The 131446-nt window shown below is 46.5% G+C and overlaps 1 long non-coding RNA gene across 1 annotated transcript; it reads right to left on the minus strand.

Moving 5' to 3' along the window:
• Positions 1-29510: 29510 nt before the first annotated feature.
• Positions 29511-81255, minus strand: LOC122374322. The gene is made up of 3 exons (XR_006255194.1): positions 81137-81255; positions 57951-58153; positions 29511-29694 (listed from the first exon to the last, which is right to left on the minus strand). It is a non-coding gene; the product is annotated as an uncharacterized LOC122374322 (long non-coding RNA).
• Between the last annotated feature and the right edge of the window lie 50191 nt (positions 81256-131446).

A 131446-nucleotide genomic window follows, 5' to 3' on the forward strand; every position in this document is an offset into this window, starting at 1 on the left:
GTTTGGCGGCGCTGCGCGCCGCGTTTTTGATATATCGCAAAAATTCGCGAGGGGGTAAATTTACCCCCCCCCCCATCCGCGCGCGGTTAAAACCGAACTGATGGTTCGTAACCAAACCAAGCCTGCACCGCTTCAGAATCATTTTTTCTAGGATTTAGAACACACTGTAGCTAAGGCAATCGTCTATAGTTTCTTTTGTCAGTTACGTCACCTGTTTTATCTTTAACATAGGGCACAGAACGACATTGGTCAAGATGAGGCAAGCAATTGTCCTCATCATCATGGAAAAAGAGCGAGAGGTAGTGGCACATAGATTCACAGTTCTAAAGTGCTCAGCATACAGTTCATCACAGCCAGGTGAGCGACCAACACCTAACTCCTAATAATATAGCTCCCAGCACTTCTTGCACCGTAAAAGGATCTATGCTGGATTGTCAGCACCCAGCCGTTCCAAAACATCCTCCTTGCATCATCAGCACGAATAACTTTTCAGAATATCAGAAAAGTGATTCTTCCACATCGCAGCAATGTCTACATCACCATTTACACCTGCCACAGTCTGCGCAACTGGTGGGCTGCTGTTGAGCTTTTGAACTTCCTTCCAAAACTGTTTCAAGTTACATGGGTTATTAGCAAATTTGTCTGCCAACACCTTGGCTCTAAGTGCTTTTTCATTTTTTAAGCAGAAACGAAGAGCATATTTGAACTGAGATCTGGCTAGTCGCAACTGAGAGTATATATAACCATCGCGAGGCTTCCCAACCATTGCCCAGAGAGAATACACATCTCCATAGAGCACATGCTTCTCATTCACATGCTCAGTCCAACCTGGGACAGCTCTGTGGAAATGATCACGTTTCTTGGAGGCAATATGTAATTGAGATGCATGTTTGAGACTATGAATAATCTCATCATAGTAAGCAGTTATGGCCTCAGTATGCACTGTACAAGAAGAGGAGTCACAATTCAGAGCATCAAAAGGTACGTCTACATAAGAAAGCAAATTAAGCTTCCATGTCTCAGCATAACGATGCTGGCTGCTGCCACCTTGGGTGTATACCATACTACATATGTAATAGTTGTCAATTTGAGGGCCTAATACTTTTGTATGGGGAAATCAAGTGAGGCACAGCCTTGCCGAAAATAGCCAAGATCGATTTATTGTGACTTTAACCCGCGACCGCCGGGAAGGGGGGGGGGTCGGATCCGACCCCCCCTCCGTTTTCTTGAATAACTCATGAACCACTTTCGCTATCTACTTGAAACTTGGCATACCTTCTCCCCCATCAATTTGACGTCTCCTGTGCAATTTCTAAGAAAAAAAATCCAAAATTTTTGAGATATATCGGTTTTAGTGATGTAACTACATGCCGTTTTTAGTCAAAAAGTGGTAAATGTTTAAAAAAAAAATCGCCAAAAATAAGGGTTTTAAGCAAATTGCAAATTAAGGAGATGAAAAGACGCAGCTCAACGGGTTCTTTAAAATGGCTTTCTCGGATTTTCCATAAAATTCCTTTTTCACCCCTAAAATTCAAAACACTATGCTTTTTGGAAAACAGCTAATAAAATCCAAAATTTTAGGAATACTCAAAAAAAGGAATATATGTTGTAGAGCTCCATTAGAACATTCGATGCCCCAAATTTCAACTTTCTATATTGATTGTTGACCCCCAAATTGTAAAAAATAGCTCCAACATGCATAGGGCATGGTGACGTCATAAGCATTTTCGTGAATTAGAGGCGCTTCTGAATACCTATTGCATGTGAAAACAAATGGCACCACTAGATTCCTGGGACAAAGCTCGTCTAGAAAAGTGCATTCTAATGTCAAAAATGAAAAACTGACTTTTTTCTTAGCCCTCGTTTAGTTATGTATGGTATAAACGATTTTTTATTCTTTCAATGCACACTTATCACCAGCACAGTGACTCGGGGTCACATATAACCGTTACCGTCGGATTCGGCGTGAAAAATAAGCCATAAAACATGTGTCGCACACCCATGTAGCAGAAAGTGAAAACCGTGACCTTTCGTGACCTGACCTGACCTTGACCCGTACTTAGTATGACCCCTATACGCACATGGTACCTTCACTAGGCCTTTGAGGTCATTTTTGGTGAGTTTCGAGCAGCAGCTATCGATTATGTTGCCGCCGCGCAGCGGATCACCTTGTTACGTCGCGCGTGTGACATTATTACGAGATTATGAAATTTGATGTATTTTTGTGTATTTTTGGAAAACGAGGTGGTGAACTTGTGTGCTTCGAAAATATTCGTTACATCTTTTCGTATTTTGTACTTGAATTAACCCTCGCCCGCAGCACATGCCATTTTCCCATCCTAGAACGCACATGGGGGGGGGGGGGGGGTTGCCATCCCCCCCGCGCCGTTTCGTTCCTGTTGGAGATAGAGCTTAGCGGTAAAGACCAAAAAGATTCTTTGGGAAGAGACAAATCCAATGATACCCGATTTTACCTTCTCAGGTCAGTCATTGACCTTCCAGGTCAGGTCAAACGAAAAAATGTTGCTGTTTTGGGTCACCGTTGGATATCAAGTGCGCTGCTTATCATATACCGATGACGATGCCGTTTTCTGGTGCCAAGCCAGCTAGAACCTCTTTGTCACACTACCCGACCAGATTTTTGCTGCTGAGGTCATTTCAGGTCAAGTTAGGTCAAGGTCAGTTATATGTGTTTGTATGTCTGTGTGTGTTCGTGTGTATACTGATGTGTGTACCGATTGTTTTTGTGTCCATATTACATGAAATCATGATCTGAGAAGCTTTTACCAAAAATGCAGTCAAAAAACTTCACAAAAAGTAAATTCAGCTTGCCTAAAACGCAATTATCTTAGATGACTTAGGTTGACCTTGACCCTGACCTTGACCCCTGTACATCGTCGAACAACATGTTCCATGATAGGTGGGAGGTAAGACTGGCAAAAAAGGCCGAAATCAAGGTGTCAAAAGCTCAAAAGGCCCATGGCAAACGCAAGATGTTGAGAATTGGCCATTTGGGTCATGACATGACCTGACAAACAAGGTCATATCTCCGAAACCAAAAATCACAGAAACTTGAAATTTTAAGTGGACATCAAGAAAGGATAGAGGAGCAGCTATACCAAAAATCAGCCTTCTAGCTCTAAAAATGTTGAGTGCAGAGCAGAAAGACTACCTGGGGGGGGGGGGTGGCAACCACCCCCCCCCCCATGTGCGGGCGAGGGTTAAGTGATCGACTCGCCTTGCTCGTTTTATATCATTCATCTGTCATTCATTCAAATTCATTCTCGTCTCGTCGTTTCCTGCTCGCTTCATGCGTCAGTTCTTTTAGTCATCTATCTCAATAATTTCCAGCATAATATAAATACCTATCAGTCGTTATAGTCCATTTTTTTTTTTAAAGGCGCACGGCCCGAAAATCGAGTTTAGAATTGTCACGTGCAAAGTGATGGTTTTTACAGAAATCAACGAACACCGGCTTGGCACGTTTCGAAATCAGACTGGTCGGCTCGGTCGGCTGGTCTCTGACTTGCGATAGTTTGGGAAAAAAAGTATAGACATACGACTCATAATGAGGAACTGTGAATCGAAAATGCTTCCACACGGGGTTCTAGCCATAGGCACTAAACAAATGATTAAAATGATCACGTGGATGACCTGTTTTATACAAAAGTAACACACGGATTGACGTTTTGGATTTATTTCTGTTGAGTACAAAAGAAACATGAGCCAGCATATCTGCCGATCTATTACAATGCTGATCGATCGATTTCTGCATTGGGAAGAAGTCGGGTATGCGCCAACTAAATCTGGAAAGACGTATAAAAAAGACGACTGAAGTTTGTAGGCAGCATGCGAGAACACAATGTAAGACAACAATATGGAACGTCACCAGCTTCATCAGCTAACAATGACATGTTTTCCATGAGCTTGCCGTTCAGAATTCCGGCCCCCGACAGATTCTGTCTTGAATGTTTAAAGAGTTGCCGCTTGCTATTTCTCAAATGATGGGCTGGCTGTGGAATCAAGGTCACTACAGGAGTGACGTTAAATTTGCATGCAAAATCAACAGAATGGCTCGAATCTATGAATTTTCTAACATTCTGCAATGTTACACGATTTAAAAGCTAAATTGAACAACTTGCTCCGTTGCACTGTGCTTATCTTTCAAAAATGGCCGATAAATTCATCTCAGCTTGCGTTATTTTCTAGCGTCTCGCACGTGCCAACTCCAAAATAATACTTCGGGCCATGAGCCTTTTGAAAAAAATGGACTATAATCGTTTCGTCTAACGTTTGGTCCTCCGGTTCGTCGTCGTTCCCCGTAACAGATTCCGCTGTCCGTAAGCCTAATCATGCAAACCCCCTGAATTTGACCTTTGACCTGACCTTGACCCGAAAGTTGACCTCAATCTTAAAATCTTAAGAGTGCTTTTGGAAGGTCTCGTAGAGACCTTCGAACGCCGCCTCGCGGGGCTCGATACGACCATTGGTTCTCGAGATAACAGGGGGGTTCGGATCCGACCCCCCCAGGCTGTCGTGGGTGCGGAAATAGCCCAGGCGGTGCCGGGTTAAATATGTAACTGGAAATATGTATTTAGTATTTTTCGTAAGGTGTTTATGTGCTAGAAATGACAATTAATTTTATTACGAGCGAGCGAGCGCAGCGAGCGAAGTGAGTCTTTTCAATATAACGGAAAAATCTCAGTATGAGCAGCCCGGCCCGGCCCGGCCTGTAACGCTTTTGAGAGGCTTATATCTCAGCAACCGCTGGACCGATTGGCCTGCGGTCTTTTTTGTTGGGTAGCCCCATCCCTTCTACTCCGTAATTGACTACTTTTGATACATCTCAGTGACTGTCGTGGCACGTGCCACGTGAAAAGTCAAGGGTGTTCAAGCTGTTTTGCAAAAGTAGTGATTTTGAGAGGCTCATATCTCAGCAGCCGCTTGGGCGATTGACTTGCGGTAATTTTTGTAGGGTAGCAGCATCCCTTCTACCCAAAATAGGATACTCTCGATGCATGTGGGTCACCCCCAGTGCACGTGCAAAATACAACAATAAGAGGTGCCAAATTTGTTCCCATTTCAGTAACTCGGTAATTACTGGGGCGATTTCGCTGAAAGTTGGCATACAGGTAGGCACCCACCAGGCAATGCATTCCCATGTGTTGCGGTTAGGGTGCTACTGCACGTGCGCACGTGCAGGGGGCGTTTCCAGATCTCGAGAAAGGCTGGGCCGATTGCGCTCAAATTTGGTACACGGTTGGCCGTTGGGGACCAGTTAGTAGGGTGCCGTGCAAAAGTCATTTTGGACCCCGTTTGCACGTGCGCACGTGCAGAATGCCGCTTCCAGATCTCAGGAGCGGTTGGGCCGATTGCGTTCAAATTTGGCACACCGCTAGCGACCGGTTAGAAGGGTGCTTTGCGCAAGCCCGTTGGAAGCACCCTCTCGCCCTTCCGCACGTGCAGGGCTCACTATCTCGCTCGCTCGTTCTTCGCCCAAAAGGCGTTTTACTGGTATTTAAAAATTTCAGAGAATTGTCTTATTATGCCTTATTTCTTTATTGAAAAAAAATGTTGAAAGTGCCAAGGGGAACAGCGGCCTCCGTTGGAAAAGTTGGGCTGTGAAGCAGTGCCTCAGAGCCTAAAGACTAAACTAGACCCTTGGCGTTTTTGATATGACACATCGGCAGCTCACTTAGATCGAGTACGTTTCCCGCGCGTTTGCGACAATCGGTGATTCAATCAGTAAGCAATGCACGCCGCGATCATTACATGACATCGTCACGTTAAGTGAGTCAAGGTGTCTTGGATATCTTATTACTATAAAAAGTAGTAGGCATAGGGAAGAGTGGGGAAAGATGCCCAGGGGTTTGCAATGTCATATATCATTCGAAAATGACGATCGGAATAAAAAACTTGGAGTTTCAACGGAAGCCGAAATCTTTGATCTCCAAAAAAATATCAGACTTTCATGACTCAAATATGATAACTTTTTTGCTACTAAGCATTTTCCTGAAGAAGTAAAAGGGGGCATCTTACCCCAGAGGGTGGAAAAGACCACCCCTGGCGTTGGGTAAGATGCCCTCTGCACTATAAGTGACAGAAATGGGCACGTGAATTGCCCGAACGAATCAGAAGTCCCTTCGAGCCTGCGTTAGACACTAAACGCCATCGTAAGAGCCCTCAAAAGTAGCCGTGAGGGGCTTCAGAAATCAGAGGTCATCGTTAGGGCCGGTAAGCAGACAACTGAACCAGTAAAACTGAACCAGATACAACTGAACCAGATACAACTGAACCAGTGATTCCATCCGTACCAGCGACAACTGAACCAGCGACAACTGAACTAGCGACAACTGAACCAGTGACAACTGAGCCAGGGACAACTGAACCAGTAAAACTGAACCAGATACAACTAAGCCAGTGACAACTGAACCAGCGACAACGGAACCAGTGACAACTGAACCAGCGACAACGGAACCAGTGACAACTGAACCAGTGAGAACTGAACCAGTGACAACTAAACCAGTGACAACTGAACCAGTGACAACTGAACCAGGGACAACTGAACCAGTGACAACTGAACCAGCAGACAACTGAACCAGCAGACAATTGAACCAGCAGACAACTGAACCAGTGGACAACTGAACCTGTGGACAACTGAACCAGTGGACAACTGAACCAGTGGACAACTGAACCAGTGGACAACTGAACCAGTGGACAACTGAACCAGTAGACAACTGAACAAGTACACGACTGAAACAGTGACAACTGAACCAGTGACAACTGAACCAGTGACAACTAAGCCAGTGACAACTGAACCAGTGGACAACTGAGCCAGTGGACAACTGAACCAGTAGACAACTGTACGGTTAGCTGTACTATAAGTGATTTATCAAGAAAAAAAACACATATTCTGCTTGCAATTACGATTTAAGTACGACCCGCGCCTAGATTCGAACGCACGATCTTTGGATTACGGCGCAAGCATCCTAACCACTACACTACCGCGGCGGCGTGGTGGCCGGCGGAAGGGAGGCTGCGGAGGCATGGGGCTTATTTACGCATTTTTGGAAAAACTAATGGGTTTAGTGAAAAACGTTTCTTAAATAATTCGAAGAAAAATGTCTCGGCTTTCCGATGATACACTTAGTTTTGTGCTAGCCTTAGCAGTTTGTTCTACAGCGCTTCAAAAATCGCCCATTTGCATAGGACTTAAACAGGACTTCAAGACTTGCCCCCAGATGACGTCACGAGCTGACGTCACGATCAGGTAGAATCGCAAGACGACCATACCTGGTATATAGGGCCTTGGTGGCACGTGGCACGACGGTCACTGAGATGTGTCAAGAGTAGTCAATTACGGGGTAGAAGGGATGGGGCTACCCAGCAAATAAGACCGCAGGCCAATCGGTCCACGGTTGCTGAGATATAAGCCTCTCAAAAGCGGTACAGGCCGGGCCGGGCCGGGCCGCTCATACTGAGATTTTTCCGTTATATTGAAAAGATTTCGCTTCGCTCGCTGCGCTCGTTCGCACGTAATTATTACTTAAGATCATTATTTAATGTCAATATTCTAGGATTAAAAAAAAAACACATAGCAACCTAATTTCTGATGTATGTGAGATGTACCTAAGCATTAATTAATAATTCTGCTTTGGTTTTCCCCATTTAACGCCACATTTGGCGGCTCTAAACCAGAAAATATTTACGTCATCAAAAATTGATGACGTAAACTTTTTCAAAGCTATTTGATGTAATAAGTGCACTGACAAATTTAGAGCCTCATCGGAAGTGATGCCCTAAATTGTTTTGGGCCATCATTATAATTTCTAAGAATTTCTAACACTCTGACGAAACTCCATTTTAACCCTCGCCGGACCTATTGGTTTTCTACATACGCGCCGGCCGAGGGGGGGGGGGCGGGTACAACCCCCCCCTCGCCGTTTCGCCCCTGGTGGAGCTAGCGCGTCGCGGAAAAAAACGAGCGTGTGCGCCGTTACGAGACGCAGAGATTGGTACCCGATTTTTAGGTCCTAGGTCAACCGGTGACCTCTGAGGTCAGGTCAAGTGCCCCAAGGTACGGTTCAGTTTTTGGTGAATAACTTCGCAAAAAACGGACGCAGAGCGCCGATTTTGGCAGCATCGTGTTCGTCTCGCTCAGGCGCGTCGAATGATATACTTTTTGTCCGGGTCTGGTCAACTTGGGGTGTTGACCTCAGGTCAAGGTCAGGTCAGCACCCCCAGGTCACGAAGTTGGTCGAAATAGGTCATGTCGCATATCATTCGATTCGTCAGGTCTTCCTGAGTCCATTGGTGGCTTTCCCGACTCGCTAGCTCAATTTGGTCAAGAGTTATTGACGAAAAACTAATATGACCTTGATGACGTCATAAATGACGTCACACAAGGTCAACATTGCAAAAGTGACGCATCTAACCTTGCAAGCAGTGCATAAAATCACGATTCTGTGTGCTTGAGATAGTTGAAGATCGTTCCCGGCGCCAGAATAGCAGTTTTCATTTTTCCCCATTGACTTATAATGGTGAGGTCACGAAAATGACCTGACCTCATATGACCTTTAGGAAAAATCCGAGATATACAAGTTGCGGGACTCATAATGGATACTAGATCCTGCAAGTTTCTTTTCCCTGTGACATCTCCTCTGGCAGTGAGAGCGTTGCGAAGTTGCGACATCTGAAGACCGTGCAGAGGTTCACTTATGACGTCATAGGTCAGTGACCTGACCTGACCCAAAAATGCGGTTGGTGTCAAAAGATGCGGCTTGGATCAAAGGTCAGGTATGCCAAGTTTCAGCTCTCTATCGCCAGCGTGTTCGGAGCTATCGCGAAAAAACCCTATGGGGGGGGGGGCGGCACCCGCCCCCCCCCCCCCTCGGCCGGCGAGGGTTAAAATCGATGGCAGCCTGCCACATGTCAAGTAAATCTTTGAAAACCTCTTTTAGCGCAACAAGATATGGCAGCATTGCCTTCATGCAAAGAACTTCCCTTGACTCGGCCGCAATTATTTGACATTCTTCGCAGGCTCCTCTGGATGTTACGAATATACTATCCTTTGAATAAAAAGTTTAAATGACGTCACATGTGACCATAGGCGCGGGAACCGGGGGGGGGCAGTGGGGGCAGCTTGCCCCCCCCCAACTCTGGGGCCGTGGGGGCGGTGCCCCCAAAACTTTGAGACGGAAAACCGCACTTTTTTTGCAAATGTTTTCTTTTTTTTGTTGAAAAAGCCAAGGGATGAAAAATAAGTGGCCTAAAACCGGTGAGAAAACTAGATTTGGGGGTACCCCAGGTTGATCTCTATTATGGTGTGCCCCCCCCCCCCCATGTCTGAAAGTAGTTCCCGCGCCCCTGCATGTGACGTCATGCTGCATATCAGTGGATCGCGGAAAACCGCAGGGGATGTTCAATCCCCCCCCCCCGTCCCCGAGCAGGACGCGGGAATGAAAAAGCGGACAGGATTCGGACGCGTCTGCCCCCGTGCCGCTACAAACCAAGGCCCTACAAAGTAATCGTGTCGCGGGGCTCCATCCAGGAGCTTGGTTGTCAAGGAAACGACGCTTTGAATAAAGTCCTTCATCGCCGTAAAGTTTTCTTTTGTGATGCCCTAAACGCAAAATTCAAAATCTCGTAGAGGTGTGGCCCTAAAAATGCGGCCCTAAAGTTGTGGGGCTAAATTAAAACAGCTCGAGCGATGATGGTCTAAACTTCTAAAACGGGTATATATACCTGTAAATATGAAGGGACTGCTAGCTTGTATTTCCTGGTTTAATGTCTGATGTGGAAGGTCCTGCTTCCATCAATGAGAGTGCCTACTTACCTGTTATGCATTGAAATGGTGCAGTGTTGCAATACATCTGTGAGAGATGAAAGTTGTCTGTGAGAATGTGTCAAGGTGGATCAGAGTTTGTGCATTGCAACGAGAATATGAATTGAGACTCTGGAAGACCATAATCAGCATTCAGCACTAGTTAATTCTAACACTGAACACTCCCTCCAGGCTCCAAAACTTGATTGTCATACCTAATTTGTGTTATTTGTATGCCAAAAGCAACAAATGAATTTCAGCTTTACATGTGGTGTGTGGAGCTTCGGCTTCCAGCCAGCAGGAAATGCATTTCTAAATGAGCTATGCTTGACTTCATTCAGACCCCATTTCACTTATAGTAGGACACTGTGCGTCACTACGTTGATATTTCTCGCCCTAAAGCCTAACAACAATATCCATTCAGTATAGCAGTATTCAAAACATGTTCAAAATGCCTCGCGATATCGATGACATTACGAAAGACCTAGGTGACTTATAACATGCTTGCAATAATGACGTCACACATGCGTGACGTGACGGAACCTTGTCGTTTCTGAGTTACTGTATGATGCACAAAAGACACTGGTATACCTATGCAAAGTTTCATCGCAATCGGTCCACGCATTAACCCGGCACCGCCTGGGCTATTTCCGTACCCACATCAGCCTGGGGGGGGGGGTCGGATCCGACCCCCCCTGTTATCTCGAGAACCAATGGTCGTATCGAGCCCCGCGAGGCGGCGTTCGAAAGGTCTCTACGAGACCTTCCCAAAGCACTCTTAAGATTTTAAGATTAAGGTCAACTTTTGGGTCAAGGTCAGGTCAAAGGTCAAATTCAGGGGTTTTGCATGATTAGGCTTACGGACAGCGGAATCGATAGCTGCTGCTCGAAACTCACCACAAGTGACCTCAAAGACCTAGTGAAGGTACCATGTGCGTATAGGGGTCATACTAAGTACGGGTCAAGGTCAGGTCAGGTCGCGAAAGGTCACGGTTTTCACTTTCTGCTACATGGGCGTGCGACACATGTTTTATGGCTTATTTTTCACGCCAAATCCGATGGTAATGGTTATATGTGACCCTAAGTCACTGTGCTGGTGATAAGTGTGCATTGAAAGCATAAAAAATCGTTTATACCATACATAACTAAACGAGGGCTAAGAAAAAAAGTCAATTTTTCAACTTTTTATTTTTGACATAAAAATGCACTTTTCTAGACCAGCTTTGTCCCAGGAATCTAGTGGTGCCATTTGTTTTCACATGCGATGTTCAGAAGTTCCTCTAATTCGCGAAAATGCTTATGACGTCACCATGCCCTATGCATGTTGGAGCTATTTTTTACAATTTGGGGGTCAAAAATCAAGATAGAAAGTTGAACTTTGGGACATCTAATGTTCTAATAGAGCTCTATAACATATATTTCGGTTTTTTGGAAATTCTCAAAATTTTGGATTTTATTAGCTGTGTTCCAAAAAATATAGTTTTTTGAATTTTTAGGGGTGAAAAACGCATTTTATGGAAAATCCGAGATAGCCATTTTAAAGAACTCGTAGAGCTGCGTCTTTTCATGTCCTTAATTTGCAATTTGCTTAAAACCTCGATTTTTGGCGATTTTTTAAACATTTACCATTTTTTGACTGAAAACGCCATGTAGTTACATCACTAAAATCGATATATCTCAGAAATTTTTGAAATTTTTTTTCTTAAAAATTGCACAGAAGACGTCAAATTGATGGGGGAGAAGGTATGCGAAGTTTCAAGTTGATAGCGCAAGCGGTTCATGAGTTATTCAAGAAAAACGGAGGGGGGGGGGGTCGGATCCGACCCCCCCCCCCCCCAGGCGGTTGCGGGAAGTTATGGGCAAAACATTTTTTCGCGCTGACCCCCGGCCATCCGTGAGGCCGTTTCCAACCATAGTGCAGCGGTTGCTGAGATATAAGCCTCTCAAAAGCGTTACACGGGCCGGGCCGGGCCGGGCCGCTCATACTGAGACTTTTCCGTTATATTGACCAGTAAAACGCCTTTTGGGCGAAGAACGAGCGAGCGAGATAGTGAGCCCTGCAGGCTGCACGTGCGGAAGAGCGAGAGGGTACTTCCAACGGGCTTGCGCAAAGCACCCTTCTAACCGGTCGCTGGCGGTGTACCAAATTTGAACGCAATCAGCCCAGCCGTTCCTGAGATCTGGAAGCGGCATTCTGCACGTGCGCACGTGCAAACGGGGTCCAAACTGACTTTTGCACGGCACCCTACTAGAGGTGGCAAAAGATGAAAATTTTGGGAACCAGACTCGAACCAGACCCGGCTGGACATTTCTGGAACCAGTCAGACCCGGTCTCAGTTGGAATCGGAACCAGTTGGACCCGTTCCCCAAAAGTCAATTAATACAAACTACTTGTAGGTATCTTTAGTTGTATCATGTAAAACAGCCTATTTCCCACTGGGAATACTCATGCGCTACTGTGTGCAAAAAAAAAAAACATTCACTTCATATTTTGCAATAATGTGTAGTGTGCAAGATGTATAGTTTATGGTAGGACCCGGTTGGACCCGTCAGAAAATTTCCAGGAACCGGTCTGGACCCATATGGGTCCAGACTGGTTCTTTGGACCGGGTCCTCGGGTCCACATTTTGCCACCTCTACACCCTACTAACTGGTCCCCAACCGTGTACCAAATTTGAGCGCAATCGGCCCAGCCGTTCTCGAGATCTGGAAGCGCCCCCTGCACGTGCGCACGTGCAGTAGCACCTTAACCACAACACATGGGAATGCATTGCCTGGTGGGTGCCTACCTGTATGCCAAGTTTCAGCGAAATCGCCCCAGTAATTACCGAGTTATTAAAATGGGAACAAATTTGACACCTCTTATTGTTGTATTTTGCACGTGCACTGGGGGTGACCCACATGCATCGAGAGTATCCTATTTTTGGTAGAAGGGATGCTGCTACCCTTCAAAAGTTACCGCAAGTCAATCGCCCAAGCGGCTGCTGAGATATGAGCCTCTCAAAATTACTACTTTTGCAAAGCAGCCTGAACACCCTTGACTTTTCACGTGGCACGTGCCACGACGGTCACTGAGGTGTATCAAAAGTAGTCAATTACGGGGTAGAAGGGATGGGGCTACCCAGCAAAAAAGACCGCAGGAAAATCGGTCCAGCGGTTGCTGAGATATAAGCCTCTCAAAAGCGTTACAGGCCGGTCCGGGCCGGGCCGGGCCGCTCATACCTACTGAAAATTTTCCGTTATATTGAAAAGACTCGCTTCGCTCGCTGCGCTCGCTCGCTCGTAATAACGAAACGCACACCTGTGGCAGCCATCCAGCCAGATGCAGCCAACCCAAACAATATCAAAGACCGAAGATACCAATGCGTAAATACAATATGATTTAGTAGCCTTGCGATAATTCAGTTTGTATATATAGCGCGCAACCACTGTCTCATCATTGTCCCCTACCAGCCGCTAGACGCACCCGTCGTAAGGGGCCTTGGAGCCAATAATGGGGCCCACATATGCCGTCGTGAGCGCTCTCAGAGTCAGATGCCACCCAAAAAATCGCTGTGTTGGCCGAGAGACTGGCATGGGGAACACCCGATGGGCTGTCTTGACGGACATGAGCACCCGACCATATTGGACTGTCAATAGTCCCAGATCGGCTTTTGTCTCTCATCACAAATATGCAATAAATGATTCGACGAGGTGCTTGAAGGCACTCGGGCGTACCCATTTAGGGGGGGGGGGCGTCCTTCCCCATCAGGGCAGGGGTCGTCTTTCCCCAAGGTACCGAATTAACATTTAAACAGGACAATTTGTTAGCCCTAAAACAACACCCTGAAACAAACTGGTTGGGACACAGTACACGCATGTTAATGTACCTATCACGACAAGAGCAAGGGACCTACATAAAAATGATTTTACCTTCTTTGATATTAACAATGTTTTGACACCAAAATATATATTTTTTAAAGCAGCAAATAAAAAGCATGCAATCACCAGCCAACCGTTGCCCAACTGACCTTCGCAAATGTTTGTGCAGTTAACAAGGCAGGCGTCCGCTTTACGCTAATAGCATCAATTTCAAGGTTCGATTCTTTGTTTCGCTGCTAGAGGGACTGGGGCGTCTTTCCCACCCTGAGCATCTTACCCCACTATCCCCTACCTATATTCTGCGAATATTGTTGTACTTAGGTTATAAGTCCTTATACGAGTGCCTCAACTGAAATTTAACCCTCGCCGACCGAGAGGGGGCGGTTGCCGCCCCCCCCCCATAGAGTGTTTTTTTCGCGATATCTCCAACCACGCTGGCGATAGAGAGCTGCAACTTGACATACCTGACCGTTGATTCAATCCGGAGCTTTTGACACCAACCGCATTTTCGAATCAGACTAGGTCACTGACCCATGACGTCATAAGTGAACCTCTGCACGGTCTTCAGATGTCGAAACTTCGCAACGCCCTCACTGCCAGAGGAGCTATCACAGGGAAATAAAACGTGCAGGATCTAGTATCCATTACGAGTCTCACAACTTGTATCTCTCGGATTTTTCGTAAAGGTCATATGAGGTCAGGTCATTTTCATGACCTCACCATTATACTCGTAAGTCAATGGGGAAAAATAAAAAAAACTGCTATTTTGGCACCGGCAACGATCTCCAACTATCTCAAGCACACAGAATATCGTGATTTGATGCACTCCTTGCAAGGTTAGATGCGTCACTTTTGCAATGTTGACCTTGCGTGACGTCATTTATGACGTCATCAAAATCATATTAGTTTTTCGTCAATAACTCCCGATCAAATTGAACTAGCGAGTCGGGGAAGCCACCAATGGACTCAAGAAGACCTGCCGAATGGAATGATATGCGAAATGACCTTTTTCGACCAATTCGTGACCTGGGGGCGCTGACCTGAGCGTGACCTGAGGTCAACACCCTAAGTTGACCTGACCCAAACAAAAAGTAGGTATATCGTTCGACGCGCCTGAGCGAGGCGAACACGATGCTGCCAAAACCGCGGCTCTGCGGCCGTTTTTTTGCGAAGTTATTCATCAACAACTAAACTGTACCTTGGGGCACTTGACCTGACCTCAGAGGTCACCGGTTAACCTAGGAGTTTAAAATCGGGTACCAATCTCTGCGTCTCGTAACGGCGCACACGCTCGTTTTTCTGCGACGCGCTAGCTCCACCAGGGGCGAAACGGCGAGGGGGGTCGTACCCCCCCCCCCCCACTCGGCCGGCACGTACATATTTAGAAAACCAATAGGTCCGGCGAGGGTTAAGCCAAGCGCCGCCACTGCAAATCGGTAATTGCAAGTCAGGGGCCCCAATTTGGCTACATCACCTCGAAATTTGTGTTAAGGTGGGATGGTCACTGTCCATGCTGCTGTAGTCCAAATTTGAGATGTTTGACCTGACTTTGAACCAACCTATGACCGTAAATCTAACTTTTAGCCTTCCAGGTGGTGGGGGGGGGGGCATTTTTGCTCCCCCTTTAGTTTTTTTCGATATATCTCGAGAACCGCTGCGCCGATCGTTACCAAACTTTCAGTACCTTCCCGGGAGTAGCTAGCGCACATGGTGGCCGACATTTTTTCCAAAGGCTATGATAGGTTGGCCGCTAATGACATCAGAGTGACGTCATTTCTGCCATTTTCGACCAAAAAAAAAAGGTTTCGCGAGAAGAGCTGTCAGGCCTACAGCTTTAGAGATACATAAAAATGTTTCAACATAAAAGGTGTGAAATTAAAAGGGCTACAAAACTGTTATTTCGGTCTTTCGATTTTTTTTGGATGTTGATCCCCAAAAATAAAAAATATATTTTTTTAATATAATAGCCGAAAAATCCATTTTTTTTTTAATTTCAAAAAAAGGGAATATATGTGATAGTCCCTGCCGTGTTCTATCTACATACCAAATTTGAGATCAATATCTCTTTTTTTTAGCAAGTTATAGCGAAAACACTGTTCAAAATTGATGACGTCAAATTTTCAAACTCAATTTTTAGCAATTCTAGACCTCGTAGCGCAAAAAAAGAACACCATTAGACTCCCCGTAACGAGCTGCATCGAATCAATACCCATTTTATGCAAAAATATCAACTTTGAAATTTTACCTTTTTTGACCTGACCTTGACCTGACCTCCACCCGAAAGTGACCTAAACCGTACCTGATGGTCTTATACCCAACACCATTGAGTTGAAAATGAAAAACTGGCCATAAAACATGCATCGCACAACCTTAGTAAAGTTGGGTTCATGTGGTGACCTTTGGTGACCTTTGGTGACCTGACCTGTGACCTAACCTGGTATGACCAGTGACCTCTAATAGCAACATATGTACTAGACAACTGACGCTTTATCGCTGATTTTCGACAAAATGCGTTTTACTCGGTGTTATAGAGCTTTCCCTAGAAGCCCCGTGAACGTTGAAACATTTTATCTTTGACCTGACCTGTGACGTCATCGGTGACCCCGAGGTCAATGAAATTTGGTTTCCTTCGACAAATTTGACAGGGCTATCGAAGCCGTTTGAATTTTCCGGATCCGTCCAGTAGTTTCGGAGATACGGGGGGGGGGCAAAAAATACCCCCCCCCCCCACCGCGCGGAAGGTGGCCGGGAGGCCTACCGCCTGCCGGGTTAACCCGCGCCCCAGTGGCGGTCTCAGCAAACTTCGCCCTAGTGGGGGGGGGGGGGACATATGTTACCACCCACCTCTTACTCGAAAACTAAGAGGGCTAGAAAGACGCGGTCAAAGCAGTCGATAGCACTCAATGCGTACGTTTGAAAGTGTTTAGGTCATTTTTCATCTTAGAGCAATATTGGGGTCACTGGAGGTCATCAAATGTCAAAATTTGCCAAATGCATTATATTTTTCAGAAAACATGCATTTATCTCAAGAACTACCCATAGCTAGAAAAACGCATGGAACAGCAATCGATAGCATTTGAACTCTTCTTTTGATAAGGTTATCATCAAAATTGACCTCAGGTCAACGGTTTAGCCTCCAGAGGGCAAAAACTCCAAAAATAGCTGTTTTTACAAAAAGTGTTTTTCGACAATAACACGCGCACTGCAGGGGGGTTGTTTTCAACCCCCCCTCTGGTTTTTCGCTGTAACTCAAAAACCAGTGAACCTACGACTTTGAAACTTTGTATAGCTGTTCATCAAACAATTTTACATCACCTCTGAAAACAATTAGTGTTAGGTCATGCAAGGTCAGGTCACCAGGTCACGATAAGTGACCTCACCTCATAAAAAGTTTGACGCTGTGCTACATCTACACCATTTGACTGAATGCTATGAAACTTTCAGAAAAATATCAGGAGACGATAAGAAACATTTTGTATATTTCAAATTTTTTATTTCTGTGACCTTAGGTCAGGTCACTTGTTGGGGCCCGGCATGCAATTCAACGGTCAACAACGGTTTTTCTTCAATAACTTTTAATTGAATAGAGATAGACTCCGTTCGACGTTTACCGTGTTTGTCTCGTCAATGCGGATCGAATGATATGCAACATGACGTATTTCGGTCAAGTCATGACCTTGATGATCTGAGGTCAACTTTTGAACTTGACCTTTCGAGGTCATATTATATATCATTCGATGCGCCTTGACGAGCTAAGAACGATGGTGTGTGAATTATTTCTCTATCTCTTTGGGAAGAAAAGTTGTTGCGGAAAAGGCATTTCCGGAAAACTTGCAATATTGATCTGACATTACATGACCTCTATAGGCTGAACCGTTGACCTTAGGTCAAATCTGAGTACAGCTTGGCAAAAGAGCGTTTCAACAGCTATCGAATGTTTTTTTTTTCGCAACTTTCTAGCTCATCTAGTTCCCGAGATAAAGCGGGAAATATGGAGGGATGTCGAGATCGCTAAAAAATCGCAACATTTTGAGTTTGGTGACCTCTGCTGACCTCGTTTTTGACCTGACCAAAAAATGATCTGTGTATTTCTTGTAGATCTCATCTCAATTAATCCAACTCCGTTTACCGCTTGTCGCTACGTTGCGCCGTTTTTGAGATCTCAGGGGGGTTGTTTTCAACCCCCCTGTAGTTCGTGTTCGGCTCAGACCCGTTGCAGTGCGCGTGAGACGTAACTTTTGACTTAAAAAAGCCGTCACATTTCTATTGCCAGAATCTTGTTCCTCTCGCCGAGACGCGTCGAATAAACTATGATTTAACCTCGAAAGGTCAACTTGAAAATTTGACCTCAGGGCAAGGTCATGACCTGACCGGAAAAGGTCATGTTGCATGTCAGTCGATGCGTCTCAACAAGACAAACACAATGAGACCATCCCCAGCGTTCTATCTCTTTCCAATCGCGAGTTATTGGCAAAAATCTGTTTGTAGCCTCAAATGACCTCGGATGACCTTTCTAGAGGCTATCAGCAAAAATGACACCTTGGTCATCACGGGTGGTCCAAATCATTGTGAATTGATTCTGAAATATTTGGACTGTTCCTATGCGTACACACGGATCTAGAGGCATTTCCATTTTTCTCCATTGACTTGTAATAGAAAGGTCACGCCTCTGACCTGACCTTAGGTCACGGATATAAAAAAATCCGAGATATACAAATTGTAGGCGCCCATAACAGCATGCAATCCACCAAGTTTAACCCTCGCCCGTATTGGTGTTTTTCCAGCCGCGAACGTATAGGGGGGGGGGGGGGTCCGTTGGACCCCCCCTTGCCGTTTCGCCCCTGATCAAGCTAGAGCTTCGCGGAAAAAACGAGCGTGTTGCCCGTGACGAGAGGAAGCCGATGATACCCAATTTTAAGGTCCTAGGTCATTGGTTGACCTTGCAGGTCAGGTCAATGACCCCAAAGGCGGGAAAATCGGGACCTGTTAGAACGTCCTGAAGTGTGGCTGCTATGGAGTTTTTCGGGGTGCTGATCACGAATATCATGCTAGTTTTGATCACAGATGATGTCTTCATGTATTTAGGCCAGGTCGGGTCAGGTCAGGTCAGGTCAACCAGTAAGGGTATTCGTAGTAGGTGGCAACCGCCTCTGACAGCTTCGTAACATGTTACGAAGGCACCAAAACTACTTCGTAAATGTTCATATGGTTGCTAAATTCGAATTCAGCTCCAAAAACTGGCATAGAAACATGTAAAACTCGAAAAAGTGAAACGAGGTCATCAAAGGTCAATGATCTGACCTGACCTTCAGGTGACCTTGACACCCACCCTAATGCATGGGGGCAACATCATATCACATGTTTTAACGCTTGAAACCACGAAAAGACTGCAAACGCGCGGCTAATGCGAGCCGACATACGCCGAATCGCGATTCCAGCCAAACATGGTCTCGAAAAGTAGGTCACAGGTCAAAGGTCATTTGGGTCAGGGTCATGAAATTTGCAGGGTAGGTGTGAAATTGATGAACGCGAGGGTATTGAAAGTTTCGTCGCGATCAGCCGCTTTTTACGCGAGTTATTCGCGAAAAACCATGGGAGGGGGTCCGTTCGACCCCCCCCCCCTATACGGGCGAGGGTTAAAAACTTTCTAACAAACACTGCAGGCTGGACATGATTGCAAACTTTTTTAGGCTTGGTCAGTTAACCCGCGCCCCAGTGTCAGTCTGGATTTTCCACGACCTGGTGTGGGGGTGTTTGAACCCCCCCCCCCTTCTATCTCGGCTCCTGGGCCACGTAGCGATACGCATTAACCCGCGCCCCACTGGGGGGCTATTTATAGCCCCCCCTCCCGTTTTTCTGCAATAACTTCCAAACCGCTTGACGTATCGACGCCAAACTTTCAGTACCTTCGGCTGCATCAATTTGACACCTTGTGTCAAAATTTTAACTTCGTACCTACCATAGGTCGGCCGGAAATGACGTCAGAGTGACGTCATGTACGGCCGATTTCGACGCAAAACATTGAAACACGGCAATCGCTCCCAAGAGCTCAGTTTTTAAGCTAGATCCAATTTCTTTGCATGAGAGGACTCAGAATAGACTGCGCTATCAAACTGCTATCTCGGATTTTCGAAATTTTGAAAATTTCGAAAATTTTAAATAATTAAATTCAAAATTTATATTTTTACATTTTTTCAAAAAGTTTTTGATTTTTCGAAAAAACCGGAATATATGTGATAGAACGCATTATTATGACTACCCCTAGCAAGTTTTAGCTAAATATCTTCAAAAATGGCCAAGTTATACGCATTATTGCAAAAAATTAACAATTATTAATTTTTCAAATCAATTTTCAGCACAAATTTGACATCGTACGCCAATATAAATAGCACCATCGTGTTTCTGAGCTCAAACTGCATCGAATAAACACCTTTTTTGTTGAAATATTTTAACTTCAAAATTTGACCTTTTTTGACCTGAAAGTGACCTGACCTAAGCTAAATTTGACTCAAAATGACCTCGCATGACACAGACGACATCAAATTCGAAATGTTTGGCCTAAATGGACCATAAAACACGTGTCACGTGACCGACGGATGATATAATATTTTCGTGACCTGTGATGACCTGACCTTGACCTGAAAATCAAAGTACAAGTTTGGTACCCTCAGAGTATCTAGAGCATCTGTTCACGAGTGTGTGAACCAAAAATGAGCCTGATCTGACTTGTAAGACGGCGGCCAGAGCCCAAAACGTGAAGAAGCCAAAATGCGAATAATTTTTACTTTGACCTGACCTGTGACGTCATCAGTGACCTCGAGGCCAATAAAATTAGGTTTCGCTCGACAGTTTTTCCGGGGCTATCAAACGCCGTTTGAATTTTGACGATCGGCCCAGTAGTTTCGGAGTTAGGAGGGGGGGGGGGCTAAGAATAGCCCCCCCCCCCAGTAGGGCGTGTTATACGCAGACCCCAGTGGGGCGCGGGTTAAGCGGCAATCGAAAGAACGTCAAAAATAAGGACGAAAACACTTAAGTCATTTTTTGGGTTAGGTCAAAGGTCAGGTCACCAGAGGTCACCAAAGGTAAAATGTTGACTATTTCAACATTTTGGAAACTGCCAACGGCTATCTCGGGAACCGATAGAGCTACAGCGCCGCGGAAAAGCGCATTCGAGAGCCGTTTTACAGACCTTTCTGAGTAATGTTCTCAGATTTGACCTCAGGTCAACGGTTTAGCCTCCAGAGGGCAAAAACTCCAAAAATAGCCGTTTTTACGAAAATCGGTTTTTCGGCGATAACTTTTGCCTCAAAAAAGCCATGACATTACTTTTTCCAGCATCGTGTTCCTCTCGTCGAGACGCGTCGAATGAAATATAATTTGAACTTGAAAGGTCAACTTAAAAATTTGACCTCAGGTCAAGGTCATGACCTGACTGGAAAAGGTCATGTTGCATATTAGTCGATCTGCAACGTCGAGCCAAAGACATCTAAGGCGTTTTCAGCGCTCTAGCACGCCGCTATCAGAAGTTATTAGCGAAAAACTGTTAGATTCTGTTCGTGACCTGAGATGACCTCGGGGACATAACGAGGGGTCACAGTTGCCATTTTCCGGTTCAGTGTGTCAATTTTACCTACATCTCGATATTTGAGAGTGTTTAGAATAGCGTTCGTGCAAAACAGACGCTTTTTAATTTTCTCCCATTGACTTATAATGGAGAGGCCGCAAAATTGACCTGACCTTAGGTAACCGATCTCAAAATTCCGAGATATAGGATTTTTTTACACATTTTACATTTTATACATTTTATACATTTTACATTTTATAGAGAATGACCTTGGTCTGAAATTTTCACAACATGTGTAGAATTGATGTATGATAAGGTTTACCAAAAACGGCGGCGCTCTGCGCCGCCGTTTTTGAGATATCTGCGAAAAACCGCAGGGGGGGGGGTGTTCATTATAGGGTGTGTCATTTTGGGCACTTTTTTTCGCAAAACATGGTGCTCCACTGATTTTATCGTGCCCCAGACACGTAGAAACCGTGTGGCATTTTTCATTTCCCCCAAATATTAACACCCATGCGGCGCCGACCGCCGATACTTTGGCCTAGTTATCTCTCTGCATTAGCGACCTCAGCGCCCCTGGCGGCAATATTTTGAATTAACACGCTCGCTATGCTTTGTGAGCTTGCGATCATCATTAAATGCATTTTACAGAACTGACGCCTTGTTGTTGGCTTGTCTGGCACTCAGAATGTTGATGTAAATGTGATGTTATGCATCTTAACCCGCGCCCAGATGGGGTCTGCCGAGCAACGCGGTCTGATGGGGGGGGGGGGGCATTTTGGCCCCCCTCAGATCTCGAGAACCACGCAACATAGCGACAAGCGGTAAACGGTGTTGGATAGCCCCAACGGGGAACTACCTTGTGACCAAATTTCATTGACCTCGGTCAAACCGATGACGTCACAGGTCAGGTCAAAGGTCGAATTTTCACCGTTTACAGGCATTTCAAGAAATGCGTTGTAAAATCGTGTAAAATGCATTTCATTGAAAATCATCGATGGGGAAATGTTCTTCAAACACATATTTTGCTATTTGAGGTCACTGATGCCAGGTCAGGTCACAGAGGTCAGGTCACTGGGGGGTCACAATATGAAAGTGTCGTGTGATACACGTTTTATGGTCCATTTTACATGACAAATGCGATTATGTGGGTCAGACAGACTTTAGGGCCAGCTTAGGTCACGTTTTGGTCAAGGTCAGTTCAAGGTCAGGTCAAGGTCAGGTCAACTTAGGTCAAATTTCAAAGTTGATATTTTTGCATAAAATGGGTAACGATTCGATGCAGCTCGTCACGGGGAGTTCAATGGTGGTCTCCGTTTTCCGCTACGAGGTCTAGAATTGCTAAAAATTGAGTTCAAAAATTTGACGTCATCAATTTTTAACAGTTTTTTCGCTATAACTTGGCCAAAAAAAGAGGTATCGATCTAAAATTTGGTATGTATATCGAAGAGCGCAGGGACTATCACATATATTCCGGTTTTTTTCGAAATTCGAAAAATTTTTGGAATTTTTTTGAGTTTTTCTAAAGAAATCAATTTTTTTGATTTTTGGGGGTCAAAATCCCAAAATTTTGAGAATCCGAGATAGCAGTTTTGTAGCGCCGTCTTTTGTCTACACAACCACATAAAGAACTTTAAAATTGCTTGTTAACTGTAGAATTGGTGAGCGTTTCAAGATGTCATGTTTTTTGCTCATTTTTACTCGAACATGACCTCAGTTTGACCTCAATAACTCCTGACCTGAGGTGACCTGTGACTTGAAATTTTGTGTGAAGGTGTCAAATTGATGTCCGGTAAGGTACCCAAAATTTGGCGGCGCTGCGCGCCGCCGTTTTCTCGCTATTTAAGATAAACCACAGGGGGGGCCAAAATGGCCCCCCCCCGATCAGGGCGCGGGTTAACCCTCGCATGTGTGCGGCGTTTGCCAGCTTCTAATGTGTAGGGGGGGGGTCGGTTGGACCCCCCCCTTGCCGTTTGGCCCCTGATCGAGCTAGAGCTTCGCGGAAAAAACGAGCGTGTTGCCCGTGACGAGAGGAAGCCGATGATACCCAATTTTAAGGTCCTAGGTCATTGGTTGACCTTCCAGGTCAGGTCAATGACCCAAAGTCGGGAAAATCGGGACCTGTTAGAAAGTCGTAAAGTGTGGCTGCTAAGGGGTTTTTCGGGGTGCTGATCACGAATATCGTGTTAGTTTTGATCACAGATGATGTCTTGAAGCATTTAGACCAGGTCGGGTCAGGTCAGGTCAGGTCAACCAGTAGGCGTCGTGACGGGTATTCGTAGTACGTGTCAACCGCCTCTGACAGCTTCGTAACATGTTACGAAGTCACCAAAACTACTTCGTAAATGTTCAAATGGTTGCTAAATTCGAATTCAGCTCCAAAAACTAGCCTAGAAACATGTAAAACTCGAAAAAGTGACCCGAGGTCACCCGAGGTCACCAAAGGTCAATGACCTGACCTGACCTTCAGGTGACAATGACACACACGGGAGTAACATCAACTCACATGTTTGAACGTTTGAAACCACGAAAAGCTTGCAAACACGCGGCTAGTGCGAGCCGACATACGCGAAATCGCGATTCCGGCCAAACATGGTCTCGGAAAAGAGGTCACAGGTCAAAGGTCATTTGGGTCAGGGTCATGAAATTTTCAGGGTATGTGTAAAATTGATCAATACGAGGGTACTGAAAGTTTCGTCGCGATCGGCCGCTTTTTACGCGAGTTATTCGCGAAAAACCATGGGGGGGGTCCATCCGACCCCCCCCCCCCCTACACATGCGAGGGTTAACCCTCGACCGTAAACGGTATTTTGCCACCTTCGCCCATGCAGGGGGGGTTTGGTGCGACCCCCCCTGGCGTTTGAAAACGGAGCGTCGTAGAGCTTAGCGGAAAAGACCGACGGATTGCTCTCAACGAGATCTCGCGATTGGTGGTATATTTTTTGGTCATAGGTCAACATTTGACCTACTTATGACCGGTCAAAGGTCAAATTTTCGGAAAAATCTAACTTTTTCAGATTTCCGCGCCGATTGCGGCAAAACGGTAAGAGATATCGACTTGAAACCTTCACTATCGTGGTCCTTGATCAATTCTCTATCGTTTGGTGTGTATTTCGATGTCATAACTCTAAAAATGATGCGTTGGGAGCATCGGAAGTCTGCAAGGTCATTTGTGCATTGGGTCACGTCAGGCGTGTGACGTCACTGACCTGACCCTGACCCAAAATGAACTACAAGAAGCAACCGACGATGCCTGAAATGGATAGCAAATTCGAATTCAGGGCATCAAAATACCCCGAAAAGGCATACAAGTGCAAGAAGTCATTACAGGTCAACCGAGGTCACTGACCTGACCTTGACCTTTAGTAACCTTGAAAAGGTCAACGGACATTGTGCCAATGTCAAATCAGCCAGTTATGATTCTAAAACAATCCATCAGTGTGTCAGGTCAGTCGGCATTTATACCAATGTGAAGCAATCTCCAATTTAGCGTAAATCTGGCCGGAGGTTGTTCCCTTTATGACGTCATAACTCCGTGACCTGACATGACCTTGACAAAAAAATACCAAAAGTTGCGCAAAGGATGCCCCATAGGGTACTGAAAATTTGAGCAGGCTATCTGAAACGGTTCGGCGTGTAGCTAAGAAAAACCTCAGGGGGGGGGGGTTGCACCCCCCCCCTACATGGGCGAGGGTTAAAGTACGAAATAGTCCTGTGTGCATGTATACACATATTGTATAGTACTACCCCGATCCCCGTCCTGGGCTGACGGGATACGTACGAGCACATGTTTTTAGTGCCTACTATTAGGTGTCACATGTTTTTTTTTTTGTAGCGTCATTTACTGCATAGACCCCGGGGAACAGGGGGGGGGGGGGCAGCGGGGGCGCTTACCCCCTACCCTCCCAGTTCCAACTTGAGGGCCGAGTGGGCGCCGCCCCCTTAACATTTTAAGATGCAACGAGGAAGGATCTCTCCTCCCTTTTATGGACCTGTCTTACATGTCTATTTTTAATATAAACATCAGCACAAGGTATTTCTCTTGCGTGAGAATAGTTTCTGCTGATTCAGCATCGATTTAAAAACATCTGCTATTGTCATCCCATTTTGATTTTTTCTGAACTTGATCATAACTTTGGTAGGCCAGATTTTATACTGGACCATTTTGGTTCCGGATGGTATTTGATTTGGCGTGATGAGAACATTATGACGTACAACGGTGGTAAGGTCGTTGATTGATACAGGTTTACTCGCTCCGGTGGGAGGCAGTAGCGGCGGAACACCTTCAAGGGGGGAGGGACACTGCCGGCTTTTGGTCCCACTCTTTCCATGCAACGCCCATAGGGCTAATGTTAAAATGCCCAAATCAGAGGGGGCACGGTGCCCCGGTGCCCTCCCCGTTCCGCCGCCTATGGTGGGAGGGCGGCGTGTGGGACTCAGGAGACTAATGGCTTGTGTTGTGCCTTTGGTAGGACCCTCAGTATCGCCGATGCAGGGCCTTCAGAGCCTTCAATTAGGGGCCTTTAGAGGCACCGGTGTGGGGTCCTCACAGACGCCCGTGTGGCCCCTCAGAGGTGCTAGTGTGAAGCCCTCATAAGCGCCGGTGAGGGTCTTCACAGAATACAGACGCCGTTGTGGACCCTCAGAGACACTGGTGTGGGTCTGTTACATGTGGGTGTGTGGCCCTTAGACCTGCTGGTGCGAGCCCTTTAGAAGTCGGCAGAGGGCCCTCAACGACCGGGGGGGGGGGAACTTCAGACCGGCAAGGGGCCCACAGAGGCCGGTGGCATTTTCAGAAGCCCTGTGGGGTCCTTAGATACCGACAAGGTACTCTGAGACGCCAGTGCGGCCCTCAGTCTCCGGTGTAGGGCCCTCAGAGTTGCAAGTAGGTGGCCGTCAGATATGCTTTTGCGGAACCCTCACAGGCGCAGGTGTGGGTACCTCAGAGCCACCAATATAGGGTTGCATAAATGGTGTGGCACTGGCGTGGGGACCCTCAGTGGTGTCCTTATGGGCCCTTAGAACCACTGGTGTGGGGCTCTCAGAGGTGCCGGCTGTGAACCCTCAGAGGCACTGCTGAGGGCTCTCACGGTCTCCGTTATGGGATCCTCAGAAGCCGGCGTAGACCCTCACGGAGATCTTAGTGTGGCTACTTAGGGGTCCATGAGGTGCTCTTACGAGACCTGTGAGGTCTTTCTCAGTCGAAATATAGTCAGCGTGGACCCTCAGAGGTCAATTGGTGCCGCAGGCCCTTTGTTGCCGGGTGGGCTCTCAGAAGCACCAGTGAGGGCCCTCAGTCTCACAGTCGTCATAATGGGGCCGTCAGAGACATTGGTGTGAGGCCATTACTGATTACAGGTTGGTGTAAGGCCCTTGATATGGCCCCTCTTGGGCCGGCAAGGACTCTCAGAGGCACGCTAGCGGCCATAAGAGGCCGGTAAAGGGCCCTCAGAGGCCGCCAGTAGCCTTCAGAAGCCGGCGTGTAACCCTCATGGACAATTTAGTGAGGCTTCTTTGGACTCACGAGGTGCTGTTACGAGCCCTGTTCTTTCTTAATCGAAATATGGCCAGCATGGACCCTGAGCGGTAAACTGGTGCCACAGAGCCCCTCCGACCCGATGTGTCCTCTGAATCCGATAGGGGGGAGACTGGAGGGCACGTGCCTCCTGGGACCCCCTGACTACGCTACTATTTCATATGCGTCATGTCAGGCATTTTGGACTTGCACCCCAACTTGAAAAATGTTCCTGGGCCCCTGTGACAATACATTGTATTAACCCGCGACCGCCTGGGGGGGGGGGGCGGATCCGACCTCCCTCCGTTTTTCTTGAATAACTTATGAACCGCTTACGCTATCGACTTGAAACTAGGCATACCTTCTCCCTCATCAATTTGACGTCTTCTGTGCAATTTTGAAGACAAAATTTTTAAAAAAATTTGAGATATATCGATTTAAGTGATGTAACTACATGACGTTTTCAGTCAAAAAGTGGTAAATGTTTAAAAAATCGCCAAAAATCAGGGTTTAAAGCAAATTACAAATTAAGGACATGAATAGATGCATCTTAACGAGTTCTTTAAAATGGCGATCTCGGATTTTCCATAAAATGCGTTTTTCACCCCTAAAAATTAAAAAAAAAACTATATTTTTTTGGAAAATAGCTAATAAAATCCAAAACTTGTCCCAAATTTCAACTTTCTATCTTGATTTTTGACCCCCAAATTGTAAAAAATAGCTCCAACATGCATAGGGCATGGTGACGTCATAAGCATTTTCGTGAATTAGAGGCATTTCTGAACATCGCATGTGAAAACAAATGCCACAACTAGATTCCTCGGACAAAGCTCGTCTAGAAAAGTGTATTTTTATGTCAAAACTAAAAAGTTGAAAAATTGACCTTTTTTCTTAGCCCTCTCTTAGTTATGTATGGTATAAACGATTTATTATGCTTTCAATGCACACTTATCACCAAGCACAGTGACTTGGGGTCACATATAACCATTACCATCGGATTCGGCGTGAAAAATAAGCCATAAAACATGTGTCGCACGCCCATGTAGCAGAAAGTGAAAACCGTCGGACCTTTCGTGACCTGACCTGACCTTGACCCGTACTTAGTATGACCCCTATACGCACATGGTACCTTCACTAGGCCTTTGAGGTCATTTTTGGTGAGTTCCGAGCAGCAGTTGTCGATTCCGCTGTCTGTAAGCCTAATCATGCAAAACCCCAGAATTTGACCTTTGACCTGACCTTGACCCGAAAGTTGACCTCAATCTTAAAATCTTAAGAGTGCTTTGGGAAGGTCTCGTAGAGACCTTTCGAACGCCGCCTCGCGGGGCTCGATACGACCATTGGTTCTCGAGATAACAGGGGGGGGGGGGGGTCGGATCCGACCCCCCCCCCCCCCAGGCTGTCGTGGGTACGGAAATAGCCCAGGCGGTGCCGGGTTAAAGGAAAAGGGCCACCTTTAACATGGGGATTGAAACTGAGATAGCCATCTTGTAGCCCGTGTCCGAAAACCTATCTGTCTACCTCCTTACGGCCGATTTCGGCCTCCATTCGTAGTTATCGGCAATTTTAAAAGAAAATACGCCAGGAATGCGTCCTTATTCCAGGAATGCGTTCTTATCCGACAATACAGCCACCCGCGGCGAGGCTTTGGTTTTTTACCAATCAGCTCCAACCAGCTCAGCTTTAACCAATCAGCTTATCTGACACAATCCGACGAGTCTGTCTTCTGAACGCTGATTGGCTTGAGTGTGACGTCATCGCTATGCCATCATACAGTAGGTGCCGTAGAGAGTATCAACATAGTACCAATATGTTAAATAGTTTTAAATACTTTTTCGCGAATTGTGCACTTCTGGCACCAGTTTTAAAAAGAAAATGAAAAATAATAATGTCAAAATGAAAAAAACAACGATATCTTCATATTTCACGAAGGTGGCCCTTTTCCTTTAATAGGTATTCGTCATTAGCTTGCACTCTCTGCAATCTGCTCATACTATTGCTTGTCCCTAGACGCGCTCACAGACAGCAGGGATAAGCCCATACAGTCAGCGGCCTGTTAGTTTCGCAAACAGCCGCTAGTGGCGCTAGGGTCGCCTATGTTGTGAGATAGGGCAAACTTCTCTCGCTCGGCGCCGTCTTGGGGTTAAAATTTGCGGGAAATTAACAATGCCACGCCCTTAACACATGAGTGGAGCACAATAAAATCGATGGAGCACCTTGCATTGCGATTAGTGACACACCCTAGTGTTCAAACACCCCCCCCCCACACACACTTGGGCGCGGGTTAATTTGACCTGGTGTCCTGACCTGACATGACCTGGGGTCAAAAATTTCACACCTTGTCCAAAATTGATGTACAAAAAGGTACCCCAAGCGGCGCGGCGCTACGCGCCGCGGTTTTTTATTCGCACGAGAAAAAAAAACGCGACAGGGTGGTAACATATGCCCCCCCCCCACTGGGGTGAAGGTTAAGTGCTCATCCTAAGCGTCTCGTCGCATTCTTTCGTTTGCCTGCCTTGCGCGCTGCGCTGCGCCTTTTGGTTCTCGAATTATCGGCTGGGGGCACTTACCGCCCCCCCCCCCCTCCCAGCAGCTGGTGGGTGGCGGAACACCCCGGCTACTTCCGGGAATAGAGATCACATTGGCAAATGATATGTCCTTCCAAGTTTAGAATAAAGCGACGGCATAAAACGAATAGTTAAGGTGTCCAATTTGCTCTGGTATCCACTAGCTGGGCACTTACGGATCCAACCTGACCTCCGCTCTCTTGCACCTCTGGAGCCATCCAGTCCAGAGTGCCTTTCCAACTTGTCATGGCCTGAGTGCCCGATGTCAGCTCTTTGGATATACCAAAGTCGGTGAGCTTGGCCACGATGCCATCTTTCTCGTCCCGCACCAACAAGATGTTTTCGGGCTTGATATCCCGGTGCACTGGAAAAGAACATGTTTCTGTGTTACATAGGGAAGGGTGGAAGGACATCGCCACGATGTCCTCAGGCTTACGTGCACTGACGACACTTGTGTTTTGTGACTGGCTGAGGGGGATTAGGAGGTCGAAAATTGGGACAGGATCGGTGAGGAAGGCGACAGTCGCTGCCTGATCAAGACTCATCAGTGGCGAGGGCGCCGTGAGCAGACAGATCTACCGATACTTCGACGCCTCGATAGCGAGGTTGGCCGAAGCCGACTGGCCGCACCCCTTGTATGGAAAGAGGCCCCTTTCCCCGGTCTCGATGGCGAAACACAACACGGGAAAAGAGTTAAGCCCTCGGTTTTCGCTGGCGAAACACCGGTGGCCGCCCCCTCACACACCCCAACGAGGTGAGAAAAGCCGAGGTCCCCGGAAGTAGGACGTGTCACAGTCACAAGCGTGTGTGGCCTGCCGTAAGGCATCGCACTTCCGTAACTTCCGTCTCTCACTTTTCTCACAGTCACTGAGTTCAACCACTGGATATTTATTGTCACTTCTCACAATTCACTCCCAGAATCCAGCTTCACTCCGCACCTCCACCAGACAGCGTTACACCCACACACAGACAGACTAAACCCGCCTACGGCTCACCCGCCCGAGATCAGGGCCTCGTTTCATAAAACTCTGCCGTAACTTACACCTTTCCGTAATTCACACCCTTTCAAACTACGGAGCGCAATTGAAGCGGTTTCACAAAGCCACAACTGGAATTGTTTACACCTCCGTAACTAAGCACATTTGCGTAGTTACCGTAATTTATCAAGCGTCCTACAAATTACAATTTCGTGTCAACACTTACTTTTTTACGAGAAATTATAAAACAATTATGTTGAATTTTAATCTTAAAAATTATTTATGAAAAAACAAAATTGATATTGATGACCATCCTTTATTAAATCAAATATATTGAAAATAGCAGAAAGCCAGCTAAGCAGAAGTGCTTTACTACGAAAGTGGCGCGGCGCGGCGAATAAACAAAATTCCGATAGTTGCCACAAAAAGCGACTGGTACAGAAGATTTGCAGTTTCTTTTTCTCATTTTGGCTGTTCTTTCTTCCTCACCGGGCTCAACATTATAAAATGTATTAAAAATTAGCTTCGGATCTTCACATTAATTCAAATTCACGCAACATTTTTGTACGTAGTTTACACCACTGATATCAAGAACTTGATAAAATATTTGGCGTTAATTACGCCGTTTTATGAAACCCGAATGGCATCAATTGGTCCGGATTCGAGCATTTGCCGTAAATGAAGCTCCGTAATTTCGATGGCGTGAATTACTCCGGTCTCCGGCTTTATGAAACCGAATTGGCATCAAATACGCTAAATCTGGCATAATTGACGGAACGCCGTAAGTAATTCCTTTTATGAAACGAGGCCCAGCTCGCTGGTGCCCCGCGGCGCGGGACACCAGCGACCAATCAGCGCGCTCCCCGCGCATGACCTTACCAGGTCAGACACGCCTCGGGCGCCACGTGGCCCTAGCGGCCGGCTCGGCAGCTACACGGGCCGGCCGGCGACTCGGCGGGTACCGCTCAGCAGCGGTCGGTGACAACAGTGGGGTCAATTTGAACATATTTTTACGCCTTCTCCGTCGTACCAAATTACAGCTCAATCCTGGATGAAGGAAAACTGTTTCAGTAGCGCAAATGTCACTTGCTTGCAACATGCAAGCCTCATTTTTGGACGAGCCGAGCATACCTCGAAAATAGCATAGCCTCACTTCTCCACCAAGTCACGGTGTGTTCAAACTGCCCAAACGTAGGGTAATTTGAACATACTGCCTTAACCCGCGCCCCACTGGGGGGCAGGGCTGGTAAAAAGCGCCGATTCGCTGATAATATCGGAGCCAGAACAATAGCTGTACAAGCGACTTAGGGAGCCAGAAATAAGCGTTTCAACGCAAGTATGCATGTGCAGGATAACTGCTAAGTTTTGTTTCATATTTTCATTTTATTTCTACGACAAACCTCAAAATACAAGATGCCTGAGCACAAATATTAAATTAGTAACAACTTTAAATTTCCTAATGAGGTCTTATGCGCAATGTTTGTCTACAAAGTACAAAGCTGGTAGCCTATTCAGAATAGCTGTAAATGCTTACCGCGAACAGCGTCAGCATTCATCACCGAAGAGCCATCAGTCGATTTCCAGCTTTAACACTACGGAGAATAGGGCTCCGTAACTTTTATCAGTTGATGAGGACCTAGTGTTGAGCGAACGGGGAGCCACAGAGCCTTCTACCATTGGCGGTTCACTGTATTACCGACTAGTTTAGAACACAAATAATGATATTCAAGTGGCCTTTTCATTTTTATTAATGTCAATAAGTCTCGTGCAGGGTTGCGGCACGGGCAAACTGTACATTTCATGGTATGTTGGTTGTTTTTCGGTTGGATTTGAAGTTGCTCCTCTTATGTATAGTACATCTCAATCTCATAGCAATATCATAGACCACCTACCTCAATATTTTGAGCTGATCAAGCTGTGGAGCTAGACATAAATATGGCGCTTGTTTTTATTTTGAAGATGCATACGGATACCTAACTCAAGTGGCTAACGATACTCATTTATTTGCCAACCAACCCAGTATGGTTAGCATATTTGTTACTAATTAAATTAAATTTTGAATATCAAGATATGTTCCTCTTCTGCAAGTTTTTCTTTTTGGTAGTCATACTCAAAATATGCCTATATAAGCAATCCTGATTTATATTTCAGGCATTTTGTAACTAAAATTAATATTAGACTTTCACTTATGATGCCTTTGTGTTTCAGTTCTCAGCTTAGGACATCATCAATTCAATTATGTGTATCTCAGATGACGCAGGCAATGACCAGCCTGCGGAAGATCTATGCTAGTGGGCGAGATGATGAAATTTTCTCTGTTGGTGAGTCAGTATTATATTTTTTTGTCAACTACATTCATTGCCTTGCATGCATTAGTGCCTTACATTTCTGTCACCAACCAGCTTAAACTAAAGTAGAAGAAATTATATACCTACATTCTTTTGCTGTGTTTGACAGTTGACACCAGCCGATGTCCCTAAATCAGGATACATCAGCGAGCTATAAGGAAAACTAAAATAGTTACTGATGAATTTTAAGGTGTTCCTGAAAAAGGACGTTGTTCACCGTACTTTCAAGCCTTTTCTGTTACGAGTGTTAGGAGCCACTTTTCATGGCCAAAAATTTGGTCAGAGCCACCAAAACCATTTTTACCAGCCCTGCTGGGGGGCTATTTATAGCCCCCCCCCCATCCCGTTTTTCTGCAATAACTTCCAAACTGCTTGACGTATCGACGCCAACCTTTCAGTACCTTCGGCTGCATCAATTCGACACCTTGTGTCAAAACCTTCTTTGAGCTCAAAACCAATTCGACACCTTGTTTGAGCTTCGTACCACCATAGGCCGGCCGGAAATGACGTCAGAGTGACGTCATGTTCGGCCGATTTCGACGCAAAACATTGAACCACGGCAATCACTCCCAAGAGCTCAGTTTTTAAGCTAGATCCAATTTCTTTGCATGAGAGGACTCAGAATAGATTGCGCTATCAAACTGCTATCTCAAATTTTTTAAATTTTGAAAATTCCGAAAATTTAATATAATAAAATTCAAAATTTATATTTTTACATTTTTTCCAATTTTTTTTTTGTATTTTCGAAAAACCCGGAATATATCTGATAGAACGCATTATTATGACTAACTCTAGCAAGTTTGAGCTAAACATCTTCAAAAATGGCCAAGTTATACGCATTATTGCAAAAAACTCACGATTATTAATTTTTCAAATCAATTTTTCAGCACGTATTTGACATCGTTCGCCAATATAAATAGCACCATCGTGTTGCTGAGCTTAAACTGCATCCAATAGACACCTTTTTTGTTTTAATTTTAACTTCAAAATTTGACCTTTTTTGACCTGAAAGTGACCTGACCTAAGCTAAATTTGACTCAAAATGACCTCGAATGACACAGACGACATCAAATTCGAAATTTTTGGCCTAAATGGACCATAACACATGTGTCACGTGACCGACGCATGATATAATATTTTCGTGACCTGTGATGACCTGACCTTGACCTGAAAATCAAAGTACAAGTTTGGTACCCTCAGGGTATCTAGAGCATCTGTTCACGAGTGTGTGAACCAAAAAAGAGCCTGATTTGACTTGTAAGACGGCGGCCAGAGCCCAAAACGTGAACAAGCCAAAATGCTAATAATTTTTACTTTGACCTGACCTGTGACGTCATCGGTGACCTCGAGGTCAATGAAATTAGGTTTCAGTTGGCAGTTTTTCCGGGGCTATCAGACGCCGTTTGAATTTTGACGATCGGCCCAGTAGTTTCGGAGTTAGGAGGGGGGCTATGAATAGCCCCCCCCCCCCCGTAGGGCGTGTTATACGCAGACCCCAGTGGGGCGCGGGTTAAAATGCCATAAAAACGAAAATCTCGCCAGCACCGATGTTGTTTGATCCATGAACAAATAGGCAGAACAATTTAAAACATACCTTCATTTGTAAAATCAACAAAACAACAAAAATAACAGTTGCAGAGTATCAACATCTGCACGCTGCACACCGGTCAGTTGACAGAAGTCGCCTCTCTTCAATTAACAGAACGTCTATCATTTCATACAATTTCTGAGAAATTCTCTCAGATTTGACCTACCGTCAAACGTCAACGTTCTACCGTCAACGGTTTTGCTGACAGGGGGAAGAAATGCAAAAATAGCCGATTTTTTAAGTTTTTTTTTCTGCAATAACTTTTGGTTCAAGCCTTGCACGAGCTTCATTTTACCGGCATCGTGTTCCTCTCGTCAAGACGCATCGACTAAAGTATAATTTGACCTTGAAAGGTCAACTTGAATGTTTGACCTTAGTTCAAGGTCATATCCTGACCGGAAAGGGTCATGTTGCATATCAGTCGATCTGTATCGTTGAGCTGAACACATCCAAGGCGTTTTCATCGCTCGCTTGCCTATATCAAAAGGTATTCGCAAAAAAAAACTGTTAGATACCAGTATAACGCCTTTGGGGGCGACTAACGGAGCGAGCGAGAGGGTGGGCCTTGCACGTGCGAAATTTCGAGAGGGTACCTCCAACTGACTTGTGCACTGCACCCTACTAACCGGTCCCTAACCGCGTACCGAATTTGAGCGCAATCAGTCCAGCCGTTCTCGAGATCTGGAATCGACCCCTGCACGTGCGCACGTGCAGCAGCACCCCAACTCTGGCACATGGATATGCAGTGCCTAGTGGGTGCCTACCTACATGCTAACTTTCAGCGCAATCGGCCAAGTAGTTACCGAGATATTGCAACAGTTACAAAACTGACACCTCTTCGTTTTGCACGTGGCACGTGCATAAGGGGTCACCCACATGCATCGGGAATAGTCCAATACTTGGTAGAAGGAATGAAGCTACCCTACAAAAATTACCGCGTGTAAATCGGTCAAGTGGTTGCTGAGATATAGGCTTCGCAAAAGCGTCTGCACGGCCGGCCAGCCGGCCGGCCGCTCATACTCAGAAATTTCCGTTAATCTAAGAAAAGACTACGCTCGCTTCGCTCGCTCCGTAATCATTCGTGACCTGCGATGACCTCAGGGGCATAGGGAGAGTGACCCAATTACGCACACGTAAGGTTCAAATCGTAATTGTTGCCAAATGGCTGCGCCGATAGGGTTGTAAACACGCCAGTACGTTAGGCAATCAATTGTCTCTATAATCCCAGAATCGGGACTATGCTGGGATTTCAGTGTGGCTATGGTGACTTTTTAAAAAAAGGTCTGCATTTGTGCGTTATTTGGAACAGGCTTCCTAAAAACGCACAGCAAGAGCCCTTTATTGCGCACATTTTTCAATATGTATGCAGCGATACGGCGTGCACTAAAATATTAACTTTTCATTGCACCTTCAGTCATTAACGTCTTAACCCGCGCATGACTGGGGTATTTTCCATAAAGCGAGTTACGGGGGGGGGGCTCTCCAGAGCCCCCTCCTATCTCCGAAACTATTGGGCCGATCGTCAAAATTCAAACGGCGTATGATAGCCCTGGAAAAACTGTCGAGCGAAACCTATTTTCATTGACCTCGAGGTCACCGATGACGTCACAGGTCAGGTCAAAGTAAAAATTATCGACATTTTTGCTAGTTCACAATTTAGGCTCTGACCGCCGGACCGCCGGTCCGATCAGGCTCATTTTTGGTTTACGCACTACTTGACGGATGCCTTAGACACCCTGAGGGTACCGAACTTTTACTTCGAATTTTTAAGGTCAAGGCCAGGTCATCCTAAGTCACGAAAATTGTATATCATGTATCGGTCACGTGACGCATGTTTTATGGTCCATTTTACTCGTATATTTCGAAAATAGTGTCGTGTCATTTGAGGTCATTGTCAGCTGAATTATCGAAGGTCAGGTCACTTTCAGGTCAGAAAAGGATGAAATTTTTCAACAAAAAAGGTGCCTATCAGATGCAGTTTGAGCTCAGGACCACGATAGTGCCATTTGTATTGCTGTACGACGTCAAACACGTACTGAGAAAATGGATTTGAAAAACATAAAATTGTAAAATTTTGACAATAATGCGAATAACTTGGCTATTTTTGAAGATTTCGGGATAAAACTTGCAAATGTAGTTCATCATTGTGTGTTCTATCAAACATATTCCGGGAATTGCGAAAAGTCAAAAACTTTTTGAAAAAATCAAAAAATATATTTTTTGTAATTGTAAATACATATTTTTGTAAATTTTCAAAATTTTGAAAATTGGAGGTAACAGTTTGATAGTTACGTGTATTTGTAGTCCACTCATGCAAAGAAAATGGATCTAGCTTCAAAACTGAGCTCTTGAGAGCGTTTGCCGTAATTCAGTATTTTGCATGAAAATCAGCCGACATGACGTCACTCTGACGTCATTTCCGGCCAAACTATAGTAGCTAGAAAGTTGAAATTTCAACACAAAGTGTCAAATGGATGCTTCTGAGGGTACCGCAAGTTTCGTGTTGATCCGTCAAACGGTTTAGAAGATATTGCTGAAAACGGGAGGGGGTTCTGTAGAGCCCCCCCCCCCCAGTCATACGCGGGTTAACTCAGTCCAGTGGCGCGGGAACCGGGGGGCTAGCGGGGGCCGAGCCCCTCCAACTTTTTGGTTGGGGGGGCTCATAATGTATTTGAGTCCCCCAGCTGGAGGAATCGAAATCGGAAATCTACCAACATAATTTCATAGATTCATACATAGGCGCGGGGGAGGGGCAGTGGGGGAAGCTTGCCCCCACAGCTCTGGGGCCCCTGGGGGCGCACAGTGGGCGTTTCAGTGGGTCTAGCCTCTCACCACCTTTCAGTCCTCATAGATTTGAATCTAGGCGACCTACGCCTACAAATGACACACCAATCTGTAGCAAATTCATTAGAGAACGTGGACGGATCACCTTGGCCATGTCATAAGCTTTTGCAATGTGCATGGGCTGCATGAAATGTTGCATAATTATGACAAAAACGGAGCGCGTCCATTCTATGATTTATTCAACTTTCGGGCTTTTTATCACCAGGAAATCGTATTTAAATGCACTGTACAGTTGACGAGTGCGTTGTGACCACAGCACTTAACCCTCCCCCTATAGGGGGGAGGGGGTCCAACGGACCCCCCTCCCCTCGGTTTTTCGCAAATAACTCGCGTAAAAGTCGACCGATCGCAACGAAACTTTCAGTACTCTCGAGTCAATCAACCTTACATCTACCCTAAAACTTTCATGACCCTGACCCAAACGACCTTTCACCTATGACCTGTTTCTCGAGACCATGTTTGGCCGGAGTCGCGATTCGGCGTATGTCGGCTCGCGTTCGCAGTCTTTTCGTGGTTTCAAGCGTTCCAACTTGTGATATGATGCTGGTCGTATGCATTAGAGTGGGTGTCAAGGTCACTTGAAGGTCAGGTCAGGTCATTGACCTTTGATGACCTCGGTTCTCTTTTTTAGTTTTAGGTACATGTTTCTAGGGTAGTTTTTGGAGCTGAATTCGAATTTAGCAACCATCTGAACATTTACGAAGTAGTTTTGGTGCCTTCGTACGAAGCTGTCAGAGGCGGTTGACACGTACTACGAATACCCGGCAGGACCCCTACTGGTTGACCTGACCTGACCTGACCCAACCTGGTCTAAATGCATGAAGGCATCGCCTGTGATAAAAACTAACATGATATTCGTGATCAGCACCCCGAAAAAAACCCATAGCAGCCACACTTAACGACGTTCTAACAGATCCCGATTTTCCCGACTTTTGGGTCATTGACCTGACCTGGAAGGTCAACCGATGACCTAGGACCTTAAAATCGGGTATCATCGGCTTCCTCTCGTCACGGGCAACACGCTTGTTTTTTCCGCAAAGCTCTAGCTCGATCAGGTGCCAAACGCGAGGGGGGTCGTACACCCCCTTCCCCCCCCCCCTGTGCCGTCGAAGGACGCCAAATGGCCTGTGCCGGCGAGGGTTATGAGCTCAGTTTTAAAGCTGGATCCTTTTTTTGCATTGGAGAACTCAAAATACACAGGACTCTTAAACTAACATCTCAGATTTGTAAAAATTTTAAACTTTAGAAAACTAATAGCATCAAAAATAAAAATAGATATTATTAAACCTTTGTACTATACATTTTTGACTTTTCGAAAATATCGCACCACAAAATGAATAGCACCATCGTGTTCCTCAGCTCAAACGGCATCTGATACACATTTTTTTTAAATGAAAACTTAAACTTCAAAAGTTGACCTTTTCTGACCTGAAAGTGACTTGACCTCAGCTAGATTCAGCTGAAAATGGCCTTGAATGACACATACGACATAGCGTTCGGAACATATGGCCTAAATCGACCATAAAACATATGTCACGCGACCGGGGCATGATTTGAAATTTCCGTGACCTAGGATGACCTGGCGTCGACTTGAAAAACTAATTGTACAAGTTTGGCACCATCAGGATATATAAGACATATATTCTCGAGTGTATTATCAAAAGTGAGGCTTATCTGAGTTACTAGCCGGCGACCAGAGTCCAAAAGCAAGCTTGAACTTCGATAACTCTTACTTTGACCTTACCTGTGACGTCATCGGTGACCTTGAGGTCAATAAAATTAGGTACTTTTAAACAATTTTTCCAGGGCTATCAGGCGCCTTTTGAATTTTGACAATCGGTCTAGAAGTTTTGGAGTTAGAAGGGGGCTATGAATAGCAGCTCTCCAGTGGGGCACGGGATAGTGGCGAGCAGTGTGTTGCAAAATGTTGCATAGCCGCCGAGGCGCACGTTTGCGCACCTTTATACTGTCTGACTAGTTCAGTAACATCCCACTGCGTATTGTGACGCACAATTTAGAGCGGGACCTAGGGGTACTCAAAAGATCGGCTCTAACTTAGTGATCGATGTTAGTTTCAAAAATATGAGATGACGCGATGATATGTTGATCTCTCATGTTGCTTGATGATGCACCTCATCTCATTTCTCTTTCCGCAGGATTGATCGTAACATGTCACAGAACAACTCATAAAAACATTGACCTGGACAACTAACGCACATAGGATCCCCATGGCATATACTTTGACTCTTCAAACATGCGTTAATCATGACTTGTCCACGGTCCAAAAAAACTTTGTGTTTGAGGCTCCTTTCTCCCCATACCAAGATGTTGCAGGACCAAATAACTGTCATGTATGTAATGTGTGGACATTTTGCCGTCAATTGGTATGCTTTTTGTTTTCATAAAAGCGAGAAAAAAATTTGGGATTCTGAGAGGCTAGACCCGCCCGAACGCCTACAGTGGGGCGGTGCCCCACAACTTTTCATGAGGTCAGGAACCGTTGGGGCAGCTTGTCCTCTCCAAATTAGGGGTTGTGGGTCACAAAGGAAGAAAGCGTGCAAGTGAAAAATCCACCTGTTTCACTGGCTCGGCAACTCATTTGGCAGATTAAAACCTTTATTCCAGGTTGCCAAAACGGTAGTTTCTTCACTCAGCTGAGACGGAACTCCTGACTTTTTTTGCATATATTTTCGTTTTTTTTGTTAAAAAGGCCAAGGACTGAAAAATAAGTGGCCTGAAACCGGTGAGAAAACTAGATTTGGGGGTACCCTAGGTTGATCTCTAATTATGGTTCAGCCCGTCCAGTCTGGAAGAAGTTCCCGCGCCACTGTAACTCACTCATGGTTAACCTTCGCCCCAGTGCACAGTGGGGATTTTTCCGATCTAGCACGTCTTTATTCGTAGAGGGCAAACCATAGGTAGTATTGTAGCCAGATTGTGCACCGATGCTGGCTGGTGTGTTCTGGTGAGAATGTTACCTGTAAATGTGCATAATCAACATAGTATAGTGGGTTCAATTGGACCCCCGGCTCAGCCGTTTGGCCCCTGATCAAGCTAGAGCTTCGCGGAAAAATCAAGCGTGCTGCCTATGACGAGATGAAGCCGAATATATCCAATATCAAAGTCCAAGGTCATTAGTTGACTTTCCAAGTCAGTTTAATGACCCAACTAAAGTGGGAAATCAAGAACTCTTGAAACTTCGTAAAGTTAGGGTGTTACGGGGTATTTTGGGGTGCTTATAACGAATTTCATGTTAGTCTTGATCACAGACGATGTCTTTATGCATTTAGGCCAGGTCGGGTCAGGTCAGGTCAGATCAACAAGTAGGCGTCCTGCCGGCCATCCATAGTAGGTGTCACCTACTACTGACAGCTTCGTAACATGGTACGAAGGCACCAGAACTACTTTGTAAATATTAAAATGGTTGCTAGATTCGAAATCAGCACCAAAAACTACCCTAGCAACAAGTTAAACTCGAAAAAATGAACCAAGGTCATCAAAGGTCAATGACCTTGACTTGACCTTCACGTGACCTTGACACCCACCATAATGCATGGCACCAACATCATTTCACATATTTAAACGTTTAAAACCACAGAAAGACTAGAAACCGCGGATAATGTGAGCTAGCATACGCCGAATCGCGATTCCGGCCAAACATGGTCTCGAGAAATATGCCACAGGTCAAAGGTTAGTTGGGTCAGAGTCATGAAATTTTTAGGTTAGATGTAAAATTGATTATCTCGAGGGCACCAAAAGTTTCGTCGCGATCGGCCGCTTTTTGCGCGAGTAATTTGCGGAAAACCATGGGGTTTTATCCGACCCTTTCCCCCTCCCCTCCCCACAAGTGCGAGGGTTAATAAGATTACGGTGTGTATAATTTACGCTTGTCATCCTATTCCTAATGAATGTGTCTCAGGCAGGGTTGTATACCAATCAAGTCGATTGAATTGATTGATTTGTTTCAACGCGTATTTTGAGTTGATTGGATTGAGTCGATTGACTTTTCGAGATGACTGGTTGACTGAGTCGTTTGACTTTAGCGACTGGTTGACTGATTTGTTTCCCGAAAATTAGAGTGACTCATATGATTAAGTCGATTGAATGGAAAGTTCAAATGTTTTAGTTGACGAAAAATAATGACACCAATTGATGACATCAAAGATCACAAAAATACACTGAAAACTGCTTGTCATCACAACTGCAATATGGGGTACATGGCCAAATAAAGAACAGGGCCTAAACATGAACAGCCAACTTTGACTTTCAACTGCAATAACTGCTCCAATCCTGGTGATAGAACTTGGCGATGCACCTACCTACCTTTCTGCACTCAGCAGGAAACGTTTTTTTTTTTTTAATCCAGATGATAAAGTGCAAGGCCCTATATGCTAATAAAGTGTGATAAATTAATAATTCACATCTCCACATCTCCTCAGAAACAACCCACTGAACTCTATAAATATCTGAAACCCCTACAAAAATAACTGACACAAAAGCGCCGTTTTCGTCTCGCTAATTACGTTTACGTATTAATAGCTAATTTGCTGCATTGTTTAATTTGCAGCAGAACGTTTGTTGGTTTCATTTTCCTTAAAATATTTTACCGAATATTATTAAGTGGTTTTATTTCAAACGAAATAATAATTAAAACGAAATTGGTGTTGTACAACCGATTTATTTTATGATGAATGATGATCTACCATACTACATGATAATCAATGACGTCATCTTACCAAAAAATCAAAAGACGTAGAATAAGGATTTATAAAAGCTTAGCATACTTATTGGCAAAACGTTTTCTCGCACAGTGCCGTTTTCGCGTTTTAATTTTCCTTGTTCCTACTTCCTTTGTCCTTAACTTATTCTGTGGTTCCAGAACCCTGTCCTCTCCATTTCCTTTTAAATATATTTTTAATCCTCATCCCCATCCCCCAGTCCTAACAGTTTCAAATTGTATTGCAATAAAATGTTTTGAATTCTTCACATAGGTACCCAGCATTGACATGCCACGTCCAGAGTCGTGGACCGCCAAATACTTCAAATCTCTTCCTTCTTTATCTGACAACATCCCACGTCTCAAATGCACATTGTGTGGAAAGATTTTTCAGGCTGCCCGTCAGTCTCTGTCTAACTGAAACCGTCACATGCAGGTAAGGTATTTATTTCTATTTCCCTATGGTTAATATGGTATTGATGCATATTATCCATTAAAATAGACATGGTGTAGGGTAAATGGCCAAATCACGAACACTGCCAAAATCCGAGCACCCAACTTTCAACTGCAATATCTGACATTTAGTGTAAATGGAGTTGGAATATGGCCAAAATTAAATTGACAACTTTTAGGTGAAAGGTGGTGATTTGGGTTTTAAGGGGCGAGTCAACTACTGGGTTATTTTGCACCCATTAAATGAAACTTCTGCTCCAATTCTACCCATTGAACCTCAATATCATGATCCACCTGTCCATCACTAGGTGTCCTTCCTAATTACATAGAAACTTTGAATGGCATGGCAATTTGTAATTTTAGATGACAATATTTTTATGTTTCTTCTGTAGGTAGGTAGGTAGGTAGGTACATCAGACTGCTATGGACACTTTTCCAAGTTGGTGGGGCAAAAAACCTAATGTATGTCTTGGTTTGAGTCGTTTGATTGAGGTGATTGATTCCTTTCATTGTCGCGTTTGAGTCGTTTGAATCAATTCAAGAAAACTGCTCTGACTTGATTGATTTGATTGGTTTCCCAAATTTGTCGTGATTTAATTGATTGCTATTGATTGAGTCGTATACAACCCTGGTCTCAGGAAATATGCATCATATGAATCACGAAGTAAAATTATTCGCCTATGTTCGGAACATAGGTACCTATATCGTGCTATTTGCCCTAACGCTCCTAGAGTGGGGTATTAAGATACTCTAATGTGAATATTCCGTGTTCAGGCAAGTTCCGGCAGCCAAACTAGGCGTTGTCTTGTGCAGGAAAAAGTGGCGAATTCGATAGGATATGTTTCGGAGTGGAAAAGTGTGGAAAACATTGTTGATTTCCTACATTTATTTAGAATACCATTCCTTCAATATGGTGTCTGTAAGGGTTTTTTGTAAATGTCATTTTTTATGACCTGAGTAAGGTTGTGGCATACTTTCTGTTTGTCATTCCATTCCTAATAAAGGTGCCTTTCAGAAGATATGCAACTTTAAGACCTCGCAAGAATAAAACCAAGAGGACAGGACAATGAAATTTAGCTATACTTTCGGGCCTTACTGAGCCCATTGAGTAATCACGCATGAGTGTGAACTTTGGGCGCATTTTTTTCTATTATTGCCGAGGACATACAGATAAAACAATGCCATATATGAAAAATTCAGACATTTCTTAGCCCCACTAACACAAAAGATAAACAAAAATCCAAAAAAGATTTTTGGAATTAATACGCGCCAGATCGGAAAAATCCCCACTGTGCAGTGGGGAGGCATATCCCTCACACCGACGGGGGGGCGGATATCCGCCCCCCCCCTGAGGTTTTTCGCGAATAGCGGGAAAACCGCGGCGCGTAGCGCCGCGAAATTTGGTATGACTATAACCTCATCAATTTTACACATGGTGTGCAAGTTTGAACCTCCTACCTTTTAAGGTCAGGTCACCAGGTCACTTTGAATGACCCAACCTCAAGTCACTTTTTTGCAACTTTGTCACCGTGCCAGAGCTACAGTAGATGTCGGAGGCCTTTGAAAGTCGCAGGATATTATTAGGTCATTAGTAGCTACAATTTGTTGATCTCGGAATTTTGATATCGATGACCTAAGGTCAGGTCAATTTCGCGACCTCCCCATTATAAGTCAATGGGGGAAAAATCAACTTCCTGTTTTTACCACTAAAACGGGTCGGAATGGCCCCATATACCATACATGACTTCATATACGATCAACCTTCACTACCTTGAGGTCTGTTTTGCTGTTGGGCAGCTGTGAGGTCATGTGACGTCATCAAAGGTCACCAAAGGTTTTTTGCCAATAACTCCGTACAGGAACAAGATACAGACGCGTGGATGGTCTCATTGTGTTCAGCTCGTCAAGACGCATCGAATGATATACATGATGACCTCGAGGTCACGTGACCTGAGGTCAACCTTTGACCTTGACCTTTCGAGGTCAACATATATATCATTCGATGCGGATTGACGAGAGGATCACGATGATGCCCTTAGTTTGTTCCTATCTTGACTAATTCGAAAGTTATTCGAGAAAAACTCTCTCCATATCTAGCGTCGCCATTTTGACTTTTTCGACCCCTGTGACGTCATCTTTGACCTGACCTGAAAATGACCTTTGTAAAAATTGTAGATCTTGGCCGTGCGTATCCGATGCCGTTTACCGCTTGTCGCTATCTTGCTTCGTTCTCGAGATCTCAGGGGGGGGGGCGGTCATCCGCCCCCCCCGTCGGTGCGAAGTTGGCCCAGACCCCCGTCGGTGCGCGGGATATATTACCACCCTGTCGCGTTTTTTGCGTGTGAATAAAAAACCACGGCGCGTAGCGCCGCGCCACTTGGAGTAGCTTTCTGCACATCAATTTTGGACAATGTGTGAAATTTTGACCCCAGGTCATGTCAGGTCAGGTCACCAGGTTAAGTTAACTGACCAAGCCTATACAAGTTTGCAATCATGTCCAGCCTGCAGTGTTTGTCAGAAAGGTTTTAAACTTGGTGGATTGCATGATGTTATGGGCGCCTACAATTTGTATATCTCGATTTTTTTTATATCTATGACCTAAGGTCAGGTCAGTGGCGTGACCTTTCCATTACACCTTTCCAACACGAATATCATGCTAGTTTTGATCACAGGTGATGTCTTCATTCATTTAGGCCAGGTCGGGTCAGGTCAGGTCAGGTAAACCAGTAGAGGTCCTGCCGGGTATTTGTAGTAGGTGTCAACCGCCTCTGACAGCCTCGTAACATGCTACGAAGGCACCAAAAATACTTTGTAAACGTTCATGTGGTTGATAAATTCGAATTCAGCTCGAAAAACTGGCCTAGAAACATGTCAAACTCGAAAAAGTGAACCGAGGTCACCAAAGGTCAATGACCTGACCTGAACTTCAGGTGACCTTGACACCCACCCTAATGCATGGGGGCAACATCATATCACATGTTTAAACGCTTGAAACTACGAAAAGACTGCAAACGCGCTGCTAATGCTAGCCGACATACGCTGAATCGCGGTTCCGGCCAAACATGGTCTCGAAAAGAAGGTCACAGGTCAAAGGTTATTTGCGTCAGGGTCATGAAATTTTCAGGGTAGGTGTAAAATTGATCAACCCGAGGGTACCAACAGTTACGTCGTGATCGGCCGCATTTTACGCGAGTTATTCGCGAAAAACCGAGGGGAGTCCGTTCGACCCCCCAAAGGGCGAGGGTTAACTCACAGTCCGAATTCCGAACAAGTTCGGTCTTGTTTGTGAATTTGTCGGAGCATCACCTAAATCTAGTAGAGATGATGGAGGGAAACTAGGCTTTTAAGGAGGGAAGGGAGTCGGTGACGGTCAGGGGCACTACAAGCAGAGCAGTCATAAGCTGGTGACAGGGCTGACATACCATGTTTTGATAGCATGACTGAAACATACTTTTTTGGTAGCCAGGAAATCGCATGCGAGAGCCTATTGAAATTCTTAGATCGGCCTTTATATGCACCAGTCGTATACAGGTGTGGGATTTGGCATACGATTTCCAGACAATCGAAAGACTGTTTGGAGCCAACGAAGGAAGGAATGAGTGAGTACTAAGTTGAAAGCATTAATTTGGTTCAAAATGATGATGCAGATAACTTAGTTATTTAAATCTAAATATCTTATGACGAGAGCGATTGGCATTTTTGGTATGCAGTGGTTGAAAACAGGTTGGAGCGTTTAAGTCTTTAATCTAGTGGTCGCCGCTTACTAATCCTGCGGAATACACGCCGCACATAACCGCCAATGCCGCAACACAGCTTATATTTCGAAGTAAGCATTTAGTCTCACCCGAAAACTTTGTAAAACAGCTATTTTTGGAGTTTAGCCCTCTGGGCCCAATCTCACCAAGTGCGGTTAACTCATTTTGCGGTAAACTACCCCAAAACGAATCTCACCACTGCCGTAATTTTTTAAGTTACCGCATCGAAATAACCCCATGGGATAGCTTCGGTTTTACCGCAAATTCTTCATGTGCGCAGCTGCTCACGGCCCGAAAGCAAGTAAACAAACCAAACAATCAGCTGATTGCCCCCAAATGTCGGACCAAAATAACCGCAGACATTTGTGCCGTAATCTCTAAATTTTATACCAATTGTGAGCAAGAATCAACAATTAAAGATGTAATAAGAACTTTATAAGAAAGAAAAGAAATAAGTTTCTTTTTTAAGATTATTTTTTGTTGCAGCCTGCGCCACCTATGCCTCCTATTTGCAGTACCCAAAACAGCATATAGATGTCGCCCGTGAGTCTTGGAAACTGAGGTGCCGCTTGGAAAGAAGAAACACGCTATCGTTGCCATGGCGACAAAACAATTGCGTTCTTTATATCGCGCCGGCGTGATCAGCAGCTTTTCCACCAATCCGAAGCGTCGACAAATGGGGTTCTTTTGCAGGATTTGCACAAAATGCGGTAAATTACAGCATGGGGTAGTCTGGGTTGGTGAGACTGGATTATTTGCTTGGGGTTATTTCGGTGCGGTAACTTACCGCTACCCCAAACAAGTTTACTGCACTTGGTGAGATTGGGCCCTGGAGGCTTAACCGTTGACCTGTGGTCATTTTTTATAATGACCTTATCAAAAGAAGAGTTCAATTGCTATCGATTGTTTTTCCTTGCGTTTTTTTTTTTTAGCTATCATAGTTCCTGAGATAATGGCATGTTTTCTGAAAAATATAATGACAATTCGCAAATTTTGACCTTTGATGACCTCTGGTGACCCCAATATTGCTTTAACCCGCGCCCCGTTGGGCTCTGCCGAGCAACGCGCCCGGTTGGGGGGGGGGGGGGCCATTTTGGCCCCCCCCTAAGATCTCGAGAACCACGCAACATAGCGACAAGCGGTAAACGGCGTTGGATAGCCCCAACGGGGAACTACCTTGTGACCCAATTTTATTGACCTAGGTCAAACCGATGACGTCACAGGTCAGGTCAAAGGTCCAATTTTCACCGTTTACAGGCACTTCAAGTAATGCGTTGTAAAATCGAGTAAAATGCATTTCATTGAAAATCATCGATGGGGAAATGTTCTTCAAACACATATTTTGCTATTTGAGGTCACTGATACCAGGTCAGGTCACAGAGGTCAGGTCACGGGGGGTCACAATATGAAAGTGTCGTGTGATACATGTTTTATGGTCCATTTTACATGACAAATGCGATTATATGGGTCAGGCAGCCTTTGGGGCCAGCTTAGATCACGTTTGGTCAAGGTCAGGTCAAGGTCAGGTCAAGGTCAGGTCAAATTAGGTCAAATTTCAAAGTTAATATTTTTGCATAAAATGGGTATCGAATCGATGCAGCTCGTCACGGGGAGTTCAATGGTGGTCTTTGTTTTGCCGTACGAGGTCTAGAATTGCTAAAAATTGAGTTCAAAAATTTGACGTCATCATTTTTGAACAGTTTTTTTCGCTATAACTTGGCCAAAAAACGAGATATCGATCTGAAATTTGGTATGTATATAGCAGAGCGCTGGGACTATCACATATATTCCGGTTTTTTCGAAATTCGGAAAAATTTTGGATTTTTTCAAAGTTTTTCTAAAAAAATCAATTTTTTGATTTTTTTTTGGTCAAAAACCAAAAATTTTGAAAATCCGAGATAGCAGTTTTGTAGCACCGCCTTTTGTCTACTAGACCATATAAAGAACTTTGAAATTGCTTGATAACTGTAGATTTGGTGAGCGTTTCAAGATTGCATGTTTTTTGCTCATTTTTGCTCGAACATGACCTCAGTTTGACCTCAATAACTCCTGACCTAAGGTGACCTAAGACTTGAAATTTGGTGTGAAGGTGTCAAATTGATGCCCGGGAAGGTACTGAAAATTTGGCGGCGCTGCGCGCCGCCGTTTTCTTGCTATTAAGGAAAAACCACAGGGGGGGCCAAAATGCCCCCCCAACGGGGCGAGGGTTAAGATGAAAAATAACTGAAATACTCTCAAACTTACGCATCGAGAGCTATCGATTGCTTTTTACTGCGTCTTTCTAGCCCTCTTAGTTTTTGAGGTAGAGGTGGGTGGTAACATATGCCACCCCCCACCCCCCACCCCCCCCCCCCACTTGGGAGAAGTTGGCTGAGACCGCCACTGGGGAGCGGGTTAAGATAGAGCAAAAACAAAAGCATCAGTGAACTCAACACGTCACGGCGCGTCGAATGATATACTTTTTTTGCTTGCTTAACCCGGCGTCCGCTTGGCTTCCGCACCAACCGCCGGCCGCTGGGGGGGGGGGGGGCATATAGTTGCCCCCCTTTACTTCTGCGACGATATCGTCGCAGAAGTAAAGGGGGGCAACTATATGCCCCCCGTCGCAACGCAAAAAAATAGAAAAGCGAAACTTTGCACATACCTTCCTGAATACCTAGCCTTGGTTTTGATTAAATTTGGTGTCGATGCTACTTGAAATGACGTCACAGTGACGTCAGAAGTCAAATGACAGATTTACGACTCTCAGTTTCCTCACGATATATCCGATATATGAGTCCGAATATAAAGGGCTGATTATTGCTCAGGAATTATTTGGAAGTGTTCTTAGATGTTTTAAGATAACAGCAGGTCCTGTCTAGTTTATTTACAATTGAGTTACGTGCTTAGCGACATCAGAAACGGTCCATATCGGAAATCGACAAAACTTTATGACGTCACTGTGTCGTCATCTTAACCTGCGCCCTGATGGGGGGCATTTTGCCCCCCCCTGTGGTTTTTCTTACATGGTGAGAAAACGGCGGCGCGCAGCGCCGCCAAATTTTCAGTGTCTTCCCGGGCATCAGTTTGACACCTTCACACAAAATTTCAAGTCACAGTTCACCTTGGGCCAGGAGTTATTGAGGTCAAACTGAGGTCATGTTCGAGTAAAAATGAACAAAAAGCATGACATTTTGAAAACGCTCACCAAATCTACCGATAACAAGCAATTTTAACCCTCGCCCATATAGGGGGGCGGTGCACCCCCCCCTGAGGTTTTTCTTAGCTACACGCCAAACCATTTCAGATAGCCTGCTCAAATTTTCAGTACCCTATGGTTCATTCTTTGCGAAACTTTTCGTATTTTTTTTTTGTCAAGGTCATGTCAGGTCACGGAGTTATGACGTCATAAAGGGAACAAACTCCGGCCAGATTTACGCTAAATTGGAGATTGCTTCACATTGGTTTAAATGCCGACTGACCTGACACACTGATGGATTGTTTTAGAATCACAACTGGCTGATTTGACATTGGCACAATGTCCGTTGACAGTTTGAAGGTTACTAAAGGTCAAGGTAAGGTCAGTTACCTCGGTTGACCTGTAATGACTTCTTGCACATGTATGCCTTTTCGGGGTTTGATGCCCTGAATTCGAATTTCCTATCCATTTCAGGCATCGTCGGTTGTTTCTTGTAGTTCATTTTGGGTCAAGGTCAGGTCAGTGACGTCACACGCCTGACGTGACCCAATGCACAAATGACCTTGCAGACTTCCGATGCTCCCAACGCATCATTTTTAGAGTTATGACATCGAAATACACACCAAACGATAGAGAATTGATCAAGGATCACGATAGTGAAGGTTTCAAGTCGATATCTCTTACCGTGTTGCCGCAATCGGCGCAAAAATATGAAAAAGTTAGATATTTCCGAAAATTTGACCTACGACCGGTCATAAGTAGGTCAAATGTTGACCTAGGACCAAAAATATACCACCAATCGCGAGATCTCGTTGAGAGCAATCCGTTCGTTTTTTCCGCTAAGCTCTACGACGCTCTGTTTTCAAACGCTAGGGGAGGTCGCACCAAACCCCCTGCATGGGCGACGGTGGCAAAACACCGTTTACGGGCGAGGGTTAAAGTTCTTTATGTGGTTGTGTAGAGAAAAGAAGGCGCTACAAAACTGCTATCTCGGATTTTCAAAATTTTGGGATTTTTTTCCCAAGAAAATAAAAAAAAAATGATTTTTTTTTAGAAAAACAAAAAATAAACAAAAATCGAATTTCGAAAAAAACAGGGAAAATGTGATAGTCTTTGCGCTCTCCGATATACATCCCAATTTTAGATCGATAGCTCCTTTCTGGCCAAGTGATAGCGAAAAAAAACTGTTCAAAATTGATGATGTCAAATTTTTGAACTCAATTTTTCAGCAATTCTAGACCACGTAGCGCAAAACAAAGACCACCATTGAACTCCTTGTGATGAGCTGCATCGATTCGATACCCATTTTATGCAAAATATCAACTTTGAAATTTGACCTAATGTGACCTGTCCTTGACCTGACCTTGACCTGACCTTCACCAAAACATAAACTCAACTGACCCCAAGGGCTGCCTGTCCCACATAATCGCATTTGGCATATAAAATGGACCATAAAACGTGTCACATAATATTTTTATATTGTGACCCTGAGTGACCTGACCTCTGTGACCTGACCTGGTATCAGTGATCTCAAATAGCAAAATATGTGTTTGACAAACATTTCCCCATCAATGATTTTCAATGAAATGCATTTTACTCGATTTTAGAACGCATTTCTTGAAATGCCTGTAAACGGTGAAAATTCGACCTTTGACCTGGCTTGTTGCGTCATCGGTTAGACCGAGGTCAATGAATTTGGGGCACCAGGTAGTTCTCCGTTGGGGCTATCCAACGCCGTTTGCCGCTTGTCGCTGTTTTGCGTGGTTCTCGAGATCCTGGGGGGGGGGGGGCAAAATGCCCCCCCCATCAGACGGCGTTACTTGGCAGACCCCATCAGGGCCCGATTTCACCAAGTGAATATATTCTTGGTGTACTTTGGAAAAGTACACCGACAAAGTACGACGATAATACTATTCGGTTTCGCCACAGGAATATATTCAATACGCCCGCTTTACGTACTTTGAGAGCCACCGGCGCGCATGCATATATCTTTTCTTGTCGGGGACATGCAGTCACTATATTTTTCCGTATTTAAAGTCGACGAGCTTAAATGCTCAGATATACGATATTATGGGAAAAAATTTCTAGCTACCCTAATAAGAATTAAATTTGCTGATCATACAAGAGGAAGTACCAAAACAAATATTGCTAATAATGCTCTTGATTTTTGCTAGGAGCATGACATTCCAAAGCCAAAAATGTAAACAATCGGCAGCAAGCCGCGCAGCACAGTTGACGTTACTGGCGTGTGTGGGTTTTATTGGATTTTGAATTGATATTAACCCGCGCCGTGCTGGGGGGGGCGTTTTTACGCCCCCCCCCCTCAGGTTTTTCGCGAATATCTCAAAAACGGCGGCGCGCAGCGCCGCCGTTTTTGGTACACGTGTTCCTACATCATTTCCGCACATGTTGTGAAAATTTCAGACCTAGGCCGTTCAAGGTCAGGTCACCAGGTCACGTCAAGTGACCTTACCTAAGAAAAAGTTCAAAGGCTCGCTATAGCTACACCGACTGAACGATCACTTTGAAACTTTCAGCGATTGATATGAGTAACAGTATGTATAAAATGTATATCTCGGATTTTTGATATCTGTGACCTAAGGTCAGGTCAATTTTGCGACCTCTCCATTATAAGTCAATGGGAGAAAATTGAAATGCGCCTCTTTTGGACGAATATCGTTCAAAACGCTCTCAAACATCGGTTCATAGGTAAACATGACACACTGAATAGGAAAAATGCACCTGTGACCCCTCTGTGTGCCCCTGAGGTCATCTCAGGTCATGAACGGTCGCCAGCAGTTTTTTGGCTATAACTTTTGATAGAGACGTGCTAGAGCGGTGAAAACACGTCAGATGTGTTCAGCTCGACGATACGGATCGACTGATATGCAACATGACCCTTTTCGGTCAGGTCATGACCTTGACCTGAGGTCAAATTTTCGAAATGACCTTTCAAGGTCAACGAATAGTTCATTCGACGCGTCTCGACGAGAGGAACACGATGCTGGCAAAAGTAATGTCATGGCGCTTATGAGTCAAAAGTTATTGACGAAAAAACGTTTTTCGTAAAAACGGCTATTTTTGGAGTTTTTGCCCTCTGGAGGCTAAACCGTTGACCTGAGGTCAAATCTGAGAACATTACTCAGAAAGGTCTGTTAAAGGGCTATCGAATGCGCTTTTCCGCAGCGCTGTAGCTCTATCGGTTCCCGAGATAGCCGTTGGCAGTTTCCAAAATGTTGAAATAGTCAACATTTTACCTTTGGTGACCTCTGGTGACCTGACCTTTGACCTGACCCAAAAAATGACCGAAGTGTTTTCGTCCTTATTTTTGACGCTCTTTCGATTGCCGCTTACCGCGTGTCGCTACGTGGCCCAGGAGCCGAGTTAGACGGGGGGGCGTGAAAACGCCCCACCCCAGCACTCGGCGGAAAGTTCAGGCCACCAGCACGGCGCGGGTTAATTTTTTCTTCCAAGTTACTTCTCATTAGATATTGCTTCAATATTTGTTCACATCTTCTACGCAATTCTGGAGTGGTTCAAAGCAAATATAAATAAAGTCGAACAAGAAATGGCATTACTTGAGGCACCTATCTTATATCTAACTACCGATCACTGACGATAGCAAGGAGCACGGCCGACTAGCCGACAAGTTATCTGAAATATTACTTGAATCAAGTTTTTAAATAATCGAAGGGTCTACCGACGACTTCAAATATGGATAATATTTCGGAATCATTCGGCAGACTGAATCTGAACGGAAGCGGGAAGCCGGTGATAAATTGAATCATTTGGCCACAACACAAAAAAAATATGGACATTGGACAGCATATGGGTACTGCAAAGAAATAGCAAAAGTGGGCGATGAAAACGAATGTAAACGAATGCGTTGTGACTTGTGATGCAACATGCTGGACATGTCAATCAAGGCGTTGCTGGACTGGACTTCAGTCCTTCCTCTCGCCCTCGCCAGTTAGGTATTTACTTCCTCTTCGGTAAAACGCTGTATAAAGAGCACGGTGTAATAATCACGGTGAGAAAGATTTGAAACGCTTTTGGCCTTTTGTGTTATCAAAATACAATGTGAACTGTCGTTTTTTTAAGTGGAAAACTCAATGTAATTGGGAATGCGAATGAAAAAAGGAATTCCCTGTTGTGTTTCTGCATGATGGGGTGATTTTAATCGCAGTGATGCCACGATGAGATAAGCCTTATAAAAATAGCTGTTCTGGGGTTTAATTTCAATATAAGCCCTGACACACGATACCCTATATATCCAGCAAGAAATAACCATTATGACATCAAAAACTTTTTGCGTAGCCTGTGGCATGTTTTTATCATACGTTGCATCGACGAAGTCATTAAATTTGTGACATTATCATACAAAAAATTGATGTATGCCAAGCTGTTTCTCAAAGTATGCCACAAAAAGTAGCATACTTTCAATGCCAGCAAACTCGGCAAACAGCTGTTGAAAAAGCAGATCGGCGTACCAGAGGTACCTCAAATGTAATAGTATGCCAAAAAACGACGGACTTATGCAGTCATACTTTGTCTTTGTCTTGAATAAGTATCCCTGTACGGAGTTTGGTGAAACTGAATATGTCATAATATGCCAAAAGTGTATATGTACGCCGCCGTAATGGAATATATTCACTTGGTGAAATCGGGCCCAGGGCGCGGGTTAACCCGCGCCTGGCCGGTGCTCCGCGACTTCCGCGCCGGGTAGGGGGGGGGGGGTGTCTGGACACCCCTCCCCGTCTAACTCGGCTCCTGGGCCACGTAGCGACACGCAGTAAGCGGTATTCGAAAGTGTCATAAATAATGACGGAAACATTTTGGTCATTTTTTGGGTCAGGTCAAAGGTCAGGTCACCAGAGGTCCTCAAAGGTCAAATGTGGTCAAATTCAACAATTTTGGAAACTGCCAACGGCTAACTTGGGAACTAATAGAGCTACAGCGCCGCGAAAAAGCGCATTCGATAGCCCTTTTACAGACCTTTCTGAGTTTTGTTCTCAGATTTGACCTCAGGTCAATGGTTTAGCCTCCAGAGGACAAACACTGTAAAAATAGCAATTTTCATGAAAATAGTTTTTCGTCAATAACTTTCGACTCAAGAGAGCCACGACATTACTTTTGGCAGCGTCGTGTTCCTCTCGTCGAGACGCGTCGAATGAACTAATTTTCGACCTTGAAAAGTCATTTTGAAAATTTCACCTCAGGTAAAGGTCATGACCTGACCGGAAAGGGTCATGTTGCATATCAGTCGATCCGTATTTTCGAGCTGAATACATCTGACGTGTTTTCATCGCTCTAGCAGGTCTTCATCAAAAGTTATAGCCAAAAAACTGCTGATGACCGTTCATGACCTGAGATGACCTCGGGGGCACACAGAGGGGTTGCTGGTGCATTTTCTTTTTCCGATTCAGTGTGCCATGTTTACCTATGAGCCTATGTTTGAGAGGGTTTTGAACACCATTTGTCCAAAAGAGGTGCATTTCAATTTTCTCTCAATGACTGATAATGAAGAGGTCGCAAAATGGACCTGACCTTAGGTCACCGATATCAAAAACAGAGATGAACATTGTGTACATACTGTTACTCTTATCAATCGCTGAATGTTTCAAGGCGATCGTTCAGTCGGTGTACCGATGACGAGGATTGAAACTTTTTCTGAGGTGAGGTCACTTGACCTGACCTGGTGACCTGACCGTAAGAGCCCTGGGTCTGAAATTTTCACAACATGTGCGGTAAAGATGCATGAACAGGTGTGCTAAAAACCGCAGGGGGTAGGTGTTCAAACAACCCCCCTCCCCGGCCCGGCGCGGGTTAACCCGGCAGGCGGTGGGCCTCCCGGCCACCTTCAGCGCGGTGGGGGGGGGGGGGCATTTCCCCCCTCCCTGTATTTCCGAAAAACTGGACGGATCCGTAAAATTCAAACGGCGTTTGATAGCCCTGTCAAATTTTTCGTAGAAAAACCAAATTTCATTGACCTCGGGGTCACCGATGACGTCACAGGTCAGGTCAAAGATAAAATGTTTCACCGTTCACTGGTCTTCTAGGGAAAGCGCTATAACACCGAGTAAAACGCATTTTGTCGAAAATCAGCGATAGGGCGTCAGTTGTCTAGTACATATGTTGCTATTAGAGGTCACTGGTCATACCAGGTCAGGTCACAGGTCAGGTCACCAAGGGTCAACACATGAACCCAACTTTACTAAGGTTGTGCGATGCATGTTTTATGGCCAATTTTTCATTTTCAACTCAATGGTGTTGGTTATAAGACCATCAGGTACGGTTTAGGTCGCTTTCTGGTGGAGGTCAGGTCAAGGTCAGGTCAAATTAGGTCAATTTTCAAAGTTAATATTTTTGCATAAAATGGGTATCGATTCGATGCAAATCTTCGCGGGGAGTTCAATGGTGGTCTTTGTTTTGCGCTACGTTGTCTAGAATTGCTGAAAATGGAGTTCAAAAATTTGACGTCACCAATTTTAAACAGCTCTTTCGCTATAACTTGGCAAAAAAGGAGGTATCGATCTTAAATTTGTTATGCATATCGAAGAGCGCAGGGACTATCACATATATTCCGGTGTTTTCGAAATTGCAAAAAAAAAGATTTTTTTTTTGTTTTTCTAAAAAAATCATTTTTTTTTTTGTTTTCTTTTTGGGTCAAAATCCCAATATTTTGAAAATCCGAGATAGCAGTTTGGTTAACCCTCGCTGGGCCTATTGGCTTTCTATATACGCGCCGGCCGAGGGGGCGGGTACGACCCCCTCGCCGTTTCACCCCTGGTGGAGCTAGCGCGTCGCAGAAAAAATGAGCGTGTGTGACGTTGCAAGACGAAGAGAGTGATAACCAATTTTAAGGTCCTAGGTCAACTGGTGACCTCTGAGATCAGGTCAAGTGCCCAAGGTACGGTTCAGTTTTTGGTGAATAACTTCGCAAAAAGTGGCCGCAGGGCCGCGATATTGGCAGCGTCGTGTTCGACTCGCTCAGGCGCGTCGAATGATATACTGTTTGTTTGGGTCACGTCAACTTAGGGTGTTGACCTCAGGTCACGGTCAGGTCAGCGCCCCAAGGTCACGAAGTTGGATCATTTCGCATATCATTCGAAACGGCAGATCTTGTTGAGTCCATTGGTGGCTTTCCCGACTCGCTAGCTGAATTTGGTCGGAAGTTATTGACGAAAAACTAATATGACCTTGATGACGTCATAATTGACGTCACGCAAGGTCAACATTGCAAAAGTGACGCATCTTACCTTGCAAGGAGTGCATCAAATCACGATTCTGTGTGCTTGAGATAGTTAACCCTATTAGTGGCAGGCTCCTGGCTACCCCTATTAGTGGCAGGGGGGGGGCTGTTTACGACCCCCCTTGATATCTCGAGATCTAACGGGCCGATTTTCAAAATTCAAACGGCATTCGATTTCGCTCAACGTGATCTACATTTCTAGAAAATAAAAATTAAAAAATGTCAATAGGGGGGTAGAGGGAGGTAAAAACGGGCAAATTGCAGATACATTTTAGACTGTTAATCACGGCCAGGTTTCTGAACCAATCTTAACGCAACTTTTGCCGATCGATAGAGAATGAACCAGGAATTCACATGGATCCTAAAAATAAGCATTTTCAAATATCATAGGCGGATACAGATCATTGAGATTGGGGGTACACAAAAAGTATAGTAAATAAGGTTTTTGTTGGTACTGTCTCTAAAAAGGGTGGTAATGGTCTTGTTTTGTTACAATTTTCTTATGAAAGAACGACTACAATTGTATTGGTCATGCATTTGCGGTGTCAGGGCACCTATGTTGGGAGGTAAAACATAACCCCCCTTTTTGGACGCCTGGATCCGCCTATTATAGCAAAAACGTGTAAAAAGAGGATGCACAATAACTGTATATATTATCACATGATACCTTTCATTCACTGTTCGTAAAACTGGTGCAGCATCGTGATCTTCGCCCAAATGACTCGCTTCACGAATAGGACCCCCCAATTCCCAGTGCTCTGGAGCCGCCCCTGGTAAAGTTATGAACTTGAAATTTTCAGGGAATGTGCCCAATTTAGTTTTAGGAAAAGTCAGAAAATTTCAGCATCGTAGCTTCAGCGGTTTTGGAGATATTCCCGAAAAACCTGAGGGGTGGATAAAAACAATCCCCCCTGCCACTAATAGGGTTAAAGATCGTTCCCGGCGCCGGAATAGCAGTTTTAATTTTTCCCCATTGACTTATAATAGTGAGGTCACGAAAATGACCTGACCTTATATTACCTTTACGAAATACAAGTTGTGAGACTCGTAATTGAAACTATAGATCCTGCAAGTTTCATTTCCCTGTGAAAGTTTCTCTGGCAGTGAGGGCGTTGCGAAGTTGCGACATCTGAAGACCGTGCAGAGGTACACTATGACGTCACAGGTCAGTGACCTGACCTGACCCGAAAATGCAGTTGCTGTCAAAAGATTTGGCTTCAATCAAAGGCCAGGTATGCCAAGTTTCAGCTCTCTATCGCCAGCGTATTGAAGAAAAAAAATTCTATGGGGGCGGCACCCGCCCCCCCCCCCACTCGGCCTGCGAGGGTTAAATGCCAGCATTATCGCTCACGCATTATCGTATTATCGGAAACAAATCAGACTTTTTATTTTTTGCGATATCGCGATATCGCATTATCGCAAAATCGCAAAAAAGCACGAAAAAATTGCGTCCTGGAGCCTGGGCCTTACGGTGGCCACTTTGCCTCACTCTTCCTTTTGCTACTCACTGATTTGTCTTTTATGCAGCCATTCCAGTCCTTCTGAAGAGTCACGGAGTATTGTGGCTTCATCAATGCTCCGAATTGTGGCTTTATCAATGTTCCGAAGCCTGATGAATTTGTCATTCTTCGTCACGTAATCGTTGACTGTACAAACGCCAAGTTCCATAGCGATGTAGTAGAATTCATGAGACCTTACTGCTGTGTAGTACCTGCAAGGAAAATCAGATAATGTCAAATCTCTCTCTCTCTCTCTCTCTCTCTCTCTCTCTCTCTCTCTCTCTCTCTCTCTCTCTCTCTCTCTCTCTCTCTCTTCTTCTTTCTTTCTTTCTTTCTTTCTTTCTTTCTTTCTTTCTTTCTTTCTTTCTTCTTTCTTTCTTTCCTTCTTTCTTTCTTTCTTTCTTTCTTTCTTTCTTTCTTTCTTTCTTTCTTTCTCTCTCTCTCTCTCTATCTCGCGCTCTCTCTCCCTCTCCCTCTCATTTCTTTCTTTCTCTCCCTCTCAAATTTCATTGACCTAGGTCAAACCGATGACGATCTGAAAATCCGATCTTTGACCTGACCTGTGAAAGCAGAAAGACCTGTGAAACTGATGAAAGATCGGTCAGGTCAAATATCGGATTTTCATCGTCCACAGGCATTTCAATAAATGTGTTGTGAAATCGAGTAAATTGTTAAGTTATTGAAAACCATCGATGGTGCATTGTTCGTCAAACACATACTTTGCTATCTGAGGTCCAGGTCAGATAGCAAAGCAAAGATACCAGGTCAGGTCACAGAGGTCAGGTCACTGGGGGTCACAACATGAAAGTGTCGTGTTATACATGTTTTATGATCCATTTTAAATGAAAAATGCGATTATTTGGATCAGGCAGCCTTTGGGGCCAGTTTAGCTTACGTTCTGGTGAAGGTCAGGTCAAAGTCAGGTCACATTAGGTCAAATTTCAAAGTTAATATTTTTGCATAAAATGGGTATCGAATTAATGCAGCTCGTCACGGGTAGTCTAATTAATGATGGTCTTTGTTTTGCTCTACTTGGTCTAAAATTGCCAAAAAAACTAGTTTGAAAAATTGACGTCATAATTTTTGAACAGTTTTTTTTCCTATAACTTGGCCAAAAAAGATATATCGATCTGAAATTTGGTGTATAGATAGAAGACGGTAGGTACTATCATACATATTCCGTTTTAAACTAAAAAAACTTTATGGATTTTCTGGCTATTATATCCAAAAAATACTTTTTTGATTTGTGGGGGTCAAAATTAAAACAAAAATCAAAAATCTGAGATAGCAGTTTTGTAGCCCTGTCAATTCTACACCATTTTTGTGTTGATCATTTTTTTGTATCTTCAAAGCTGTAGGCCTGACAGCTCTTCTCGCGAAGCTCTTTTTTCGGTTGAAAATGGCAGAACATGACGTCATTCTGACATCATTTGTGGCCAACTAGAGTTGCAAAGTTTCCCCAAAGGCTGCTACCGGCACCGCCCCGCCCCACAAAAACTTTCTGGGATACCGGCATGCTACCACGCCCTAAGCAAAAAACCCGCCAAATTACCGGCATACAGTCAAGGGCGGCGCCACCGTGGGGGCAGTGGGGGCAGACTGCCCCCACTGGCAGGAGGTCGTGGGGGCAAGACTATGTTTTTGCCCCACAAAATTTGGCTGATGTTGACAAGGGAACAGAAGACCGGTGCAACATTCATGATAGGCGGCTATAATAGTACGCCTGTTTTTAACGGTCCCCGTATCAAGTGCATCAGCAGAACGTTCGTTCTTGGACTGTATGTCGCATATCTCCTACTCCCACTCATTCTCCTACTCATTTTCATTCACCAGAAGGCTGCCCTCGCCCCTCGAGCTTGACCTCGAGGAGGTTGAGAGGCAGTTTGTTAAAAGTCGGCCAGAGAATAGATCACCCTCTTTTGGGAACCCTTAGACTGAGACTGTGCTCAGGGAGGTATGACAAAATGTGATAGGTATGTTCGGGTTATCTGGGAATGTATGTGTGTCGCCCTAATGGAGCTTATTCTGGTATAGGTATCAATCATGTGTGAGAGAATCGCACATATACGTGCTACGGGAAAGAGAGAACAAGAATACACCATTTTACATATCAACGAACAACATAACGTTTTCACAGGTTTGTGTCTTGCAATCTAGTTTTATAGATTTATTTGTTCGCGACCCTAACCCGGCCGGGCCCAGGGCATAATCCCAACCACCGCAGCCCGGGGGTAGCCCTCCCCCCCCACCCCACCTGTCTAACAACGTTAATAAGGCAGCTACGGAAACAAAAATGGTACCAAACGAAAGGTATCTACGAGAAGATTCTAAAGCACCTAAACTTTTTTTACCTCAGGTCAATTCTCAAGGTCAGAAGTCAAGATCAAAGGCGAAAACCGGCACTTTTGTAGTGGTCTCAAAGTACGTGTTCCAGAGGACGGCAAGGTGTATAAACCCGGCTAAAATGGATGGTAACGAAAGAAGAGAGTCTGAGGATTCGGATTCCGATGACGTGCATAACATTCAAATTCAAGGTCACGGTCATGCGCATATGACCACAAACTTTGCTTTTTTTCTTATATCTTGTATACTAAATTCCGAGATGTTTTGAAATATTTTGGAGCTTAGCGGACCCCTATTTGTGCTTAAGCTTACGATACAAGGCTGGTACAGAGCACAGGGTCAAAGTCACAAGAGTATCCTTGCTAGAGTCTATTTCACTTATTCAACTCGGGCATAATAAATAAGACATGTTTTGCCATCCTGATGCTCTAAATGAATGCTTAGAGCAAAATGGATACCAGAATCGTGACCAGTGGCTACGAAATCATCACAAACAACCTTTCATGTGTAAAAGTCAACCAAAGGTCATTCGAGGTCACATGAGGTCAACTTAAAACTTGACCTTTTCCAAACAATTTACATGTATGTCATTCGACGCGTCTCGACAAGACGAATGCGAAGGTACCACTGTCGCAGCTCTAGGACCATTTTTGCTGAAGTTATTTGCGAACTAAACTAAAGTCCCAGCTCCGGGTCGTTGACCTGACCTCTGACCTGAAGTCACCAAAGTTACTTAACCCGTGCGGGGCTGGGGGGGGGTAAATTTTATCCACCCTCGCGAATTTTTGCAATAACTCAGAAACGGCGGCGCGCAGCGCCGCCAAACTTTCAGAACCTTTTCTTACATCAATTTGACACGTTTCCTGAACATGTGAGCGGATTCCGTCGGAAATTTTTGAGAAATTGACGCTTTAGTGACGTCATGTTCGCCATTTTCGCCTCAAAAACGGCAAAATTTCAAACGCCGCTAACATCTTCATTTGTAAAGGAATCAAGACGTAACAAAAAAGGTTATACGTAATTCTACTTTGTCTATCAAATGACCACCTCGGTTTTTTTGAAAATTTTAGATTTTAGCCAAAAAAAAATTCTTAAAAAACTGACTTTTTTTGGAAAAATAATTATAAAATTCAAATTTTTGAATGTATCAAAAAAACCGGAATATATGTCAGAGATGTGGTCTATGTGCACCTACATACCAATTTTTAGAAGACTCGGTTCCAAAATGTGGGAGTTATTAAAAATTTCATGGCGTCACGACACACAAAAATTTTGAAAAATGATTTTTTTTTTGAAGTTCTAGACCTCGTACGGAAGCAAAAATAGCACCATTCGATTCGCCGTGAAAAACTGCATCAGATAGACACCTTTTTAGGCCTTAACAACCAACTTCAAAATTTTACCTCACTTGACCTGACCTTGACCTGACCTCGACCTGTAATTCATCCAGATGTGGTCCATATCACCTATTGAGTGTGCCTATTGAATTCTATGAATAAAATGACCAATAAAACATGTGTCGCACATGCCCTTTTCTATATTTTGTTTTTGGTGACCTGACCTGACCTGACCTGACCTTGACCTTGACCTCTGAATGATATTTTATGCAGCGAATATTGTCTTGGTAGCCTAAGAACACGTTTTGGGCAATCAGTCTCAGTCCATTCTTCGGCAACTACGGTGTAAGGCCGATACTGTAGTTACAGGACAATTTGCCGAACTGCGTTTTGCCGAATGCTCATTCGCCGAATGTCAATATGTCGAATGCATTTTGCCGACGTGTCTTTTTGCCGACGTGTCAAAAAGGCGAAGTGCTAAAAGTCGAAATGCAATTTGCCGACATGCCTTTTTGCCGACGTGCAATAAGTCGAAAATGTCAATTTGCCGAAATGCTAGTTTGCCGAAATGTCAATTAATCGAAATGTCAATTTGCCGAAAAGTCAATTAGTCGAAATGTCAATTCGCCGAAATGCTAATTTGCCGAACTGCTAATTAGTCGAAATGTAAATTTGCCGAAATGTCAATTAGTCGAAATGTCAATTAGTCGAAATGTCAATTCGCCGAAATGCTTATTTTCCGAAATGCTAATTAGTCGAAATGTAAATTTGCCGAAATGTCAATTTACCGAAAAGTCAATTAGTCGAAATATCAATTTGCCGAAATGCCAATTAGCCTAACCAAACCTAACCTAACCTAACCCATAAGTATTAACTTTAGGACTGACTCACTTTTCAAAGGTAAATTTTACACATTCTTCCATTTTTTAGATCCTAAATCCTTCGGAATGCTTGATAGTGTTCTATCTTATCTGCCTCGATGGTGGGGTGGTTAGAACCGTGGCCTATCACCGGGGAAACCCGAGTTCGATTCCCGCTAACCACAGGAACTTTCGAAAGATACGCGTACGGCGCAACGCCATCAACATCTCAACATCCAGGTCCTAAGGGCCAAAGAAAGAACACCTGACGACGGCCGGAGAAGTAGCTGGCCGTAACGTTGTGAAATTAACATCTCAACTCAAGACGGAGACGAAAGTTCGACAACTAACATCAATGCTGCTAAATGATATGATACTTACTTACATGTCACCAAAATTTAAGAAAAAACATAACCAAACCTTGCCTAACCTGACCTACTGATTTTTGCCTACCCGTGGATAAGGAAGAAGTTACTCACATGAATATTGAATAGGTTGCAGACAATGATATGTCAATTATTTTTAGGTTAAGCGGTTGTGCATCAGGCTTACTTAGCCTAAAAATATTTGACTTACCATTGCCTGTAATCTCTCCTAAGACATTGCCTTCGGGGCCGGGGGGGGGGGGGGCGGGTGCCGCCCCCCCATAGGGTTTTTTCGCGATAGCTCCAAACACGCTGGCGATAAAGAGCTGAAACTTAGCATACCTGACCTTTGATTTAAGCGGATCTTTTGACACCAACCGCATTTTTAGGTCAGGTCAGGTCACTGACCAATGACGTCATAAGTGAACCTCTGCACGGTCTTCAGATGTCGCAACTTCGTAACGCCCTCACTGCCAGAGGAGATGTCCCAGGGAAATGAAACTTGCAGGATCTAGTATCCATTATGAGTCTCACAACTTGTATGTCTCGGATTTTTCCTCAAGGTCATATGAGGTCAGGTCATTTTCGCGACCTCACCATTATAAGTAAATGGGGAAAAATGAAAACTGCTATTCTGGCGCCGGGAACGATCTCCACGTGTCGGGTCGCGGCCGGCCGGCCGCGGACCATTTTCAGAAGTGGCGGGCAGACCGTGCGTCGAGTACTTGCTTTCTCGCGCGGCGGTACTGGGGTTCACTAGCATTGTTTAAAATATTTTCATTTGCCATGAACTTGAAATTATACACTGTAATTAACGATCATTTGTCAATTATTACAAGTTCTTCAAAATTCTTCTTTGAAAGCAAATGATTTCATTTCACTCAAGAATTGTCTTGTCCACCACTACAACCGCCACCCAGCCGCCATCCATTGGAAGAGACAGGCTCTGCGGCACAAAGTGTCGTTTTAAACTTGACTGGGAACCAATGTGTGATGACATTTCGAGCTAAATTTATGTTCATTGTGTACCTAGAAGCATTGGGAACAGCGCTCTGACTGTACATTTTTAGATTTTTGCCTCTAAATGAAAATATTTACAATCAAGTACATTGCGAGCGCAGTTTAGAAGCTCCCGTAATGTTAAAGTCCTATCTCCTACAAGTATGTAAATACCTACTGCTCTAGGGAACCAACAGTTCGCATCGTACTAGCTTTAAATTATATCCATATTGTTCCCAGTACTTTGCTGAACACTGTGGTGAGTGTACATTTTTCGTTTTTTTGCTTTACAAGCGTAAAATTCGTCTGGTTTTACACCACTTCATTCGCCTCCATAGCCCGGTAACGGCGCCGCGCGGCGCGGCCGGCCGGCGCCCGCTGTAGTTTCAAACACTGCCCGATAGATGGCAGGCGCAGAAGTGGTCCCAGCCGTCCCGGTACGAACTATCTCAAGCACGCAGAATCGTAATTTGGAGCACTCTTTGCAAGGTTAGATGCGTCACTTTTGCAATGTCGACCTTGCGTGACGCCACTCATGACGTCATCAAGGTCATATTAGTTTTTCGTCAATAACTCTTGATCAAATTGAGCTAGCGAGTCGGGAAAGCCACCAATGGACTCAGAGAGACATGCCGAATCGAATGATATGCGACATGACCTCTTTCGACCAACTTCGTGACCTGGGGGTGCTGACCTGACCTTGACCTGAGGTCAACACCCTAAGTTGACGTGACCCGAACAAAAGGTATATCATTTGACGCGCCTAAGCGAGCCGAACACGATGCTGCCAAAATCGCGGCTCTGCGGCCGTTTTTTGCGAAGTTATTTACCAAAAACTGAACCGTACCTTGGGGCTCTTGACCTGACCTCAGAGGTCACCGGTTGACCTAGGACCTTAAAATCGGGTACCAATCATCTCTGTGTCTCGTAACAGCGCACACGCTCGTTTTTTCCGCGACGCGCTAGCTCCACCAGGGGCGAAACGGCGAGGGGGGTCGTACCCGCCCCCCCCCTCGGCCGGCTCGTATATAGAAAACCAATAGGTCCGGCGAAGGATAATTATTAGTTGCGAAATCACAAAGTCAAAGAATATCATGTGATTTGCTTCTTACCCCGCGACCGCCTGGGGGGGGGGGGTCGGATCCGACCTATCAACTTGAAAACTTGCGCTATCAACTTGAAACTTCGCATACCTTCTCCCCCATCAATTTGACGTATCCTGTGCAATTTTTAAGAAAAAAATTTCAAACATTTTTGAGATATAGCGATTTTAGTGATGTAACTACATGGCGTTTTCAGTCAAAAAATGGTAAATGTTTAAAAAATCGCCAAAAATCGAGATTTTAAGCAAATTGCAAATTAAGGACATGAAAAGACGCAGCTCAACGAGTTCTTTAAAATGGCTGTCTCGGATTTTCCATAAAATGCGTTTTTCACCCCTAAAAATTCAAAAAACTGTATTTTTTGGAAAACAGCTAATAAAATCCAAAATTTTGAGAATTTCCAAAAAACCGGAATATATGTTATAGAGCTCTATTAGAACATCAAATGTCCCAAATTTCAACTTTCTATCTTGATTTTTGACCCCCAAATTGTAAAAAAATAGCTCCAACATGCATAGGGCATGGTGACGTCATAAGTATTTTCGCGAATTAGAGGCACTTCTGAACATCGCATGTGAAAACAAATGGCACCACTAGATTCCTGGGACAAAGCTCGTCTAGAAAAGTGCATTTTTATGTCAAAAATAAAAAGTTGAAAAATTGACTTTTTTTCTTAGCCCTCGTTTAGTTATGTATGGAATAAACGATTTTTATGCTTTCAATGCACACTTATCACCAGCACAGTGACTTGGGGTCACATATAACCATTACCATCGGATTTGGCGTGAAAAATAAGCCATAAAACATGTGTCGCACGCCCATGTATCAGAAAGTGAAAACCGTGACCTTTCGTGACCTGACCTGACCTTGACCCGTACTTAGTATGACCCCTATACGCACATGGTACCTTCACTAGGTCTTTGAGGTCATTTGTGGTGAGTTTCGAGCAGCAGCTATCGATTCCGCTGTTCGTAAGCCTAATCATGCAAAACCCCTGAATTTGACCTTTGACCTGACCTTGACCCGAAAGTTGACCTCAATCTTAAAATCTTAATTAAGAGTGCTTTGGGAAGGTCTCGTAGAGACCTTTCGAACGCCGTCTCGCGGGGCTCGATACGACCATTGGTTCTCGAGATAACAGGGAAGGGGGTCGGATCCGACCCCCCCCCAGGCTGATGTGGGTACGGAAATAGCCCAGGCGGTGCCGGGTTACTTGGAGATTGCACCAAAAGTAAATTGGTGATCGGTCCAAAAGTAAATGAATACCACTTAACCTAATCTTACCTAGATTTGCAGATTGACATTTCGGCAAAGTTACATTTCAACTAATTAACAATGCGGTAAATTGACATTTCGACAAATTTACATTTCGACTAATCGACATTTCGGCAAACTGCCATTTCGGCAGATTGACATTTCGGCAAATTGACATTTCGGCAAATTGACATTTCGGCAAATTCACATTTCGGCAAATTTACATTTCGACTAATTGACATTTCGACTAATTGTCATTTCGGCAAATCGCATTTCGGCAGATTTACATTTCGACTAATAAGCATTTCGGCAAATTGGCATTTCGGCAAAAAGGCATGTCGGCAAATGGCATTTCGACTTTTAGCATTTCGACTATTTGACCCGCGCCCCACTGGGGGGGGGGGCTATTTATAGCACCCCCTCCCGTTTTTCTGCAATAACTTCCAAACCGCTTGACGAATCGACGCCAAACTTTCAGTACCTTCGGCTGCATCAATTTGACACCTTGTGTAAAAATTTGAACTTCGTAGCTACCATAGGTCGGCCGGAAATGACGTCAGAGTGACGTCATGTTCGTCCGATTTCGACGCAAAACATTGAACCACGGCAATCGCTCCCAAGAGCTCAGTTTTTAAGCTAGATCCAATTTCTTTGCATGAAAGGACTCAGAATTGACCGCGCTATCAAACTGCTATCTCGGATTTTCAAAATTTTGAAAATTTTGAAAATTGTATATAATAATATTCAAAATTTATATTTTTATACTTTTTTCAAAAAGTTTTTGACTTTTCGAAAAAACCGGAATATATGTGACAGAACGCATGATTATGACTAACTCTAGCAAGTTTTAGCTAAATATCTTCAAAAATGGCCAAGTTATACGCATTTTTGCAAAAAATTCACAATTTTTAATTTTTCAAATCAATTTTTCAGTACGTATTTGGCATCGTACACCAATATAAATGGCACCATCGTGTTCCTGAGCTCAAACTGCATCCAATAGACACCTTTTTTGTTGAAAAATTTCAACTTCAAAATTTGACCTTTTTGACCTGAAAGTGACCTGACCTAAGCTAATTTCGACTCAAAATGACCTTGAATGACACACACGACATCAAATTCGAAATCTATGGCCTAAATGGACCATAAAACATGTGTCACGTGACCGACGCATGAAATAATATTTTCGTGACCTGTGATGACCTGACCCTGACCTGAAAATCAAAGTACAAGTTTGGTACCCTCAAGGTATCTAGAGCATCTGTTCACGAGTGTGGAAACCAAAAATGAGCCTGATCTGACTTGTAAGACGGCGGCCAGAGCCCAAAATGTGAACAAGCCAAAGTGCTAATAATTTTTACTTTGACCTGACCTGTGACGTCATCGGTGACCTCGAGGTCAATGAAATTAGGTTTTGCTCGACAGTTTTTCCGGGGCTATCAGACGCCGTTTGAATTTTGACGATCGGCCCAGTAGTTTCGGAGTTAGGAGGGGGGGGCTATGAATAGCCCCCCCCCCCCCAGTAGGGCGTGTTATACACAGACCCCAGTGGGGCGCGGGTTGACACGTCGGCTAAAAGCACATCGGCAAAATGACATTCGGCGAAATGCATTCGGCAAAATGACATTCGGCAAATCGCCTTTCGGCAATTTGTCCGGACACCGTAGAAACTTGCAATTTGTACCCTTGACCTGACCTTGACCTTGACCTCAAGGCTCAAACTTTAAATTAAGTACATGTTTTAGTTGTTCGTGATGAGATCTTTCGATTGGCGTTTGAATTTTCCAAATCGGACCATTAGTTCGGGAGATAACAGGAGGGGGGGGGGTAAAATTTACCCACCCTCAGCTCCGCGCATTCGGCTGGAGACCCCAGCCCCGCGCGGGTTAAGTACTTTTTCTAGGTCAACTGCTACACAACCGTGCTCATGATTTGTCTTTATCTCTAAAACTCTATTTTGGGCATCTGGTTGAAGTTCACGTCTGTGACGCCGAAGTTTGCCGTGCAGGAGTCTAGAAAAATCGGCCCTGAGACATTATCAAGGAGGCTAGGTCCAATTTGTTTGCTTCAAAAGATGTCAAATTAATGGGGGATAAGGAACAGCAAGTTCCGTCTTTCTATCCCTAAGCGTTCGTGAGGTATCGGAAATATTCGCCAGGGGGAGGCGAACCCCCCCCCCCCCTTCCGGGCCCGCGATGCTCATGGATTTTGCAGATCGGCGTATCAACAGTCGGCGTATCAACAACAGTCGAGTCACCTCAATCCTGCCCCCACTGGCGAAAATTCGTGGCGCCGCCACTGGGCATACTAAAAAAGCTGCATTCTTGATTCTAGCTTACCCCTACAAGAGATGCCACCTTTGAGCAGTTTCAGTAACAGTCCCACCCAGCAGCCATCCATTGTCCAACCACAACTACCAGCAGGCTGATTTTAGCTGAGTTGGCCCCACAAATACCCTCAATTTTGAAACTCAATTCCAGTCTATAACTATCAAAATATCCCCTGTTATCAAATAGGTATTGCCTAAAAAAACACATTCATCAAAAAAGCAAGGACAAAAAGAACTTGAATTACTGATGTGTTTCTGAAGACTGAACAGTGAGCAGTAATCACATTCACATTTACATTTCACAGGTGTTCTACTTTTCCACATTCTCCTAAAATGTTGCAGGTACCAGCCAAATGTTTGAAATCTAGATGGTCAAAACATAAAAAAGTATAGATTCGGCCATGTTCCAACTGAGGAAGCGAGACCAACATCTGCTTTTTCCTATCCGCTATGGCTTGCTGATTCGTGAATAAGATACGAATCATGTAAAAAATATGTTAACCCTCGCCCGTACACGGTGTTTTGCCACCTTCGCCCATGCAGGGGGGTTGGTGCGTCCCCCCTGGCGTTTGAAAACGGAGCGTCGTAGAGCTTAGCGGAAAAGACCGACGGATTGCTCTCAACGAGATCTCGCGATTGGTGATATATTTTTTGGTTCTAGGTCAACATTTGACCTACTTATGACCGGTCAAAGGTCAAATTTTTGGAAAAATCTAACTTTTTTCAGATTTCCGCGCCGATTGCGGTAAAACGGTAGGAGATATCGACTTGAAACCTTCACTATCGTGATCCTTGATCAATTCGCTATCATTTGGTGTGTATTTCGATGTCATACCTCTAAAAATGATGCGTTGAGAGCATCGGAAGTCTGCAAGGTCATTTGTGAATTGGGTCACGTCAGGCGTGTGACGTCACTGACCTGACCCTGACCCAAAATGAACTACAAGAAACAACCGACGATGCCTGAAATGGATAGCAAATTCGAATTCAGGGCATCAAAATACCCCGAAAAGGCGTACAAGTGCAAGAAGTCATTACAGGTCAACCGAGGTCACTGACCTTACATTGACCTTTAGTAACCTTCAAAATGTCAACGGTCATTGTGCCAATGTCAAATCAGCCAGTTGTGATTCTAAAACAATCCATCAGTGTGTCAGGTCAGTCGGCATTTATACCAATGTGAAGCAATCTCCAATTTAGCGTAAATCTGGCCGGAGGTTGTTCCCTTTATGACGTCATAACTCCGTGACCTGACATGACCTTGACAAAAAAAAGTTGCGCAAAGGATGCCCAATAGGGTACTGAAAATTTGAGCAGGCTATCTGAAACGGTTCGGCGTGTAGCTAAGAAAAACCTCAGGGGGGGTGCTTTAACCCCCCTCCTACATGGGCGAGGGTTAATAACTCACCATGGTGTGTCAAAAGTGGAAATAGCCGGTGCGCCGTCTGGCAACCCGGCAGCCCGCCGCCATAGGGAAATTCATGCTTTTTGTCGCTTTTTCGCTCCCTATGAGTCACTTGATCTAATTAGAGCTTAACTAGGAACGAGGCGGGTCACTTGGACGTATTCGGGAGCCGAATACGTTGTTTTGGAGCCAATACCTGGGAAACCCTACCCGCCCAATGCGAGTTTTTAAGAGTCTGCATGCCCAAATTAACGTTGAGCGCGGCCGTTTTCGGTCGGTTTTCCCCGACCTTGTGGCGAAATCACCGTATTTATTCAACCAGGGTGGGCTAATTCGCTTAACTAGGAATGAGGCGTTGAAGAGAATTATTCAAGGAATAGAGCTGTGGAAAAATATTTTTTGTATTGTTAAAACTGTATCCGCCCTCGAACAATAAATATTGTTGACCCATCAGAAACACATCACCTGGAATGCGGTTGGACTTGGCTGGATCTAATATTAGCGAGTATCTGCTAATGCAGTTTCTTGGCTTACATAGTACGCACACAAGCATACATACTTCCTGCCCTTGGTTATTCCTCACTTGAATGAAAGTTTTGCTATAATAACTATTCCAAGCAGTTAACAGGTTTTAGTGCAGTGCCAATTCGGAACCGTTCAGCGCCGCCAGTCTCCCAGGCGGCGCGTAACGGCTGCCGCCGGCCGCCGCACCGCCGCTCTGGCAGGGTGTTTGACTTCATATCTCTGTTGCTAGAAAAGTTGTGGACCGATTGACTTGATTCTTGCATGAAAAGATCCGCCATTCAATCCTTAGCAGATAACGAAAATTTGACGTCAATTGCACGATCCGCTGCCCATATTGTGGTACTGCCATCTATTGACAAGGCTGGCGAACTAAAGCCGGGCGGCTATTTCCAATTTTGACACACCATGCTTGTCCTGAGAACAGTCACCAAATAATATGTACAAAAACGATATAATGCCCCCTGTCGTCCATCCTCAAACGGGAACAAACACAAGGTTATCAAGGTTTTCGAAACAGATGCGCCATAACAGAGTCTGATTACCAGCTGATTAAAATGCTGCAAAAAAGTTTTACGACTGTAAACCACTTCCTCGTTAATAATTATATTGATAAAAAAGATCCAACACAATATTAATTTCTAATAAAATCAACATTGTAAGTGTAATTCACTACAATGTTAACCCGCGACCGCCTGGGGGGGGGGGGTCGGATCCGACCCCCCTCCGTTTTTTCTTGAATAACTCAAGAACCGCTTACGCTATCAACTTGAAACTTGGCATACCTTCTCCCCCATCAATTTGACGTCTGTTGTGTAATTTTTACGAAAAAATTTCCATTTTTTAGATATATCGATTTTAGTGATGTAACTACATGACGTTTTTAGTCAAAAAGTGATAATGTTTTAAAAATCGCCAAAAATCAGGGTCTAAAGCAAATTGCAAATTAAGGACAAGAATAGACGCAGCTTAACGAGTTTTTTTTAAAATGGCTATCTCGGATTTTCCATAAAATGCGTTTTTAACCCCTAAAAATTCCAAAAAACTATATTTTTTTGGAAAAACAGCTAATAAAATCCAAAATTTTGAGAATTTCCAAAAAAACGGAATATATGTTACAGAGCTCTATTAGAACATTAGATGTCCCGAATTTCAACTTTCTATCTTGATTTTTGACCCCCAAATTGTAAAAAATAGCTCCAACATGCATAGGGCATGGTGACGTCATAAGCATTCTCGTGAATTAGAGGCACTTCTGAACATCGCATGTGAAAACAAATGACACCACTAGATTCCTGGGACAAAGCTCGTCTAGAAAAGTGCACTTTTATGTCAAAAATAAAAAGTTGAAAAATTGAGCTTTTTCTCAGCCCTCGTTTAGTTATGTATGGTATAAACGAATTTTCATGCTTTCAATGCACACTTATCGCCAGCACAGTGACTTGGTGTCACATATAACCATTACCATCGGATTCGGCGTGAAAAATAACGCGCGCCCCACTGGGGTCTGTGTATAACACGCCCTCCTAACTCCGAAACTACTGGACCGATCGTCAAAATTCAAACGGCGTCTGATAGCCCCGGAAAAACTGTCGAGCGAAACCTAATTTCATTGACCTCAAGGTCACCAATGACGTCAGAGGTCAGGTCAAAGTAAAAATTATTAGCATTTTGGCTTGTTCACATTTTGGGCTCTGGCCGCCGTCTTACAAGTCAGATCAGGCTCATTTTTGGTACACACACTCTTAAACAGATGATCTAGATACCCTGAGGGTACCAAGCTTTTACTTTGATTTTCAGGTCAAGGTCAGGTCATCACAGGTCACGAAAATATGTTATCATGCGTCGGTCACGTGACACATGTTTTATGGTCCATTTAGGCCATAGATTTCGAATTTGATGTCGTGTGTGTCATTCGAGGTCATTTTGAGTCGAATTTAGCTTAGGTCAGGTCACTTTCAGGTCAAAAAAGGTCAAATTTTGAAGTTAAAATTTTCAACAAAAAAGGTGTCTATTGGATGCAGTTTGAGCTCAGGAACACGATGGTGCCATTTATATTGGTGTACGATGTCAAATACGTACAGAAAAATTGATTTGAAAAATTAATAATTGTGAATTTTTTGCAATAATGCGTATAACTTGGCTATTTTTGAAGATATTTAGCTAAAACTTGCTAGAGTTAGTCATAATCATGCGTTCTGTCACATATATCCCGGGTTTTTTTCGAAAAGTCAAAAACTTTTTGAAAAAAATATAAAAATACAAATTTTGAATATTATTATATCAAATTTTCGAAATTTTCAAAATTTTGAAAATTCGAGATAACAGTTTGATAGCGCGGTCAATTCTGAGTCCTTTCGTGCAAAGAAATTGGATCTAGCTTAAAAACTGAGCTCTTAGGAGCGATTGCCGTGGTTCAATGTTTTGCGTCGAAATCGGACGAACATGACGTCACTCTGACGTCATTTCCGGCCGACCTATGGTAGTTACGAAGTTCAAATTTTGACACAAGGTGTCAAATCGATGCAGCCGAAGGTACTGTAAGTTTGGCATCGATCCGTCAAGCGGTTTGGAAGTTATTGCAGAAAAACGGGAAGAGGGCTATAAATAGCCCCCCAGTGGGGCGCGGGATAATCCATAAACATGTGTCGCACGCCCATGTAGCAGAAAGTGAAAACCGTGACCTTTCGTGACCTGACCTGACCTTGACCCGTACTTGGTATGACCGCTATGCGCACATGGTACCTTCACTTGTTCTTTGAGGTCCTTTTTGGTGAGTTTCGAGCAGCAGCTATCGATTCCGCTGTCCGTAAGCCTAATCATGCAAAACCCCAGAATTTGACCTTTGACCTGACCTTGACCCGAAAGTTGACCTCAATCTTAACCCTAGCCGGCACAGGGGGGGTTGATGCAACCCCCCTAAGGTTTTTCGTGAATAACTCGCGTAAAAAGCGGCCGATCGCGACGAAACTTTGAGTATTCTCGCATTGATCAATTTTACACCTACCCTGAAAATTTCATGACCCTGACCTTAATGACCTTTGACCTGTGGCCTCTTTTCTGTGACCATGTTTGGCCGAAATCGCGGTTCGGCGCATGTCGGCTCGCATTAGCCGCGCGTTTGCAAGCTTTTCGTGGTTTCAAACGTTCAAACATGTGATTTGATGCTGCTCCCATGCATTAGGGTGGGTGTCAAGGTCACCTGAAGGTCAGGTCAGGTCATTGACCTTTGGTGACCTCGGGTGACCTCGGTTCACTTTTTCGAGTTTTACATGTTTCTAGGCTAGTTTTTGGAGCTGAATTCGAATTTAGCAACCATTTGAACATTTACGAAGTAGTTTTGGTGCCTTCGTAACATGTTACGAAGCTGTCCGAGGCGGTTAACACGTATTACGAATACCCGTCACAACCCCTACCGGTTGACCTGACCTGACCTGACCCGACCTGGTCTAAATGCTTAAAGACATCATCTATGATCAAAACTAGCACGATATTCGTGATCAGCACCCCGGAAAACCACATAGCAGCCACACTTTACGACTTTCTAACAGGTCCCGATTTTCCCGGTTTTCGGGTCATTGACCTGACCTGGAAGGTCACCCGATGACCTAGGACCTTAAAATTGGGTATCATCGGCTTCCTCTCGTGACGGGCAACACGCTCGTTTTTTTTCCGCGAAGCTCTAGCTCGATCAGGGGCCAAACGCGAGGGGGGGTCGTACCAACCCCCCTTGTGCCGTCGAAGGACTCAAAATGGCTTGTGCCGGCGAGGGTTAAAATCTTAAGAGTGCTTTGGGAAGGTCTCGTAGAGACCTTTCGAACGCCGCCTCGCGGGGCTCGATACGACCATTGGTTCTCGAGATAACAGGGGGGATCGGATCCGACCCCCCAGGCTGTCGTGGGTATGGAAATAGCCCAGGCGGTGCCGGGTTAAGGCCAGTTTCCAAACATTTTTTTGTGTCTTGATTCTGTTTTTCCCCTAGGGGTGATTAACATTTATTTATTTTATTGTACTAGGTATACCTATTACCTACCATTAGACTTACGAATTGATCGTGCTTTTGCAACATGACTGAGTATTCTTCCTTTTATAGACCAAATTAGATTCTTGACAATTCTAATTATGCACCTGATCTGCACCAGATGTGCACCAAATGTGCACCAGATGGCCATCGTGAAAACGGCTAGTATCAACAAGAATTTCGACCCGGCCTGATGAATCCGACAAATTTTATTTTTACCCTTTGGATGTGGACCATCCAAACTAGCACATTATCTATTTTAGGACCGTTATTCATTGTAGTTAACCAGGTGTTTTTCTTCAGCGCTCCCCTTTGGATCAGACACGTCGCTAACCGTGGCACCCGTGCATCGCAAGACGCATTACCACACAAAACTTCACTGTCCCTACGAAGACGAACCCTCCTCAGCAATCGTTGGCTTGGTGTGTGACCCCTGCCCTTTAGCCGCGACAGCCGCCATCCTATACCGCGCAGCGCACCCCTCCTTAGCGGGCGGGGGAGCGCACCATGCGCTCCCCGCCCACATCCCTCCCTCCTTCCCGAGGTCGTGTCACGAGGGTTCGGGGTTACGCTATCAACCACTGCGTAGCTGTCGCCCAGCGCATGGGAATGCGTTGTCTCGGTGCGGATTCGGCCAACTACCGACTCGCGACACCAGCGCCGCGTAGTGGCGAGGGGACATTCTTGTTAGACACACTATACCAGTGACGTCACGGAAAACGCTGCTTCGGCCTAATGAGCATACCTTCTATATAGGGCCTTGGTTTGCCACAAAGTCACGCGTAGTGTGGTGCTGTTTCACGGCACGGCTTTAGCTAAGTATTAGTGTTAGTGTTAGTGTTAGTGCCGTGTTACTTAACCCGGCCGGGCCCGGGGGTAATCCCAACCCCGCAGCCCGGGGGGGGCGTTTTTCGCCCCCCCCCCGTCTAACTCCGTAAATAAGGGAGGTACGGAAACAAAAGCGATACCAACCGAAAGGTCCTTACGAGACGATTCTAAAGCACCTAAAATTTTTGACCTCAGGTCAATTTTCAAGGTCAGAGGTCAAGGTCAAAGGCAAAAACCGGCACATGTGTAGTGATCTCAAAGTAAGCCTTCTAGAAGACGGCAGGCGGCATCAAACCGGAAAAATTGGGTGTCAAACGAAATAAGAGAATCTGAGGATTCTGAAAATGTGCTCAAAGTGAAAGGTCAAGGTCAAGGTCACGCTCAAAATTGACCTCAAACTTGGCACTTTTTCGCACATCTTGCGTGCTAACTTCCAAGATGTTTTGAAATGCTTTGAGGCTTATCAGTTCCCTATTTGTGGTTCATCTTACGATACAAGGCTGCTCAAAGGCAGACATGTGCTTGGATCCGAGAGCTGGATCTATGATCTCAGTGGATCTCTCGACAAAACAGAGGGGTTGGATCTATGATCCAAGTGGATCTCTCGACAAAATTCAGGGGTTGGATCTATGATCTGAATGGATCTCTCAACAAAATTTAGGGATCGGATCTATGATCTCTGTGGATCCAGCGGGCAAAAATTTGTGGAGGACCTATGATCTGTATGGATCTCACGACAACATGTAGCCAATGAAACCCTTATCCTACGTAATTGTACACCTTACAGTGCAATACAATTGAGAATTATCACTTGTGGACTTGGTTATTGGTTAACCCGCGCCCTGCTGGGGGTCCTGGATTTCCACGCCCTGCTGGGGGGGGGGGGTGTTTGAACACCCCCCCCCCTTGTAACTCGGCTCCTGGGCCACGTAGCGATACGCGGAAGGCGGCGTTCGAAAGAACGTAAAAAATAATGACGAAATCACTTCGGTCAATTTTTTGGTCAGGTCAAAGGTCAGGTCACCAGAGGTCATTGAAGGCGAAATTTCGCCGATTTCCAGGTCGAATGTCGAAAATTTCCAAGAAGCCAACGCATAACTCGGGAACCAATAGAGCTACAGCGCCGCGGAAAAGCGCATTCGATAGCCCTATTAACGCCCTTTCTGAGTAATTCTCTCAGATTTGACCTAACGTCAACGGTTTTGCCTGCAGGGGGCAAAAACTGCAAAAATAGCCGATTTTTTCGAAAACAGTTTTTCTGCAATAACTTTTGACCAAAACCTTGTACAAGCTTACTTTTACCGGCATCGTGTTCCTCTCGTCAAGACGCATCGAATGAACTATAACTTGACCTTGAAAGGTCAACTTGAAAATTTGACCTCAGGTCAAGGTCATGACCTGACCGGAAAGGGTCATGTTGCATATCAGTCGATCCGTATCGTCGAGCTGAACACATCTAAGGCGTTTTCATCGCTCTAGCATGCCTCTATCAAAAGTTATTTGCGAAAAACTGTTAGATACCATTCGTGACCTAAGATGACCTCAGGGCATAAACAAGGGTCACGGACACCATTTTCAAGTTCAGTGTGTCTAAACCACTTGTAATTCGGTGTTTGGGAGTGTTTATAATGTCTTTCCTCCAAAAGAGGCGCATTTCAATTTTCTCCCATTGACTTATAATGGGGAGGTCGCAAAATTGACCTGACCTTAGGTCATCGATATCAAAATTCCGAGATATACATTTTGTACATGCTCTTGCTCTTAGCAATCGCTGAAAGTTTCAAAGCGATCGGTCACTCGGTGTAGCTATGACAGACATTGAAAGTTTTTATGAGGTGAGGTCACTTCAAGTGACCTGGTGACCTGACCTTGAATGACCTTGGTCTGAAATTTTCACAACATGTGTAGAATTGATGTATGATAAGGTGTACCAAAAACGGCGGCGGTGGGAAAATCATTATAAAATCCAAAATTTTGAATCCAAAAATTTTCACAACATGTGTAGAATTGATGTATGATAAGGTGTACCAAAAACGGCGGCGGTGGGAAAATCATTATAAAATCCAAAATTTTGAGTCTATCGAAAAAACCGGAAAATATGTCAGAGAAGTGGTCTATGTGCACCTACATACCAAATTTTAGAAGAATCGGTTCAAAAATGTGGGAGTTATTCAAAATTTTATGACGTCACGACACACAAAATTTTTGAAAAATGACTTTTTTGGAAGTTCTAGACCTCGTACGGAAACAAAAATAGCACCATTCGATTCGCCGTGAAAAACTGCATCAGATAGACACCTTTGTAGGCCTTAACAACCAACTTCAAAATTTGACCTCACTTGACCTGACCTTGACCTGACCTCGACCTGAAATTCATCCAGAGGTGGTCCATATCACTTATTGAGTGTGCCTATTGAATTCTATGAGTAAAATGACCCATAAAACATGTGTCGCACATGCCCTTTTCTATATTTTGTTTTTTGGTGACCTGACCTGACCTGACCTGACCTTGACCTTGACCTCTGAATGATATTGTATGCAACGAATATTGTCTTGGTAGCCTAAGAACACGTTTTGGGCGATCAGTCTCAGTCCATGACTCCATTCTTCGGCAACTACGGTGCAAGGCCGATACTGTAGAAACTTGCAATTTGTACCCTTGACCTGACCTTGACCTTGACCTCAAACTTTAAATTAAGTACATGTTTTTAGTAGTTCGTGATGAGAGCTTTCGATTGGCGTTTGAATTTTCCAAATCGGACCATTAGTTCGGGAGATAACAGGGGGGGTAAAATTTACCCCCCCCAGCCCCGCGCGTTCGGCTGGAGACCCCAGCCCCGCGCGGGTTAAATTTGAATTTAAATAAACAACATTTGTACTACATTTAAAATAAACCAAGAACATGCATATTGCTACTTTTTGTGACCAATTGTAACTTTTTCATGACAGCACTGATGACAATCTTATCAACAAGCTACAGCCACTGTTATTGCCTATTGGCATCAAATGACCAAATGTTCGATACGAAAGTTCCAATTAAAATGAGCAATGCGGTTTATTGTCAATCACATTTGACACTATAATGATGGTTGATGGCGAACGAAACATCACTTGAATTTAACGTCTTCGTTTCGTTTCTTCGTTCGTTCGTGTCGCTAGCTCATTTTTCGCATTATCGTTAATTTTCGTTTCGAGGTTTCGCCTTAGGTCATTTCGATATTTCGATTTCACAACTTCATTTTCTTGTTGTCACTGGCCCAAATTAAAATATTTGAATTTTCTTTCACGCGCGTTCGTTGTCCTCCAAATCTTCACTCAACTTCTGATTTCGGGATTTTGTTTCTTACCGCACTAACAGCCACTTTAATTCAAAGCACAAACAGTACAGACAGATGCAGTGGCAGCAGGGCACTGCAGATTTTCATTTTGGTCCCATTCTTTCTGCAACGCCAGTAGGGCTAATGCTAAAATGCCAAAATCTATGGGGGGCACTGTACCCTGGTGCCACCCCCCCCCCCTGTTTTGCCGCCTATGGACAGATGTTAGGAAATCAAACCTGGAAGCCAAATAGGTCAGTTTTGTTAAAAATAATCCAGCAATCCACTTCTGCCAGGTAGATATGAAATCCCAATCCAGAATGTTCATATGAGCTATTAGTATGTGCAACACAATTTCGATTTAGTAAGAATAACAACCAACCTCTAATACTTTCCTTATAAAATTACAAGTTCAAAAATGGCATCAACTTCTTCAGATTACCTACTTTTGGCCACTTTTTAGATCGTGCCACGTGCGGTGCCATGTTGTGCTTTTGTTATGAGAGAGCCTCCCAAAAAAAGACAAACGAAATTCACAGCTCACGTTTTGGTAATATGGTTTTATTACGTCATTATCGTTTGACCAATGAAAAATTTTAATTTGACCAAGACCGTAATGATTCCAAAAGATTCCCCGTAATAGGCCCTTTAAACTAATGACGTAAGATATTGTTATTCTTTTGAAAAGTGAATAAAAAAAAAGATGCAAGGCGCACACCGCTCAGGGCCATATAATACCGTTTCAGCTTACGTTTACGTCATTAAATTCAACGCTACAAAGATGATATTCACAAACAATCGTATCGTAAAATTATGTGAGGCAGAAAAAATGAACATTCTTAAAAAAAGCTCCAGACTTTTGAATTTCCAGTTTGATTTTTTATTTATTTTCATTATACTCGAAGGTAGAACGCCTAGCTCATTTGTTATTTGAAATGACGTCACGAGTTCAATTTAGATACTGAATAATCATTTTACGGTAAATATCCAAGGCCATTACAATTGATATTTCTCGCTTCCCATCGCTTCCGCAGGCTGTTGAATATTTTTATACTTTTGTTTATATCTCAGTTTATTTTATCAAATATTTCTTTCAATAGATTGAAATACCTTTACCTAACCAAGCCACATGTGTCAGTATCATATTTTATTGTTTATCAATCAATTGTGGTAGCTGGAAACTGGAAAGCCTCATGGTTGTCTAATGCAAGATCAATGAGATTGTCTTATCAATATCATTATGTAGATTCTAACATGAATTGTGATGTGGTAGGTACCTAGTTATGTATTGTTCATTAGTCATTACTTTGACTTACCTCTATGTTAATTGTTAATGCAAACTTTTCTGTTGGTATGTGAACTGTGAACAATCTTCATGTCACTCAATTCTCTCAAGTTGTGACCGTCATGAGCCTCCTTTATTTTGTATTCTGTATAATGTAACTGGATGCCTTTACTAATATGGTCTTTGTATAAGATTGTTTGTTTCTAACCATACTTTGGTATTCATAACTTCTTATGAAAGAAAGTTGTTAACATTTTGAACACCTATGAGCTATGATCCCAATGGATCTCACGACAAAATTGGGGAGCCAGATCTATGATCCGAGTGGATCTAGCGACAAAATTGAAGGGTCAGATCTATGATCCCAGTAGATCTCTCGACAAAATTGAGGGTTTGGATCTATGATCTGAATGGATCTCGGATCGGGATCCATGGGATCGGATCTCAGATCCATTTTTCCGGATCCAAGCACATGTCTGCTCAAAGGTAAAGGTCACTGAAGAGTATCCCTGCTAGAGGCTATTTCACTAATTCAAGTTAGTAATAATAAATAAGACAATTTTGCCATCCGGAAGCTCAAAATGAAGGCTTAGAGGAAAATAGATGCCAGATTCGTGATCAGCGGGTACAAATCCATCATAAACGACCTTTCATGTGTCAAGGTCAACCAGAGGTCATTCGAGGTCACATGAGGTCAAAATAAAACTTGACCTTTTCCGAACAAAATATACATCATTCGACGCGGCTTGACAAGGCGAATGCGATGGTACCACTGCCGTAGCTCTAGGACCATTTTTGTCGAAGTTATTTGCGAAAAACTAAAACCACATTTCGAGGTCGTTGACCTGACCTCTGACCCCAGGTCACCAAAACTATTTTTTCTATTTTTCTCTAGGTCAAACGCTACACAACCGTGCTCGTAATTTGGCTTTATCTCTAAAACTCTATTTTTAGCAGCTATTTGAAGTTTGCGTCTGTGACGCCGAAGTTTGCCGTGCAGGGGTCTAGAAAAATGGACATTGTGACGTCATCAAGGGGGCTAGGTCCAAATTTTTTACTTCAGAAGATGTCAAATTGATGGGAGAAAAGGTACTGAAAGTTTCGCTTTCCTATCCCTAAGCGTTCGGGAGCTATCGCAAATATTCGCCAGGGGGGCGAAAAACGCCCTCCCCCCGGGCCCGCGAGGGTTAACACGAATCCCTGTTAGTGTTAAAGTTTGGACCTTACCTGATGACTTTGGCGGTGTTGGCATCCAGTTTCAAAAGAAACTTGATTTCGTTCCCAATCGTTTCTTCCTCTTTCTTTGCATGGTATTCTATGCGTTTCACTGCCACGTCTCGTCCAGAAAATTGTCCCCTGCGTGATAGAGTAAAATTGGTCAATATTGTGAGTGTCTATCACATCAGTACATTATCTTTTTGTTTAACTCGCGCCCCACTGGGGGTCATTGATTTCCACGCCCTGCTGGGGGGGAAGGGGTGTTTGAACCAGAGTATATACACAACCGGTACAGTCAGAGTTTGGGATATGGCAGCAGTCAAATGTCGACAGAAATGGCGAACAAGTCACAAATAGGGGTAGCTTTATTCCACTGTTATGCTTACTCTCGAATAACTGTTGACTCCCATGACGTCATAGAGTAAAAATCACGATTTAAGTCGTTAAGACGACTTTTTGACATTGTTGAATAACAAAATTATATTGTGTCACCTGTTTTTTCTTGAAATCTCCAAACAAATATCTTTTATCATTTCTATTGGCAAATTATTTGTTGACAACATCATCGGAAGCCGCGAGTCAGCGAATGCAGTCGGTCGAAAAAACACACGTTTTCGGCGGCCGAGGTAAACAAAATACTTACAAGCCGTTTTCATGACGGAACTTTTGCGGTGGAACCTATCTGATACATGGAAAGTACCAACCCTTTAAGGTCTTAGAATCCTTACAACTTAACCCTCGCCGGACCTATTGGTTTTCTACATACGCGCCGGCCGAGGGGGGGGGGGTGCGGGTACGACCCCCCCCTCGCCGTTTCGCCCCTGGTGGAGCTAGCGCGTCGCAAAAAAACGAGCGTGTGCGCCGTTACGAGACGCAGAGATTGGTACCCGATTTTAAGGTCCTAGGTCAACCGGTGACCTCTGAGGTCAGGTCAAGTGCCCAAAGGTACGGTTCAGTTTTTGGTGAATAACTTCGCAGAAAACGGCCGCAGAGCCGCGATTTTGGCAGCATCGTGTTTGTCTCGCTCAGGCGCGTCGAATAATATACTTTTTGTCCGGGTCAGGTCCACTTGGGGTGTTGACCTCAGGTCAAGGTCAGGTCAGCACCCCCAGGTCACGAAGTTTGTCGAAAGAGGTCATGTCGCATATCATTCGATTTGGCAGGTCTTCCTGAGTCCATTGGTGGCTTTCCCGACTCGCTAGCTCAATTTGATCAAGAGTTATTGACGAAAAACTAATATGACCTTGATGACGTCATAAATGACGTCACGCAAGGTCAACATTGCAAAAGTGACGCATCTAACCTTGCAAGGAGTGCATAAAATCACGATTCTGTGTGCTTGAGGTAGTTGGAGATCGTTCCCGGCGCCAGAATAGCAGTTTTCATTTTTCCCCATTGACTTATAATGGTGAGGTCACGAAAATGACCTGACCTCATATGACCTTTAGGAAAAATCCGAGATATACAAGTTGTGGGACTCATAATGGATACTAGATCCTGCAAGTTTCATTTCCCTGTGACATCTCCTCTGGCAGTGAGGGCGTTGCGAAGTTGCGACATCTGAAGACCGTGCAGAGGCTCACTTATGACGTCATAGGTCAGTGACCTGACCTGACCCAAAAATGCGGTTGGCGTCAAAAGACCCGGCTTGGATCAAAGGTCAGGTATGCCAAGTTTCAGCTCTCTATCGCCAGCGTGTTCGGAGCTATCGCGAAAAAACCCTATTGGGGGGGGGGCGGCATCCGCCCCCCCCCCCCTCGGCCGGCGAGGGTTAAGTCTTTAGCCTTCAAAATATTTTTAACCCTCGCCCTGGCAGGGGGTTCGATGCGACCCCCCTAAGGTTTTTCAAAGATAGCGTAAAAACGGCGCCGCCAAATTTGGCACAGCCTACGGGGCTACCGCTTTACATATGACCTGAAAATTTCAGGTCCGGGTGACTTTGGGTCAGGTCACCAGGTCAGAAAAACCGGTACAAGGTCTTGGTCAAATTTCAATTTTCTTTTTGCACCTGTCCAACTCACAGTTTTGGCCTGATTTCCTTCAAATTTTCAGGATGTGCTAAGTTCACCGAGTTGTATAACATGTAGTTCGGGTTTTTCGAGGTCACTGACCTGCGGTCAGTTAGAGGTTATTACGTCGTTACGTTATGCCTACGGGAAAATACTAAATTCGGAAAATACTGGAGATATCCGCTTCGTTCTATCACTTTTGTGCTTTGAAACCACAGTACTTAACAGCAGGTCACTTGGTGCTTCTTTGTTTGGTGTACTTATCCATGGGTCAGGTCAAATGAAGCCAACTGAGGTCAAATGACGTTTTTGCCAATAACTTGGCACATAATGACGCTAGAGCTTAAAAAATGGTGTCATTGTGTTTCTGGTGATCAGCCGAATCGAATGATATGCCATATGATGCAATTTGGTTAACTGATACTTAATTAATTAATTTACGTTTTTTTTTTAATTAAGAAAAACTTTAATTACACTTAAGCAAGCTAAAAAGTATATCATTCGACGCGCCTTGGCGTGCTGAGTTCACTGGTGCTTTTCTTGTTGCTCTATCCTAATTAGATCAAAAGTTATAAGCGAAAAACCTTTGACCTGTTTTTAGCGAATTTTTTACATTTATACCCCCAATACCCCTTAAATATTGACCTAGAGCAACCAAATTTGCACAGGGGCTAGAACTCCAGGGGGCCCACCCACCTACTAAATTTAGTGTTTCTAGGTGCCATAGGAGCCAATCGCGAGGGGGGTCGGATCGACCCCCCTGCCAGGCCGTGTTATGAAAAATGCCCTGCCAGGGCGAGGGTTAAAAGTTGTAATCCAGACGATTTTGGCCATCAAATCGCTTATTTACTTGCAAACAAGTCAATTTTCGGTTCTAGTTGCCCAACTTTCGACTATGAGGGATCAAATCAGCTAGGCAACTAGATACCCGGCTTCTGTTTCACCGGCCCGACGCTGCGCGCGCCCTGGTGGTGCCCGGGCGCAACAAATCCGCCGCCGAATTGGCAGTGGCATTGACTTCCGCCGTCTGCTGTGGTTCCAAAGTCAAGCCAGCGTGGAATTGGGAGAGCTCGTTCACCCACAGCTGGCAGCTTAGTATATTTCCTTATCATTGTACTAGCATTATATAGATATGCTAATTTCATAAACGTGCTTACGCTTTAGGTTTACGTGAGTGGTAACTGGTAAACCCTTAGATAAAATAAATTTATGTAATATTTAATAGAAAAACAGCCAAGTAATGGGCCACTTATTCGAAAGGTAGAAACCCTACTACAAAAAAAAACTCCGAAAATTCCTGAGGCATCAAAGGAAAATACTAAAATTCCTGAGGTACCCGAGGTATTTCTTACAGGTATTCCTGAGGTATCAAAGGACCAAACAGGCATGTATTAGATACCCGCTATTCCGTCGTGAAAACGGCTACAATATACCTTTGGGTGACATGTTATTTCTATCACTGGCGGATCCAGGCTTGCGTTTTGGGGGGGGGGGGGCAACTCATGCAGGAGCCAAACCTAGGGTACCCCCAAATCCTGTTTTCTCATCGGATTTAGGCCACTTATTTTTCGTCACAGCCCTGACACTATGAATATTTTTTTTAACCCTCGCCCTGGCAGGGGGGTCGATGCGACCCCCCCCCCTAAGGTTTTTCGAAGATAGCGGAAAAACGGCGGCGCGCAGCGCCGCCAAATTTGGCACAGCCTATGGGGCAACCTTTTTACATATAACCTGAAAATTTCAGGTCCGGGTGACCTTGGGTCAGGTCACCAGGTCAGAAAAACCGGTACAAGGTCATGGTCAAATTTTAATTTTCTGTTTGCACCTGTCCAACTCACAGTTTTCGACTGATTTCCTTCAAACTTTCAGGATGTGCTAAGTTCACCGAGTTGTATAACATATAGTCTGGTTTTTTTTAGGTCACTGACCTGAGGTCAGTTAGAGGTCATTACGTCGTAATGTTAAGCCTATGGGAAAATACTAAATTCGGAAAATACTGGAGATATCCGCTTCGTTTTATCACTTTTGTGCTTTGAAACCATGGTACTTAACAGCAGGTCACTTGGTGCTTCTTTGTTTGGTGTACTTATCCATGGGTCAGGTCAAATGAGGTCAGCTGAGGTCAAATGACGTTTTTGCCAATAACTTGGCACATAATGACGCTAGAGCTTAAAAAATGGTATCATTGTGTTCCTAGTGATCAGCCGAATCAAATGATATGCGATATGATGCAATTTGGTTAACTTGAACTTAATTTATTAATTGAAGTTTACTTAAAATTTAAGAAAAACTTTAAGTACACTTAAGCAAGCTAAAAAGTATATCATGCGACGCGCCTTGACGTGCTGAGTTCACTGGTGCTTTTCTTTTTGCTCTATCTTAATTAGATCAAAAGTTATAAGCGAAAAACTTTTGACCTATATTCATCGAAATTTTTACATTTATACCCCCCAAAACCCCCCTAAATATTGACCTAGAGCAACCAAATTTGCACAGGGGCGAGAACTCCGGGGGGCCCACTTACCTACCAAATTTGGTGTTTCTAGGTGCCATAGGAGCCAATCGCGAGGGGGGGGGTCGCATCGACCCCCCCCCCCTGCCAGGCCGTGTTATGAAAAATGCCCTGCCAGGGCGAGGGTTAACTAAAAAGAAAAATATATACATGGTAGCCCACCCGACCCATGCCTTTATGTCACTTTGTAAACACTTACCATTGCTTTTGTCGACCAGTTAACCCGCTTCGAGTCAGTGCTTGGGTCCCTTTGCGGGCCGGGAGGTGGTAAAACACCCCCTGTCTAACTCGGCTCCTGGGCCACGCACTGATTAAACTATGTTTCATTATCGTTTGGGGGAGGGGGCAAACGGGCCACTTTAGGCCTCTGGGAAGGGGCATGGCCCTAAATGCCCCCTCCCTGGATCCGCCAGTGTAACAGACCATTGGAGCTGCAGTTGGGTACCTCAGACGTCAGGGTACGCCCTCAGATGTATAGGACTCGCGTGGAGACCTCTTATGCTATAGTGGACTGAAAGGACCCAAAGGAGCCCGTCTAGGGCTCCCGGAGATAGACGTGGGCCCTCAGGAGCCCGCCAGAGCCCCCAATGAGGGATAAGTGAGGGATACCAAGTGCCTGCAATTGCATATTGCATAAGCCATAACGCCTCTACAAATCAATATATTATGTATCAGTGGCAGATCCAAGGGGGGCCACATGGGTCATGACCCCCCTTGGTACCCGGGGGCACCACAGGCCTGTCAGGGGCACCACCGGCCTAGCAGGGGCACCACCAGCCCGCCAGGGACACTACAGGCCTAGCAAGGGCACCACGGGCCTGTGAGGGGCCCCACAGGCTTGTCAGGGGCACCCCAGGTCTGTCAGGGACACCAGAGACCTGCCAGGGGCACCACCGGCCTCGCAGGGGCACCATGGGCCTGTCAGGGGCACCAGAGGCATAGCAGGGGTACCACAGGCCTTACAGGGGCACCACCGGCCTTGCAGGGGCACCTTGGGCCTGTCAGGGGCACCACAGTCCTGTCAGGGCCCAGGGGCACCAGCGGCCTAGCAGGGGCACCACAGGCCTGCCCGGGGCACCACCGGTCTAGCAGGGGCACCACCGGCCTCGCAGGGGCACCATGGGCCTGTCAGGGGTCCCACCGGCCTCGCAGGGGCACCACCGGCCTCGCAGGCATCACATCACGCAGGGGCACCTTGGGTTGGGCCTGTCGGGGGCATCACGGGCCTGTTGGGGGCACTTTAGGCTTGTCAGGGGCACCAAAGTCCTGTCAGGTCCCAGGGGTATCAGCAGCCTAGCAGGGGCACCCTAGGCCCGCCAGAGGCACCACAGGCCTGCCAGGGTCCAGGGGCACCACAGGCCTAGCAAGGGCACCACGGGCCTGTCAGGGGCACCTCAGGCTCCCGTGCCCCCCCCCCCCCCCTAGATCCGCCAGTGATGCCACACCACGCGAAACACCGTCAACTGCCAGCTGCCGCGCCATAAACACGTGCCAACAACAGTCTTTTTTGAAGGTCGACTCCGCTCGCGCAACTTTTGACTGACCCTCACTGCTACCATATTGCTTCCATATTATGCTGTGGAAAGCTTTTCTTCACCAAGTGGCTAAAAACCTCCATCAAGGCATATTTTCTTAGCAATTTTTCTGACGTTTGGGGGGGGGGGGGCAAACAGGCCACTTTAGGCCTTTGGGGGGGGGCATGGCCCTAAATGCCCCCCCCTGGATCCGCCAGTGATTTCTATTATTGAAATCGCGTCGCCTGGCGTTAGTAGTTTTTCGTCGCAGTGATTTTCACTTTAAGAATTTTCTTGAATATTTGTGGTATTCAGCTCTGCATGATTTGCAATGGCTTATCCTTAGAAGGCCTTGTTATGGCACTGTACAACCTGGCTGAAAAGTGAAACGGTTGGAATAACAGTATTGTTACGGATGCATTAGTTTGGGTGATTGACTTGTATTTTTAGCTGTATTATTTGGGTAGATTTGGGTAGCTGTTTTTAATTAAACTGTAAGGGATGGTGATAGTTGCGGGGTGTTTAAGTGTTTTGTAGGTTAGGCCCTTTTTGAACTCAACCCTACCCCTACCCTACCCCTAGTCTCCTACCCTACCCCTACCCTACCCTACCCTACCCCTACCCTACTCTACCTACACTACACTACACTACACTACACTACACTACCCTAACCTACCCTACCCTACCCTACACTACCACCGACAGTCCAAGTTTCAACTAAATCGGCCCAGAAACGGCTGAGATATTGCAAAAACAAATTAATTGTATTTACTGGCGAATCCCCTTGGCGAGCGGTGCCTTGTGTCGGCCATCGTTGTCAAAGGTCAATGACATGCCGGCACTGATCATTTTTATTCAGTTTTGCAAGCGAACAACTGAGCCTAAAGCACGTGCCTTCTGCTCGGCGCCGGCCGCGGCCCCAATACGACAAATGAGTGCACGTTTCCGACTTGTAGCGAAAATTTCACCCCCGTAGCCCTTACCGTTTCCGAGCAATAGTCTGTTGCCGATTCTAGTGTAAACCCTATGGCGCACATGAGCACGCGCCACGGGCGCACCCACGGCCACATCGTGCCCAAAATTTAATACGACCTGTTGAATCACGTGACCCACGAGTGGTAAAAATTTCACCCTCCTGCATGTATCGACGGCTTTGTAATGAGCGTTTTTGGGAGTAACCCCGACGGCGGCGGCGACGGCGGACTTTTTAAGATTTATAATATAGATAGACTAGAGGTAAAGGTTTACGCGATAGCTGTATGTTTTGATTTATGTTATGTTACGGGTGCATTAGCTTGGGTGAGTGACTTGTATTTTTAGCTGTATTATTTAGGTAGATTTGGGTAGCTGTTTTTAATTAAACTGTAATAGTGATAGTTGCGGGGTGTTCAAGTGTTTTGTATGTTAGGCCCTTTTTGAACTCAACCCTACCTCTACCCTACCCCTACCCTACCCCTACCCTACCCCTACCCTACCCCTACCCTACTCCTACTCTATGCCTACACTACACTACACCACGCTACACTACACTACACTACACTACACTGCACTACACTACACTACACTACACTACACTACACTACACTACACTACACTACACTACCCTACCCTACCCTACCCTACCCTACACCACCACAGACAGTCCAAGTTTCAGCTAAATCCGGACCGAGGAACGGCTGAGATATTGCAAAAACAGATTAATTCTATCTACTGGTGAATCCCCTTGGCGAGTGGTGCCTTGCGGCCTGGTTTGTTGCCCAAAGGTCAATGACCTGCCGGCTTTGATTCTTTTCACTCAGTTTTGCAAGCGAACAACTGAGCCTAAAGCACGTGCCTTCTGCTCAGTGCTCGGCACCGGCCGCGGCCCCATCACGTGCACACCACTGAACCCACATCCTCGAAAATTTAATACGACAAATGAGTGCTTGCGTCCCACTTGTTGCGAAAATTGCACCCCCGTAGTCCTCACCGTTCCCGAGCAATAGCCTGTTTTTGCAAATTCTAATGTTAACCCTATGGGCACGCAAGCACGCGCCAAGGGTTAACATGATGCACCCCCGGCTGCATCATGTCCAAAATTTAATACGAGCTACGTGTAAGGGTGGCCCACATTTCCCGAAAATCTCAGTCCTTACGTCAACGGACATCGCCGCAATAAACGCTACAAAGTGACTACGTCGCACACGGCGGCGGCGGCGGATTATTCGAGCATTAACGGGACGTTGAATCGTGATTAGCGGGCCGAGGTGACACGACGCGACACCGAGCCAGTGGGGTCCAGGGAAGGGGCGTAGGGGGAGGAGAGGGGGGGGGCGATAACGAGAAGGGTGGAGAAGAACAAACAGGCCGACGGCGGCCCCGCCGTGGCCGGCCGATAACACGCGCAGTGTGAGCCGAGCAGCGGTGCACAAGGGGTGCGCGGAGTGTTTCTCGCGCGGCGCGCGCGACGAACGCGATATAAGTGCTCAGTTTGGTGTACGGAATAACAGGACAACATCAACGGAGCGACAGGAGACGGACGCAGGATGACAGGTGGGCGCAGCAATAGGCTGCGGGGAGGGGAAAAATCTAGGTAGAACTGCCACGAGGAGACGGGATGGGGGGGGGGTGGGACCGTTCGACGGGCGCTATAGAAGTGGGCGTGACGGACAGGGGCGGGTATCTAGCTGACCACGACACCGTGTGCCTAGAGAGGCCAGCATCTGTGGTCCCCGTCGTGCCATGGCCACGGCCGACGGGTGTGACCTGATCCGTACATGCCGTGTGCACAGGAGGACCTGGCAACGGTGGTCCCCGTCGTGTCATGGCCACGGCCGACGGGTGTGACCTGATCCGTACATGCCGTGTGCACAGGAGGACCTGGCAACTGTGGTCCCCGTCGTGCCATGGCCACGGCCGACGGGTGTGACCTGATCCGTATATACCGTGTGCACAGGAGGACCTGGCAACTGTGGTCCCCGTCGTGTGATGGCCACGGCCGACGGGTGTGACCTGATCCGTACATGCTGTGTGCACAGGATGGCAACTGTGGTCCCCGTCGTGTCATGGCCACGGCCGACGGGTGTGACCTGATCCGTAATGTCGTGTGCACAGGATGACCTGGCAACTGTGGTCCCCGTCGTGTCATGGCCACGGCCGACGGGTGTGACCTGATCCGTACATGCCGTGTGCACAGGAGGACCTGGCAACTGTGGTCCCCGTCGTGTCATGGCCACGGCCGACGGGTGTGACCTGATCCGTATATACCGTGTGCACAGGAGGACCTGGCAACGGTGGTCCCCGTCGTGTCATGGCCACGGCCGACGGGTGTGACCTGATCCGTATATACCGTGTGCACAGGAGGACCTGGCAACGGTGGTCCCCGTCGTGTCATGGCCACGGCCGACGGGTGTGACCTGATCCGTACATGCCGTGTGCACAGGAGGACCTGGCAACTGTGGTCCCCGTCGTGTCATGGCCACGGCCGACGGGTGTGACCTGATCCGTATATACCGTGTGCACAGGAGGACCTGGCAACGGTGGTCCCCGTCGTGTCATGGCCACGGCCGACGGGTGTGACCTGATCCGTATATACCGTGTGCACAGGAGGACCTGGCAACGGTGGTCCCCGTCGTGTCATGGCCACGGCCGACGGGTGTGACCTGATCCGTATATACCGTGTGCACAGGAGGACCTGGCAACTGTGGTCCCCGTCGTGTCATGGCCACGGCCGACGGGTGTGACCTGATCCGTATATACCGTGTGCACAGGAGGACCTGGCAACTGTGGTCCCCGTCGTGTGATGGCCACGGCCGACGGGTGTGACCTGATCCGTACATGCTGTGTGCACAGGATGGCAACTGTGGTCCCCGTCGTGTCATGGCCACGGCCGACGGGTGTGACCTGATCCGTAATGTCGTGTGCACAGGATGACCTGGCAACTGTGGTCCCCGTCGTGTCATGGCCACGGCCGACGGGTGTGACCTGATCCGTACATGCCGTGTGCACAGGAGGACCTGGCAACTGTGGTCCCCGTCGTGTCATGGCCACGGCCGACGGGTGTGACCTGATCCGTATATACCGTGTGCACAGGAGGACCTGGCAACGGTGGTCCCCGTCGTGTCATGGCCACGGCCGACGGGTGTGACCTGAGGGGTGTTCATGGGTGCGTCCAGCAGGCGTGGGGGCAGGGGATGGGTAGGCGGTTCTGACGTCACGGCTGCGTGCGGTGGACGGTCCGCTGTGGCCAGTCCCGACCGGCCACAGCGATCGCTGTGTGCGGTGACGGAAGGATGACGTACACGGAGAAAAATAATTACTCCCCCTGGGAATCACGATCCCCTATTTGGGAATCAACTGACACCCATGGTGTAATCCGATTCTGAAAAACAGTGTCCATACACCGTTTTTTAGTGTAAATTGATCTCGGTCAGAATCACATACCCAAGAGTCATTTGACTCCCAAAATTTTGACTCCCATTTTAGGTGTCGTGTCAAAAGATCCTGCACGATGTCAGTTAAAATGACACATCTAAGAGTTTTTGACGCTATCATGAGGAGTTTTTGTATCCTATAGGTGTCATTTCACACAGTTGAGCGTTTTTTGCAATCCGTGACTCTCTTATTAGGTGTAATTTGATCCTCAGTGGTGTCATAATATTCCGTTCAAATGACTTATTGAGTGTACTTTGACCCTCGGTAGTGTGATAATATTCCGGTTTCATTTGAGCCCCACTGGGTTCAAATGACACCGGAATATTATGGCACCACTGAGGGTCAAATTACACCTTATAAGCGAGTCACGGATGAGTGGGGCACATTCGTGCAAAAAATGGATAAACCCATATATCTGTTCTTTGGTTAGTGCAGTGGCAAAATTGTTGATTGTAGTATGGAAAGGAACTATTGCAGATAGTTTTCCTCTTTAAAAGTTATCCTATAAAATTATTGCTTCCATTAGAAAAAAAATGACTTTTATTAACTCTGAACATTTGCACGAAACTGCCCCACCTATGGGGCACATTCGTTCAAGAGATGGGGCACTTCCGTTCACCCGGCAAAATTCGAGAAATTACCGGGCATTACCAGAAATTTACCAAAGGAAATTGGCAGGGGGTCATTTCACTTGATTCCTTTCGAAAAGAATGCATTGCACAACAAACGTAGAAAGAATGGGCTGGCCAACAAGAATGTGCCAATTGCCGGCCTCCGTGACCTCGCCAAGTTCGCGTCAGTGGCGCAGCCAGGATTTCGTTTCGGGGGGGGGGGTCATCGCCTCCAAAGCGGGCCCCCTAGTGTGCGGGTCCCCACCCATTTTTCAGAATCTTTCCAAATTTTATACGCATTCTGCTGAACGGACCCCCCTTTACCTACACGATAACCCTGAGCGAGTTTGAATCGGAAAATTTTGATAGAACAATAGCTCGGTAATCACCCGGTGTTCAATTTCTACGCGAATTGACCATGACAGAAATATGTTACTAACTTATGAGGATTGAGGTATGAATACGTATCTTTCGAGGCCGCCCCTTCCGCAATATGCATATTGCATAGCATATATGTAAACGGAGCTGTTGCCTGCTTCTATCGGACAATATTTAAGTATTCCCATATGCCTGTCCTAAATCATCTATTGGCTGCTGTAGGAGATTGTGCCTTTATCCTTCTTCATTACGTGAATTCGCTCACAAGAAGTTTTAACCCTCGCCGGCGCAGGGGGAGGGGATGATGCAACCCCCTAAGGGTTTTCGCGAATAACTCGCGTAAAAAGTGGCCGATCGCGACAACACTTTCAGTACCCTCGCGTTGATCAGTTTTACACCTACCCTATAGAAATTGCATGACCCTGACTCAAATGACCTTTGACCTGTGACCTACTTTCCGAGACCATGTTTGGGCAGAATCGCGATTCGGCGTATGCCGGCTCGCATTAGCCGCGCGCTTGCAGTCTTTTCGTGGTTTCAAGCGTTCAAACATGTGAGTTGATGCTGCTCCCATGCATTAGGGTGGGTGTCAAGGTTACCTGAAGGTCAGGTCAGGTCATTGACATATGATGACCTCGGTACTTTTTCGAATTTTACATGTTTCTAGGCTAGTTTTTGGAGCTGAATCCGAATTTAGCAACCATTTGAACATTCACAAAGTAGTTTTGGTGCCTTCGTAACATGTTACGAAGCTGCTAGAGGCGACTGACACGTAGGTACTACAAATACCCGGCAGGACCCCTACTGGTTGACCTGACCTGACCTGACCCGACCTGACCTAAATGCATAAAGACATCATCTGTGATCAAAACTAACATGATAACTATTCGTGATCAGCACCCCAAAAACCTTATAGCAGCCACACTTAACGACGTTCTAACAGGTCCCGATTTTCCCGATTTTTGGGTCATTGACCTGACCTGGAAGGTCAACCAATGACCAAGAACCTTAAAATTGAATATCATTGGCTTACTCTCGTCACGGGCAACACGTTCGTTTTTTCCGCGAAGCTCTAGCTCAATCATGGGCCAAACGCTGGGGGGGGGGGGGGTCGTACCACCCTCCCTTTGTGCCGTCGAAGGACGCAAAATGGCTGGAATGGCCTGTGCCGGCAAGGGTTAACGCGCTCATATGGGACATGTATTGCCTTGGGCCGGGTTTGTTGTGGTGTGGTGATGTGGTGACGTAGATTCTGTCTGCTATCGAGGTCCCGGCAACACGAGCACCTCGATGCGATGGATATTTTTTCCCAAACCAAAATGCTTAGCCGCCAAAAAGCAATCGACCGAAATGGATACATGATCCACGGACACAAGACCAACCAAACGCCCACCGATCGAAAATACCCCTTATTCGCGACGCGTTGCGGAGCAAGCGGGTCACCCTAGCGGGCCCCATTCAGCCGGGGGCCCGGGCCCTATCCACACGGGGGCGCGGGCCCTATCCACGCGGGGGCCCGGGCCACGTCCACCTGGGGCTCCGGGCCCCGTTCACCCGGGGCTCCGGGCCCCGTCCACCAGGGGGCCCGGGTCCCATCAATCCGGGGGCCCGGGCCCCGTTCTCCCGGGGGCCCGGGCCCCGTTCTCCCGGGGGCCCGGGCCAGTTCTCCCGGGGGCCCGGGCCCGTTCTCCGGGAGGCCCGGGCCCGTTCTCCTGGGGGCCCGGACCCATCCACCCAGGGGATCCGGGCCCGTTCTCCCAGGGGCCCGAGCCAGTTCTCCCGGGGGCCCAGGCCCCATCCAACCGGGGGTCCGGGCCCCGTCCACCCGGGGCCCGTTCTCCCGGGCCCCGGACCCATCCACGGGGGGCCAGGGTCCGTTCTCCCAGGGGCCCGGGCCAGTTCTCCCGGGGGCCCGGCCCCATCCACGGGGGGCCCGGGCCCCATCCACCCAGGGGCCCGGGCCCGTTCTCCCGGGGGCCCGGGCCCCATCCAACCGTGAGTCCGGGCCCCGTCCACCCGGGGCCCCGGACCCATCCACGGGGGACCAGGGCCCGTTCTCCGAGGGGCCCAGGCCAGTTCTCCCGGGGCCCGGGCCCGTTCTCCGGGAGGCCCGGGCCCGTTCTCCCGGGGCCCGGGCCCCATCCAACCGGGGGTCCGGGCCCCGTCCACCCGGGGCCCGGCTCCATCCACGGGGGGGGGGGCGGGCCCCATCCACCCAGGGCTCTCTCTCTCTCTCTCTCTCTCTCTCTCTCTCGAGCGGGCCCCTGACAGAAATTTCGGGGGGGTCAGCTGACCCTCTGACCCCCCCCCTGGCTGCGCCACTGGTTCGCGTGAATTGCTCGTCACGACGTCGCAAGCAGTCGAGACTGAGTCAGGCGAGCGTCATTAGAGAAACTTCTACAGATAAAGTCATAAATCGCAAAAACTAAAAAAAATATGCACGAATGTGCCCCCAGGCAGTGCGTACACGAACCTGCCCCACAACGTTATTAGTAATATATTTCAAAATTTCTTTTTGAAAAAAATGACACTTTTTCAACAAACAAGTTTGCAGCAGTTCCGTGAATAGAGTGGGCTTCTTCACCCCCAATTTTGAAAAGCTGAACCACATTTCCGAGTCAGGATCACGAAAATGGATGATATGAGAAAAGTTTGGAAAGCTCACGAATATTACAAATTTGCGTTTTTATCAAGCATGACAGCAGGTACAGTGTTGTCTTCTACGGTGAACGAAGGGCGGCAATGATAGACATATTTCCATAATTTACCTTGAGCTCGTGCAGTCACTCGTGTTCCCATAAACTGCTGAAAACGAATGTGCCCCATGCACGAATGTGCCCCACTCTCCCCTACGAAAACGCTCAACTGAGTTAAATGACACCCATAGGGTTCAAAAACTCCACATGATAGTATCAAAAAAACACTAAATTATTACAGATATTGTTTTGACGTCACTGGTGGTATAGGAACCAACACTGCAGAGTCAAGAGATTTTCGGTGAATCAGACTCCGAATCCAGCTCCGGCTTCCAATATCGACTCCGACTCCGACTACGGCCAGAACTGTCGTATAACCGACTCCGACTACGGCCAGAACTGTCGACTCCAACGGACTCCGACTCTGACTGCGTAACCCTGGTGTAGGTTCAGTGATTTGAGTCAATGCCCCGAGTGACGTCATGTGTGTCCTAGCCATATAGCTGGTCCGCCACGAAGATGAAATAGGCCAATCAGCAGGCTGCATTGTCTTGTGACGTCATTTGTGTTAGTCGGTCCACCACAATGATGAAATAGTGCGACCTTGAGGAAAACCGTTAGAAAGCCGTTGGACTTCAGTTGCGCGCGCGGTGTGCCACGTGGTGTGTGTGGTGTGAGTGAGGACAGGAATTATTTGAATTTACGTGCTTGTAATGTCGCCAAACGTTGTTTGAAATGTAGTTTTGTTTCAAGTGATGGTGCATTAACGATAAAGTTCATTTTTTATTTGTAACTTCCTCTGTACGTATTCAAATAAGGAGGCGCCCTGCACTCGGTGAAATTATGAAGTGAGGACGGTAATATTGCAACGCACTATGGAAACGGAGGCACGTTTGAACCATGCAGAACCATGCAGGCAAGTCTGAGTATTACCTATAATCGATTACCGATAATCGCCGCTCGATGGAACAGAGCAATTCCTCACGGTGAATGAACCCATGTGCTTTACGGTAAGCTTCCATTAGATTTCGCCATATATATATGCATATTTTTGTACTTTTACATACAAAATTACGAATGCCATGCATGTATGCTATATATCTGCGTCACGTGGTTGCAACTGCAATTATGACTGGTGGATAGTGTATTTTTTAATCTCATAAGGTGTATGATTCCGGGAATCATTTGACAACATCTGGTATAAAATGCACTTCCCACCAGAGTCAAAATACCACGACGGGTATCTGATTCCGGGAGTAATCGGATTCCTGGAAACTGCGCGTTTTTGGTATGCTTCAAAAAACACCCGTTGTAGGTGTCGCCCCACCGGTGCTAAATGACCCTTGAGATGGTTTTTCTACACCGGTTGAGAACCTGTTGCTGTTAGCGTCACACATATAATATAGGCTAAAGCAATATTACGGTACCACAAAACATCGTGTACTTCTCAAACTGGTCATCCACGGCACCATCATGAAAAATTAAATACGTTAGTGAACGACTGCGCTTGCTCACAACTGCAATTGTAATCTCAGCTTTTCTCAGTTGTACATGCAAGTTGCATGCAGTTGTGAACAAAATACATTCTGCAGTCGTTAACACTGGTCACTTACGTCTTTAATTTTACGTGATTGTGTCGTGGATGACCAGTTTGGGAGGTACCCAGTGGTTTGTGCCTTCTGGTATACCGATATTATTGATTTAGCCGATGTATGACGCTATAGCGTCCTACATCGGCTAAATCAATGTTTCATGTTATAACATGAAACATCCTCAACCAATGTAGAAAAACCATCTCAAGGGTTATTTAACACCGTTGAGGTGACACCTACGAGGGGTGTTTTTTGAAGCGTACCAAAAACGCGCAGTTTCCAGGAGTCCGATTACACCGGGAATCAGACACCCCCGAGGTATTCTGACTCTGGTGGGAAGTATATTTTATACCACATGTCGTCAAATGATTCCCGGAATCATACACCGTATGGGATCAAAATACACCCCCAAAATCCGATTACACCCTGAAGTGACACCTAAAAGGGGTGTTTTTTGAAGCGTACCAAAAACGCGCAGTTTTCTGGAGTCCGATTACACCCGGAATCAGACACTTTCTAGAGTATTATGACACTGGTTTGGGGTGTATTTTTATCTTATAAGGCGTACGATTCCGGGAATCATTTGACGCTATACGGTATAAAAATACACCCCAAACCAGTGTCATAATACTCTAGAAAGTGTCTGATTCCGGGTGTAATCGGACTCCAGAAAACTGCGCGTTTTTGGTACGCTTCAAAAAACACCCCTTTTAGGTGTCATTATTTTTTTCAGTGTAGGGACGGAGTGGGCGGAGCTTCGAGGCTGTGTGCGGTCCGACCGCACACAGGGCCCGTGAACAGCCCTCTGATCCGTATATACCGTGTGAACAGGAGGACCTGCAGGTCCTCCTGTTCACACGGTATATACACGACGGGGACCACAGTTGCCATGGCAACTGTGGTCCCCGTCGTGTCATGGCCACGGCCGACGGGTGTGACCTGATCCATATATGCCGTGGGCACAGGATGACCTGGCAACTGTGGTCCCCGTCGTGCCATGGCCACGGCCGACGGGTGTGACCTTATCCGTACATGCCGTGTGCACAGGAGGACCTAGCAACTGTGGCCCCCGTCGAGCCATATCTGGCCCGTCGACGAGTATGACCTGACTCGTGACGTATGGTACCCTGTGGGCGCCCTCGGCCCCGGGTGGGAGGTGGAGGAGAGCTCCCCACTGCCCTCTGCCCTTCTCTCTCTCTCTCTCTCTCTCTCTCTCTCTCTCTCTCTCTCTCTCTCTCTCTCTCTCTCTCTCTCTCTCTCTCTCTCTCTCTCTCTCTCTCTCTCTCTCTCTCTCTCTCTCTCTCTCTCCATCTCTCTCTCTCTCCCTCTCTCTCTCTCTCTCTCTCTCTCGCCCCCTCTCACTTTCTTCCTATTTCCTTTCCTATTCCCCGTCCCCGCTCCCAACATATACAAGGCGTCGTCAGCGAGGTGTTTTCGCGGCTGACCAAATATTGGAGCTTACGACCGGTCGGGACGATAGCGGAGGGTGGGAGAGCAGAGAGGGAGAGTTTGAGGGCACGCAGCTGTGCGCTAAGACAAACAGGTCGGCCGTGCCGAGGCCCAGGGAGGGGAGATGGGGCGTTGGGAGCGGTCTCCAGCGGCGGCTGGGTGCTGGGGAGGGGCCGGTCATAACGGAGGGTGGGGGTGGGGGGGAGGGAGATACACTCAGACGACCATTGGGGCGGGAGCACAGTCGCACGATGGAGGGCGCGTGCTACAGTTTTCCGTTCGGCGAACCACATCCGTGCGCAGGTGACGCCCAGCTGGTTAGCGTCACTCGGTCGCTATTGCACAATAGTCTGGCACCGGCGTCACATCGAGCATACGGCGCGGGACAACGGTGCTACTTGACGTTTTGCCGGCGATACGCACTGCGCGCTGTCCCGGCGTCGGCCACGACGCTCACTTTCTTCATTGGACACATGCGGCGGACCGGCCTGAGAGGAGGCACTGCAAGACAATATCTAGCGGCTGTACGGCGTCTCCACCTTCAGTGCGGACACCCGCTTGCGGCGGGGACACCACCGTATCTCCAGGCAGCGCTACGAGGATATGAAATGCGCGGCGGGGAGCCGATCGAGAGGCGACGGCAAGCGATCACTGTACCGCTGCTTCGCCAATTGAAAAATCGGCTTGGGGCTCTATTCACGTCCGCATGGGATCAGCGCTGCGTGTGGGCGGCGTGCTCCTTAGCCTTCTACGGCGGACTCCGGAGTGGCGAGTTCCTCTACACCAGGGGTCGGCAAATGGTGGGCCATGCCCCCTTTGGGGGTAATGGAGCCCTTTCGGTGGGGGTAATGAGGGATTTTGAGAAAACCTATCTTTTTAGAGTAAGTGGCTCTATTGATGGAACCATCGTGACTGTTGCATCCCAGGGCTCAAAGATTAGCCCAGGTCAAAGGCATAGCACACATTGATTAGATACCAATTTTCACGTAGCTCTTCGCCTCACCATCTCACCGCAGTTCCGTACAGTCGTACAAAAGCAGCTGCAATTTTTAACCGTCGCCCGTCTGTTGGCGTTTCCACAGCCGCTGACGTAAGGGGGAGGAGCCGATCGGACCCCCGCGGCCTCTCGGACTCTGAGATGGAGCTGTGCATAAAAAAAACGAGCGTATTACCCGTGACTATAGGAAGCCGCTGCTGCCCATTTTTAACCCTCGCCCGCACATGGGGGGGGGGGTGGTTGCCACCCCCCCAGGCAGTCTTTCTGCTCTGCACTCAACATTTTTAGAGCTAGAAGGCTGATTTTTCGTATAGCTGCTCTTCTATCCTTTCTTGATGTCCACTGAAATTTTCAAGTTTCTGTGATTTTTGGTTTCGGAGATATGACCTTGTTTTTCAGGTCATGTCATGACCCAAATGGCCAATTCTCAACATCTTGCGTTTGCCATGGGCCTTGTGAGCTTTTGACACCCTGATTTCGGCCTTTTTTGCCAGTCTTACCTCCCACCTATCATGGAACATGTTGTTCGACGATGTACAGGGGTCAAGGTCAGGGTCAAGGTCAACCTAGGTCATCTAAGATAATTGCGTTTTAGGCAAGCTGAATTTACTTTTTGTGAAGTTTTTTGACTGTATTTTTGGTAAAAGCTTCTCAGATCATGATTTCATGTGATATGGACCCAAAAACAATCGGTGCACACATCAGTATACACACAGACACACACAGACATACAAACACATATAATTGACCTTGACCTAACTTGACCTGAAATGACCTCAGCAGCAAAATTCTGGTCGGATAGTGTGACAAAGAGGTTCTAGCTGGCTTGGCACCAGAAAACAGCATCGTCATCGGTATTTGATAAGTAGCGCACTTGATATCCAACGGTGACCCAAAACAGCAACATTTTTTAGTTTGACCTGACCTGGAAGGTCAATGACTGACCTGAGAAGGTAAAACTGGGTATCATTGGATTTGTCTCTTCCCAAAGAATCTTTTTGGTCTTTACTGCTAAGCTCTATCTCCAACAGGAATGAAATGGCGCGGGGGGGGGGGTGGCAACCACCCCCCCCCCCATGTGCGTTCTAGGATGGGAAAATGGCATGTGCGGGCGAGGGTTAAGGTCCTTGGTCATTTCGTCTCATTCAGGAGGTCAAAGACAAGTGTCGAGAAAATCGGGACCCGCTATGTCTTCTTGAAGTGAGATTTTATGGCTCAAGATGACCTCCAGAAAAAGCTCATAGCCAATGATCATTATGGGTCCAGAAGCCAGTTTTACCGACAGAAAAATAGCTGCCTGCCGGAATTGTTCGCCTTAAGACCGCTTCACATACGGAGCGTAAACGGTAAAGCCCTATCCACTTTACGGCTCATCGCGCTTACGCTCCGTATGTAAAGCCAATGATTACGTAAACGTTAACGTAAACGGTAAAACCCTATCCACCTACATGCTCATCGCGCTTACGGTTGTATGTGAAGCGGTTTTTAGGCAAAGACTCCGGCAGGCGGTTATTTTTCTGTTTTGGTAAAACTGGCCTCAGGAATTCCCGGGCAGGTTAAGAAAAAAATGATTGGCTCGAGGGTACAATTTGGTCGTGATCCAACGGCTTTTACGTGAGCTTTTAACGAAAAACCACCCGCCACCCCTATATGTACAGTGGGTCTATTTAAGATCTCCAGAGCCACCACGTGGCGCTACGGTCGGGGTAGGGCGAGTCCAAATCCCGAGGGAAGTGAGGTCACCGGTCATTGTGGGGGAAGGAGGGAGGGGGAGTGACGCGGTATCACGGCGCATGGGGCGTGCGTAGCGCCGGGGGTGGGCCGCCCAGGGCCGCCCGCCACTGCGCCGAGGCTGAGGGGAGGGGATGATGGTTGCGGGTGCGTTCACTCCGGTATGGTGGTATCCTGTTCATGTGGAACCGGCAAGAACGCGACTGAAGGGAATCATTATCTCAAACAAACGGGCAAGCCAGAGGCAGCGTCAGTTCCAGCCAAAATGTTGAACAATGATAATTGAAACAATCTAGGACGTATTCATAGCATGCAACTTTTCAGTCGATAGTTGCATGATGCTTTTCATGATGCATGATAAGGCTTTTCTAAACTGTTATTTGAGTTAGATATTTTTCATTTGGCACGTTCAGTTTTGGTGGGTTTTATCGGGTCGAAGAGAATCAGAAAAGAAAAAAAGAGTTGAAATGGCTCCAGACAAATGACCAAAAATATTTTCCTAAAAAATGAAACTTAGCTAAACGTTTATAAGCGATAATTTTGACTTTTGGGGAGGATATTGGGGAAAGATATTGGGGAAAAAATGTCATCGTGCTTAGCTGTGTTGCAGTAGAAGGAAAGGTTTTGGTTGTGTCTAGATAAAACCAGACCCGGGAGTGGGGCTCGAACTCACGACATCGCGTTCAGCTCACAGGTTACCCAACCTCAACGCTACGAGCACATATCGCCCTGCGCAGCTTACTCAGTGTTTCGGCTAAAGTTCGGCCAAAGTGTCTGACGTCTGTCAATGTCACGAGGCGAAACCCCAAGGTAAATGTCCGTCCCGGTAGCTCGGTCGGTAGTGCGTTGGACTCCATGTGTCATGTGGTGAAGGCGCACGTCCCGGTTGCAAAAGTCCGGTTTCGAAACACGACGTGTGCTTGACGTTTTTTAGCCTCCTGACGGGTATGGTTGTGGTTGGTGGCAGGCCGCTGCCAGGCGAAGTCAGCGAGGGGACCGGCCGTGCGCGGCTATGTGCGCACGTTAAAATTTGGACTCTAAACCACAGACCATTTTGCCATAGACTAAACCTCAAAACCATAATCTGCAATAGACCAGGAATTGCTTGATCGGAGGGTAGATGGCAGGTTTCAACGCTTAACAAGCTTAGCGGGGACTCTGTCCTTGTGATTCCTTCCATTCAAAAGGTTCGGGCCAAATTTATATTAACATAGGGGGAGCCGAACCAGGTTGGGCCGAGTTGAAGCAGGCTGGACCGGGGTCATACATGCAATCATGGTCAGATAAAACAGAAGTTAATTTCGGGTCAAATATTTTTATTAACTGATCTTATTGTTTTTTTAGCTTACACGTAAAATAACTTTTAGCTTTTTATAACTCGAGACTTCATGCACAGCAATGTGGCGTTCGTCCACTTTTCCTCATCGTCTCTTAGCGACTTGATTTCATGTGGTGGCGGAACGGGGGGTGGGGTGGGGTGGGGGTGGGGAGGGGGGCATCGGGGCACCGTGCCCCCGTTTGATTTTGGCATTTTAACATTAGCCCTATGGGCGTTGCATGGAAAGAATGGGACCAAAAGTCGGCAGTGCCGCCACTTCATTAAAGGTGTTCCGCCGCCACTGCTTGATTTGACCCTAAAGGCGTCTTACCAGCAAAAAAAAATCACCTGCGTTATACCTAAATCTTTGCCCAAGGGCGCGCTCTACGCAAGAAACGCCAGCCGGTCAAAAAACTGGCGAACGAATACGATCTCTCTAGTGCTTGAATTATATTCAACGAAAATTTCAGGAGACATAAATAATCTTAATCCTTATAGCTAGGCGCTCGGAGCATTCGCTAGCATTCCATTGCCAGCTGCATTATCAACGCCACATTTGCATTACTCTGGGTGCATCATAAGTAACAGTAGGTGAACCGGCCACAGCAAAACCATGCCTCATTATCCCAGAGGTGCACAAAAAGCCCAGCCTGTCTCCTACACGGTCTCCGATGGCTCCGATTTGTCTCACCGATCATCTTTAGGTATTTCCAAGCATATCTATGCTTTCAAGTAAAGCTGGTTATATTACATTACAGTTATTCATATTTACAGGACGTAAACGCTATTCCTGAAGTGTGTTTCTTTCTGAAGCTATCCGCAGATATATGGTCATTTCTTAAGAAGCCGACAGACATACGGTTATGCACTGCTTTGGGCAAAGTGCGAGGCAGGACTTAGTACACCTCCACCTGAAATGCATACTGGTGGTGTATAAATAGACTAGAGTGAGGCGGTCTAGTTGTTGACTGTGTCTGGAAACACTTGGAAAGTCAAGAACTACCCTCATAAAACCATAGGGACGCCCAATTAATTCCTCTCATCCAATGAGGGTTCAGTTCCACATGGACCAGACGGGCGTCCATCTGCCGTCCCATAGCGTCCCTCTCCCGTTTAGTGGGGCAGTTACTACTTGGCGGGCTGAAGGTGAAGTGACCTAACGCTGCAGTGTGCAGTGCACATCAGTGTTTCTGTTTAGGAATCTGAAACTTTAATGAGTGTGTAACAAGTTTTTTCCTGGATCAACATTACTTCATTTAGGTAAGAAAACATTTGAGGACGATTTTGCAATATTTGCTAATGGAACGAAGCCCATTAAATTGCGATGGAATACCTATCATATTGAGAAGGACCACAAACTTTCAGAAAACGTTTTGACTGTAGGCTTTAAGAAGCATCCTTGTATAATCCATCGCTGACTACATATATAGTGCAATGTATACACATTTCACGTGCATCGCTAATCTCTTCGCTAATACAGATCCTGGTATAATTTTTTTACTTAGCAAACCTCAGCTGTCATGTAAAATTTTCACGACGCATTCATACATTACAGTTTAGAGGCAGATAAATCCGATATTGCTGTTTTCTGCGCGGATCTGTGAGGTCGGTCCCTGCCATGGATGGTGTGAGACCATCCATGCTGCCGATCGTTCGACGCGCTAGTTTTATTAGGGGTTATATGACCGAAGGACATCGACGGCCGACGGAAATGCCTCGCCTGGCGGGGACACCAATGTGGAACACGCTGCCGGTTTTTCCGAAGTAAAACTGGAGATTTGCTAGACAAAGTTAGACTGAGTGAAATTAATGTACTTAGCCATATGAAAGCAAATGTTTGACAGAAAGTAAGCGGCCATTTCTTCGCTGCTGGAGACAACTGCCGGAAAGCTAACTGCGTTTCCGCAACATCCAATTTCTCATCGATACGTATCAAATGAAGCAGGGCAGATGGCCATATTATTTTTCTTAGGATGTCGGAATATAGCAACATGTTAAAATACCAAAAAAGGTGCATTGTCCTTGTTCATAACAGCCTTTGTTCTGGGTCTGTGCCTTTGGATGGATCTCATGTAGTGCTTAAAATCTTTAGAAAAATGCACTAAGTATCCATTTGAATTATTACTTATGCCAACATGAATGGTAGAATTTGTTGTAAAGTCTAGATGTGTTTCCTCCACTCTCAATGACTGATAAATGTTTTGCTGAGTAATGTTTTGTAATCTATTAATTTCTATGCCAGTGGTGGCTCAAATATCCTGTTATAGCTATGCAATGTCTAATCTTATATTGTTTAAATAAAGTTAGGCAAATTCAACTGAAATTATGACTGTGATATTTGAAATATGTCATCTGATTGATCTTCATCATGCTTACATATAGCCTGGGCAAGGATTATGTCAAAAATGGCAAGGCAAGAGGAAAATAGAACAACTCAGATTGTATTGCCACTCCTTAGTCAGAGAATGAGGACAAGTTATAAGCAAAAAGCACCTATTTGTCTTATCTTGAAATCAATGTCAAAGCCTAACTGACTACTTAGTATGGTCTCCCTCATTTTAAAATAATGCAATGCATTAGGTACTGGTACATTGCTCTGTGTGAAATTTATGGAGAACTTCACAAACCCCATTACAAATCAGTTTTATAAGCTTGTGCTTCAAATTGCTGCTTCCCACACTAACTGAAAGGCCTTTGAGCAAACTCATGAGCAAACTCCATGCCATCATATCTTGATATTGAGTAAACATGCTGACTACTTAACCCGCGCCCCACTGGGGGGGGGGCTATTTATAGCCCCCCCTCCCATTTTTCCGCAATAACTTTCAAACCGCTTGACGGATCGACGCCAAACTTTCGGTACCTTTAGCTGCATCAATTTGACACCTTGTGTCAAAATTTGAACTTCGTAGCTACCATAGGTCGGCCGAAAATGACGTCAGAGTGACGTCATGTTCGTCCGATTTCGACGCAAAACATTGAACCACGGCAATCGCTCTCAAGAGCTCAGTTTTTAAGCTAGATCCAATTTCTTTGCATGAAAGGACTCAGAATTGACCGCGCTATCAAACTGCTATCTCAGATTTTCAAAATTTCGAAAATTTTGAAAATTTTATATAATAATATTCAAAATTTATATTTTTGTATTTTTTTTTCAAAAATTTTTTGACTTTTCGAAAAAACCGGAATATATGTAACAGAACGCATGATTATGACTAACTATAGCAAGTTTTAGCTAAATATCTTCAAAAATGGCCAAGTTATACGCATTATTGCAAAAAATTCACAATTATTAATTTTTCAAATCAATTTTTCAGTACGTATTTGACATCGTACACCAATATAAATGGCACCATCGTGTTCCTGAGCTCAAACTGCATCCAATAGACACCTTTTTTGTTGAAAAATTTTAACTTCAAAATTTGACCTTTTTTGACCTGAAAGTGACCTGACCTAAGCTGAATTCGACTCAAAATGACCTCAAATGACACAGACGACATCAAATTCGAAATCTATGGCCTAAACGGACCATAAAACATGTGTCACGTGACCGACGCATGATATAATATTTCCGTGACCTGTGATGACCTGACCCTGACCTGAAAATCAAAGTACAAGTTTGGTACCCTCAAGGTATCTAAAGCATCTGTTCACGAGTGTGGAAACCAAAAATTAGCATGATCTGACTTGTAAGACGGCGGCCAGAGCCCAAAATGTGAACAAGCCAAAATGCTAATAATTTTTACTTTGACCTGACCTGTGACGTCATCGGTGACCTCGAGGTCAATGAAATTAGGTTTCGCTCGACAGTTTTTCCGGGGCTATCAGACGCCGTTTGAATTTTGACGATCGGCCCAGTAGTTTCGGAGTTAGGAGGGGGGGCTATGAATAGCCCCCCCCAGTAGGGCGTGTTATACACAGACCCCAGTGGGGCGCGGGTTAACTGACCATTTACCTTTTTCTATAATCATATCATTCACAATTCTACACAGACCTGTAGACAATTCATGACACATTTTCCACCCACAAAATTATTATATACACAACTGAACACAAAGCATATGCTGAAAATAATCACATATCTCTGTTGCCTTTTTGCTATATAGGTACCTGTCTATAAAACATGAATAATTTGATGTTGTGAGCCTTGTGCCCAGATGAATGTTTGTGGTATTGGTGTTACATCAAGGAAATTGAAAATTTGTCATGCAGCTTAGAGAAGTTATACCTAGGTAATGTTCAAAATGAAGTGAGATGCCTTCAATTACTAAAACTCCAGTACATTGAAGAGCCAATATTCTTTTGAAGGAAATTATTACCTATTTACATTAAAGCTAGATAGGTAGTTACCTTCATGCTAGCATCTTTCCATGTTGTCCTTTATCATCAAAATGAATGGAAACTTTAAAAAAGTTGAAATGATCAGATAGGATAGGTAAAGCAATTTCACAATTCAGTTAATCATCCTTCACACCTTTGTAGTTGTTTCTGAAAGCCACTTCAATTGCTTGCCACACCATTTTTTCCAATATAACTGCAGATAAATGAATCAATTGGCTTATCTAATATCTACAGGAATATGTGACATAAGGACACACGATTTTTAGCATGGGTACCCAGTTTTCAGTTCTTAGCATGGATACCCAGTTTTGCAGTTCTCACCAAGCCAATTAGGTTGGGTACCTACCTACTTACCAGCACCTCCACATAATCGCTCCCCAAAATGCCCCCTGCCACGAACCTCTTATGAAGAGTTTAGAAGTGCAGGCTGCAGATTTCCGGCCCATGCAGAGTTTTCATTTCTTTGGCAATTCTTTAACTCCACTTGGAGCTCACAACCTTATATTACCACACAATCACAAAATATAATGTGAAGTCCTTTCACTTTGCTTACACTCCTTACACTGCACAAGACACACATCCACAGCACAGTACAAGCAACTGAAGCGAGCTGTTCACTGTTACAATTATCTTTCAAATTCAACGGACACCGATAGCTGGTTACCACGCAACGCGCTAGCAAATGGCGTCAGCTTGTCCCACGAATGGCGGTTGCTATGGAAACCAGCTGACGAAACTTAACAGAACCCATTTTCGAACAGGAGTTTTGTTTCAACTGATAGGCGCCCAAAGAATTTGTGCGCCGTTTTTCGAAACATGCCCACCACTTTCGCAGTTTTTCTTCCTACATTTTACCTACACGGTGTCTCATGAGACACAATGTTAATCCAATGGGAACTGTCTCGTGGGTGTCTCATGGAGGAGATTTGTAGGAACTGTTTTTGAAGACACGTTAAGAAATGTAATGACCAAATCCCGTTGACAGCTGATTGTACCGACCAATTGCTACCAGTTAGCTGTTTTTATAGTCATTTTTGTACAGAAAACACAAACTGAAATCTGTCTCGCGGCTACCCTCTTCGGCTCTTTCCTGTCTCCTACATTGTAGGCAAGTAGGAAGGTTTGTGCACCTCTGCATTATCCTTTCCTTCCAAGCTGCCAAGCTAACCGGCCGCCCGGCCCACCACCGCGATATGGAACAACACTGGAGTGCGCCATTTGCCTACGGCAGTGCCCCACCGCGCCGGGGCTGTTTGACAGGTCACCCGCACCGTGACCTCGCCACCCGCCCCCCCCCCCCCCTCCTCCCAGCCCACCTCCCCATCGGGCCCAGCTCGGTAGTGACCTCTCCTTGAATTTGACATGGACTCGACTAAGGCTCAACGCCATCTAGTTACGTCTGGAGATCCTAATAAGATCCACTGTACGAGGGTTAAATGGGATATACTAAATGCTTTGTGGAGGAAGTGTCATGTTTTAAATTTGATGCATTGGAAATGCAGAAATACCCAAAGAGTTCCAGAAAGGTATAGAATTTCAGTAAACTTGGTTGTGACAGCAATGGGGTCTGGTAGGTGGGGGTAATGGTCCCGCCTGGCGCCTAAAAAGGGGGCACAACCCCGAGTGACCTGCCGACCACTGGGCTAGAGAATATGGTCACATTTGCTACATTAACACGTCAAGTGTTGGAAACGTGTCAGCGTTTGTAATGGAGTGTCAGCGTGCCCACCAATTTCAGCGAGCTCATTGATATTGGAAACGGAGGATGGGGAATCGGTTAAATCGTAATTCATACATTCATATATAGGTGTCTGACCGGGCGTCTTGTGTGCATATGCGCAGGTGTCCGGCCACTCAGCGCGGCGAGCGCTGAACAGCAGCTCATCGACGCGCAGCTGCGAGCCGAACTCGACGGCGTCGGGAGATCTCGGCGCACCGACGAGCAGAACTCGGCCCCTGGCCCCGGCTACGCTGACGGCGGCAGGCAGCGGCGGCGGGACTTGGTGCGGACACACGGCACCGACCTGGCCTTATCACCAGCCAGATGGACGGCAGAGGTTCGACGCCTCCCAAGCGGGCCCTGGGAGCGGCGGACCGGCACCGTACAACAAGCACAGTGGGTCGGCGCCTGTGGGAAACGCCCCCTGGCCGGGACCTATGGACGGCCCCAATCGGCACCCGGCGCCGGGCAGGCTCTCCGGGAGAGAGCCGGTTTATGGTCCGGGCCCGAGCGCTGCGCCGGCTTGGCCCAGCGCCGGCTGGGCGCAGGGCCGGCCGCGGCCGAGTGAGGTACCGAGCGGCGGCGGGCACCCGCGCGAGTTCGGCGGCCGGGAGAGTGGCCGGGCGTGGGGCCCGATGCCGGCGCCCCAAACGAACGACGGGGCACGCGGGAATCGACAGGAACCGGAGTGGGGCCCGACGCCCATGCCACCCGGGGGCGGTGAGCATCAAGCGAACCACACGGTAGGGACTGGACTGGGGGCACCCGCGGCCGGCGGAACCCGCGGCAGCCTGCACCGGGGCCGGCGTCGTCGGAGGAGCGTCGATAGCGGGAGCCCGCCGCGGCGGCGCCGGCGAACAGCGGCGTCTTCATACACGGCCTCGTCGTCATCAGAAGACGACATGAAAGATCGGCGGCAGTCATACCGACGGGCGCCCGTCCGGTCGACTGCCGCGGCCGCTCCCGCTGATCTGCGTCTACCTGCGGTTCAAGCGCGGGCGGGGCGGCGGCTCCGCAACCGGCGGCGGTTCGTGTCAGTCGCCGACGCAGCCGACGCCGCTGAAACTCGGCCAGCGAGCAGCGTGGAGTACACGTGTCGGGTCGCGGAGATAATGACTCACACCGTGTATCATTTCCCGGAGTGCGGTCTGCAAGCGATCTGCTACCTAGCCTGGCTGCTGTGGCAAGCGGTCCGCCATCCGCTGCGGGCAGTCGCGGCGGCCGACAGCCGGGCTCGCGGGCACTAAGACCGCGTGATTACCTAACCGCGGCAGACCTTGACCGGTTCATGGTTCCGGTGACCGGCGCCGGCGACGGCCGCACGACGGAAGGAAGGCGGGGAGAGGCTCAGAGAGGGCAAACGTGCTTTCTATACGAACAATACAACGCCTGCAGCAACCCCTGCCGGGCGGGGCGCATTCACCCACGGTGCGGAGCCTGTGGGTCACGTGACCACCCCTCCGCCTTCCACGGCCCGGCCGGCGCCGGGCACCGCGGCGGATTCGGAGGTTTGGCTACCTTTGGTCGCGGAGGGGCGGGGCGCGGAGCACTGTTCCGCGGCGGAGCGTTCCGCTAATGAGAAAAAGGACGAACAGCGGCCAGTGAAGCCGGCCGACACCGTCATCAACATCGAGCAGCTGGACGCGGTGCTGCGGGCCTGCCCCCTTATTAGCCAAGATGCCAGAGAAACTGTCGTTGGGCGGTTCCGGCACGGGGCTGACATTGGATACCGCGGTGCGGCGCGGAGCCGTTTTGCGAAAAACAATCAGTCCGCCGAACGGCGCCGTGCCGGGATGACGGCAGCCATTCGGCGAGAGGTCGCGGACGGCACGACACGGGGACCGTTCCGTGTTCCACCTCTGCCGAACATGATAGTGAACCCATTGAGTGCGCGCGATAAACCTAATGGCGAAGTGCGGCTTATTTTAGATCTATCACAGCCGAGAGATGTCGGGGTCAACGCCGGCATAGACCCAGACGAGTTTCGTGTGACGTACACATCATTCGATGAGGCCGTGCGGCTGATTTTCCTAGCTGGAGGCGCCGGGACCTTGCTGTTCAAGGCCGATGTTAAAAATACATTCAAACTTATACCTGTCCGGCCCGGCCAGTGGGCGCTACTGGGGTTCTGTTGGGACGGTCTACTATACTACCAGGTTTGTCTGCCATTTGGGGCTAGAAGCAGTCCACGGATTTTTTATGATTTTGCCACATGTTTGCGCCTAGTGTTTCAGGATCAGACATCGGACGTGTATATACGCAATTATTTAGATGACTTCTTCGGGGTAGGGCGCGGAGGATCGGACAGTGCCGACGTAGCGTATGCGAGACTGCGAGACATTTGTGCGGAAGTGGACGTGCCGCTGGCCGAGCGGAAATGCGCCCCACCATCAACACGGATGGAGCTTCTCGGTGTTGTGATCGACACAGAAACAATGACCCTAGCGTTGCCAGACGCCAAGCTAGTGGGCATCCAGGAGTTACTAAAGACACTGCTCGGGCGACAGAAATGCACACAGCGGGAACTGCTGTCGGTGGCGGGACGTCTAGTGCACGCCAGCAAGTGCGTCCCGCCGGGGAGGGCGTTCACTAGACGCCTGCTAGATGCGGCGCACTCTGTTAGCGGACCGAACCGCCGGGTGCGGATCACGGCCGATGTACGGGCGGTTTTACGGTGGTGGGCCACTTTTTTGCCAATGTGGAACGGCATCTTTCCCCTGCTCCCGCCACCGGGCGAGTACGACCACTGTATTGTGATGAACACGGACAGCTCACGTCGGGGGATGGGGGCGTGGCACGGAGACGAATGGTGGATGATGGAGTGGCCCCGCGAGCTGCAGTGTGACGCCGCGCCATCCATGACGTGGCTGGAGCTCATCCCCGTCATGGTGGCATGTTTGGTGTGGGGAGAGAGATGGGGCGGGCGCCGCGTGCTGATCCGGTCCGATAACATGGGGGTGGTGGGGGTCTGGGGGAGGGGATGGTCGGGGTCGCCACTGATTATGGCGCTGCTGCGTCAGCTCCTGTTCTGGACGGCGTTACATGGGTTCGCTGTATCCGTCGAGTACGTGGCAACAAAAGAGAACGGCGCGGCCGACGCGCTCAGTCGGCACGACTTGGCGCGGTTTCCGGCGGCTGCGGCCACAGGCGGCCCAGTGTCCGGTCCGGCCCCCATCGTGTGTGGCGGAGTACCTACAGGACCCGAACCGTGGAGCCCACGGGCTGACTGGATACCGCCTGTGAACGGGACACGCGCGCATAATCATGAATACACATACCCTTGGTTCCTTTGGGGTGTTTGGCGGTGGCTCGCACAGAGCTGGAGGCGAAGATAAACCCGGGTGTTGACGGCCTTTCACAGCCAAACAGGGAGGGGAGTTGATCGGAGGACACGCTAATTAGGATTTATGTTATTGATAACCCGCGCACCGACGGGGGGGGGGCGGATATCCGCCCCCCCTGAGGTTTTTCACGAATAGCGGGAAAACCACGGCGCGTAGCGCCGCGAAATTTAATATGGCTATTCCCTCATCAATTTTACACATGGTGTGCAAGTTTGAACCTCCTACCTTTCAAGGTCAGGTCACCAGGTCACTTTGAATGACCCAACCTCAAGTCACTTTTTTGCAACTTTGTCACCGTGCCAGAGCTACAGTAGATGTCGGAGGCCTTTGAAAGTCGCAGGATGTTATTAGGTCATTAGTAGCTACAATTTGTTTATCTCGGAATTTTGATATCGGTGACCTAAGGTCAGGTCAATTTCGCGACCTCCCCATTATAAGTCAATGGGGGAAAAATCAACTCCCTGTTTTTACCACTAAAACGGGTTGGAATGGCCCCATATACCATACATGACTTCATATACGATCAACCTTCACTACCTTAAGGTCTGTTTTGCTGTTGGGCAGCTGTGAGGTCATGTGACGTCATCAAAGGTCACCAAAGGTTTTTGGCCAATAACTCCGTACAGGAACAAGATACAGACGCGTGGATGGTCTCATTGTGTTCAGCTCGTCAAGACGCATCGAATGATATACATGATGACCTCGAGGTCACGTGACCTGAGGTCAACCTTTGACCTTGACCTTTCGAGGTCAACATATATATCATTCGATGCGGATTGACGAGAGGATCACGATGCTGCCCTTAGTTTGTTCCTAACTTGACTTATTCGAAAGTTATTCGAGAAAAACTCTCCATATCCAGCGCCGCCATTTTGACTTTTTCGACCCCTGTGACGTCATCTTTGACCTGACCTGAGAATGACCTTTGTAAAAATTGTAGATCTTGACCGTGCGTATCCGATGCCGTTTACCGCTTGTCGCTATCTTGCTTCGTTCTCGAGATCTCAGGGGGGCGGTCATCCGCCCCCCCCGTCGGTGCGAAGTTGGCGCAGACCCCCGTCGGTGCGCGGGATAACCCGCGACCGCCTGGGGGGGGGGGTCGGATCCGACCCCCCCCTCCGTTTTTCTTGAATAACTCATGAACCACTTTCGCTATCTACTTGAAACTTGGTATACCTTCTCCCCCATCAATTTGACGTCTCCTGTGCAATTTTTAAGAAAAAAATTTCCAAAAATTTTTGAGTTATATCGATTTTAGTGATGTAACTATATGGCGTTTTTAGTCAAAAAGTGTTAAATGTTTAAAAAATCGCCAAAAATCAGGGTTTGAAGCAAATTGCAAATTAAGGACATCAAAAGACGCAGCTCAACAAGTTCTTTAAAATGGCTATCTCGAATTTTCCATAAAATGCGTTTTTCACCCCTAAAAATTCAAAAAACTATATTTTTTGGAAAACAGCTTATAAAATCCAAAATTTTGGGAATTTCCAAAAAACCGGAATATATGTTGTAGAGCTCTATTAGAACATTAGATGCCCCAAATTTCAACTTTCTATCTTGATTTTTGACCCCCAAATTGTAAAAAATAGCTCCAACATGCATAGGGCATGGTGACGTCATAAGCATTTTCGTGAATTAGAGGCACTTCTGAACATCGCATGTGAAAACAAATGGCACCACTAGATTCCTGGGACAAAGCTCGTCTAGAAAAGTGCATTTTTATGCCAAAAATAAAAAGTTGAAAAATTGACTTTTTTTCTTAGCCCTCGTTTAGTTATGTATAGTATAAACGATTTTTTATGCGTTCAATGCACACTTATCACCAGTACAGTGACTTGGGGTCACATATACCCATTACCATCGGATTCGGCGTGAAAAATAAGTCATAAAACATGTGTCGCACGCCCATGTAGCAGAAAGTGAAAACCGTGACCTTTCGTGACCTGACCTGACCTTGACCTGTACTTAGTATGACCCCTATACGCACATGGTACCTTCACTAGGCCTTTGAGGTCATTTTTGGTGAGTTTCGAGCAGCAGCTATCGATTCCGCTGTCCGTAAGCCGATTCATGCAAAACCCCTGAATTTGACCTTTGACCTGACCTTGACCCGAAAGTTGACCTCAATCTTAAAATCTTAAGAGTGCTTTGGGAAGGTCTCGTAGAGACCTTTCGAACGCCGCCTCGCGGGGCTCGATACGACCATTGGTTCTCGAGATAACAGGGGGGGGGTCGGATCCGACCCCCCCCCCCAGGCTGTCGTGGGTACGGAAATAGCCCAGGCGGTGCCGGGATAATATAGATAGATAGATGTGTAGAATTGATGCATGATAAGGTGTGCCAAAAACCACAGGGGGGATGTTCAAACAAACCTCCCCCCTCCCGCCCCAGCAGGGCGCGCCGCGCGGGTTAAAGCCAGAGCTTTTAGAGATCAAGGCTGAAACTCGTCAGATGCGTTGTCACGTGGTTTTGTGAATGAGCTTATGCGTCCTGTACTCAGGGGCGGATCCAGGAAAACTCCAAGGGGAGGGTCATGAATCGAAGTGGTGCCCCTACCTATACCCAAAATTAAAAACTCAACGGATTTCGTCCATTTCATTTTGGTGGTGCCCCCATTTTCAGTTTTTTTATTTTTATTTTTATTTTTAGTCAGTATCTTAACTCTTACCCACAACCACATTTACCAATTGTAAGCAAGTATATATGAATGTGCTATGTGTATATATGTTGTGGACGCTGAGTAGTGAGTACTTACCAGGAACGTTATCAGGTAAGCGAATCGTTGTCAGTCCGACGAACTTGACCCTGGCGTCTAAAGGGTCTGTCCTTGACACTTCAGGCTTGTCAGGGGCACCAAAGTCCTTCCAGGGACACCACAAACCTGTCAGGGGCACCTACGGCCTTGTAGGGGCGCCACAGGCCCGCCAGGAAGCAGGGGCACCACAGGCCTGCCAGGAAGCAGGGGCACCACAGGTCTAGCAAGTATACACGACAGGCCTGTCAGGGGCACAACGGGCCTGTTGGGCCCATGAGCACCCCTAGGGGCAGGGGCACCACAGTCCTTCCAGGGGCACCAGCGGCCTAGCAGGGGCACCAGTCAACACAGGCCTGCCAGGGGCACCACAGACCTGCCAGGGGCACCAGAGGCCTGTCAGGAGCACCACCGACCTCGCAGGGGTAACTTGGGCCTGTCAGGGGCACCACGGGCCTGTCGAGAGGCACTTCAGGCTTTTCAGGGGCACCATAGTCCTCTCCGGGCGCAGGGGTAGCAGGGGCACCAGAGGCCTGCCAGGGGCACTACAGGCCTAGCAAGGGCACCACTGATCTATCAGGGGCACCACGAGCCTGTCATAGCCAGGCATCTCAGGCTTGTCAAGGCCCAGGGGCACCACAGGTCTGTGAGGGGCACCAGCGACCTAGCAGGGGCACCAGTCAACACAGGTCTGCCAGGGGCGCCACAGACCTGCCAGGGGCACCACAGACCTGCCAGGGGCACCAGAGGCCTGCCAGGGGCACCACAGGCCTAACAAGGGCATCACGGGCCTGTCGGGGGCACCTCAGGCTTGTCAGGGCCCAGGGACACCACAGTCCTTCCAAGGGCACCGCAAGCCTGTCAGGGGCACCAGAGGCCTGCCAGAGGCACCACAGTCCTTCCAGGGGCATTACAAGCCTGTCAGAGGCACCAGAGGCCTAGCAAGGGCACCACAGGCCTGCCATGGACACCACAGGCCTGTCAGGGGCACCACCGGCCTTGCAGGGGCGCCTGAGGCCTGTCAGGGGCATCACGTGCCTGCAGGGGACACTTCAGGCTTGTCAGGGGCGTTACAGTCCTGTCAGGGCCCAGGGGCACCAGGCCCGTGGTGTCCCTGCTAGGCCTATGGTGCCCCTGGCGGTCCTGTGGTGCCCCTGTCAGGACTGTGATACCCCTGATAGGCCGGTGGTGCCCCTGGCAGGTCTTTGGGCCCCCGGGCCTCAAGGGGGGGGCCATGACCCATGTGATCCCCCCTTGGATCCGCCACTGCCTGTACTTACCTATACACGGAGCCAAAAGCTCCTTTTCCAAGGAATTTGTCTATGTCGAGATCGATATTCCCAACAGTGGTTGTTGTCCCATGTTTCACCTGTTGGAAAACAAAAGTGTCAATTACATTTATTTATCCCGCCCCCACTGGGCCTTCTCGCCCCCCAGCCGGACACTGGGGGCGGGCAAATAGCTGCCCCCTTTTACTTCTCCGAAAAAGGGGGCAACTAAATTTACTTCTCCGGTCGTAACGCGAAAACAGAGCATGATCTGACCTTGACCTGAAACATTCGAAGTTGACCTGAAACTTCGCGTTGACTTGAAACTTGACCTTGACCTGAAACATTCAGAAATCGGCTGCCACAGGGGGCAAGCTTCCAACCGTTAGGACAGCAAGCGGGCCGCTCGGGGGTCGAACAGTCACACCACTGTTGCAGTACTACGAAACCGATCCCAGCTTTGCTCCAGTCCGTCATCAGAATGGTGGGCCGCGTCTTGTCGTAATACCGAAGCCCCTGTTCCACTAACTTGCTGACCATCATCTTTACCTCCTCTAGACGTCTTTTCAGCTGCTCGTCCCAGTAGACCTTCTTCGATTGTGGATTCTTCAGAAGGTCGCGAAACGGCTCCATGATAGCTGCTGTTGCCATGAAGGGCGAAGGGTTTTTCTACTTCTAGAGGACACATAAAAATTCAGAAGAGAAAACAGCTGGTCAATAACCAACCAGGAGGAACACAGCTATAGCCCTGACAAAAAAAAATGGTATAAATTAAATTCACTATTCCTCATATAAATTAAAGATTCATGCTCCTTCGATAGAAAGTAACACGAAAAACGGCGCAGCAACGCCTATTTAATTCGTCCCATATTCCGGAAAAAAAAAACATTGAAAAATGAGGAGACCTCCACCCAAATGTTTGGCAAAAGCCTTAAAAATTTGAAATCAACCACGCAATATGCTAATAAATGCAGAAAACAGCAACAAATACATGTTTTACTCGCCACTACACTCCCGGGACCGCCACACTCTGTCCAGACAATTCCGCACTGTAGGGGAGAGTGGGGCACATTCGTGCAAAAAATGGATAAATCCATATATCTGTTCTTTGGTTAGTGCAACGGCAATATTGTTGATTGTGGTATGGAAAGGAACTATTGCAGATATTTTTCCTCTTAAAAGTTATCCTCTAAAATTATTGCTTCTATTAGCAAAAATGACTTTTAATAACTCTGAACGTTTGCACGAAACTGCCCCACCTATGGGGCACATTCGTGCAAGGGGTGGGGCACTTCCGTGCACCCTGCAAAGTTCTAGAAATTACCGGGCATTACCAGAAATTTACCAAAGGAAATTGGCAGGGGGTCATTTCACTCGATTCCTTTCGACAAGAATGCATTGCACAACATATGTAGAAAGAATGGGCTGGCCAACAAGAATGTGCCAACTGCCGGCCTCCGTGACCTCGCCAAGTTCGCGTGAATTACTCGTCACGACGTCGCAAGCAGCCGAGACTGAGTCAGGCGAGCGTCATTAGTGAAACCTACTATAGATAAAGTCATAAATAGCAAAAAACTAAAAAAAATATGCACGAATGTGCCCCCAGGCAGTGCGTACACGAACCTGCCCCACAACGTTATTTGTAATATATTTCAAAATTTCTTGTTGAAAAAATGACACTTTGTCAACAAACAAGTTTGCAGCAGTTCCGTGAATAGAGTGAGCACCTTCGCCCCCAATTTTGAAAAGCTGAACCACATTTCCGAGTCAGGATCACGAAAATGGATGATATGAGAAAGGTTTGGAAAGCTCACGAATATTACAAATTTGCGTTTTTATCAAGCATGACAGCAGGCACAGTGTTGTCTTCTACGGTGAACGAAGGGCGGCAATGATAGACACATTTCCATAATTTACCTTGAGCTCGTGCAGTCACTCGTGTTCCCATAAACTGCTGAAAACGAATGTGCCCCATGCACGAATGTGCCCCACTCTCCCCTAAATAAAGTCGGCGGTATCGAACAAGCATGGCCCGTCACTAAAGTACTTTTAAGGATATTTACTTTTCGTTTTTTGATGTTTTCTGCTTACAAAATGTCTTATAAAACCATCGTTTGTCGGTAAATTTTTGTCAATTTTCCACGACTCATTACTTTGAAAAATTACATAAAATACATCCACGCTAGGATTTAGACATCCACGCTAGATTATGGACACTTCACTATGGCGAATTGAAAGCGACCAGGGGCGATAGTCGCATTTGCCTCATGTTCGGCGGAAATCGGTAAGTTCCAACATATGCGCAACATTTTCTATATTTGGGCACGATGACGTCGTCAGCGTACCCATTTTTGGAAGATGCGTACCCATATATGGAAAATCCTTCCAAAAATGGAAGGCTTTCTAAAAATGGAAGATTTGACCACAGTTTCCCCGACTGAGGCCCTGGCCGGTGATCCATATCACTTCTCAGTCCGACCTCTACCACTCCTGGCCCGAGCGAATCCTGCCCAGCCTCCTCTTCGACTGGGCCGCGGAGCTACGCTACTACAAACCCACCGCACTCCTATCCTGGATCGACCATCGCCGCTCCTGCCGGACCGCCGAGCACTGCTCCTATCGGACTGACGAGCGCTGCTGCTGGACCGCCGAGCACTGCTCCTGCCAGGACTGCGCCTTCCCATCCTCTATCATCCTCCGCCGCTCCGGCCGGTCAGTCGAGCACAGGCCAGGGAAGAAAATATGACCCAAAATGGCTCAAATTGTTTCCCTGGATCCAGTATGACGCAGAAAAGGATGCAGTGATTTGTGAAGTCTGCCGGACTGCTCAAGGCATGAGAGTTTTGTCGTCATTCCGACGAACTGAAGACCCTTCGTGAAAAGCGGATTTCGTTCTTGGCACAAGGCTCTCCAAAAGTTAAAAAAAAAACATGAAATGTCAAAAATGTACAGGAGTTCGGTTGAGGGCATCCAGTCTCTGAAGAAGAGAAACACTGCGCAGCAAATGATCATGTTTGCGAAGACCAAGGAGCAACATGACGCACGGGTGGCGTTGGGCCGCATATTTGAAGTGTCAGAGCTATCTTCTAACACAGGGACTTCCATTTTGCCGTCGTGACGAAGAGACTGGAAACCTACAGCGACTCATCAAGACTTTCTCAGCGCACTGTTCGGAACTGTTCCCACTACTCTCGAAAAACAACAGGAGGGGGGGGGGCGGATAACCGCCTCCCCCCGTCGGTGCGTGGGTTAAAATGAAGGAATGAATAAGTCAAGTTGAAAGCAGAAATTTGGTTCAAAATGATGTACAAAGCTTAACTATTTAAATCTAAACATCTTCTGATAAGAGCAATTGACATTGAAAATGTGCATTGTTATTCATCGAAAACAGATTATACATATATGCGGTAAAGTGTCTTTATTTCAGAGGTCGCATTTTACTAAGAATGCGGAATACACGCCGCATACCACCGCCAATGCTGCAACACAGCTCAAATTCATAGGCGCGGGAGCCGGGGGGGCAGTGGGGGCAGCCTGCCCCCCCAACTCTGGGGCCGTGGGGGCGGTGCCCCCACAGCTTTGAGACGGAATACCACACTTTTTTTGCAAATGTTTTCTTTTTTTGTTGAAAAAGCCGAGGGGTGAAAAATAAGTGGCCTAAAACCGGTGAGAAAACTAGATTTGGGGGTACCCTAGGTTAATCTCTATTATGGTGTGCCCCCTCCCCCCCCCCCAGTCGGAAAGTAGTTCCCGCGCCCCTGCTCAAATTTCAATGTAAACATTTATTCACACCATGCCGAATGTGATCACCAAAACTTTGGTATAGTTATATATACAATTACTTACTTCATCAGCGTAGCATATCTCCAGAGGAGGCTCTTCACCCGCCATGCTGCAGGTTGTCCGTTGTCCAGTGGGATGTTCGCTCTGAAATAAACCGCGTTTGGTCAGTTTAGTGTATGTACAAGGCGACAGGAGATTACTATAAAATTGGACAAATGGTAACATGAATACGTCCAGTTATAACTATATGATAAGATAAAATCGTTTTTTCGCGACCCTACGAGGGGAGGGCCGGCTCTGGCGAGCGGCGGCTGGCGGCTGGCGGCGGCGGGCGGCAGGGCCGCGGAGGCGGCGGCCTACTCTGATTGGTGGAGCGGCTCGTGTCACGTGACGGTGGCGGCGCGGGATGAGTCTAGTCAGCTTAGCCAGTCAGTTAACTTAAGTGTAGTCCATTTTGGGATTTTCAATTCTATTTTTAGTGTTTTTGTGTTTCTCTCGTTTTCTTGAATTTCGGCATGAGTTTTTGTTATCTTTTGTTTTATTTTTCTGGGTTCTATCAAGGCCAGAGGAGGGTCGATGAAAGAATGAGTCGGTAAATGTCCGTTATTATAGGATGGTTGAGGGTTGAATGAAACATGGACTGCTGGTAGACGTGGCCTTGGTGGGTTTCTTTAGGTTTGGGGGATGGGGCGTGGTGGTTCTGTTGGTTGGAAATAGCTGTACTGGTTTTTCTTCCTTCGGAACAGAACGCCGGACTTGACCATTATGCACTCCTTGTGAGTGAACTTGAAGTCAGCTCGTGCTTTCGCGGCGTAGCAGCTCAGAGCGCACTGCCTGGCCGGCGTAGGGTTTGGTGGCCACGTGGTGTTGGCCGGTGGTTGTGTGGAGTTAGTAGAATTGCCGTTGTGGTGCCTAGTGTTGGTTGAAACGTGGCTCCCATACAGGTGAATTCGGTTACTGGCGTAAGGTGTACCAGGTGGGCGTACCCCGTGGAGAATGAGCTGCTGGTGATGTTTGGCTCTGTCCGAGCGTGTCCGAGCAAGGTTTCTTTCAGTAGCGTAGGATGGGGTAACTTGACTAACCGACCCCGCCTGTACAATATAAGACAAACGTCAATGAAATAAATCTAGCTTTTATTCATTTGTCATTGATGGACCAAACCCATGGACAAATTTTCAAAACTCTCCCTCTCGTAGTCTTATTCAAAATCAATAAAACAGGAATTTCATTGGAAAATGGTAAGTTTTACTTCCTAATTTATAATCGTTTGGATCGTTGGCATGAGTGAAGACATTATAGTCAAAATTGATGTGAAAATGATCAAACTGTATTGGTTATTAAGTTTACCAAAGACCCAGTAAACATGCCGACGTCGGCCCGACGTCGGAAGACGTCGGGGTGACGTCGTCATCTCGGCATCGGCATGCCGACGTCGGCCCGACGTCGGTCCAACCTCGGCCCGACGTCGGCGACAAGTGTCACTTTGCCAAAGTGCCACTTATCAAAGGGACACTTTGGGAAACGTTGGTGCAGGTGTGTAAGGGTGGCTATATGAATACATTTGTGGGGTCGCCCTTTCCAATAGGTAAGTGTCACGTAACAGCAATGGGACTCTATATGAACTGGACCCAGGGTGCTCGCCAAGAAGACCAATGTCTCCATCCTATCATCCTTCCGGCTCTCAAATGGTATTGTCAGACCGAAAGGGCATAACCCAACAAAACAAACCAAATTCGCCATCTGGCTGCGTGGTGTAGTGGTTAGCGCACTAACCTCGCGTTCAATTGACACGGGGTTCGAATCCCATCGCCGGCTGATGCTTTTGGCGCGTTGTCCCAGTAAACATGCCGACGTCGGCGACTGGGGGGCTGGAATCCCGCTGTCGGTTGATATTTTTGGCGCGTTGTCCCAATAAACATGCCGACGTCGGCCCCGTCGGTCCAACGACAAACGATCTCGTCAACCTCGGCAGACGACCTCGGCCCGACGTCGGCTCGACGTCGGCTGGACTTAGGCTGGACGTCGGTACTTGCAGGCATACCCGACGTCCAGCCGATGTCGGACCGAGGTTGAAGCGACTTCGGGCCGACGTCGGGCCGAGCCTCGGCCCGACGTCGGCATGTTTACTGGGGAGAAACAAAAGAGACAAGCTTTCGACAACACTGTCATCATCAGGTCTGAGTTTTTTTTTTTGAAATTCCTGTACACACTTCACAACATACAAAAACATATTCGCACAGTACAATGATAGAAATGACGGAGGAGTGTTTTTAATCATTGTAGCGTGCGAATATGTTTTTGTATGTTGTGAAGCCTGGTTGTAAAGTGTGTACAGGAATTTAAAAAACTCAGACCTGAGGCCTCTTGCACCAAAATACCTAGCTAGGTAGAATCGGCAAAATACCTACCTATAGTTCGTTTTTTTTTTTTCAAAAGGACGCTGGCTCCAAGTATGTTTTTCGAACAAGCATGTGTTTTAGCGAGCAAAACGAGCAAAAACTGAACCTGAGAAAATCGAACGTCGACTAATTTTAGCATGTGATTTCTTCCCGATAATTTCCATATGTGCGTTTTGGAACTAGCTATGAGAACAGTGGTGACGTCATGCTGTCGAGCATGTAGTGCACTGTAACTTGTAACTATCATGGACGGAACCGCTAACGCGATTATAAGCTCGGCAACAGTGAAAAACTAAGTTTCACCCAAATTTGTTACACTTGTCCCATTGCACGGACATTTGGGTGCCTGCTGCCACCAGTGACGTCATCATAGTATGTTCATTTTTAAGAAACAATTTCCAGCTACTTACCGTGCACAATTTGAAATCGATTATTTTTTCGGTAAGAAATTCTTGGCCAGACACTGAAGCTGCCAAAACTCACGTGAGAGCTTCGATATATTATATATATTCATCGTACACTTCAAACATGGTTAAATTACAGACACTTTACAAAAAAGCAGAGACATTGACAGCTTAACACAGCTGGCACGCAGGAACATTAGTTTGCCCCGCGTGTAAAGTAGTAAGCCAGCTCTGGATCGTCCATATAGTCGCGGCTAGTCCCGACCTCGAGTCCTTGCGCCCTGAATTCTGATTTTATTTGTTGGAACAGTTCACGGTAGCGTGCTAAACGAGCGGATATGCTGGGGTTATCAACTGCTGGAGATGGTGGAGAGCGACTATAAGTGTGGCTATCGGCAGTGATGGGTGATGGTGTTGTGTCAGAATTCATGCTAGGCGCTGAGGATGGTTGTGTGATATCAGTGATGGCATTGTTGGCTTGATGTGTTGGCAAGTGGATGTGGTCTGGGGTGGCATGATTGTAACATGTGCCATTTTGGGTCTGTCGTTTTTGAGTTTGCCGTAGTCCTGGGGTCCATGATTGTACCTGATGTTGAACGGTGTCGGAACTCATGGGGAAGTGGGTTGTCGATCCTATGATTGCTGCCGCGTTTCCACGTATGATGGCCATTGACAACCGTTGCCATAACCAAGCTGTTTCTCGTCGGTCACCGGTTGACTGTGATATACGTCTGCCGAGCTCCTTGAAAAATCGACAAGCAGATGGGCCGACAACTCCAGACGTCTCAACTGCCACTGGTACGAAAAGGTATTGCTCAGAAATGGATGAATACCGCTGGATTTTGCGTTTTTCCGCTGCGCTAGCTGCTGAACCAGGGTTGATGGCACAAGCGACCATAGCAGTCTCGGAGAAAGTGTCCGTGCACGTGGCGTCCCATGCAAGACATTTTCCACTTGCGAATGGGAAAGTTGTTAGGCCGTCCGGGCGCTTGCCGTCCCCTCTGTCGAGGCCCACCGGTTCCAGCACGGATGGGACGCCAGAGACGGAGAGGCTGCGTTTTATTAGGTCGTTTATGTGGGCATGTCGAGGGAATCGACCGGCGCTCTTCTGACAGGAAAGGGCGTGATGTCCCAGGCGTCCAACTTGGCGACCGCAAAGACGGCATGTGTGCGGCTCACAAATTGGGACTCCCAGACGAAGAGCGACCGCAATTCTGACAGTCTCTGGGTCTAGGTGAAGGCCGAGGCTGGGGACCGGTATCGCTTGCAGCCAGGCGGCGGTATGATCCTGACTGGCGGCAAGAAGACGAGCTCTGTGCATTTGGTCAGCGTCACTGAGTAGGTGGTCTCTGAGTGCTTTTGACGCCATATCATCCCATGTACGTTGTTTGCATGCCAACATGGGTTCCGGAACTTCCGTGCTAGCTGTTGCCTTGACGAAACATTCTAAGGCAGGTTGCAAAGCGGAAGGCACTGTGTTGTCCAGAATGAATGGGATTATTGAAGTTATGAGAGGAGTCGCAGCCGTGATTGAAGAAATGTAGCAAGGAAGCGCGAGTCTCTCGACGGATCGAACGCCGAGACCACCGTGTCTTACGGGGAGACTTGCTTGCGTCCAGGCTCCTTCGGTAAGTGAAACGTTGCATACATCGGTAAGGGCAGATTTCACCGCATTGTCAATTGCCTGCAAGCCTGCTTTGTTCGTATACATTGGGCTTGAACGGAGCAGGTACTGCAGGCGAGGCGCAGAGATGTAATGGGCAAGAAAGAAGATTGCCGTGTGCGTATCCAATCCACGAATACGATCACAAAGAGTTGAGACGGTGTCTGTGGCGGTCTCTGTAGCAATTTGAATGCCTGTTTCAGTCAGAGGTGAGCCCAGTAAGGTCAAACCGGCGGGAGACGTCTCACTTATCCCGTGGAGAGCGGCCTTTATTTCCCCTACAATTGAAGCGTGGACGCTGTCAAGAGCTGTGCCGAAAACGGCGAACTCGCACTTAGAGCCATTAAGCTCCAGACCGAGGTCCGGCAGCAAGTCTTGCAGTTTGACGAGATCATTGACGACCGTGCATACGGGGCCTGCTACAGTGGCGTCGTCCAAATACCATATATTTAATGGCGATTTCATGGAGCGCGCACAGTCATCAATAGCCAAAGAGAAGGCTATTGGGCCGAGCGGGTCGCCTTGCTGAACCCCGCTGCAAGATGAAATAATGGAGCTTCCTATATGCAGAGGTGTCGGAGCGCTGTAAGCCTGATACGCCAGCCGGAAGATTTCTGGACAGCGAGCTTGAATACTTTTTAACAGCTTGTCGCGTCTCACCGTGTTAAAAGCGTTGCGCATATCGACCTTTACAAAAGCTGTTGGAGAAGGGTTTTTCAAGGCATCCGATATAAACTCACGAGCAGCGTGAACAGCAGCCTCACAACCCAGTCGGGTGCCAACTCCAAGCTGCACTGGCCTGAAGTCGGGGGCTAAGAGGTCGGCTGCATGATGTGCTGCGATGCGGCTGGGCAGCCGCCGATAAACACTGCCGACGGCGATGGGGCGCAGTCCTCCATCCTTCTTCCGGAGGGCACAGAGAGCAGCCCCGAAGAAGGCGGGGCGGGCACACTCAGGGATCCGGCCGTCCAGCGCCATGTTGGTGAGTGAGGTCAGTGACCTAAGTAGACGTCGACCAGGCTCTGACGCTTCGGCGGAGATGAGTTGCCGCAGGTGGAGAGGCCTCACTCCGTCCAGCCCTGCTGAAGACCCAGTCGGCATTGTCTCGATGGCTGCTCTGACCTGTTCATTGTTTACCTGGAGTGGACCGGATTCGTGAGGCTCCGGTGGAGAAGGCAGCGCTTCATCGGGTGGAGCTGGAGGATGCTTACTTCTGAGAGCACTCACTATATCACAGCTAGGCTGGGTGTACTCTTCCTTTGAGGTAAGAGCCCTCAGGGCCCCCTTTATGTCGCCATCAGCGCATTTTGAGGCAACTCGGTGGGCAATGTGGTTTTCAGACCGGGTTTTAGTCACTGTTCGTTGGCTTGAGATAGGTTGGATACTCGTTAAATTATCCATGCTAGCTACCTGCTGCTTGATAGTTGAGGCGGCTGATTGATTTTTTCTACCGGGGGTCTTGACTGGAGCGCGGAGAGCTAAATACGCAAATAGCATGAAGCGTTCCCATGCTTCAGAGCTCGAGTCGCATACCGCCTTATCAATGAGCTTGGAGAGGCAGTCTGCAGCAGAAGCCCGCGCCGCCTTCGGAATCCTTTTGATGACGGTGCAGTTGTTTCGCAGCTCAGCTAACCGTTCAGAGAGAGGCGTTGTGGTTGTAGGCGCTGTCACCGGGGTTATCTTACCAGGAGTGCATCTTGACTCGCTGAGAGTAGTTTGACTATGGCGACATTTACTGCAGTGCCATACGTTAAGCACGCGTGCTTGGGCCAGTGTGAGTCTGGCACACGATGTGTGCTTGGGCCAGTGTGAGTCTGGCACACGATGTGTGCCAACGCAGCGCACAGTTATTGCACGTTATAGAGGCTTTCCTTGTCGAGAGACTGGGGCATCCAGCACATGAGAGCTGAGAGGACCCATGGCTGGATGTGCTGACTGAATACTCTGAACAATCCCGTGAATCTTCAGTTGCATAGGTGGGGCCAGGGTTGAGCTCGATATCGCCGGCGAGTAGGACTGGAGGGACGTACGCTAAGCGGCCCATCTGGCGAGTGGCGTCTGAATTGGCGCTGTATGCGACACGCCTCCTGAAGTAGCGGGTTTTGACTTTACCCGTCCGTGTCACCTGCTTCTGGTGAAATAGCGGGATGGTGGGGAGCTCCCTGTTCCGCTCCCGGGGCAAGATAAGGGGAAAGACGTCATCAGAGCACTTGCGGAGGTCTTGTGTTACTGGCGGTGTGGCAAAGCAGGCACCAAGGATTGGTGTTTGCCAAATAACGTCCAAAGCAACATGTTCGGCCAGGACGAGTAAAAATGCTGAAAACAGCATTAGGCGTCTCATTCTTGTGCTGATTGTGTGCCGCATCTTCAAGCCGGAAGAAACGTGTTTTGTTTTGTGAAAAAGCAGAGCTTGCTGACTAATCAGTCTGTTTTGAAACGTCCATGGACTTAAAGGAGCCCCTGTAGAACACCCAGAAGCGATAGTGACTGAAGTCCTCTTATTTTCGTCGTATTGAGGGTGGTAGCCTCACAACGTCACGTTATTTTTCAATGAAATTTTGCGTGGATGGGGCAGTTCTTGTGAGACAATCGGACAGATATGACGCATCTAATTCAATCTTGAAACGAAGTTTTTGTACGTACCTTCAAAAAGGCTTGCTGATAATAATGTAGTCCGTCAGAACCAGGTACCACATTTACACTTAAAGTAAAGAGCTGAAAAACTGGAGATTATAGAAGTACATATGATCTTGGAAAGCTCATCTTGATAAAGAATAATTAAGCAAAACGCGGAGCACCTGCAAAGCTAGCCGTCCAGCTCTGCGCCTGCGCAGAACCCCCTGGCGCAGGCCAGGGGGTCAGTCAAGCTTCGATATTGCACTTTGAGCCAGCGTCCTTTTGAAAAAAAAAACGAACTATAGTAAAACTACGGGGAATATTTGTTTCTGGTCCCTAAAAAGCTGTTTCTGGCACCTAATTGCTGATCAGCCCCAAAATGCTTATTCGACCCTAATATCTGAATCTGGCACCTAATTGCTTCCACACAGCCTAAAGTTGCCAGATCGTCTAGTTGAACTCCGTATTTGCTGTTTGCTGATTCAGCACCAAAACCAAAACATCCAGCACCTATTTTATTCCACGTTTGCCGACCTAATTCGCGTAATCTTCCTGATTTTATGTATCCTAACAACATGAACGTTGCATTCGGTGATGTCAAGTGCCATTTTCGCCAGTGGAGATAATGATTAATGCCATTTCTAGCCAAAAGAGAATCACTAGCCAGCTATGGTGCAGCATAGCAAGACGCTCCTATACCAGCCCGCTATGTAGAGACTAGAGATTATTGCACCCTCAGCCATTTTAACGTGAGAAGTTTGGATCCGTCACTTCCAGCCAGGCTCTCAGGTCATAAACTGGAGTAAAGCAAAATGTGAACTCTGAACAGACATGCCACGCAACCGGCCCTCTTTTCAATATTATTAGCTTTCTGCAATCATCGTCTGACTCCATCTCGATCAAACGCAGCATCCGGTTTCTACAGGGGCGTTTGACTGACCGGCCACACAATAACCAAAAAAAAAAATCAAAGCTTTATGCACACATATGCCATATGTAAGAAACGGATGAAAAAGGCACAACCACGGCACAACTCTGCGCGGCAAACAACGGACAATGTCCCACGCAAGATCCCGCGTTTCTTCAGCGGCCTTGAACGGAATGAAAACATTACATTTCTTTTTTGGAGCTATTTGATGACGTCAAAAAATACAATACCCGTTTTAATGGTCAAAATCGAGACAATTACTCACAAAAATGTTTCCCTTTAAGCATTACAAGTAAATACTTTTAAATATTTAAATGACATTGTTTTTTCAAACAAATTAATATTATTTGCTTACTTAACCCGCGCCCGGCTGGGGGTCCTGGATTTCCACGCCCTGCTGGGGGGGGGGGTGTTTGAACACCCCCCTTCTAACTCGGCTCCTGGGCCACGTAGCGATACGCGGAAGGCGGCGTTCGAAAGAGCGTCAAAAATAATGAGGAAATCACTTCGGTCAATTTTTTGGTCAGGTCAAAGGTCAGGTCACCAGAGGTCATTGAAAGCAAAATTTCGCCGATTTCCAGGTCGAATGTCGACAATTTCCAAGAAGCCAGCGCATAACTCGGGAACCAATAGAGCTACAGCGCCGCGGAAAAGCGCATTCGATAGCCCTATTAACGCCCTTTCTGAGTAATTTTCTCAGATTTGACCTAACGTCAACGGTTTTGCCTGCAGGGGGCAAAAACTGCAAAAATAGCCGATTTTTTCGGAAACAGTTTTTCTGCAATAACTTTTGACCCAGACCTTGTACGAGCTTACTTTTACCGGCATCGTGTTCCTCTCGTCAAGACGCATCGAATGAACCATAATTTGACCTTTAAAGGTCAACTTGAAAATTTGACCTCAGGTCAAGGTCATGACCTGACCGGAAAGGGTCATGTTGCATATCAGTCGATCCGTATCGTCGAGCTGAACACATCTAAGGCGTTTTCATCGCTCTAGCATGCCCCTATCAAAAGTTATTTGCGAAAAATTGTTAGATACCATTCGTGACCTAAGATGACCTCAGGGCATAAACAGGGGTCACGGACACCATTTTCATGTTCAGTGTGTCTAAACCACTTGTAATTCAGTGTTTGGGAGTGTTTATAATGTCTTTCGTCCAAAAGAGGCGCATTTCAATTTTCTCCCATTGACTTATAATGGGGAGGTCGCAAAATTGACCTGACCTTAGGTCATCGATATCAAAATTCTGAGATATACATTTTGTACATGCTATTGCTCTTAGCAATCGCTGAAAGTTTCAAAGCGATCGGTCACTCGGTGTAGCTATGACGGACATTGAAACTTTTCATGAGGTGAGGTCACTTCAAGTGACCTGGTGACCTGACCTTGAATGACCTTGGTCTGAAATTTTAACAACATGTGTAGAATTGATGTATGATAAGGTGTACCAAAAACGGCGGCGCTCCGCGCCGCCGTTTTTGAGATATTCGCGAAAAACCACAAGGGGGGGTGTTCAAACACCCCCCCCCAGCAGGGCGCGGGTTAAACGTCATATACAATGCTGAGATCACTACGGGGCTGTCTTAGAGTGTAGCTGCACTGGCAACCTTTAGGCTAGACTCCAGGGGTCATTATACCAGAACAACATGATTCTACCAGCCAGTAGTTCATTTTTCTACTAGATTGGTGCTACGCTCAGCATTTAGGTGCCAGATTCAGAAAAAAGAGTAAGGCGTACCGATGAATAGGTGCCAGAAACAGCTAATTAAGGTCATTTTCCATGATTGGTGCTGGTATCCACCAAATAGGTGCTGAGGACCAATTTTGGGGCGAGTCAGCTTTTAGGTGCCAGAAATAGCTTTTCTGGGACGCAATTAAATGGCGTCCTAAAACTACCTACGGCGGTAACCAGTGGCGTAGCCAGAAATCAGTGAAAGGGGGGGGGGCATGGTGCTCGAGGGGGCGACTTTTTCCCTTGAGAGGGGCGCCATTGTGAGCTAGTGACAGGGGGTCAGTCTAAAATGTAACGTCATATATTCATGCATGATTTACTAGGTGTTACTACGGAACCGGCACGAGTATCAGAACCAGGTTTCGCTGATTTTTCATAAAATCCAATTAATGCAATTTGCAGCCCAGTGTTTTTTTTATCAAAAGCCTTTATCTTTATGCATATTTAGCACGATATAGGAAACGAGCTCAGGCTACGGACATGTTATTCTCAAAATACACACCCATTCGAATTCGAAACGATAAAATATGCGTTGATCGATAGGCACAATCTTTAATCTTTGCAAAAAAAAAAACATACAGGTTCACTCACTGAACCAAAGTGACCTGTGGACTGCAGCCTATGGTCGACCGGGGTGGCCGTGCTTAGAATCTCAGACACTCATGACTGCATGAGTGCCAGATGGGTGAGGCGTGAGACTGTCCCATATAGTGGCACGAAGGTGCGAAGGTCTTCGGCCGGCGTAGTATAGAAGACGACTTTTGATGATGTGAGTGTGCATGGTCGACTTTGAATAAGTGCCATAGAAACCTGCTGATCTCACCGAACATTCGCATTGCGTAATCCCCAGACCAAATATCTTCATTGAGGGCCAGGTCAATTTTGCGACCTCTCTATAAGTACCTATAAGTTACCGATTACCTATAAGTTAACCCGCATCGTGCTGGTGGCCTATGCTTTCCGTGTCGTGCTGGGGGGGGGGTGTTTTCACGTCCCCCCTCTAACTCGGCTCCTGGGCCACGTAGCGACACGCGGTAAGGGGAAATCGAAAGAGCGTCAAAAATAATGACGGAAAGACTTCGTTTCAATTATTAGGTCAGGTCAAAGGTCAGGTCACCAGAGGTCATCAAAGGTAAAATTTAGTCCATTTCAACAATTTTGGAAACTGTCAACGGCTAACTCGGGAACCAATAGAGCTACAGCGCCGCGGAAAAGCGCATTCGATAGCCCTTTTACAGGCTTTTCTGAATATTGCTCTCGGATTTGATCTCAGGTCAATGGTTTAGCTTCCAGAGGGCAAAAATTCCAAAAATAACAGTTTTTTATGAAAAGCGTTTTTCTGCAATAACATTTGGTGCAAGACAGTGACGATATTTATTTTGCCTGCCTCGTGTTCCTCTCGTCGAGACGCGTCGAATGAACTATACGTTGACCTTGAAAGGTTATTTTGAAAATTTGACCACAGGTCAAGGTCATGACCTGACCGGAAAGGGTCATTCTGCAGATCAGTCGATCCGTATCGTCGAGCTGACTACATCTGACGTGTTTTCACCGCTCTAGCACGTCTCTATCAAAAGTTGAAGCCAAAAAAAACCGTTTATGGTGATAAAATAGGTGACCGTTTATGACCTGAGATGACCTCAAGGGCACATAAAAGGACACAGGTGCATTTTACGATTCAGTGTGTTATGTTAACCTATGAACCGATGTTTAAGGGGGTTTTAAACGACATTCGTCCAAAAGAGGCGCATTTCACTTTTCTCCCACTTACTTGAGGTCCAAAAATTGACCTGACCTTAGGTCACAGAAATAAAAAGTCCGAGAGGAACATTTTATGCATATTGTTAGTCTTATCGATCTCTGAAAGTTTCAAAAGTGATCGTTCAATCGGTGTAGCTATAGCGGGTCTTTTAACTTTCAAAGGTCACTTGACGTGCCCTAGTGACCTGACCTAGAACGACCCTCATCTGAAATTTAACAAGCTGTAGAAAAGATGTATGAACAGTGTACCAAAGACAGCGCAGGCGCTGCGCGACGCCGTTTTTGAGATATTCGCGAAAAAAAACCTAAAGGGGGGCGTACCCCCCCCCCCCCCCCCCAGCACGGCGCGGATTAACCCGCGCACCGACGGGGGGGGCGGATATCC

The sequence above is a fragment of the Amphibalanus amphitrite genome, unplaced genomic scaffold, assembly GCF_019059575.1.
Source record: "Amphibalanus amphitrite isolate SeventyFive unplaced genomic scaffold, NRLGWU_Aamphi_draft 001639F_arrow, whole genome shotgun sequence".
In the NCBI taxonomy this organism is placed as follows: domain Eukaryota; kingdom Metazoa; phylum Arthropoda; class Thecostraca; order Balanomorpha; family Balanidae; genus Amphibalanus; species Amphibalanus amphitrite.